The 122,877-nt window shown below is 41.5% G+C and overlaps 5 protein-coding genes across 7 annotated transcripts in view; 2 read left to right on the top strand and 3 right to left on the bottom strand.

Moving 5' to 3' along the window:
• Positions 1-3,588: 3,588 nt before the first annotated feature.
• lpgat1 (lysophosphatidylglycerol acyltransferase 1) lies at positions 3,589-28,736 on the bottom strand. Of its 2 annotated transcripts, none has more exons than XM_029002323.1 (8): positions 28,378-28,736; positions 27,998-28,227; positions 22,357-22,475; positions 20,880-20,975; positions 19,421-19,700; positions 12,641-12,764; positions 5,496-5,602; positions 3,589-5,363 (listed from the first exon to the last, which is right to left on the bottom strand). In XM_029002323.1, the coding sequence occupies exons 2-8, from the start codon at positions 28,206-28,208 to the stop codon at positions 5,212-5,214; spliced, it is 1,089 nt and encodes a 362-aa protein (XP_028858156.1). In that variant the 5' UTR covers positions 28,209-28,227; positions 28,378-28,736; the 3' UTR covers positions 3,589-5,211. The 2 variants fall into 2 exon arrangements, with proteins under 2 accessions (XP_028858156.1, XP_028858157.1); XM_029002324.1 differs by having other exon boundaries at positions 27,998-28,223.
• Positions 28,737-29,616: 880 nt separating this feature from the next.
• ints7 (integrator complex subunit 7) lies at positions 29,617-45,906 on the bottom strand. 2 transcript variants are annotated; one of them, XM_029002321.1, is made up of 20 exons: positions 45,707-45,906; positions 44,886-45,015; positions 44,638-44,784; positions 43,980-44,117; positions 43,832-43,878; positions 43,183-43,382; positions 42,028-42,150; positions 41,819-41,936; positions 41,204-41,338; positions 39,896-39,993; positions 39,584-39,823; positions 38,242-38,379; positions 36,335-36,541; positions 35,459-35,653; positions 33,445-33,548; positions 33,078-33,146; positions 32,697-32,829; positions 31,657-31,755; positions 30,144-30,329; positions 29,617-30,065 (listed from the first exon to the last, which is right to left on the bottom strand). In XM_029002321.1, the coding sequence occupies exons 1-20, from the start codon at positions 45,798-45,800 to the stop codon at positions 29,778-29,780; spliced, it is 2,889 nt and encodes a 962-aa protein (XP_028858154.1). In that variant the 5' UTR covers positions 45,801-45,906; the 3' UTR covers positions 29,617-29,777. The 2 variants fall into 2 exon arrangements, with proteins under 2 accessions (XP_028858154.1, XP_028858155.1); XM_029002322.1 differs by having other exon boundaries at positions 32,709-32,829.
• Positions 45,907-46,012: 106 nt separating this feature from the next.
• On the top strand, positions 46,013-51,551 carry dtl (denticleless E3 ubiquitin protein ligase homolog (Drosophila)). Its single transcript, XM_028953336.1, has 15 exons — positions 46,013-46,145; positions 46,284-46,415; positions 46,874-46,966; positions 47,048-47,115; positions 47,203-47,323; positions 47,398-47,463; positions 47,643-47,746; positions 47,825-47,898; positions 47,976-48,079; positions 48,422-48,526; positions 48,870-48,982; positions 49,080-49,169; positions 49,952-50,090; positions 50,186-50,817; positions 51,405-51,551. The coding sequence occupies exons 1-15, from the start codon at positions 46,091-46,093 to the stop codon at positions 51,462-51,464; spliced, it is 1,956 nt and encodes a 651-aa protein (XP_028809169.1). The 5' UTR covers positions 46,013-46,090; the 3' UTR covers positions 51,465-51,551.
• A 1,368-nt stretch (positions 51,552-52,919) lies between these two features.
• Positions 52,920-116,415, top strand: ppp2r5a (protein phosphatase 2, regulatory subunit B', alpha isoform). The gene is made up of 13 exons (XM_029002320.1): positions 52,920-53,527; positions 84,233-84,429; positions 91,693-91,794; positions 91,874-91,966; positions 101,335-101,465; positions 102,809-102,868; positions 105,027-105,135; positions 105,612-105,665; positions 105,932-105,982; positions 106,185-106,304; positions 106,506-106,633; positions 107,020-107,121; positions 115,369-116,415. The coding sequence occupies exons 1-13, from the start codon at positions 53,380-53,382 to the stop codon at positions 115,571-115,573; spliced, it is 1,500 nt and encodes a 499-aa protein (XP_028858153.1). The 5' UTR covers positions 52,920-53,379; the 3' UTR covers positions 115,574-116,415.
• Positions 116,416-122,079: 5,664 nt separating this feature from the next.
• The window catches only part of LOC114763632 (rho GTPase-activating protein 11B-like), a 7,091-nt gene continuing 6,293 nt past the window's right edge, over positions 122,080-122,877 (bottom strand). The window contains exon 4 of the mRNA XM_028953402.1: positions 122,080-122,234. Within this exon, the coding sequence (XP_028809235.1) occupies positions 122,202-122,234 (33 nt within the window). The 3' untranslated portion in view covers positions 122,080-122,201. The remainder of the gene's footprint in view (positions 122,235-122,877) is intronic.

Here is a 122,877-nt window from a genome sequence, read left to right as displayed (position 1 = left end):
TCAGCACTTACCTAGAAATAGAGCAGACAGGCGGGCAGGATTTCAATGGCACTTACTTAGAAATAGAGCAGGCTGGATTGCAGCAGCACTTACCTAGAAATAAAGCAGGCAGGCTGAATTTCAATGGCACTTATCTAGAAATAGAGCAGACAGGCAGGCGAGCAATCAGTCATGGAGCAGTAGTAGCCTAGCATTTAAGGAAGTTAATCAGAAGTTTTCTGGTTCAAATCTAGATCCGCCAAAGTGCCACTGAGCAAAGCACCGTCCCCACACACTGCTCCCCGGGCGCCTGTCATGGCTGCCCACTGCTTACTTTACTTTACTTTACTTTATTTGGCAGACGCTTTTATCCAAAGCGACTTACAATGGGAAGATGATGGTTAAATGCAGGTGATGGTTAAATGCAGAGGACACATTTCACTTTTTGCACCGTGTGCTGTGCTGCTGTGTATCACAATGACAATCACTTCAATCACTTCATGCAGGCAGGAAGGCATGAAGGCAGGCAGGCAAGTAAAATGTTATGAGAATGAATCTATTTCAAATTAAGCATGATTCAGATTTCTGAAGTGAAGTGATTATCATGCACTGTTAACCTGAAAGTTCTTTCTATGCAAACAGTCTGAGTAAATATCACTATAAAAAAATTGTTTTGTTGCATGTGTTTGAGACAGTCATTGGGTGTACTCATATTTTATAAGTTTATCATATTTTATAAGTTTAACAAACTTAGGCCACAGTGCTGCCCTGTTGTGATTGGCTGAAAACTTATCATATCTTATCATTACAAAGCAATTTAAGGTTTGTGCACTTTGCATGCCCCTTGGACAATACATTTTCTGTCTACATTTGTCTGTTTTTCTCAAGTCTCAACCCTCTTAAAGGAATTTTGCTTGCTGTAACGATGAAACCATTTTGTGGATGAACAAGGTGAGTTGTTTTCTCTATTCAAATACTACTAATTAGAAACTGCTGGAACATCTGTAGTTTGAAACGTGCATTTGAATGTGTCTAAATTATGAGGTCATCTTAAGTGAACAGTGAGCATTTGATACTTGCAGCATTGCATTTTATTGTAGGTCTCTACTTGTGTGTTCTCTACATACAGTTTTGCAAAAGTGATGTAGAATTCAAATAATTTTAATGTAGGTTTGAAAAAATAAATACCCACTTTCAACACATGGCAAATTTTTTTGCACTACTAGTTTTGTTTAAAGCCACCTTAAAATGCTTTGGAAATGCAAGTACTGCTCTGCCATCTGCAAGAAGAGAGCACAGCTTTTTAAACATTATAGGCTAAAACATGGAACTTGTGCAAGAACTTTCTTATTTGTTTTACATTCATCATGTTCAGAGAGGATTATTTGTGTTATAAATAACTGTCTGAATATCGAAACTGAGCATATTTTCTATTTTTCAGGTTTACCTCGGGCTTAACAGGATTGTTGGTAGAAATCTTAAATAAGAATTCTTTGGTCTTGATGGGTTGTGTCCAAATTTGATGGAAATTTTCATGGAAATTTTGATGTAAAGTAATTAGCTGACCTGCTACAACACACAACGGTGGGTTGATATTTCTCTTTTCTTCTTGTAATGGTACTGATGATTAGTTCAATCCATAAACTTTTTCTCCCACCTTCCCTTGTGGTATGTCTATATATGGACAAACAAACTGATATAAGATATATTTGCTTTGTTCTACATTCAAGTGTGTTTTATAATGCCTTGCAGAGCACAGAGCCAACAGCCATTAGATGCCTTGTTAACATGAGTTGCCTTGTTAGATGCCATGTTAACATGAGTTTAAAATGCCACATTAGATCACAGTCTTGTACAGTCTTTTGACTCCAGAATGTTAAAAGGGTATTTTAAAGGCCTTTTTACATTTAAAAATCACAAATAACAGGTGAACATCCAGTGAAAAAAATAATAAGGTTCAACTGAAAGGCTTAAAGTATTCAAGATAAGGTATAGGTGCTGAAGGGAACTTAAAGTAAAGACTAAAACTAAACAAAATCGGTAGGTAGTTCAGGCATTAAAACCATCAGCCTCATTCTATATAGGCCCCAGCCAGGATAACTAAAACAGGGCATCAGTGGATATTGATGGTCTGAAAAAACCCTTATGTTGCAGCATCCACCTCAATGCATCCTGCTAACATCCAATAAACTACACACACACACACACCTGGAAAATATCACCCATCAGACCAGGCCGAGATATTAAAGATCTGAATCCTGACATGCTCCAGTTTAGTCTGGAGCAACAGCAATAGGTAAAGTGTCATATGATGCCCGTGGCTGTGGGAAATAAATGTGGTGCTGCAGCACACGCTTCTCCTCCAAGTGTCAAGTGCCATCGCCCCATGTGCCACTGTAATGTAAACTAGATGGCATTCTCAGTGCCAGGTGAAAGATGGCACGTTAAACAAGAGGCACTGAGCAAAGCAAACACGAGCTTCAGTTACCATGAAACCGGCCCAGGGGCTCAGCATCGGTGACCAAATACACAGAAGCCAGGGAGCTGACTTCATCACTGGACTGGAGCACGTTCTTCTCTTTTTCCTTTTGCAGTTTTACAGCAAATTGTGGTTTAAGAAGAGTATAATGGTCAATATTCACCTGATTCAGGATCAGGTTGCAGCAGTTCCAACCTGAAATAGTACGAGTGCACTTTATCTACTTGATGGAAAATGAAAATCCAAGCACTGAAAGAATGCCCACCACAGATTGGGTGATCATTACAGTAGGCTTGGTTAGTTTTCTTTTCATGATCTAAGCACAAGGGAGCACTTGGTCAGAGTCCATCAAGTAATCATAGATGTTTCCCAAGAAAAGGGTTGTGTACATACCCAGCTGACAAGCAGGCAAACAGGGACAAAACCCCCAGATATACTTGGTAATGTTGGCAGGGTGGCATTAGCCTAGTGGGAATCACAACCACCTATGAACAAGAAGACCCAGGTTCAACCCCCTCCCCCTTATACAATCAGTAGTTTCAGGGACAGTCCCCCCCTGGAGTGACTCAGGGTTTTGTGTCTTGCTTAGGGACACAATGGTAGTAAGTGGGATTTGAACCTGTGACCTTCTTGTTCAGTAAGTTGTGAAGGCTTATTGACATTTAGTGTCATAAAAGGTCACACTAGACCTATGTGTGTTTCTTGGTGGCAGTTCCAAGACGGGTAGATGGTGAGGGTTGCATCAGGAGGGGCGTCTGGTCTAACACTTCTGCCAACACATTGAACACATTTTATAAGTTGTCAGAAACTTGTAAATAACTAATGAAATAATAGTTACGTTAATACCAAGCACACCGTTGTTTTTCTTGTAAAATTACCAATAAATTTGATGTGTCACATGACCCTCTTCCTATTGAAAAAACAAAAGTTGGATCCAAGATGACCACTATGGTCACCACCTATCTTGAAAAGTTTGCCCCTTCACATATACTACTGTGCCATAAACAGGATGTTAATATCACCAACCATTCCCATTTTATTACTCAATATAGTAACTAACTAGACCATTAAATGAGACCACAAGGTGGTAAACTGGTAAAACCTGCACGTGGAAAGAAAGAAGTCCCGTAAAAGATGGAGTTTATCATGTTTATTCCATCAAATGTATTTCAGAGCTGTTAAATGGCTGGATTGCTAAGGGGAGCAGTTGAAAAAAGTTCTGATCTACAGCAGTTGTCAAACTCTGAATTTTCCCCCTTCCCACCATCCCTGTAACGAAGACATGGAAAAAATGAAACAAAATGCCTTTATTTCCTGTCCTGCGACACCCAGAGCGGGACTCAATACGAACAGCGGAGGAACCTGAAACTCCCTCATCACATACTGAGAAACAGACACACACAGAGACCCCGAGGAATTATGGTCCCGTTCCAGTGAGGAGCACTTGCCCAGCACCCCTGTATTGTTGCATTATTGCTGGACCGCAGGCCTGGACTGTTCAGTGGGAGAAGGAGATGTCGCTTTTTTTATTTTTATGATTTTTCTTTTTTTTTTTTTAAACTCACTCACACACTTTTTTTTTCCTGTTTGACTTTGAAATGAAGAACATATACAGTTCCAGGTCAAGGAGTAAACAGGGAATGAGAACATTGAGAACATGGCAGGTCTTCTTCTTGTTCACGGAAACATTTCCCCACATTCATCATTTTGAACAACTTATTACAGAAACTGTACGGCAGTAATTTTCAGAGTCTGGTTATGTACAAGATTAAACACGATGACTGTAAGGACAATAGATATTTTAAAATGAAATAAAATCTAGATGACTAAGTGATTTCCCAAAAAATACTCTTGATGCAACCTGACTAATTATATTTATTAAAAAAAAAAAAAAAAAAATGCACACTTACTACAGTCAGGTTTTGCTGTCAATGTACAATAATGACACCAATGGGCGTGAAGTTTTATTTTCAGGACTGTGTTCTGCAAGAAAGTCATCATTGACCAGGTACCTCCCCTCAGTCTTCAGACGCAGAGCATATGGCTTAAAACGGTCCGACAGGGCGAAGTTTTGGAGAGAAAATAAAGTAAAGCCCTACATCGAGACAATGCAGCAGAGGGACTGAACAATGGTGGAAGATGTGTGTTAGAAGTCTGGCTTAATGGTGGGAAGGTCTTCTTCCAGGCAGGGAACCTCCACAGTTGCGTCCGTCTTCTCAATTCACAGGGACTCACTTGGCCAGAACATGTCACCCCCGCCCAACAAACAATGACAATGACAAGGTATAGACGTGACAGTCCAAATGTGGCTCAGTCAAATCTCTAAAAACACTGAACAAAAAATACGTTCGTGAGGACAAAGGAAAGAAACGTAAAAGCGGTGACATCAGAGGAACCGCGTGGCTTGAGCATCATGGGACCACAGTGCAACGTAAACTGGAGGAGGGTCTGAACGTCTCAGCCTTCCTTCCATCAAACACACAGCAAGGAGGGAAAATCCACTCTGAAATGATGCAGAGCCTCGTTTTGGTTCTAAATGAATGTAGACGAGTTGAAGTAAACACGGTGGAGGGACGGGCCGCAGCACCACTGACTGTATCTGTGGTTCACCTGTTCTTGGATATAAAAAAGGGACAATAATAACAATAAAAATCCTCCATATTATTGAGTGTTAAAAAAGAAAAGGTGGCAGTCCGAAGGTCCAGCCAACCCCGCAGCGTCAACTCCTCATCCTCCTTCTCCCGTCAGCACGCTCAGAAGAACCAGCAGTAGACGTACTGCAGGACGCTGTACCACATGTAGCCAGACGCGAAGGCCCAAGACTGGATGAAGCAGAGCCACACCGGGTCAAGAGTCATCCGCCTGGACACGGCTTGTGTCTGGCCTTTGGATGGTGGGAAGCTTCCTGTGGAAAGGGAGGAACGGTAACAGCATTAACATATGCACAATCATCCCTTGTTTAAGGCTCATATTAAACGAAGTAAAGCCAGACTTGTAGTGTGCAGGTTAGGGGGAGGTCATTGGTAGGCACACTCACCTGTTTCATAGAAGTGGTTCAACAGCTCCTCCTTCTCTACAAAGCGCTTGTACAGCCAGTCTGTCAGAGCCTCAGACTCTACAGGAACATCCTTTATGGGGTAGATCCTGACAGGAAACATCCAAAAACATCCAGCAATTTTACAGCAGCCAAACTACTCAGCATCTTATTGATATGGTGGTCCGCTGAACAGAGATGAGCAAATTATACAGTTATTTAGGGATAAAAACAAATGTTGTGAGCAGATAAACCTTTAAAAATTCTGAATAAACCATCAGAAATTAACATTATCGTCATGTTACATACGATGATAATAAAATAGTAACCACTGTCCATGTACTAATAAGGATGATCAGACATGCTCACACACATATTTATTTTCCACTTTCTTTGAAATTGGCAAGAACTGACTGCATCCATGTGGTTCAAAAAAGATGTCTGACTCTGGCCAGCAGGGGGCACAGCGAGCAGCGGCTTATCACCTTCAGACTGAGTCAAGGGTACAAGCCCATAACTCCTCTATACACAGAACCCACATCCAACACCACCCCCAATACTGTGACGCACTAACGATGATGAACCTTCCATAAGAACATCTACCTGCTGCACAACATCAATGGCTTCCCCGTCCGTACAGTCGGCCAACTTCTCTGACATCATTGTAGGTGAGCGGCAACGGTGTGACAGAACCTGATCGGGGGTTGGGGTAGGAGTCTTCTCGTGAGACAGTTGAGCTATTTCTGCTGTGTTTATCAGAGTTGTGGAACACAGAGGACACTCTGCCACACAAAATGGCAAAGGTCAAAGTAACATCTGACGAGATCTGAACCTTCATCCATCAGGCCAGGTTAAGAAGAGGACTCTGGAGTTAGTCTCCCATCATGAAAACATACTAAAATGCAGATTATGTCTGCAAAAAACAAGTACATGAATTATAAAGGAAGTTAGAATTAAACTAATCCTGCAAATAAAATAATAAAATAAATTTAAATATTAAAAAAGGCTAAGTTAAACCATATTATACATGGTCATGTGACCAGCTGATGCTGAATGACACTGAATGACATTGACCAGATTAGGAACCGGATTGACCCTGCTTTGCTTCTGAAGGATCTGCTGACTGAACCTGGTGCATCCCCTGGTTCAACATGTGAAGGGGCTGCAGAAGAAAGAGATTCTGCTGATGGTGAACACCCGAGACAATGGTGGTGGTAACGCAATGACAAAGTGTGCTCTTCAAGTGCACCGCTGTGGCGACGTCACCATCCTGGCACTCCGCCACGAGGAGGGAAATTATCCCCTCCATCCATTAAACCAGCAGGAAAGAGGAAGGACATTTCCTCCTTTCGCTTGAGGTGGCATCAGTCCTGTGTTTACATCCAACATGTGTCTCCTGTGCTGCTGCAATAATATATATATTTTTTTCTACAAAATTTGAAAAGTATTTATGCAGTAATTTAGATGCATACACGGCAACATCTACTCAAGGCAGAAGGAAGCTGGTCAGGTGCCAGGGAAGTACAGTCCCGGTTGACACCGCCCTAACCCACTTGGCAGAGACCTCTGCCATCAACCTGAAACCTACGGTGTCCAGAGTCGCGGTGGCAGTCTCCTGTTTCATCAGAAGACATTAACATGGACACCGGGGTAAAGCAACACGCCTGGAGCGGCCCCAGCCAGGACAATTCCATGATTCTTTTTTTATGTTCATAAGGATATGCAGCTCTGTTTTTCATGAATGGGTCAGATATGTACGTAGTCTAGGGTAGTCAAAAAAAAAAAAAAAAAGATTTTGAAACCAATTAACACTGTTCTCGATACTCAATTTCAAGATTTGCATCTCATAGTGCACGGAATTTGCCAGCAGACTACAGAAAACCCCTCCCCAGACTACCTGGAGGACCAGAAGACACACAAAACAAGCTTGCTACCGTCTGGAAGTATTTTAGTCAAGATTGGGTCAAGCTTGCGGGGTAAATAATTGGTCAGCAAACATGAATTTCATAAATGCACATGTTTAAATAAAATATTCATTTGATTTGCAATTCTCCTGAGGTGGTGAATCGGAAAATATTGCTTATATGACAGGCTTTTAAAAACCTGTAATTGTCGGGGCAGTCAGGCCTAACTTTTCAGGCTCGTTTACGGCTCTAATTGCTCAACACGCACAATATGTATTTATGTGCAATATGTGTTAAGAAGAGGAATTGGCACTATATATATTCTATATATACAGACACTCACAAATTAATTTTTATGAATATACTGATATTTTTAAAACTCACATCCACTGTTTTTTCCCCCCAGACTACTTCCACCAGAACTAGATTATATAGTTGAAATATGGTCTCTTATTTTTTGCTGCTCTTATCTTGTAGTCTACTTTCTGCCATGACAATGCAAATTTCCTACTTGTGGGACTAATAAAGGATCATCTTTATCTTATCTTGAGAAGTGAGGAGTGTTTTTTTCATTTGGCTCAAAAACATTAAAATACATTTTTCATTCATTAGTTTATTAATTTTTTTCCTCCCCCTATTTTTCTGAAAATCAGGATCAGTAATTAGTTTAAAATTTCAGTATCGTAACAAGCTTAATGTAGTCTGATGTTTTCTGCATGTTGATCCATGTATGTTCTTTGTTGCTTTATGTTGATATATTTGTAGGTGATCGTGAAGTGTGTATTTCATGTTGCCACATGGCCCATGATAAAACCATCCTGGTTTTACTGTAACATTTCATTCAGTAAAGAGTTATGCATTAACATTTCTATATGAGAGATAAGAGAGATCAGGTAATAATTAAACAGGGTTTGAAAGAGAGCCTGTCCTCAGCCTGGTATGTCTGTGTCGGGTCATCTGTTAACTAAAGTGAACTTTGTTCAGTTGTTTCCCGGCAATAAACTGATAATCGGCACATGACCCTGAACCCATTTCACCAGGGACACCTCCTTATAATCGAATTGATGGGTGTGGCTAAATAATACTCCTCTAAACCCAGATTGGTATTAGTCTTTTCTTCCCCTCCTCATACTAAGAAACAGGGGTCAGGAGAGATGACCTTAATTGGTTTGGTTAAATTTAGGGCTGAAATTTACATCATTTATCAGACGCACTTATCCAGAGCGACTTACAATCAAGTATTTACAGGGACGGTCCCCCCTGGAGCAACTCAGGGTTAAGTGTCTTGCTCAGGGACACAATGGTAGTAAGTGGGATTTCATAGGCAAGTGTGTTATCCACTAGGCTACTACCACCCCGAGTAAGATTATTCAATTCACTTGATATATTTGATATATGATGTATTCTTTGTCTCAAGGCTTCCTTTAATTAGTCACCAAAGGTTACATCTCAAAACACACATACGGTAGTAATAATAAATACAACTGTTGGATCAATCTATATTTAGATTTAGGGTGATATTATAGCATTAGCTAAACAAATCAGCATTTTTTCTTCCCCACAGTACATGCTCATCACAGACAGGTGCCCACAGGACACAGGATTTAAAAATATGATGAACACTTCTAATCCCAAATACACCATACACCAACAGATTTTACAAAAGTACTCAGAAATAACAGAGAAATGTCCTTTGACATTTGAATGGGTGTGGCCAGGGTTACTTGTTTTTTTGATATCTGTCTGAATAAAAACCATTTTTGTGAGGAAGCAAACTGCTTGCTCATTTTAAGAGGTCTTTCATGTTGCAGAACACATGATTGACAGTTGTTTAAAAAGTATGATTTATCCAATTGACAAAATATTCCAAAATATACAGTTGATCCAATAGTAAAATATTCCAATACCAGGTAGTCTAATCCAGTTTATTCTGATTGAGGGCACCGGATGGGTGAATCCGCTTTTCAGACCTGGATCCAAAGTTGACACCAAATTCCTTAAAGAGGAAGTGAAAAAAACCTGTACAACACAGTGCAGACATGGTAGACTGGTCCAGTTCCAGTAACGGCTGAAGGTGAGAAACACAGACAAGCAGTCCTTCACCCCAACATCAGTCATGCCGTTAACCATTTCATAGAGCTAGATGGTATAGATTCAGGGAGGAAGGTGTGCACCACACATGTCTTTAATGTCTAACCAATGACATCCCATTCACAATGGGCTGCTGAATAAATTTACATAGCGGTCCAGAACACTTCAGGACTGGAATTGGGGATTGGCTGCTTTATTTGCTTTGGACGTTTGGAGATTTGTAATGAAGAAATAAATGCAGACAACCATTATCATCTTTTAACCCCAACTCAGAGTTCCTGGAGACTAACACCCTCACAGCTCCTTCTAGACTGCAGACACAAAGACCTGAAGCACACACCCAGTATATCAGGACAACAGGAGAACTGGAGGGTGACAACGCTGCAGACTCAGACTTTTCTTCAAGCCCCGGCAGGTGTGCAGCCCACACTGCGCATGCAAGCTGATGACCCGGCACGTCTGGCATCAGGGACATAAATCACAAGGCTTTCTTGCACACAGCAGCGAGAAAAAGCTCAAAGGAAAGAGCTGAGAAAGTTTCTCTGTATTTCCGCTGCGTCCACAGACACATCTGCCACGTCCAGAGCCTCCGATACAAATTACTCAGCAGCAGCAGGATTACCGCACCAAACCCCCCGGCTCTGTCAATTCATCTCGGGTTTCCTGCGAGCTGCGTCTCCTGTGGCCAAATGTTACTCAGGTGGGAAAAGTGAGAAGGCTCAGCAACACACACTCACACCTGGAAAACAGGAAACATTATAGGTGCAGCAGACGCACGCACAGCTTCATCAAGTTGCAGAGATACGGCGACTTCAGTTTCTACAGGGGGATCCGTTCATTCCGCACACCCAGGTGACCGGAGTCCCCCCCTTTTTAATGAAGCAAATCTGATTCATCCTCAGCAGCCCCGCCCCAGCTCATCAGCAGAAAGCAGGTTAATCCCTCTGTAGAGATGGCACCTACCGACTCAGCCAGCTGCCGTCTCTGTCTGCCTGCTAAGGGCAGCGCATTGTGACAACGGTGACCGCATCTACTGAGCTCTGCAGACTCATGATGACCCCACCGGTGAGTCTTGCCGGGACTAGAACTGCTAGAAATCGTGCTCCAGGTAGTCAGATGCTATGTTCGATACACGTCCCACATGCAGAGAGCATGAACACATGGGGTTGCATGTTTCAGCAGCCAGATTCCTCCATTTCTGACCTGTTCTAAAAATGCAGGGACAGGGGAATGAGTTCAGTTATTCTGAATAATTCTGAAGGTAGTGGTGGCCTAGTGGTATGGAATTGGACTCGTAATCAAATGGTTCGAATCCGGAAACCGCCAAGGTGCCACTGAGGTCCCGTTCATCAATGCACCATCCCCACACACTGCTCAACGGGCGCCTGTCCCGGCTGCCCACTGTCACCAAGGGTGATGGTTAAATACAGAGGACACATTTCACCGTGTCACTGTGTGCTGTGCTGCAGTGTTTCACAATGACAAGTCACTTGACTTTCACTTCAAATGTAAAAAAAAAAAAAAAAAAAAAAAAAAAAAAAACACGTTTCTCTGACATTAACAGAAGTAAAGAACAGGATATGAACTACTGTTCTGTTCTAGGCAATGCAGAAAATGTTAAAGCTGGATGTTAAATCCTTCCGTCTTGGAGGGATTTTGGAAAAGAAAGTGAGAAGGATACATGCAAGACGCTGTGTGATTAGATAGGAAGTTACTTCACACCAAGATATTACATGAATGAGCAGAAAATGACATTTTTAAACAACTGTGGACACAACACTATTCAAAATTATAAGGGTGAGTGTGATTTGTACACCTGAGTGGAATTTTGCCACACCACATTCAGAGCTGCTAACCATAGCATTATATCTAAAGCCATGGTGGGCTTTTAATTACCCTCCTAATGAGCCCAGAGTCATGCTGCCGAGAGGAAGTTGGGTCACTTATCATCTCTTCATGGCATGAAATTCCATCTGAGCTGCACCAGGGTAACACAAGGCAACCAAAAGCAGGACAGAAAGCCCAAAAAACAAAAACTAACCATAATCAATACAAATATCAAATAATATCAAATAACACAGATCCACATCCACATCTTAAAATGAGATTATGAACAAGGAGTGAATAGAGTGGAACAGCGTCATTTATGGCTCAATTCCTGTCTGTCTATTCTGTATTATAGGAAAGAAAATCCTAAAATACTCTACACTCTGGATATATAATCCATGCAGGGATTTAAAACAGGAAACTCCACACTGTAAAGTCAAACTTCAGCTAAATGCTCCACTCCATGTCACAAAAGTCCAATTTGATCTCTGCTCCTCTAGTCAGTAACTCAGCAATGTTTCAGCAACCTCGCTGCCGCATGTTTAATATCTACTCCTTGTTCAATAATCCATAACTACATGTAACTAATACATTAAGAGTCCTAAAGATGCAAAGGTGTTAAAAATGGAAAACTTGACATTGTGTGATAACTGATCACATTCACATATGAGTTTACAGCTAATGAACAAAAATAGACTGCACCAACAAAACAGAAAGGTGGGATGGGTAACCAGACATGGAGAGCAAACCGCAATTTCATCTATTTACTGGCAAACCTGAACGAAGCCCAATTAGAGAAGATCTTCACTACAAAGGCAGAGCAATTAACAAGGTAGCTTATAAAGAAAGTGCAGTCTGACATAATTAGGCCAGCAACGTTTGTAAAAAATAAATAAATAAAAAGGAATATGCCAAGAGAAGCAGCACAACACGTGGCCGAAAGAAATGATCTTAACTATTCACTTACACAGAAGTATTACATAACATACATAGATCCGAACAAAATACATCTGAAAGATGAGGGGTCATCTTACATTTGGGAAGTTGGCAAATGTGGGCAGGATGGGAGGAGCTACATACCAGTAATGCGGTGGTAGTAGCCTAGTGGGTAACACACTCATCTATGAACCACAAGACCCAGGTTCAAATCCCACTTACTTCCACGGTGTCCCTCAGCAAGACACTTAACCCTGAGTGTCTCCAGTGGGGGACTGTCCCTGTAACTACTGATTGTAAGTTGCTCTGGATAAGGGCGTCTGGTAAATGCTGAAAATGTATATGTAATGCACGTGCGCAACTGAGGGCAGGATGGGAGGAGCTACATACCGGTAGTGCACGTGTGTGACTGTTGGTTGTTTGTAGCCAAAGATCCATGTCTGGATGTCCATAGGCTTGGCTTGGGAGTAGCCTATGGTCACGTCTATCACCCACTGCAGACCCCTGGCTTTCCCTGCACAGAAAGGAAGGACAGCACTTCAAACTGGGAACACACAGAAGATACAGAAACGATAGGCAGGCATGAGTGACAACCAGTAATAATGTGCAGTCAGGGACAGTATCTGGCCATTCCAGTAATCATGTTCTCACACTCATTTGTAGACACACACACACGCTCTGAGGTCACCTACACTAGAACCAAGTCTCTGCTTGACTAGAGACAAGAAAATAAGAACAGAAACTTCCAAGCATCTGCATGTGGGCATTAATTCACAAGTTACAGCATTTAAAAAGCATGAAATAGACCCTATAGTGCATGCACTTTATAATTATTAATTTAACCATAATTCATAAATAACCAGCCTATTAACCTTCTGAAAACCTGCACTTTAAGTTTATTGTTAGTTGTCCCTTGCATCATATCATCATCAAGACACTGACACACCAGCAATGGTGTAAATGTAAAAATGTAAATGTAAAGATACAATGTATTTGTGACTACTACCACAGCATCATCACACCCCGATACCACTTCCTGTTGAACAGTTTGAACAGGTTTATAAATCAGCTCAGTGACAGAGTTTAAATCCTTTTGTCACTGACCTCTAGCCATTCCAACTATAATTAAGGTCCCGGTCATTTACATCAATGTCTCGGAGGTGGCTGAAATGTGCAGAAATATGCAGGACAACAGCGAGATGAGAAAGGAGAGTAGATGGGGAAAAAAAAGCCAGGGAGCACAACAAATCTCGGTTAACTTTTATTCAGACAATAGCCAATAAGAAAGACTGCGCTTTTTAGCCACACACACACACACACACACACACACACACACACACACACACACACACACACACACACACACACACACACGCCATCTTCATTCACATAGCCCATTGTAAGGGTCAGATGAAGATCATGAACACTCACACACACACCCGCAGAGGACAGGGTGTATGTCTAATGCTATTAGTAAGGGTGAAGACACACACACACACACACACACACACACACACACACACCGTGTGAGGAATATATGGCGTATGCGGGAGGTTTGTACGTAGGTGTGTGAGGAATATATGGCGTATGCGGGAGGTTTGTACGTAGGTGTGTGAGGAATATATGGCGTATGCGGGAGGTTTGTACGTAGGTGTGTGAGGAATATATGGCGTATGCGGGAGGTTTGTACGTAGGTGTGTGAGGAATATATGGCGTATGCGGGAGGTTTGTACGTAGGTGTGTGAGGAATATATGGCGTATGCGGGAGGTTTGTACGTAGGTGTGTGAGGAATATATGGCGTATGCGGGAGGTTTGTACGTAGGTGTGTGAGGAATATATGGCGTATGCGGGAGGTTTGTACGTAGGTGTGTGAGGAATATATGGCGTATGCGGGAGGTTTGTACGTAGGTGTGTGAGGAATATATGGCGTATGCGGGAGGTTTGTACGTAGGTGTGTGAGGAATATATGGCGTATGCGGGAGGTTTGTACGTAGGTGTGTGAGGAATATATGGCGTATGCGGGAGGTTTGTACGTAGGTGTGTGAGGAATATATGGCGTATGCGGGAGGTTTGTACGTAGGTGTGTGAGGAATATATGGCGTATGCGGGAGGTTTGTACGTAGGTGTGTGAGGAATATATGGCGTATGCGGGAGGTTTGTACGTAGGTGTGTGAGGAATATATGGCGTATGCGGGAGGTTTGTACGTAGGTGTGTGAGGAATATATGGCGTATGCGGGAGGTTTGTACGTAGGTGTGTGAGGAATATATGGTGTATGCGGGAGGTTTGTACGTAGGTGTGTGAGGAATATATGGTGTATGCGGGAGGTTTGTACGTAGGTGTGTGAGGAATATATGGTGTATGTAGATGCGTGAGGAATATATGGTGCGTGGGCAAGGTTGTATGTGCAAGCTTTTCTTGATAGATGGCCTAGTGGGCACCTCATAACTGTACACTGTGTGGACATTTGATTTGCTACAACGAGCAGAAAAATGTTCTGTGTTCAGTCCGCACTCCCCTGACGCCAATAACGGCAGAAAAAAAAAAGCCTGGTTCAGACGTCTGTGGAGTCAGAAGAACACGGACTAAACACAGACCACTTTTCTGCTCAGTGTAGAAAAATGAGACCGAACGCGCTACGCTCTGTGTGCGCATAAATTATGTTTTTCTAAACTCCTGGTAAGATGATAATATCATGCTGTAGATCTCTGGACAGATCAGCTTTTGCTCCATCCCTGCTTCGTGTATGTTTCAAAGTGGTAGGAAGAAAACTCGCCCGCTTGGATTTTATTGGTCGCGCGAAAATACGTCACGGCCACCAGGCGTTGCGCAGTGGCGCTGTACTCAGATCAGGCTGCCACAGTCACTACCGGCACTACTTTTTAACAAGAATTTTTATACCGGCACCAGAAATTCACCAAGAAACGTCATTATGATATGATCGGTTATGTTCTATTGCCCCAAGTTGCATCGATTATACGATTAATTTCTATACCTTCAAGTACAGGTTTAAAAGTATTTTTAGTGTTTAATATAACCTGTGCAGTTTGGATTTGTTTATTTATTCACACCTATGAACAGTTTGTCAATTATGACTTATCAACAGAAAGCCTATATTCTCAGAATTTGGTGTCATGCGCTGAACAAACAGTATTTTGCCCGTAAAACACACATATAAACACACATATGTTACCTGGTGAATCCTCTCTACGGCATTACACAATTTTGCAGCATTAATTACAAAATGATCCAGAATCCAATGAACTCTCTCTACAAGCAGGCTGTTGTCAAAAGAAGTGATCCTCTCGGAGACAACATTGATTTGTGAAAACGGTCAATACCCAGCAGATCATGAGAACTAGACAGATCGAGATATTTCTAAAAAGGTGATGAAGTTGTCCATTTCCCAACAAAATTGCTGAATTTGGCCAACACATTGTCCAGAGAAACAATTCTCAATAACCTTTACACTTTGCTTTAAATATTACAAATATGACAAAGATTCTGGTCGAACCACACTGCAGAATCGGATTCACACCAGCACGCTCTCACAGCGTTGCGCCGTCCCTACACAGTTGCGAAGACAAGGTGTGTAAGTGGTTTTTACAGCTGAGATATGACTGCAGATGTAGCCACTTCAGCAGGAATTGAGCTGAGCTCCACAGCCCATCCACAGAGAGAAAGATAGAGCGAGTTATTGATTAGCTCGCCGGTTGTCATTTGCATGACAGGAGATGCTTGGTAACAGGGCACAATTAAGCCTGCCAGTGATGGATGAGAGACCAGACAAGATGAGAAAGAAAATAATTAATTGTATAGAGAGGTCCTCCTCTTCATCCTGTATTTAGGGCTCGTTTCCAGACACAAAATTACTCTTCAGCTGAAAGTAAAACGGGAGAAGAAAGCTGCTGGGAATTTCTACCACATCCTGGACTGTCCCTCACACATGAACAAGATGATGTAATGCTGTTCTGAGGTAGTCTGAGTGGGAAGGCAGCGCTGGTTATCCAACATGATATGTCAAAGTGACAAGTAATCAAAATTGGACTTTGACTCCTTGGGCATAGAAGCATGTGTACCTAAAAAGTGCTTTAGATTACTTTTAAGGCAATGTCTGACATCAATGCTTATATAAGGCCCGTCCTCATGACAAGGTTTTCTAATGGGGGTTTTCTAATGGCCCTTTTATGTGAAATGTCCGATCTGGCCCTTTTATGTGAAAATGCTGACTTATCAGCCCTCCAACCTGACCTATAACCTCAAACGCATGGTGGATAAGTTCAACTACAAGAAATCCTCTCTACGGTGCACATCTCTAATGAAGAGACAGGGCTGGAGAACACCACCATGTTTAAATTACTGTGGAGGAGAATTAAAGGGGGGTTAAAACCGCGTTTGGGACGTTCTCTGCGCCTCTGTGTGGACTACAACACTTCAGTTAACACTCCTGTGTGGAAGCAAGTCTTTGCCGAAAACCTATTTTAGAGACCAGCGTTCGTGTCTGGGTAGGGTCTTAGAGTCCTAATATGAATGCTCCGTTTCATAAATCTTCCTTTATGTTTGAGGTAGTCTGGGCTTGTCAAAGCCCATTGAGACATACTGTATGTGATTATGGGCCATATAAAAAAAAAAAAAAAAGTGAAGTGACTTATTTATGATACACAGCAGCACAGCACACGGTGCACACAGTGAAATTGCATTTAACCCATCACCCTGAGTGAGCAGTGGGTAGCCATGATAGGCGCCTGGGGAGCAGTGTGTGGAGACGGTGCTTTGCTCAGTGGCACCTCAGCAGATCGGGATTCGAACCGGCAACCTTCAGATTACGGGGACGCTTCCTTAACTGCTAGGCCACCACTGCCCCCACTACTTTTTAACAAGAATGGTTATACCGGCACCAGAAAATCACCAAGCAATGTCATTATGATATGTTCAATTATGTTCTGCACTGCATTGGTGCAATACTGTCCACGTCTGCATCGCAATGCATCGATTATACGATCAATTTCAATAACTTCCAAGTACAGGTTTAAAAGTATTTTCAGTGTATAATATAACCTGTGCAGTTTGGATATGTTTATTTGTTCACACCTATGAACAGTTTGACAATTATTACTATTATCAATACAAAGCCTATATTCTCAGATTCTGGTGTCATGCGCTGAACAAACAAAATATAAAAGTCTTTTCCACAAGGTTCCAAGGGAGTTAAGCATATCAACTCAGCATGAATGGTCTCTGTAACTATTAGCCCATTACTGAAATCAGTCTACATACATCAGTAAAATAATGTGCAGGTCAATAAATCCTTATTTTATGACCTCGTGGTAATTTCTCCTCCCCCGGTGTACACTATCCTGTGATGTGTGTGTGTGTGTGTGTGTGTGTGTGTGTGTGTGTGTGTGTGTGTGTGTGTGTGAGGCTGTGAAGTCCTACATTTACATACTTATCCAGAGATTCTTGTTCAATAATCTAAAGTGTAAAGACACGGTCACTATCAAATTCTTAAAACTGTTTAATATGCCGTTTATGTTCCTCTGCCATGTTAGATCATCAAACCTTCATGGTGTCATTACAGGGAGTCACATTCATGATTCATGTTCATGACTGAGCCCAATGCTTTGGGTCACAAACAGTTTTCTCCTCCTTGTCTGGGCTTCCAGCCATCAGCAAACTAATCACCCCCTCCCTGCGTACACACACATTTTTAGAACCTGCTGGCTGCAAAAAGTCACAGAGCAACACAGACACTCATTCTGAAGCACATTCAATGACACGAAGACAACGGTGTAATCAGAAAAGGTGGCTCCAAGAAGAACATCACTGCCCTTGCCAGATTTGAATGACGTGGGAAGGATTTCTGGCTATTGTCTAATATTTCATACCTTCACGTCACTCAGAACCAAATAAGGTCTAATTTAAGTTTGCAAAGGAGGCAGGTGATCAAAAAATAAAATGCATTTGCAAAAAAACAAGGGCAGCAGATAGTCAGGTATAGGTTCCATTCCTGACTTGGGATTATGGGGAATGATTTAATAGCGTGTGGGAGGGGGCAGAGATGGAACCACCGAGTGGAAGATCAACACTGAAAGGGCTGTGAGGCATTTTGGGGTGCGCACGAGAAAAGATTTTTTTTTCCACAAAGCATCATGTGTTTTTAGAGATGTCGAATTGTGAACGTGACTGTCATTGTGGAGCACAACAAGCACAGCAAAGTACAAAGTGAAGTGATTGTCACATGTGATACACAGCAGCACAGCACACAATGCACACAGTGAAATTTGTCCTCTGCATTTAACCCATCACCCTGAGTGAGCAGTGGGCAGCCATGACAAGCGCCCGGGGAGCAGTGTGTGGAGACGGTGCTTTGCTCAGTGGCACCTTGGCGGATCGGGAATCGAACCTGCAACCTTCTGAGTACAGGACCGCTTCCTTAACCGCTAGGCCACCACTGCCCCAACGGGCCACCACTGCCCCAACATGTCACACTGTGACATAGTGAAATGTGTCCTCTGCATTTAACCATCACACCCTTGGTGAGCAGTGGGCACCATGACGGGCGCCCGGGGAGCAGAGTTACCTTGGTGGCTCGGAAATCGAACCAGCAACCTTTCGATTACAGGTCTTCATTGCCCACTAGACCAACTACTGCCCCTGTTGGGGCGCGCACAAGACATGTTTGAGGCAAGATTGTGGCACGTTTAAGGAGCATGGGGCATGTTTGCTTGAGCCATGTTTGTGCATGTGAGCTGTAAGTAGTGATTGCTTAAGACAGACTCGTAAAATTCTGAATGACCTTTCTGTAATGGCAACAAAAAATAATGACATTTCACTTCACTATTACTTATGTCATTATAGTATATTTAAATGTAATTTAACTGCTATTTTGGATATGAATTATTAGTATTATTGAATCTGTTGTATATAGGATAAGAGTACTCTGTCATGTTTGTGTATTCTTATTGAGGCCATTTTGCTGGTCCTCGATAGGAATCTAAAAAGCGAGCTTTTGTGCACTGACGCTACACTGATTTTATTATTTGATTACCTTATGTTATCTGATCTTATTAATCAGAAGTAGTAACATAAGTAATACAAATGTACTGCCGGTTTATGAACATGTACAAGTTTACATATATTCTTTGTTCAGACAATGCATGCAGTTTGTACCTATCTGGCTGGCGGCCACAGATTCACCTCCCACATTCCCATTCTCCAGCTGGGGTGCCAGCGTCTTCAGGATGACCTGTGTAGCCCCCACTCTGGGCAGGGTGACGTGGGTGAGGTGTGGCAGGTCATTCTTTTTGGCGTAGGCCTGGCTGGTCTCCCGCCGCTTGCGCAGGAAGCCGCCCTCTGGGAACAGAACAATCCACTTCCTCTCTCGGCTGCAGTAGTATTTGTCCAGGTGGTCCTTCAGGTAGACCAGCTGCTTGTCCCTGTGTGCTTTGCCCTGTATGCCCACAGCACCAGCAGGAAATGAGAAACAGGAAAAGGAACTGATACACTAATCTGATTCTTTCCAAAGCAACAAGATGTTGCTACAGCACACAAAGTTCTGAATAATTTACATCAGAACTGCACATCTGCAAGTATGTGAATGCATTATTATATAGCTTGATTAAGAAAACATACAAAAATACTAAAAATGTTTATTGAATTCTTCAAAAAGGCTCCATCTCAGTCTCCATAACTGCCACAAAGTAGGGGCATCCAGACTTCTGAAAGTGAAGTGATTGTCAGTGTGAAACAATGCAGCACAGCACACAGTGACAATGAAATGTGTCCTCTGTATTTAACAATCACCCTTAGTGAGCAGTGGGCAGCTATTGGATTAGATTGGGCCTTTTCGGGGTGGTAAGGCCATAAGCTATACCAAAACTGAAGATGTACATTTATTTTGAATTGAAACATTTTAAAATGAATACAGCAAAATAATCAGCACACAATGCTGTCTGCTTTCCACTTTTTTTCACATTTCTTTTTATGTTCTTCATTTATTACATATGATAAGGCAGCACAGTATACCAATATATATTGGTGAAGAAGCCTAAGATTGAAAAAGAGCTCAACAAATCTGCATTAAAGCCATAAATGAATCATGCGTCTGGTTGATGAGGACGAATCAACATTAAGAGGCATTAGCAATAAGTGTGTGTTCTATGAAGAGGAGGGGGAAAGTTGCATTGATTTTTGAGTTGCATCAAGTTTCTCTTGAGAGGAGTGAATGGAGGCAGATGGATACAAGAGATCCCTGTCTCTGTGTGTGTATATATGATCCTCACTTTATCCTAAATACATTTGTAGTGCATGTATTCAGAATTAGTCAAGTCGATTCCCTGGTAAAGGGAACAGGAGTGTGTGTTTTAAACCTCTATGTACACACATGAATACTCGATTTGTGTTTTCCTTTGGGCCACTGTGTAGACAGATGGTGTGAGCAGCGTGTTTAATAATGTGAAATTGTACATGTCCACTGTGGTGGACAGAGGGTTGTGCATGTGGCATGCACATCAGGGCAGGCACAGACAGGGGGAGACTGCAATATGTGAATGCGTAAAGGCATGAACCAAACAGGGAACACGGCACATTTTGGGAACAGAATCACTTACAGACTAATTGAAACACTTGCCTGTCTTATAAAGAAATCCCCATGGATCAGCGACACCAGGCCAAAGTTTGTGTATTTGAATACATGGTCCATCAACCACATCATTTTCCTCACCACCTGACGGGGGGGAAAAAACAACCAGTTTTCAGGGGGCTTTCTCTGAGAATCATGCATTACAGGATTTCGCTTGAAAAGATAGCAGGCAACAGATCAATATCATTTTAAAATAAGTGCAAATTTGCATAAACATGAATAATTATGCTTATGGGTATTCAGTGACTCATAATTGTGAAGGACATCTCAGGTGATAAATGCTATTATTCCAGATGACCTAAATGTGTAATTTATCTTGGATGGCGGAGAACTGATAAAATAAGAAACTGATTGATAATCAATATTTTGATCCTCCCTAGTGATCTGCATTAAATAGCTACCATCTAATAAGAACAGACTATGACTAGAGCGCAGCTAGAACCCCACACTGCATGCTCTAGAAGGATCCAGAAATACCCAACAGTGATAGTTGAAATGCAAATTAATAAATAACTGGACAAAATGAAAGGGAATACATAACATTTAGCGCTGCAAACCGCACCCAGCGGTCACTCATTGGCCAGTCTGCTCCAGTTGGAGATGAAGATGTGTCTGTTGGAACTTGACACGTGTCAGATCTAGTCATCGACATCAACCACTTTTCCTCTGAGCAACAGCAAGCCAGCAGCTGATGCCCGCCTCTCCAGGGGCTTAATGGGGACAAGGACTGTTTGGTCCTGGAGGGAGGACAGCTGATGAGTGGCTCAGTTCGCAGCTAAAGGTCTAGATGCAGCCACCACTTTCCAGTGCTTTCCAATTAAACACTAAATTGGATCAAAGGGACGCGTTTCTCTTTGTGGACGGCAGGATCTGACGTGGACTTCTACGCTGTAATTGCATTAAGTGAAGGCATCAATTGGCCTTTGAAGTGGTGCCAGGATGAGACCTGATACTTGGGTGGGTGCCACTCACAGATACTCAATGCAAAATAGTGAATTGTGATTATCAACATCAACTTCATCCAACACTCGTTTCTTCCATAAGTGCGATTATAATGCATATCGGCATGCTCTTGTAGTTTGTGTAATTTTTCTATATTAGATTAGCTTGCAAAGTAATACACCATCCTTCCTAACTCTTCAGTCATGTCCGCTCGACCTCATCACCTACGCACTAGGCACCAATCTTCCTTTAACTACTGAACTGTCCGGCACCCACGTGGACCTCACACAGAGTGGGAGAAAAGGTTTGGCCAGCTTATCTTCAGCAAACATGTTCCCCATTCAGTCAATGTTCATTAGTGGAGGTGACCTTTTACAGCCAAGCAGAGGCCAAGGCTATGAGGAAATATCAAAGCCCCACGAGGTCTGACGATCAGAACAGGAAATGACCGTTGAACTGTGTGCAAAGGGCATACGAAGCAGCCACGCTATTGTCAAAACGTCCCATCGCCCCACCAGCCTACCGTTCCTTTGTCTTGCAAACACATCATAAGAGTGCAGACGTCCCCTGTGGCCTGATGGTTGACGATGACCATGGCCTCTTCTTCTGAGATGGGCATGACGTCGTCTCCCCATTCCGTAACTGTGGAGGTAACAGAAAAACATTAAACACATACTCATGAAGATAGAAACCATCCACCTTCTATTCCAGCAGTCCATCATATGGTCATATGTACAAAATGTGTCTAATGCATTAATATATACACGACATTTTAAAATGCTGTTACTGTTGAGTTCTTTTATGCTTTTAGGGGCCCTATGAAATCTGTTTTTTTTTCTTTCTGTTATAAACATATTTATTCACCTAAAAACTGTGATTGTGGAGTGGGTGGGGAAAATAACCTGCAATATGACAAATCACATTTAATCACTATTCAACAAAATGCTTGGGCATTTACTGTTTGCTTTTGTAAAACCATTTACATTATGTACATTTCATGCATAATGAACTGGAACTAATATAAACCATGCTAGTTTGCTTCTTTTCCCTGTTTCCGAGTTATTGACTAAGTGGTCATCATATATGTTCTTACAAAAGATTTGTTCTTCCGATCCATAAAAAATTTTTTAGGTTTGGATCTGATCTAAACTTAGCAGTAAGAGTCGAATTCAGTCAACTTCATCCAACACTCGTTTCTTCCATAAGCGCAATTATAATGCATCTCCGCATGCTCTTGTAGTTTGTGTAATTTTCAGCACAATAAGCGCGAAACCAATTGGATAAGCGGTCCGGATCTCTTTGACATTGCTGACCAAGTCCCGCCAGCAGGAAACACATGAAGTGGGCTGCAGCAGCCAGAATTCCACTTTTTAGAGCGGATTCAGTCCGCGTTTCCTGCATTGCGGAAATCATAGGGCCCTACGCTTCCTTATTTTAAACACCTGTGGATAAGATTCCTCATCAGCCTTTTCCTATATCAATTATGTGCCTGGATAATTAAAAGATATTATTCATTCGTTACCATGCAAAAACCTCAAAGCACTACACTTCTCGATCGTGATAAGCTTTTTATTTCAGTGGCACCTTCAGGTCTAAGCAGGAAGTGAACAGAGTTCATTAAAGCAGATGGCAGCCTGAACTGGGCCCTTTCCTCTTGGCTTGAATTTGCATCCCCTATTCATCAAGCAGCCAGCAACCGAACGCCGGAACCTCCAGTGTTGTCTAGTCGCACCATTGACAAATTAGGTCGCACTGCCAGCCATTATGTGTTCTGTACCTGGTGGACACAGAACGACAGTAGTGTCCCCACCTACAACCACCCAAATTAACACACAACAAAATACCAGATAGAACCTTGTCATTCACACTTTTAAATGTAGTCCAAAGCAGAGGACCACGCTCTCCTGTACTCGGCAAGGGTGATCTCTATAACAGCAACATTAGAGACATCTGATAGGAAACCACCGCCACCACCAGAGCAGAACCTCCACCACCACCACCACCAGAGCAGAACCTCCATCACCACCACCACCAGAGCAGAAGCTCCATCACCACCACCACCAGAGCAGAACCTCCATCACCACCACCACAACCACCAGAGCAGAACAGAGCGATGCTGATCCATGTGTAGCATACGTCTGTCTTGATAAATCCTGCGACTAAAACCATGGCCACGCCGTGGATTACTAAAAAGTATTAAATATATTTTAACTAATCGAACAAAGACTAATTTAAACTTGATCAATTTTAATTGTATTAAACCAGATGAACACCAGTTGCCATCCGGTACCGCGACCGTGGCTTGTGTGCGACTGCTCGCGATGTTTGATAACATGTCTGAACATGAGGACTGTCATTACTCTTATTTAAGTCGCTCTTGTTCATGATTTAACCTACAATGTTTTTATCACTTAAATAATGAGTTCATTTATGCTGGATGTGCACATTTTCTGTGACTGCTGCACACAATAACATGAGGTACTAGTGAATGAAATATAATACCATATTTCATTACAAATCCGCACTGACAGGAAGTGAAAGCAGCCATGACTTCTGCGTATCGTACACACGTTGAAATAAATCATGAAACGATAAAACACCCGTTTTTTTTACTGTAGGCGTGTTTCATAAAGGAGGCCATCAGAGAGCAACATCCTATACTGACTGTAAATCTTAATCATCAGATGGATGTTCCTGTAGATAACGGCTTCTGCCAAATGAAAGAAGATTGTACTTTAAACGTTGTAGTAGAGGGGTGCTACATGCAGGACTCAAACGGCAACAAAAATACCAGTGTACCTGTAAAATTAGAGGGAGAAGAAGCAGAATCCCCACCTGGATTATGATGCAAAATGCACACAACCAAGCAGGTACATATGAAAGAGGTCAAAATAATGCAAAAATGGATCCCTCAATACAAGCAGCATGCACAGTTAGATATTTGTCTTGCTGCGGTCTACTAATAATACAGGACAGGATATTTGCATATCGGAATTTACATCCAGCAGACCTGCTCATCCTGTTGGGAGGAACCGGCTTCCTGGCAGCACCATTTTCTGTTGAAGACGTGATGTTGGAGCAAAACAAAGATGGTCTTTCCAGCCGCCCTCCTCCCATCGCACTAGTTAGATATGTTCCTTCCTTTCTTTAACTGACACACATGCAACTAAAAGCTACATGATGAACAAAAGAAAAGGGGCCAAGGACAAACGCGGCACTGCCACAGCCGACCAGAAAAGAAGACAACTCCACCCTGTCCTTTCAACTCCTTATCAGGCCACTTTAACAGACTCAAACACAAGATGCTATATGAGTGTGTGTGTGTGTGTGTGTGTGTGTGCGTGCGTGCGTGTATCACTACCATATTTTAATCTTCAGTTATCCTGGGAGAAATACACTTAAAAAGATTTACGTCTTTAATCTCAAACCTTGTAACAGGTCATTTTTTAAACAGCATTTGTTTTGCAGCTGAAGTCTTTTATCAAGTTATTTAAATGCATACAAATTACACACACACACACACACAAATTTTTTCTGTAGGTAAACTATACAAATTATTTTATATTTGTATTAAAGCTAGTTACGTGATTATTGTGTAAAAATGACACACAAATATCAGTATGAGTGAATAAATGTCTGAACAGGTCCAATCCTGCCAACGCTACAAGATCCTCTTCATATCCTCGGAACGGGGGTCCACCGAGACAGAACAGGCCCAGGTCTGCTCAGACACCGGGGACCCCGGAATCCCAAAGCTCTAGCACCCTGAATAAACTCGTAAAACATATTTACGTGGAGACAGGGGGAAAATGCAGTGAAGGTCACCTTTGGCAGGGAGGACACTAGCACAGGCGACCGATGCACAGCACGCTCCCACGGAGGACATGTCTCGTAAGTCCACGTACCGCATTTTCCATATAGGCTGACGAACTGACTGTTCACGTCAGGTGGCCATTTCTGGCCAACATGTGGTCATCTTGACAAGAATGACAAATCAATCAGCAACTGTCACCACTACTGAGCCACCAAACATTAACCGCACAGGACAACCCGGAACCTTCCAGGCCCCACAAATATCCTGATTATAGTGATCAAGCTACATAAATTATTACTGCTTCAATAAGAACGACTCAGTCAAATCTTCTTCTTCTAGATGCTGCCACCTTCATGTCATTTCTCTCTTATTAAAGGTTTACGTTTCCAGTAATTCCACATATTACATCAGCTGGTAGAACGGCAGTGTTAATGTACAGTAGGCAGACCGGCTTCTGTAGAATAACTCTCTCTCCACCCATTCTGCAGTGAGATTTTTGTGTGAATTTCAGTAAGAAGTCAAGTTGAAGGAGGAAATGGACCTTAAAAATGCAACAAAACAAGAACTGGTTGATGCGGCCTAAAAAAATAAAATAAATAGAAAAAACACCCCCAATTTCAGATTCCCTCCACCTTCATTAAAATGCCAGATGTTCGCTCATATCTGTTGCCTGTCAGCATCTCAGACCGGGGTCACACGGAGGAGTTTCCCCACTCGCTGAAGCAATGAATTGTGGGTCCGCCACTTCTTGTTCCTTTTAGCAGAAAGTTAAACATTCAACGTTTCACGCACGGATCTAAGAACAGCAGCCAATCAGAGCGGTTCATGCTGCAATAAAGATGCTCTGATAATCAAACAGACATGGCATCCAAACCACTTCCAACTGACAGGTGACACAAGCACTTTTGGAGACGTGGGACGTTTTCCACCACTGTCTCGGAACGGGAGGAGCGGAATGCTGTGACGAAAATTGCAATGAATCAATAAAATCTAATTATTGCCCAGCTCGAGACAGAAAACAATCAAAAGCACATTACATACATGCAAGAAAAGCGCAGCAGCAGAACGTCTGGACTCAGAATAGCTGGTGGGGTATTAGAGGGGGCGGAATCTCACGCAGCTCCGCTATTTACTGAGTTGCAGCGATTGGCTGCAGTGGTGGCCTAGCGAGTAACCGGATGACCCTTAATCAGAAGGTTGCCAGTTCGAGTCCCAAACCACCGTCCCCACACACTGCTCCCCGGGCGCCTGTCATGGCTGCCCACTGCTCACCAAGGGTGATGGTTAAAAGCAGAGGACACATTTCACCGTGTCACTGGGTGCTGTGCTGTGTATCACAATGACAACCACTTCACTTAGACTGACTTACGAACCAAACACTCAGCGTTGTAGGTTCGAATACCAGAATTCCATCCCTATGAAATCAGTTTTATTTTTTCAGTTTTAATTTTTCTAAATTCCATGTTTTCTGTTATAAACATATTTATTCACCTAAAAACTGTGTGATTATGGAGTGGGTGGGGAAAATAACCTGCAATATAACAAATCACATTTAATCACTGTTCAAAGTGCTTGAGCATTTACTGTTTGCTGTTGTAAACTATTTACCTGTAAATAATATGTGCATTTCATGCAAATAACTATTTCGCAATATTACGCATTCTTCCTTTTGTAAAATAAAAGTGCTTCACGTTTGACCTCAACATAAAAAAACCCATCAAATGAATAAGCATTGGGGAGACCGGGAATATATGAAAACTTATTCCCACTTGCACTCCTCCAGGAAGAACGAGGGGACAGGAGAGAGTTATCAGGCTCTGTCGTGATGGGAGGTGCGGGCAGTGAACCCCGGTATCCTAGGAACGGTGGTCCACCGAGACAGAACACGCCCAGGTCTGCTCCGACGCTGGGGACCCGGAATCCCAAAGCTCTAGCACCCTGAATAATCTTCTGGAACATATTTACGCGGAGACGGGGGAAAATGCAGTGAAGGTCACCTTTGGCAGGGAGGACACTAGCACAGGCGACCAAGCTGACCGATGCACAGCCCGCTCCCACAGAGGACATGTCTCGTACGTCCACGCACCGCATTTTCCATACAGGTTCACGACCTGACTGTTCACGTCAGGCGGCCATTTCTGGTCAACATGTGGTCATCTTGACAAGAATGACAAAATCAATCAGCAACCGTCACCACTACTGAGCCACCAAACATTAACCGCACAGGACAACCTGGAACGTTCCAGGCCCCACAAATATCCTGATTATAGTGATCAAGCTCCATAAATTAGAACTAGTCAGTCAAATCTTCTTCTTCTAGATGCTGCCACCTTCGTGTCACTTCACTCACCTGTGTAGCCGGCCACCCAGCCCCAGGACGCCACCATGGCCAGCAGCCACTTGAACATGACGCCCTCGACGCGCCAGAAGACGCGGCGGTCCAGCACCCTGAGCGGCTGCAGGAGCAGCAGGTACAGGCAGTAGGAGGGAATGGCCACGCAGTTATTCACCAGCATGAAGCTGAAGCGCAGCAGCGCCGTCAGGAGCAGGAGGGAAGCCATTCTGCTGCGCCCCGCCTGCCTGGAGCAAAACACAGCCGTTAGGACCGTCCGAGGCCTTCACTCCGGCGCGGCTAACGGTGCGATTAGCTGCCGGCTACCGGCCGCCGTAACCCGAGCCGGAGCCGGAGCGCCGGAGCCCAAGGACGGGGACGTGATTTGTGCGACTCACCGGAGAGCTGGCCGAGGAAGATGGATGGACGGGGGGCGGACGGACGGCGAGTCACATGAAGATGGTCTGGTGTGATTAGGCGTTTAAAAAGTCTCCCTGCTGACACGGAGCCATCGTCGCTTCGCTGGCGCGCCGCATTCCAGCGCGATGCATCAAAAGCGAAGAAAGGAGGGAAGCCGCGGACGCCGCTCAGTCGATGGCGCTGGAATAGTTCAATAATCGATGCATATGGTCGGAATCCAGGTGATCGGACGGGCTGCTAGCCGCTCGCCACTCCGCTAGTTTGTATAAACGACGCGACGATCATCTCCCCCATGCAGCCACTGGAGGAGAATCTCGGTAATGACGACAGCGGTGACGGGCCGCACACTGCGCATGCGCAGCGCGTCCTGTAACGCTCGTCATCAAAAACTACATCCCAGCAGTAATAATCTGAACCCGGGAAGGAATACAAAATGCGCAAATGTACTTAAATGACATTCCTCGTACCTGATCTTAAACTAGGCTTTATATTCCACCTCAGATCACTCAGGTACGTTTCCTGTGATAAACGTGTTTAGTAGGGACCACACCCCCTATACATTAACAAGTTCCTAACACCCTTTCCATTTAGTGCAATAAGGGAACATTAGATTGCTGCTGCAGATTGTGAGTGGCATTCCTTTAAAGGAGTCTTTTAAACCATCTTTGAAATGGCCCGTCTTACAACGTTATCGCTTGACAATGTGTGTTTCAGGCCACTTCAGCATTTCCCCTTTCCTCACTACCTTGCACAATCCTTCATCTGACTGTTGCTTTATACATTCCGAAATGTTGATTCTGCCACCACACCCTCATCATCTTGCCCAATGTGGTACCCACTGACCAGTTTCAAATGATTCTGGTGGACAGAAGATATGCAGAGCAGATGCCTTCACCGCCCATCAGGGAGAAAACGGCTCTGCTGCTAATGACACCACAGGACACCTCAAGGTCTTTATTTCCGCTGTTCACACTGGCTTTGGTAGCATAAAGCACACCTCCATTTTGGGTAGGTGGTTTTATTTTTTCAATAACCATTTAGACAAAAAGAGAACATTGAAGTTCTATATTGCGGAACGCTTTTAGTGTAGGCATGAGGAAGGAAACTGACAAACCCATAGTGTTGTAGTGGTGAATATGAGAAGAAAAGCAGTGTGTGTGTATTATTTCTTTCATCCTGGTTTGAATCAATGGACATATGCTACACTGGCCGTTAACTCTGGAACATATTTTATTGGGATATAAAACGTGGGCTGCAAGCATGAAAACATTCAGCAAAGCAACATGAATCAAGACGTCCCAACGTTCTTACCATACTTTTGACCCCAAAACCTGACAGGCCAGATGGTCTCTTTTTTAAATAAAAAGATGGCAAGTTCTCATTGGAAGCGAGCGCAGATGCTCCTCTGAGCAGTGGCCTGGGACACACTCTGCTGGGACTGCTGGTGGCGGAGCTGCTGTGAATACGGGTCCTCCAAGGACTTGACAAACATGACAGACTTGGGGCCGGTCTTCCACTCTCTCCCACTGTCGTCCACCACAGATGCCTCCACCGTGACTACATGGGTGCCCAGAATGGAAAAGTTCAGTAGGAACTGTGTACTGAAGTAATCATTGTGGGGCTCCACCCTCTGTTCAATTTCATTCGTTTTTGAGTCCAGAGGAATCTGCATATTTATGAAGAAAAATCCTTATTGGTCATTGATATTGAATGAAATTATAGCAGTTGCTGTACAGATAATTACCTTAAATTCAGGCCCTGGCTTGCTCTGCAGTACCGAACTGACATTGAGGCCAACAGCCTGGACCTTCCGGAACAGTCCAGGGGTGGAACCATGTTGGACCACACCTTCTACCTTTAGTGTGAGCTGCTGGTTGTTCTGCACTGTGATTGGCTCGTTTGGTGTCCGTGGTGAAGGTGACAGAGCAAGCTGGTAACAAAACACCAACAACAAAAAAGCCTTACTTCCTGTGATTTGAAACCCAGATTTAAACTGCACTGTGAATATTTTCTGGATGCACTGTAACTATATCTAGAAACAAAGCGATTCCACACACACGGAAAACAATACAGACTCTTGTAGGACCACATTTAATTCCAATTACTATCTGATCACATGTGAAATAAAACTCATATATAGAGTGGCAGGGGTGGCATAGTGGGTAATCAGATGACTGGGAGAAAAAGATGATAGAACCTTTAGACACATGGGCAGTGGTGGCCTGGCGGGTCCCCACACACTGCCTACCTGAAGCATACCTGAATCATTTTAAATCATCATTCCCACCCACCACTGGTTTCTGCCCTTAGCAGAAAAACAAAGACGGACCAATGATTTCCTGACAGTGACTGCATCTCAGTACACATTTTACTCCATCTCAGTGCTGCATTTCATACTGCTGATAAGCACATTTAGCTGAACAGGTTAAAAAATGGTTGTTAAAATCATACCTAACTGGTAGATATACTTCTGTCAAGGTTAATTTTCTGTAAAAGCATTGGTCAAATATGGAGTCCCACAGGGTTTGATTAAAAATAGGTAAACAGCAACTTCATGTTGAATTATAAATAAACTGAAATACTGTTACTTGGGCCGAAAGCCGGCAGAAGGAATCTAGTTAACTTTTCAAACTATACTGTTGGTACCCCCAATCACTATATGTACAGTAGACAGGGGTTTTGGAGTCACAATTGACAGTCACCAGTTCTTTGACAATCACACATGCAATATTTGTAAGACTGCTTTCTTTCACCTCTGTAATACGTCAAATGAAAGATGGACTCATGATGCAGAATGAATCATATACATGCAGAAATTCTACTTATTGGAAGCCTGGTGTCATCTGCCAGGAAACTCAAACCAGTTCAAATTGCTGCTGAAATAAGAAGTGGAACAAAAGATTTTCAACACTTCAGACCGATTATGACCTCACTGGCCTGCCCTACAGAAGACAGTTCTTACTGTTACAGAAAATAATCAAATTCTCAGAGGTGGGTGAGCTAAAGATAATAGTCATACTGTATGCGATTTGGGGCTTAATCAGAAATAAATGTTTTTATCTGTATATATACTAATTTCTAGGGTGACCAGAGATGCGGGTTGTTGAGCTGCTTAAACACTCATCACATCATGGGCATCCTACACGCCGATGCCCACTGCTGGATCGGTTTCCTGCTCACACAATAGTCAAAGTACCGCTAGCACAAGAGGAAGTATTGTTTGTAATGAAAATAAAAATTAAAAAATGAACACTCACTTTAATACTAGTTGATTGCAGCTTCTGGAAGAAATACCTCTGGAATGACAGTGGGACCTTCAGCAGGGCAATGACCGCATCACAGAAACATCCAGTGTGCTGAGCAAGGAGGAGGAGGGGAAAAAATCAATTAAATATGGGGTTTCCTTGTTTTCAGGGATGCACCGATACCGATATCTGGTATCGGCCTCGATACCACATTTACTAAAGTACTCGTTAAAAGTCCCCCGACCCCACGGTCGGAAAAATGTCTATGGTTGAGCGGCGTGTAAGGGGTTAATCACAGGTGCAGAGTGCCTGCACGCCAGGTGGAAAATGTGGGATTCCTGTGTCTCCTCCATGTTCTGGAACCAGGATACGATGTTCCAAGCTGCCGCTACATGACTGACACGGAGCTGCCTAAACTATACGACTCCACAGCCTACTGCAAGCCTGCTCTGCATTTAGTTTCACCACGGATATTTGGACCAGCAGTGTTAGTCCTGTTAATTAGCTAATTAGGATAACCTCCCAGTGGATAGACGCGGTTTAAATTTTTTAAAATAATTATTTATTCTGTAATATGTTGCATACAACATGCTTTTCATTTTAAATAAATGTTGTTAATTCCAAAGTAGTCCGTTGTTTTTTTTGTTAAATTATATTACTAAAGCTGTTACCTGTAAATTTAAATCATGTTTTTATTAAGTACTCTGTATCGGTATCGACGAGTAATGAAATGCAAGTAACCATACTCCAAAAAAGTGGTATCGGTGCACCAAATTATATACAGTAATATATAGTCTACTGTCTAGGGTTCAAATTTTTTTTCGCAATATGAATTTTGTGCCATATTGAACATCCCTAGTGGGAACATTATGCATGCATTTCATTCCAGAGCATGGTTTCATTTTTCTGATTCATTTGCAACTCGCTGCACACACACTGAACAACTGGAAATAGTGACGTTAGGAACTGGGAAAAGTCAGAATGTAAAACAGAGACAATACATGTTTCAAAATGTAAAAGATGCATGTTAAGAAATCAGGTGATGTATTTACAAAGTAAGAGACCGGTGGGTGCTTTCTGCTGAGAGACTCCACTTCCTCTAGCACGTGGTTGAAGACGGACATCATCTGCCGATCATATTCGCTCTCAGCCTGCGCCATCCCCAGGCCTCCATAGTCTTGGAAACTACAACACAAAACTCCACCTCAGTGCTGAGGCCTTCATATCACCATCATACCTTTTACTGGTTAAACTGGGCAGTGAAGAACATCCCACTAAATAAATTTATTCTAAAATTAAAGGTTTGTATTTCATCTCAAACAGTATGATTATACAAATATACAACAGAAATGCCCAGGCTCAGGGAATCCCGTTACCTCACAATGTCTGTAAGCATAAATTCAGGGTAACAGCGGTGTGGAGCAAAACCTCACCTGGCTGTGTGGGGGTCGAGTATCAGGGCTTCAATGACATGAGACACAAGCAGACAGCTCTGCTGCTGACTGGGGACACGTTAAGGGTGTTGTAGGAGCTGCTTTCCAGGTTTTCAGATAAAACCACTACATCACTAGATTCTGAAATCACTGTCATCAGTTCAGGATAATGGCCAAACAGATTTTATTACCCCACTTACAACCATTGTGTCCCTGAGCTTCTCCAGGGGGACTGTTTTACAGTGATACAGTAGCATATTCAGGATTTATTACTTATCCAGAGTGCCTTCCAATCAGTAGATACAGGCACAAACATAACCAGCAGTTGAAGAGCATCCAAATGAATGGAAGAAATGACGAAGGATACAGCTCAACATTCCGCAGGGTAGCAGGGTCCGCATCGAATGACGACTGATAGAGGTCAGCATAACGTGCAGCCAAGCTCCTAAAGTCATCCATAGACACCTTCATCTGAAAGTAGAGAACAAATCCACCAAGGAAGTGGGTAAAAAGAAAATTAAAAGATGGTTCACTTTGAATACAGTTGGGTCCAAAAGTTTTCAGAATGACACCAATACAGTTTTTCAAGTTTGCTGCTTGTGTTTTTATTATGGCAACTTGCATATACTCCAGAATGTTATGAAAAGTGATCAGATGAACTGCAATGTCCCTCTTTACCAAAAAAACATTTCCACTGCATTTCAGCCCTGCCATAAAAGGACCTGCTGAGATTATTTCAGTGATCCTCTGGTTAACACCGGTGAGTGTTGAGGAGCACAAGGCAGGAGATCATTCTGTCAAGCTGATTAAGTTAGAATAGCAGACTTGATGCTTTAAAAGGAGGGTGATGCTTGAAATCCTTGTTCTTCCAAGGAAGTAGGTGTAGTCATCATTGTGTTGGATAAAAAGGGCTTCACAGGCAAGGGATATTGCTGCTACTAAGATTGCACCCAAGTAATCCAAAACTTCAAGGAGAGAGGAGTTCAAGTGTTGTGAAGAAGGCTTCAGGGTGCCCAAGAAATTCCAGCAAGCGTCAGGACAGTCTCCAAAAGATGATCCAGATGATCAGTATCTGGGTGCCACCAGTGCAGAGCTTGCTCAGGAATGGCAGCAGGCAGGTGTGAGGGCATCTGCATGGCCAGTGAAATTATGGAGGATGACCTGGACAGCAAAAAAAGCCACTTCTCTCCAAGAATAACAATTGGCAAAAAGTACAGGGATTGGAATGCTGAGGACCGGGGTTAAGTCAGTTTCTCCGATGAAGCCCCTTTCCGATTGTTTGGGACATCTGGAAAAATGATTGATTGTCTGAAGAAGTAAAGGTGAGCGCTACCATCAGTCCTGTCTCATGCCAGTAAAGCATCCTGTGACCGTTCATGTGTGGGGCTGCTTCTCATCCAAGGGAGTGGGGCTCACTCACAATTTTACCCCAGAACCCAGCCATGAATAAAGAATGGAACCAAAACATCCTGCAACAGCAACTTTTCCCAACCATCCAAGAACAGTTTGGTGAAGAACAATGCCTTTTCCAGCGTGATGGAGCACCGTGTCATAAGTCCAAAGTGAGAACTAAGTGGCTCTGGGTACAAAACATTGAAATTTTCGGTCCCTGGCCAGGAAACTCCCTGGACCTTAATCCAATTGAGAACTTGTGGTCAAACTTCAAGAGGTGGACAAACAAGACTGATTATGAAGGAATTGGCCATCAGTCAGGATTTGGCCCAGAAGTTGATTGACAGCATGCCAGGGCGAAATTGTAGAGGTCTTATTATTGTAGAGGGGGGGAAAAGAGGGTCAACACTGCAAACATTGACTCTTTCCATAAACTTGATGTAATTGTTAATAAACGTCTTTGAAACTTCTAATTATACTTTACTACCACCACAAAAACAACTGACAAAAGATCTAAAAACAGAAGCAGCAAACTTTTGAAAACCAGTTTTTGTATCATTCTCAAAACCTTTGGCCAAAACTGTAAATGGTACAAGTAATAGTAATATAAAAAAGAAAGTGAACCACCATTTCCAAAATGAACTGATTAAATCAGTTAATCAACTGTACATATGGTCGAATACTAAGTTGCAATCATTTTTACTGCTAATCTTTCTTGTTGAAGAGCAGAGATAAACAGAAGCCTCGCCCATTTCTTTCCACAATGGTCACTCAGGTGCTTGATCCTCATCTTTAGACAAAACTAATAGTGAATTACAGTAGTCTAAATTATGTTCACCACCATTGCCATGCTCCTTCCACTGGCTTCCCATCCTCCAGCACATGACTGGTCCCACGACTCATGGAAGAAGCTGGGAGTCATGGCTACGACTCATGCCGTATGAACTGCCTGAATATGCTCGTATGTAAGGCATGTAATGTGAAGGTACCTGCATGGATATGCGTCCGCAGCGCTGCAGCTCGTTGCCAGAGCTGAGTGCGATGGTGGTCGCTATTGCGGGGGGTGGGCTGGTCTTTAGACTGTTGCAGGTGCAGATAAGTTGACCGAGAGCCTGCAGGGTGTCGATGCGCAGCTTCACAAACTCGCACTGGAAGGTCAGTGGGCTTAGAGGTGTACTGGCTGCCTATATGACCCAACACACACACAAAAAGACAAAAAAATTATTCATAGCAAGCCATTCAGTCAGCCTTCTTTTCATGGTTTAACAGAAGAATTTGGACAACACTGTGCAAAATTAAAACAAAACCCCTCTTCATCTGAGATTAAATATAACATGAAACACTGATCCAACATTTTACTGCAGAATTTCCTTCTTTTCATGAACAGATATGATCATGATGTGTGTCGAAAGAGACTGTTTTCCTGTTGTTCTCTGAGCTGCAGTACAATATTATCTGTACACTAATTTGTAGGAGATCATGCATTAGTTTACAGAGTTGGGGGAGTAGGGTGGAAGTAGCCTAGTGGGTAACACACTTGCCTCTGAACCAGAAGACCCGGGTTCGAATCCCACTTACTACCATTGTGTCCCTGAGCAAGACACTTAACCCTAAGTTGCTCCAGGGAGACTGTCCCTGTAACTACTGATTGTAAGTCTCTCTGGATAAGGGCGTCTGGTAAATGCTGTAAATGAGACAGCCCCCCCGTCCTTCCACTACACATCTCAACAGTTTTCTTCAAAATCAAAAGACATTATTAGCATTAATTATTATCAGTTATTATTTGAGTGTCCCTTCCTGAACAATTTCCTTTTCTCAACTGCCTAAAACCTTTGCACAGTAATGTATGTTTTATTCCCACTGACTGTGAGAGAAGCCACGCCCTTCTGGTAGTACTTCAGCGCCTCGGCAATGGCACTCATGGCGCCGCTGTAATCTCCGTCCGCCAGGCCAGCCAGGCACTTCTCTGCCTGGGAGAACTCCTTCAGACTGTTCAGCCAGAAGTAAAAGTGTTCAGATGCCACGCGGGTCCGCAGGCTTTGGTACAGCTCACTGGAGAACTCATGGCAGCCCTGGAAACCGCAGGAATAAAGAATTCATTGGAAAGGAAAAGCAAAATGTAATTATTACACTGAAACTGTACCTGATTACACCGGACTACAGCTATGAGTTGCTAACAATGAACTGAGAACATGCACTTTGTTCTCGACTCCATGCCTTTTCTGAGCTCATGCTGATTAATAATACATGCTATTTTATATAAATAGTTGGTACAACTATGTGCAGACATCTCTTCCACCTCTTATGCACCAACTGGCCTAAATTCAATAATTCGGTTAGTGCTGCACGATTAATCTAATCGCAATCGTAATCGCGATGTCAGTCTGTGCGATTACATGAACGCAAAAAGCTGCGATTTAAATGATTAGTACATGGATTGGATCGGCAACATATCCGATCCATTCTCTCAAAGTTTGCGAGCTGACTGAAGTCTCACTTCAGTTGGATGTGACGTGTTTGGTCACATGACTTTCGATTCGGAGACATATGGTTAGACGCCACATGACTCGCCGCGTCGTACGTCAACGTCGCCGCCATATTGCGAGAGGCTCTGCTGTGGCGTGAAGCATGGTGTTAGTAGCCTAGTGGGTAACACACTTGCCTATGAACCAGAAGACCCGGGTTCGAATCCCACTTGCTACCATTGTGTCCCTGAGCAAGACACTTAACCCTAAGTTGCTCCAGGGAGACTGTCCCTGCAACTACTGATTGTAAGTCGCTCTGGATAAGGGCATCTGAAAAATGCTGTAAATGTAAATATACATGTCTATGGAGAGAAGTGCATAAAAATGCCTCACTCTCGTGCTGCTTGGGGCTGTACAAACCGCTGTCCACTCCAAACCAGATCCCGGGGGATTACATTTAATAGGTAAGGCTGGACAATTGTTTTGAATATATTTGGCCATTATAAAATCCTGTTTTATAAGTGTTAACCTTAGCTAAGCTAGCGAAGCTATGCATTCCTGTGTTCAAGTCAGCCTCCAAACATTGTTCTTAGCTGTTTAGTTAACTTTTCTCAAACTTTGAAGGTTTCCTAAAGAAATTCACCTCTGTTTATAAATCTTAACCTTAGCTAAGCTAGCAAAGCTATGCATCCCTGTGTTCAAGTCAGCCTCCAAACAACGTTTTGGTTAAACGTAAGAACTATAATACGGGATTTTATAATGGCCAAATATAATCAAAACAGTTGTTTAGCCTTAACAGGGTTTGTCATTCGACAGTAATGTAAAGAGTTTTTTGTGATTTATTTAATTTTGTAGAATATTGTATTTTGAAAGCACTGGGCATTTCAAGTTGTTATAAGTAGTTTGTATGTTTCACTTTGAAATTAAACATTTCACTATTAGTATGCGACTTTTCATTGATATACAAGCAAGTGTCCTTTATCATATCACAATCGCATATCGCAATTTTGATCTCAATAATTGCAATATGTCTTTTTCCCCAAATCGTGCAGCCCTACATTCGGTCATAACATACTGCCTATTTTTGCTCTTATTTATTTATGATGATGATTTTATGATTAAATGATTGGACTGTCCAGCACTGTTGTCTATTTCTTGTTATATTTGCATTGACTGCATACATGAAGTGTACATAGCATAGTCTGTGTGAATAACTGAATTTCATCTTACACAATACAGTCAGTGATTTATATTTAACTATAAAGTGCTGAGCCAAGTTGAAGACAGGCTGATGCTGAGGGACCAACCATACGAGATGCCTGCCGGGCAATGCAGTACACAGTCCAGCCATCGGCCACATTCTCCAGCTGCTGCTGAATCACAGCCTTCACCTCTGGGGACAGCCGCGATGGGCTGGCCACAAACACAACTGTTGCCAAGGAAACCTGCCGAGGAAGAGGAGCCCAGTTAGGAGAAATCAGTGCTGTAAAGAACTGAACTTTTAAAAAAGTTAAACTGCACAAAAAGGGACCGGGTTGCTGAAAGTTTGTCAGCCTAGGGGGTAACACACCCAGAGACTAGTGCTGCACGATTTATCTAATCATTACATGATTACATGAACGCAAAAAGCTGTGATTTAAATGATTAGTACATGGATTGGATCGGCAACATATCCGATCCATTCTCTCAAAGTTTGCGAGCTGACTGAAGTCTCACTTCAGTCGGATGTGACGTGTTTGGTCACATGACTTTCGATTTGGAGACATATGGTTAGACGCCGCATGACGCACAGCATCGTACGTCAATGTCGCTGCCATATTGCGAGAGGCTCTGCTGTGGCGTGAATCATATACATGTCTATGGTGAGAAGTGCATAAAAATGGTTCACTCTTGTGCTGCTTGGGGCTGTACAAATCGCCAGATTCCGGGGATTACATTTCATAGGTAAGGCTGGACAATTGTTTTGAATATATTTGGACATTATAAAATCCCGTTTTATAAGTCTTAACCTTAGCTAAGCTAGTGAAGCTATGCATTCCTGTGTTCAAGTCAGCCTCCAAACAACGTTTTGGCTAAACGTAGGCATTAACTATTTAGACTGTTCTTAGCTGTTTAGTTAACTTTTCTCAAACTTTTATAATGGCCAAATATAATCAAAACAGTTGTTTAGCCTTACCTGGGTTTGTCGTTCGACAGTAACGTAAAGAGTTTTTTGTGATTATTTAATTCTGTCCCTGTAACTACTGACTAAGTCGCTTTGGATAAGGGCATCTGGTAACTGCTGTAAATTGTAGATACTTTATTGATATCAGTAATAATGTATTTGAGGTCCTATCTGAATTAAAAAGTAAATAATTGTAAATACAATTACACTTATGCTGCACTAATTGAAAGAATGATTAAATCTACCACAATAAATTCACATTCTTTCCATATTTTTTTGTGATTGTCAGTTTGAGAGCATTGGACTGAAACCTGATAAGATCCATTCTTGTTTTACTAATATATAAAGCAAACTAACATGTGTGAACAAGACAAAAATCGAAAAATATAAAAACAGACATGCATTTTAGAGGCAATGAAAATAAGATATAGCGCAGCAAACACACCGACTGGCGAGCCCTAGTGAAAAATACTCTAAACACTCACCAACAGCTCCTGCTGCTTGTCGCTGGTGGACTGGCCGGCGATGTGGTAGAGCTCCACCAGATCTCCCAGCATGCCCTCTCCCAGCACCGGCAGATGGGTCGCTATTGCAGCCAGGGTGTGGCACATCAGCACACGGGCGGGGTCGCAGGCCGAGCGCAGCTGACAGAGCAGGAAGTCCACTGAGGATTGGCTGAGGTGAGGCCGACTCTTTAACAGCTTTACCAGCGAGGTCAGCGCCGTCTGAGAGGGACAGAGAGACATTCTGACCGTGTCCTGACTGTCACCTCCAACCCTGCCAGGGCTCAGGCCTACCTTGAGGGTCGCTTGTGACATGACACTGTCATCTTGGCTACAGAGCATCAGCAAAGACTCCAACGCCACGACAGCATCCTGCTCTAGCTGCTTAACATCTGGGGAAAATGAGGAGGCGAAAAAGTAGTTCACATTGTAACTCTTGATAAGGTAAGATAATTGGGCATGGCACCAGACACTACGCAAGTACACACTACACAGATCAAGTGACATAGATCATGGCCAGGCCCAGGGATTATATTAATAGAGAAGAGAAGATTTTTCAAGAGACGATTTTAAAGTGTTGAAAACAAAAATCTCAAGCGCAAGAATTTTAGGACCAATTTGTGAAGACTCCAATAAAGGAAAACTGGAAAAAAATGGAACAAGGAAGACACAAGACCAGGATGCACTATGTGGAAAATATTACACATAGTGCAGGTTCATTCCAGGTTCATGACTTAAAATCCCCAACTCTATGTCTCCAAACTCCAAACTAACATCACCAAGTGGTCAGATGGTCAACAAACGGCCTGAAGTGCAAAAGGGCCATGTGGAGGTTAAATGGCCGCTGTATTGCTGTAGGAGGGGTTCCGCTGTCAGTGTCTAGTATATACATGGTTTGTGCAGTTTAAGGAAGCCAAATGTTTGCATGTGGTTTCCTATTGCCCATTTTTCGGGGAGGAAGCGCACCCTCCATTTACGAAGTGCTGCTTGCCTAGTAATCTAGCTGTGTAACGAAATGTGAAACTGTTTCGTTCTGTAACTTGTTCCATGCCTCTGTATGTCTAGGTACAATCAGAAGAGTGGAAATACATGCAGGTTAATAGAGGACCAATCTCAATGCTAAACCACTAATTCCTCGCTGATTTGGGTTCTGGTGTTGGTCTTTACAGCAATGGCCTTGTTCAGCAGAACAATGGTTCAGGAATAACAAAATAAGCTTGAGAGGTTGCATTGGCGTGGAAAACAAGTCTGATCCATGAAGTTGCCACCTTACAACAGATCTGCTAGTGATGGCATGGTGACAGATGCCACAGCAGATACCTTCAAAGGTCTAGTAAGAGTCCAGGTCTTGAAGGATCAGGGATGTTTTTGCTGATCTAAGCTGCCAGGTGATCAAGATAGCTTGGTACACAAGGCCAGCAGATTTGATCTTCCATATTGGACTGAACTAAAATTTGAATATACAACAAGTGCTCATTTACATACAAACAATAATCTGTATCAGAAAACGATGCTGTAAATGCCTTTCTGGGCGGAGTTAAAGTGCCCTTCATTACTGCTACAGTTATTGCCATTTTCATGAGAGTTTTATTTGGTACAGACCTTTCTCTGAACAGGAAATGGTAATGTTAACCAGAATTTTTGCCCCATGGGCAGCCACTGACAAGTTGCTATGGTAACAGCAGTCTTGTGCCAACTTAACCAGGTCAGTCAGTCGAGGAGGAAGTGTAGATCCACCTGGGAAATATGAAGAAAAATGCATTAATATGCTTCTTTTTGTACTTTGTATACACACATTACACAATACGTCCATAGCATTAATTAAGCATTAACGCTCACATTTCTTTAGTAAGTAGTGTTTAAATTTCCTTAACCAATTACCAAAAAAAAAAGGAAAGACATAGTTGTCCCTGGTTTTATGACATACACACTCTACCTCATATGCTCAGAACATATCTTACAACAAATATTACATTTATATTAAAGCAGCAACTTATTTTACTGCTTTTTAGTGCTGTCTATCTGCTTTGTTATCTACTTGTAGATTTGACGTTACTCTTGTTACTCCTGCACTCCTGTCTGTTTGTACTTTATGTTGCCGGTTTGTCGATGTCGCATTCGGTTACTTTATGTCGCTATGTAACTTTGTAATACCAGATTCCACTATGTACTGTGAAATGACAATAGAGCTCAACTTGAACTTGTTGAGCTTGGTACCTGCTCCAGGGCTGAAGTAATGACTGATGGTGATGGTGGCTGAGAGGGTGGAGAGAACCGACAGCATGCTCTGCTTCAGGCTGTTGTATGGGCTGGCCAGAGCACATTCACACAAGGTCTATACACAAAATCACATTCCCAAAAAGATATTAAAATCAGTCCTGACTGGTAGCTGCCTGTAGCCACTGTTGAGGACACCGTGTATGTACCTGTGTGTTGTCTTGGGTCCACAGATGAGGGGCTTTAACTGCCAGCAGCTTCAGGTCCTGTACAGCGAGCCTCTTCACAGCCTTCCTGGGGTCCTCCCTCAGATACTGCAGGAGCAGCTGGATCTGCAGGGCAGTGCAAAGTCAGTCTTTCTAAAGCAGTATTATAATGACTGAAAGCAGCCAATCAAATCCCATAACTAATACTGATACCTGCGCTCCAGATACTACTGTGAGGAGAAAAAAAAAAGATTTATGCACAGTACACTGAAGTGAAACTGAAGTGAGTCATTGTGAAACACTGCAGTACAGCACATGGTGACACAACGAAATGTGTCCTGTGCATTTAACCCATCACCCTTGGTGAGGAGTGGGCAGCCATGACAGGCGCCCGGGGAGCAGTGTGTGGGGACGGTGCGTTGCTTAGTGGCACCTCGGGATTTGAACCGGCAACTTTCTGATTACGGGGCGGCTTCCTTAACTGCTAGGCCACCACTGCCCTCACTGAATCTTCATGTGGTGCTCCAGGACCAGTCAAGAAAAAAAAATTAATTAATACATTTCCACTTACAGGAGTAGGGCAGAATATTGCTCAAAAAATCTATACAATACTGCGTGCAGAAAAAACATTGCGGCCAATGGATCCAAACCTCCAACTTATCGTATACATATATGCTCATAAAAAAATAATTTAAAACGTAGGTTCTAAAATGGTAACTCCCATAAAGCAGGTCACAATAATTTTATTAAGCAGGGTGACCAGACATTTTGCTCCAACAGGGCAGTGCAGCAGTCATGGCAATATTCTCTCACCTCATCATTCAAGGCGTAGCTCAGAATATGTGTACATTCTCATCTTTTTTACTTCAACTTGATACGATTTCTGAACTGTTAAAGCTCTGATATTTACATTTCAGCATTTATCAGACATATACATGTCATCAGATATAGACATGTTTAACATTATTTCCTTTTTTTTTTCATTTTAACTGCATTTACGTGAGCTCACAACAAATGAGCTGTGCTACCTGTAGATGTGAACAGCGATCACTTCCATTTTATTTACACATTTCATTTTCTGAACTGTCTGAAAAGTCTAAAATCGGCACGTGTGTTACGTTACGTGAGACCGCCAGTCACCTGGAGTTTGCCACGCACCTGCTTAGGTATGTCGATGAGTGAAGAGGCAGCCAGCTGGGAGAAGGTGTGCAGGGTGACAATGACCATGGGTGTGGAAGGGTAGGAGGACACCAGCTCCTGCAGGAGCTCCCGGCTGCTGGACGCCAGGGCCGCGTTGTGGTGCATGTGCTGCAGCACGGGGATCAGCTTCAACTTCAGCTCCACCGGAGTGTCCAGCTCTGACCCACAGAGAGCAGGTGATTAAATGTCTGACACATTCAGTGGCAGGGAATTTACAGAATTCTGCCTTTTTTTCTCTACTAATCACAGATTGGTCACAACCATTCAGAGGTTTAGGGTCATTTAGAAAAGTCATTAAGAAAGTCTGAAATAATAATGTAGTTGAACATTACTCTAATTAGTGAAAAGTGTTTTCTAATAATCAACAGAGATTTTAAAGTGCAGACTTTAAACTGTGTTAACAAACACAGTGTTCCATGAGAACTGATAATGGGTCATTTCCAGCTACAACAGCCATTTACAACATGAGCAGTGTGTTTTTTTAATGCATCAAACGATTGTTTCCAATACAAAATGGGGGACAATTAGACATTTAAACTGAAGTCTTGTTGTCACAGTAAAAATCGGAACACCTTAATGTTATTGATAACAGATTACAATTTGTTACCTTGAATCATTTCACTGATTTTATTACAAATGCCTGCTGCAAAATCTCTGCAAAAAAAAAAAAAAGTATGAAAATTACATTAAAGGCAGCTCATTCCTACCCTGACAATTCACACTGGTTTCTTAAACCAACAATGGTCTCAACTCACTTTGACTGGGCACAAAAACTGGCAGCAGCAAATATAGCTGCTTCTACTTCGACATTATCATGAGAGTCCAGGCTCTGGCGGATGCTGTGATGGGCATTCTTCCTCTCGGGAATAATGGATGCCAGGCTGCCAAGCATTCTTCAAAAAAGCATGACAAAAAGGGGATTAAAGACATGTTTCAAATCAGACCATGTCTGATCTCATCTCTAGAAACAAAAATGCACATTCTTTTCAAATACTTTTAACACTACAGTGTGTCACTGTTGTCAGATTAAAGACTGCTTAACTAGGATTATAGAGAACGTAATGGATTGGAATGTAAAGTGATCTGTGATGACATTCAAGGTCCTGAATATGTCAAATGGACCATAGAACCTGCAGATTCATCAGCCCACCCAAACTGACCAACATCTAAAAAAAATATCTTTGTAACATCATGTTCAGGCCCCTCCGACACCGCTCGGTGGCACCTCAGACTGTCCAGGACTGATCATTTTTATTCGTTGCATCCTGTTATTCCTAACACGGTAGCCAGCATGAGCAATATCCCACATACTACCACTGTTCCTAAGCAAAACTGAGTTACATGGCTACAGCTGCATATATTATAAATAAATAAATAAATATCATGTAATGAACAGGCATTATAGACAATTACCGGAGGGTAATGGCTCTGGCCACTGGATCATTGCTGTGAATGACGGAGAAGACCCGTTTGACAAACTCATCCACGTTAAGGATTTTCTCCAAGTGCTTCTCACTCTGCTGTGTGACTTTCAGTACGCAGAGACGCAGGAAATTGTTTCTAATTGTGCATTAAAAAAGAATAAAAACACAGATAAAAACAACACACTGGTTGGTTTTAGATGAGTTGGGGAAAATCATGTCATATGACAAAGCACCTACCCAAGTCTAAATATATCTGCCAGCTTTAAGAAGGCGGAGTTGATGAGAATGGGAAATGGGTATTTCTGAAAGAGTTTGGGGAAGAGAACCACAGCTTCACACTGTTCTCCAATTTTTCCAGACCTCAATCCTGTCAACAACAAAGAAAATAATTATTCAATTATATATAAGTAAGATCATGCAGATGAACAGTGGTTCACATTTTTTAGCAGACCCCACATGTGACCTACTGTTCAAGTCATTTAGAAATGTGCTTGGGTTCCCATGAAGAAAAAACAAAATGGGTTTCAATAGAAACTAAATAATAGAAATATAGAATAACAAATAATCATTAACGAATAATGATGTTTGTCAGTGGTGGCCTAGCATGTAAGGCAGTGCCGATTATGGGCCCACGCTGCCGATTATGGGCCCACTTAACTACCCACTAGGCCACCTCTCTACATGTATACAGATATTTGATTATTAACAGCTCCCATATACAACCTGAACCATTTCATGCTTATTTAATGTTTCCCATGCAAAGAAACTTTTTATTATGCTTCCCAGCTCCATTGGAATAATTTTAAACACTGAAATGCATTAAAAAAATTTATATTAAAAAAAGAATACAAGGATTATCTTTGACAGAACAGGCTCACCAGACATTTTCCAGACCCGTGAAAATGTCAAGACAAATGACAACTTATAATTAATGGTGCCAGTTTATAATTTGCATGCAGTTTCAGCGTGAAGTGAGAGTTTTATGATGAGAAATATAAACCAGAGAGTTATGAATTATATCAACCAGATGCAACATCAGCGGGGCTGCAGGGACGCACCTTTGTCCAGCTCCATAAGAGCCGAATTGGCGTCCAGTTCCTGCTCCCCATAGCCCGTTTCCGACAGGAACGAGCGCGCTGTCGACAGCGACATTCTTTAAGAATAAGAACGAGACTTATTTAATCAAATCCCTCCGTTTTATCGCATTACAGACAAACAATTGCGCCATTAGAAGCGCGGTCAGTAGAAAGACGGAAGTGACGTCATAAACGTGCGCTGCCTTATGACGCAGTCCTTCGACCAATGAGAATACCGGCCGTGAGTATGACGTCAGTTTGGCGGGTGGTTTGTCTTTTGTCCGTTTCGCGGGAAGCTACTTTTTACCGCGTTAGTAACGTCGTCACCTTCTCACTTATAGAACCATCGAGAGATTTATTAATAAAATGCTTTTCCGCACGATAGTCGATAGAGGAATTGATAAACGGGGGAGGCGCGGCGGTGAGTAGGCTAAATAAACTGTGGAATACATGAATAATGTTGTGTTTCTTTGGTCAGCCTCATGTATAGCTGTAATGGCGTGTCTGTGACGCGTGATCGGTGCCTGATCGCCGCTTTGTCGCCCGTTTTCCGGCGCAGGTCCCTTCTGCGGCGCGGAGTACCCGCTCTGGTCGCTGCTGGACGGGTACCAGTGCGCCCGCCACGACGAGCACGTTTCATACGGCAACCTGGGCTCCGCCGTGCCGCCGTTCGGATGCACCTTTTCTTCCGGTGAGTGCGAGTTGTTTTACGGCTTGGAGATCGTGTGTATGGACGCTTAGTGAATTTCTCCAGATAACGCCACATAGCGTCTGAAATTGTTCGTTACGTGTTGGGTCTTCTTTAGATCTGACTGTTGGAGAGTAAACCTGCTGATCGTTGTCGGCAGCCCAACACTCACGTCCAATGCATTATGGGAGTTCATGTGTATACATCTGTACTGACATGCATACAAATATTTACCTAATATACATAAATAGGATATATGTATAATTTATATTGTTTTTACACTTGTCCATATTTCTATTTTGCACATTGTTTGTACAGTGTACTTTTATACTTAGTCCACTTTGTGATTGCCTGTTTTTCATAAAATGTAAAAATAATGTTTATTATGCAATTAGTCTGCAATTGAAGCAGATGTCTTAAACCTGCTTTTTTAAAAATCTGCTTTTCTTTCTTTCTAATAGCCCAGGGGCTGCAGAATGTTCTTGCAGTGGCCAACGAGGAAGGAGTTGTGAGGCTTTATAACACAGAGGCGAGACAGACGTCTGTTTCGAAAGGTGAACCACTCACCTCACTGCTGACATTTTCATGTGACTTGCATATAAACGAATAACATGGTGATTTACTCGCTCTTCTAGTCTCAGAGTGGCTGGCACATGAAAACGCGGTCTTTGACGTGGCCTGGGTGCCGGGGGAAGCTTGTCTGGTGAGTGGGTGTCTTGTCCTCTTCGCTGTGATCTGCTCTGTTCAGTATTACACACAGCGGGGTAGACAAATGCTCTTTCCTCTGTAGGTGACCGCGTCAGGTGATCAGACAGCTCGACTGTGGGATGTGAAGAGTGGGGAGCAACTGGGAAGTTTCCGGGGTCACCAGTGCAGCCTGAAATCCGTGGCCTTTTCTCCGCAGGAAAAGGGTAAATGCCATTTCCACAGCTCCACCCTGTTAACATGACACGCAGACCGTAAAAAAAATATTCTCTGTACACAGCGGTGTTCTGTACTGGAGGCAGAGATGGGAACATTATGGTCTGGGATACACGGTGCAGTAAAAAGGGTGAGCAACTTTCAAATGGTTTAGATCCGTAGTATGGAGATATTTAATCATACATTTTGTTGACTGAAACGCGACTAATCCATTGTCCAGTTATTATAGCAGAACAGATCTTGTCTGCGTATTGCAGAAGAATATCTGTAGTTTTTCATTGGTCTGTATCGTCCCTCTCCCACCTTCAGACGGTTTCTACAGACAAGTAAAACAGATCAGTGGTGCTCACAACAAAACCGACCGGTGCACACCTTCCAAAGCAAAGAAGAAGCGGGGGATGGCACCTTCTGTCGTGAGTGACCATTTGCAATATCATTAGCTGCCTGTTTATTAAAGAACCACTTGTAAATCTCTGGATTCTCTCTTGTAGGACTCCCAACAGAGTGTAACTGTGGTTTTGTTTCGGGATGAACACACACTTATCTCCTGTGGAGCAGTAGACGGGTAATTGACATTAATGTACATTATATGACGTGAATAGAAAGATTGGATGTGAAACTCTGTACATGCTTGTGTCTTAGAACAATCAAGATGTGGGACCTTCGGAGAAACTATACTGCCTACCACCATGACCTGACTCCACTCCAGACGTACCTGTATCCAGGATCCAGCACACGCAAGCTTGGTAAGAACCGAGAATCTGGAATATCCCACAGAAAGCTTATTTTAAGCTCCCTCATCCAAACAGCTGTCCATCTGTTGTAATTAATATTCATATTTTTAAAATGTAATCTCAGAAACTCTTAATAAGTACATGTTTTTAAAAAAAAAGTCACTGCTCTGCTTTCATGGCAGCCGAAACCTTCAAATCATCATACATTTAAAGTATTTAATCAGATACATGATGTTATGTGTGCTGTTATCCAATGTCGACACACAAAAGAAGCCACATAGTTCACATCTACATAGGGGCCTGTCTATCTTGGGTCATATTTCTTATTAAATGTATGTCTTGTTTTGTTTTTAGGCTTCTCTGGGCTTGTGTTGGATTCCACAAGTTCCAACCTGTTTGCCAATTGTACTGATGACAACATTTACCGGTTCAGTGTCAGTGGGATGAAAACGGCACCAGGTAAGACTATTTTCTGCTTAAAACTAGTTATGCAGGAAAGGAAGGATGACTGGAAATATTAATAATAATGGACAACAACAAGACAAAGCTTTCCATATGCAGCAGATTTGAGAAGAAGCATTAAAAAAAAAAAATGTAAATGCATTTTTTTTTCTCTACCCTTAGATGGCAGCACAAGGTTTAGATTTTTAACAATTAACATTATGAGCAGCACACACAGATAGTGGGTCTTAATGTCAGCCAGAATCAATTCTACGCCATTAAACTGAAAGGTCATTAGGTTTCATGCTTGCAAAACAGTTTACCATAATCTGTAATATGGACATTTATGGACTCTTTACAGTGGCAGTGTACACAGGTCATCGTAACTCCTCATTCTACGTGAAGTCCAGTATTAGCCCAGACAACCAGTTCCTGGCCAGTGGCTCAAGTGACCAACATGCTTATATATGGAAGGTGAGACAATTAAAGAGTGATATTTAGAGAGAGAAATCATTTACCATGATAAAAGAGTTTGTCAATATGTCATTGCCTTTTTTTTTTTTTTTTGTAGATTTCCAACCCAGATCAGGCCCCAATGCTGCTCCAGGGTCATAGCCAGGAGGTCACGTCGGTGTCATGGTGCCCAACTGATTTCACAAAGGTATTTAACACCTTTCTTGTTTATCTGGTCATCATATTTTATGATGACAGGGTTCTTGCGGTCATTAAAAGCCTGGAAAAGTCACATAATTTGAAAAGAGAAATTTCCTGGTCTTGGAATACAAAATAAACATTTATGGAAAATAATTGGAATCTAACCTACACATGAATGCATACCAAAGTACATATTTCCTGTAAGATTGCGCAAGACGTTTTTCTACATCTACAACAACAAGGTTTAAAACTAGTGCAGGTGTAGTATCTGTAGTTTCTTTACATCCCTCATTAGCATTTAAAGATACAGACCGAAACTGTGCATTCTGGGAAATCTTGTTGTGGGAGTGGATCAAACTGGCTGTAATTCTGCACTAAAGACTTCAGATACAGTATTAGGGGACAAACAAAGACCAATGCAAAATCATTTTTCATAATAGGGGATCGTTAATATTTTTAGGGTTGTCATAAATTTATTTTAACAATATTTTGACTTTTTGTGAATTTTTTTTTTCTCCTTTCAAATTTTCACAGAAATTTCCAAGAACATATGCCTTAGAGTAACTGAAAACGTTGTGTAAATTATTTTGTAAAAATTTGTAAGAACCCTGTACAGAAATCTGCTGCAGCTAAAAATATCCAGTTATCCAAATACCATGTGGACATCCCTCGCCTTTTTTTGTCCCGGTCCTTGGTCTGTTCCTGTGCAGCTGAGAGGATCCCTGTGCTCAGGGTCGCCAGGAAGCACAGCGCTGGCCCTGCGTAATCTCCACTCTTCTTTCTTGGCAGATTGCATCCTGCTCTGATGACAACACTATCCGGATTTGGCGCCTGAACCGAGGGGCAGATGGTGCAAAGTCTTCCACTGGCGAGGCCAACCTTGTGGGTTGGGCGTGTCCCAAACCTGAGCCCGCCAATAAAAGTCCGGGTGAGTTTTAACACAACCAATAGGAGAGGAAGTATTTTTCTGAAAGGGTTTGTGAACGTATTTTATAGCTGACATTTGCCATCTCTCTGTCTCAGACCTTGAACTCATTCCTGCCCAAAGGCCCCTTACCAATAGTTTGGGACCCATTGCATCTCCTCAGCCTGCGGCCTGTGCTCTCAGCCTGGCTGACCTTCCCCTGGCCTCCATCACCTCTGTCCCACCTGAGCTGAAACCCTGTACTCCTCCGCACAAAGCTTCCTTGGCCACCTCCATCCATCGCTGGTTCGCCCGTACTCCAGATTCCCCGGGAGAGCAGCGCACCCCCCCGCTGAGGAAGGTGTTGAGCCCGTGTCCGCAGAGCCCCGCACGGACCGCCCCGTCACCCACAGAAAGGCGGGCCAAGCGGCGCCTGGAGACCGGGGAAGGACCCGAGCAAAGTGGGGCCTGCGCTGGCGCGTGTGACTGTATGGCAGAGCTGTCCCCTGCCCCTAAACGGAGCCGCGACGTGGACATTACGTGCTGTGGACCCTCGAGGGAAATCCAGGCATCGGGTCTTCAAGGGACTGAACCATCAAGCCAGGTGGACAAGGAGAACAACTGTCCTGCCAAAGCTGACTGGCTCTCAGTGATTAGCCAGAGACTGAAGAGAGGCCAGGGCAGCCCCTCCCCGTTACCCAGAAGCCCCGGTTCCAATAAGCGTCAGGACAGCCGGACCCCAACCTCCCCGGTGAGTGCAAAACTACATCTTTCACCGATGCTGCTTACGCTGTCATTTTTTATTTCAAATGGAAAGAGTTTGCAGACTGATTTGTCAAGTTCTGTCCTGATCCTTTTAATCACCTTTTCCCTGCTTTCTTAACCAAAGTAAGAATAGTTATCATGAGAGAGAAGTTACGCGGATTGGGAATGTTTAGCACGCAATCTGGATGACTGTGATGTTCAGAATGTTCAGAAATGTTCAGTTCGTAGTTCTGCGTGTGGAGAGGAGAGCATATTAATTTGATGGTTTGAAAAATATGCAGAAGTCATTTGAGTCATTAATTGAATACTGGCTTAGTGGTTAAGGAAGCGGACTCGTAATCTGAAGGTTGCCAGTTAGAATCCCGAACCCCCAAGGTGCCACCGTCCCCACACACTGCTCCCCGGGGGCCTTTCATGGCTGCCCACTTCTCACCAAGGGTGATGGTTAAAAGCAGAGGACACATTTTGTTTTTGTCACCGTGTGCAATGACAGTCACTTTGTTTGTGTGTAGATGTGTTTTCTCCATAATGAATGTGCTCGTGATCTTGTCTAACATATTTCATGTTCCGCAGGTATTTGGCTCTCCTCAGTCGAAGATTTCCTCCTACTTCCAAAGAAAACCAGCAGAATGAAGCATGCAGAATGCTGTGCCGGTCTCGGGGATGTCAGGGGAGTGATCCTGTTGGGTTCTGTAGCATGATGTATATTCTGTATTTTAACAGGCATTGTTTTCAATATTTCTTTTTAAAGAGTCATCATGCGTTATCTTGTGTTTAAAAAATGTTAGTGGTTTGTATTCTGTGCACATCTTTTGAAACCTGCACATGTATAAATAGACTCTTTTCTTAGAATTTGAATATTTTTACACTCTTTTAAAAGTGTACTTGTGATTTATGTACATATGAATTGTATCTTTACCAAGGTTGCTCTGTCAATTAAATACCACAATTTTCTGCCTTTAGCACATAACTTATTTTACAAAAAAAAGATGATTGTGAAGTTCATAATTTAATTAAGTGTTAGCTGTTAAAGGCCCATTAAATGGTTTTTGCTCTGCATTAAGGATATTTGTCTATGATGTCATGGCTTCACACCCTCAAGGTTCTGAGGAATCTACATGGGGTTGCCTCCTGCCACCTGAAGCCATATATGCCAGGTGGATTGGTGCCAAATGTCCCATGACGGCCTCATGCCTCCATGACGTGGGATTTGGAGTATTGGCACTGAATGAAGTCAAAATAAATATGAAATGAGAGTTAAGAGTCTCCAGTTTTATTCACTGACACTTCTAAGATTGATGCATACCCAGGCCTCTTGGAACAGGCTCTATTAATTAATTGATGTATGTCATAATTGTAGTACAAGCATGAACGGGGAAGCCTGCAGACGTCTGCCACTTCAACACTTACTGACTTCATCAGTAATTTTCAACTGGACATGTCGATCACCAGATCCTAATATAACTTAACATGCATTTCTCCTGAAGGGTGCACTGATCTAAACTCATTCAAAATTCATGGGAATAAAACGAATCTCTTTTTGGATCTCATACATAAATGTCATTAATGCACATCAAAGCCTTAATGAAATTATTTGACCTCACTGTTTTCATACATTTGGAGGAGGCTGTTATACCATCGATTTTGTCAGTGCTTGTGCATTAGTGCTGCAGTTGCATAAGTAAACAGGAAGGCAGCTGGTTGTATGGTCAATTATTAGCATGAAATCCCATGTGACCAGTGGGTGGTGACGACAACAGTGAACTGTAAATCTATTCTTCTAGAATCTAGGGTGATGGTGACCCAACCCATATAATGTATACGTATTTACTGCGAATTAACACATGGGGAATATATGATAGCATATATGGAATATTTTAAAATGTGCAGCGATTGGGTCGAATTAGAAATCTTGAGCTCCCGTTGCTAACTTCCCATTGGTCACAGTAGGTCATGTTGTTTTACACAAACGCGCACCACCGCTGAAATGTCATTGGTCCAGTTTGGACGTTTTGAGACATGATTGGACAGTTGTGCTGCCTGTCAGTGACGCACGCTGTGACGTCAGTTGAGGACGCTCTCCAACAGGTCCCGCCCACGCCGCCTGTGGAGCAGCGCTGCGTCTTTACCTGTATGGACGCGCCGAGCGCCGGACTTAGCCCCTGGCTATTTGGACCCACGGAAACCCGACACTGCTTATTTGGGGACATGTCTTTTGTCGAAGCGACGCCATTGATTTCGCGGGCGTCGTCATAGTTCATCTTGTTGTTCAGTTCTTGCTTGGTTTGCCTCGATAACTTGCTGCCGGCTGTAAAATGCGCGTTTTCCATCTTTAGCCTGTAGCGTAATGAGCAGGTAACTCCAGATATGAATTAAGGTTATTTGTCGCCGGCGACGTCCCATGTCGTTGGGTGATTTAGGAGTCGGTTTTGTAAACAGGTCGCAGCCGCCGTGCTCGGAGATGCGGGCTCCCCGGAGAAACTGTTAAAAAAATCCAACAAGAACAAGATTTCCCAGCCAAGCGCGTCTCGACGGTTCACGCAACAAGATGTCGGCGATATCCGCGTCCGAGAAAGTGGACGGTTTCACGCGAAAGTCGATGAGAAAGGCCCAGAAGCAGAAGAAGTCGCAGGGCTCGTCTCAGTTTCGGACCCAGAGCTCGCTGGTGGAACTGTCCCCGCTGCCTCAGCTGAAAGGTACGAGTATAAAAGAAACTGTTTGCTGCTCTATTTATGTCGCGACATGTGGGGACCGGGGCGCCACCATTCAGATGACGTTTCCTGTCACGGGGTAAAATTCCGAATTGTTAGATTTTTCTCGTTTTTCTCAAGTTGAAACCCCGTCAGCATTTTCCGAAGAATTTTGGATGACATTGACATTGTGCAGTTATACGATACTGCCATCTTCTCAAGAGCCAAACATTTTAATGACCATTCACAAATATTTCGGCCTGGCAATATTGCATTGACATCAGTAGGCTACGGTTTTTGTCAGTGAAGGATTATGGGAGTCTGTTGGGTGTGGCTTTTTCAGACTTCACAAACTTGCTCACTGTTTAGTGAACCAGCTGAAATGGCTGAATGTGGATGCGGATTTACACCAAAACATCACTCACCCAACATGAAGTGCATTATTTGCTACATGGTGATTTTTAAAAAAAATTTTTTTTAGTCTACAGGTAGAAAAATATTTGCTGTCTACTATGTCTATGTCTACTAGGCAGTGGTGGCCTAGTGGTTAAGGAAGCGGCCCCGTAATCAGAAGGTTGCCGGTTCGAATCCCGATCTGCCAAGGTACCACTGAGGTGCCACTGAGCAAAGCACCGTCCCCACACACTGCTCCCTGGGCGCCTGTCATGGCTGCCCACTGCTCACTCAGGGTGATGGGTTAAATGCAGAGGACAAATTTCACTGTGTGCAGTGTGTGCTGTGCTGCTGTGTATCACGTGTGACAATCACTTCCACTTTCACTTTCATGTACTTACGTACGGCCGCATACTTTGCTATAATAGTGTGTCCAGGTTTGAGCCTGTGAGCCGCGAGGGTGTGTGTGGGGCAGACTGGTACCTCCACCGAGTACCTTCAGTGGGCAGGATGTGAAGGCAGCTCAGAAGCCCGGGCAACTGTAAAACCCCTACTGATGTTTCAGGCTGCTGTTGGTTTTCTGTGGGACTGTACATTTCTACTATGTACTTTTTTCTTTTTTTTTTTTTTTTTTTGCCTTAATCATCTTTTCATTATGTGTGTGATAAAATTGCAGTCACAATAGTCTGCTTCCATTTTTGTGGTTTGTAATAAAAGCAATATAACACTTTCCGTATTCAAGCCCCCAAGTTTACATTGGATATTGTATGCTTTCAAATGCTCTGAGAAAGTATTCAGAGTGACCTTTTTATTTTTTGTTGAATACTACCCCTGACATTTGTACTTATTTTACACTTACCTGAATATGATTTTGTAGTTTTGAGTTTACTATATATAAATTAATATAGTCAACTAATGTGGAAATAATCAAGAATCAAATCGAGTTGGGAAAATTAATCATTGCATCAATTGATGCAGTGTAAAAATGATTGTTTTGCCCAGCCATAAAACATTTACATTTACAGCATTTATCAGACACCCTTATCCAGAGTGACTTACAATCAGTACTTACAGGGACAGTCCCCCTGGAGACCCTCAGGGTAAAGTGTCTTGCTCAGGGACTCAATGGTAGTAAGTGGGAGTTGAACCTGGGTCTTCTGGTTCATAGGCGAGTGTGTCACACAAACATTTTTTTTTTATTAATTTCATTTTTTTTGCATGTGCTTTTTCAACATGTCATGCCTAATTGGGTGTAGTTACAGTTGCATAGTCCAATATGAGCGATTAGTTTCACAGTGTGTTGCACCAGAGTCATGTACTACTGAAAATGTGACTTCAAATGATAAATACAGGGTACTTAAACATTAAACAGAAAACAGCTCATAAATATGAATCAGCACTGGTGGAAGTTTGCAGGATTTATCAGACTGCAGTGACTTATAACAGCACTGTGCTGAAAAAAGGATTACATTCCATTTACACGGTTTTGTAATACATGAAAAAAAACATCCATGTTGACTAATTGTTTATTTTGCAAATAATCAATTCTGTCTAAAATTGCATTTCAAAACCCTTTTGCAAATAGAGCTAATCTGCCTACATATGTTTGTTCTTTTTTTATTGAACCACACATGGCCTTCAACTGTAAATCCCTTGTTTCTGTCCCCATTTTTGTAGTGAAATTGTGCCATACCTGATCAGAGAATCAGTGTTTGCCTTAGGCCTTATCTTCATAGGTCCATATTTATACAGGGTAAACGCCATCATATATTTCCATTTGCATGTTCTCAGACAGTAGGAGATAGTGAGTCAGTGTTGTTTACTATGATGCAGCTGCTTCGACAGAAGTGTGACTGTGGTGAAAATGGCTGGCCTATTGAAACCGAGAAATGCTTTCTTATGAGCAGAGAGAGAGCAAGAAGGAATAAAACTCAACAAGCTTTAACCAAGCCACAAACTGTCTGCACTTTATGTAGTTTTTTTTAATAATCAAGGCTCTGCCTAGCTGTCTGTTCCTGAAGCAGAGCATTGATAAATATTCTATTTATTTGTAGTGTACGTTGTAGATGATAGTGCCAGCAGTAAGCAGGGCTTGCCCCACCTCCCACACACCATTTAAAATTACTGCTTTTCCTGCTTGACTATAAAATAGGATGTTTATGCAAATGCAATGCTTTTGAGCTGTGGTCTAATCTTGTTGGTCATCACCTGAGACATATTAAGGTGTATAGAACACAGTAAAGTGTAATTTCAAGTGGTGAAAGCAGAAAGACTTGCTTTAAAGTTTGAAAAGCTGAAAAACTGACCTGCACAGATTAATGGAATAGTTTCACTTGACTAAACCTGTGGCCTTTCAGAGGGCATGATGTTGATATGTTGTCCGTTGTTCTGCGTCACTGAAGGCCATGTGAGGTCAGGTCATGAGGAATGGCACCTGACCTGCTGAGTTAGACAAGAGAGACGTCAATCATCCTCACTGCTGCCAATCTTTCATGTACGCTATTTATTCTTCATTTATTGTCTAGCTTTTTTTTTTATAGGCGTGGGTGCTCTGCTATTTGCAGTTGTGATCTATGATTTGGTTCAAAATAGTTAAAATTTTAAGGTTTGTTTGTTTATAATAATGTCTTACATAATGTACAAATATGTACCAATTCTATAAAACAATAGTGGTGTGTAATGCAGCCTCACAGCAGTTCAAACAAGATTGTAAAAAGGTTGCCGTGAGTGTTTTGCGGACAATAAATACATTCGCATTGATAGTGTATCCCTACTCATTCCTTACAGACCTTGGAACTGTGTTGAGAACCGGACACCTGAGTCTGTCACATGAAGGAGGAGAAAATAAAGGTGTTAACTGTGGAAATGAAGGACCTATTCCTTACACATTTTGAAGGGCATTAGAAGAGTGACCTTTGGAAAGGATTAAGATGTCTGCAGTTTTTCTGGCTGATCATAATAGCCAGATAGGTCCCCTATCATGAAAATGTGACTGTGAGATTATTTAACATTTAATAAGAGTTCCCCTGTCTATGGTCCTACAGTGGCTAGAAATGGTGATAGGTGTAAAAAGTGCTGTGGTCCTTCTGCTTTGCCATTTAGAGAGCGGCAGCTCAGACAGCTGGATATGGAATTTGTCCCCATATGTCGTCATGAGGGGAAAGGTCACCTTCTGTTTCTCATGCTTTTTCCACCCAGAGAATTTCCCAACCTCCCCTAAAACATTATCTTTTTTCTGGAAAAATGCCGACACAACTGTTTGCCAAACATTGTTGTTGGTGAATGGTGTTGGTGAATGGTGTTTCCGCATATGGCCCCTCAAATTCTATAATGCTCTCCCCTCTTCCTTCTCCCCTCAACACTCTCCTCCTCATCCCGCCTCTCTCCTCCTCATTAGCATTTAAAGCTACAGACACCGAAACGGCACATCCTGGGAAATCTCATTGTCGGATTGGATCAAAGTGGCTGTAATTCTGCTGAAAGATTGTAAAATTAAATATCTTTGCTCATAAATCTCAAGATTCATTAAACTCATTAAACTCAAGATCATCTTGGTGCATCCATAACACAGTTACATGCTTTATCATAATCAGAATTGCTTTATTGGCCAAGGAATTTGACTCTGGTTGATTGCGTCTCTCAAGCACAACAGTATAAAACAGCAATATACGTGAATATATCTGTGTTTACAAACTAATATTCAGCCTAATTTTTCAGTTTGTACTAGGGCTGCAACACAAATGTATTAAATCGATAAATATCGATTACTAAAAGAGTTGGCAACAAATTTCATAATCAATTTGTGTGATGTGATGAGACTTTTTTTTTTTTTTTTAAATAATCAAAAGCGTAGTGAACACATTTGGCAGATGTAAAGCATACATGTTTGTGTTTTTTGTGTTAGTTCATTCTTATTTTATTATTATTATTATAACAGCTCAAAGAGCAACATGTTTGTGCACTTTCTATTTTAGCTCTGTTTTTGAATTAAGGGTTTGGAAATTAATGCTTTTCTTGTTTTAATTTAATTGAAACTTGTGTGAGACCTGGAATACAAAAAAGTTGTGCCCACTTGCATAATGACCTGGAACTATGATAATATAAACCATGTTTTGATAGGACTGGCTTGTGCTAGTTTGCTTCTTTTCTGTTTCTGCTATGAGTTATTGACTGTAAGTGGTCATCATATATGTTATAAGAGAGTTGTTCTTCCAATTCATAAAAAAAAAAGTTTAGCATTCGTTGCATATGCACTCACATGCTCAGAACCGATCGGTCCAGATTCGACCCCCTGCTCTCAGCAGCTTTACCTGTAATGGCAGCTCTGCTAGGCTCACAGTGGTGCGACTCTACCCAAAGCAGGGTACAATGTCCCACAGGTACTGATCTAAATGTTGGATTGAAGCGTTATTGTGAGAAGGTTCGTGTTTACTCAGTCTTCCAGGTTTGTTCTAAATGGCTTGACATAGAAAGCAATTTCCTGGCTTGTTTTTATTAGCCATAAAGTAAAACGATTCAAGGCTAACTGTTCGCTGACCTCCTGACAAATGGCTGTCCAGCTTTCTGAGAGGAGGGTGCATTGTCACACTGTTAAAATGTGAGCTGCAGCAGCTGGGCTCACCATGTGTTGCCCTCCTTGAAATGAAACCACAACCAGAGTTCAGTTTTAAAATAAGGAGCCGTGTGTGAATCTGGATGTTTGGTGCTGCATCTGAGGATCTACAGTCGTGACGTTGCTGATTGAAATATTCCTCACGTGTGGCAGGGTGAGAGATTCAATCACTCATTGTACCTTAAGTCATCTTGTAATAATTTTCCACAAACCCTCATGTACATTTATGCTAAGGCTGCAGAGGCTGTTCGTTGTATTGTCTCCTGAAGCCTCACCTTTTACAAGTGCAGGCTGAATACACATGCTTTATCTAGATAGCCAGCCAAGTAGATAGATGGTCAATAATCAACGGATTAAAACATATTTTGACATCAGATAAAATAAATAAAAACCTGCTGGCAGCTAGATGCTGGCTCAGGCTCAAGGTGTTGCTGGTTCAGCAAGCAATTTCCAAAACCTGCAGCATCAGTTTTATTACCCAACATTTATAAATAAATATTACAAAGGGCCAAAGAAATGAAAAGGCCCTTAACCGCTCGGCCACCACTGCCCCACTAACTATCTCAAAATAACACACCGAGGGGAGCACAATGAACACAAAATACAAATAGACAGCTATCAGACCCCCAAATCCCCCAATCCCCCTTGGAATCAGCAAGTGATGTTACGGCCGTCATGCTCCCCTTCTGGATCTAGGCCTCCTCAGCCCTCAGTCCCGGCTTTGCCCACACAGGAAGTGTCACCAGAAGGACAGTCCTAAACACCTCAGATAACTCAAAGAAAAGATTAGTGCTGCACGATTAATCTAATCGCAATCGTAATCGCGATGTCAGTCTGTGCGATTACATGAACGCAAAAAGCTGCGATTTAAATGATTAGTACATGGATTGGATCGGATATGTTGCCAATCCATTCTCTCATTCTCTCAAAGTTTGCGAGTCTCACTTCAGTCGGATGTGACTTATTTGGTCACATGACTTTCGATTCGGAGACATATGGTTAGACGCCGCATGACTCGCTGCATCGTACGTCAATGTCGCCGCCATATTGTGAGAGGCTCTGCTGTGGCGTGAAGCATATACATGTCTATGGAGAGAAGTGCATAAAAATGCCTCACTCTTGTGCTGCTTGGGGCTGTACAAACCGCTGTATGCTCCAAACCAGGGATTACATTTCATAGGTAAGGCTGGACAATTGTTTTTTATATATTTGGCCATTATAAAATCCCCGTTTTATAAGTCTTAACCTTAGCTAAGATAGGCTAAGCTAGCGAAGCTATGCATTCCTGTGTTCAAGTCAGCCTCCAAACAACGTTTTGGGGCAACATAGGCATTAACTATTTAGACTGTTCTTAGCTGTTTAGTTAACTTTTCTCAAACTTTGAAGGTTTCCTAAAGAAATTCACCTCAGTTTACAAATCTTAACCTTAGCTAAGCTAGCAAAGCTATGCATCCCTGAGTTCAAGTCAGCCTCCAAACAACGTTTTGGTTAAACGTAAGAACTATAATACGGGATTTTATAATGGCCAAATATAATCAAAACAGTTGTTAGCCTTACCAGGGTTTGTCGTTCGACAGTAATGTAAAAGAGTTTTTTGTGATTTATTTAATTTTGTAGAATATTGTATTTTGAAAGCACTGGGCATTTCAGGTTATAAGTAGTTTGTATGTTTATCATATCGCAATCGCATATCGCAATATTGATCTCAATAATCGCAATATGTCTTTTTCCCCAAATCGTGCAGCCCTAGAAAAGATGATTAATAACCATAAGCGACCGTTTTACTTCCATAACCCTACAGAGTTCCAATGTGTGCACACCATATAAAACCATGTAAGGTTCAAAATAAAATATCAAAATAAACGTTTGTGCAATGTATGGAGTTAATTTAATCAAATTAATAAATGAACACAATAAAGTGTAGAAGGTGTTGTGGCGGCAGCCATGACAGTGATCAAATTATACTTGATTATAATGACAGGCATATTAACGGAAAACAGTTCGAATCCCGAGCCACCAAGGTGCCACTGAGGTGCCACTGAGCAAAGCACCGTCCCCACACACTGCTCCCCGGGTGCCTGTCATGGCTGCCCACTGCTCACCAAGGCTGATGGTTAAAAGCAGAGGACACATTTCGTAGTGTGCATATGTGTGCTGCAGTGTTACACAATGACAATCACTTCACCTTTTTTTTTATTCTTCTGAGCACATCCTTAATTGACCAAGGGCAGCAAAATGTTTTCTAGTCTTGCCCCAAAGCTGATATTGTTGACAAAAAGCTTCTTCAGCATCAGTTGGGATTGACTTTTGACATATTGGAATATGTGCATGTCTGTTTGGTTCAGGTTTATTGCGTCTAGTCAGTTTTCAATGCCGAATGACGAGGAATAAACAAAGTAAAACTAGCATACAGTTTTCCGTTATATAAACATTTGCTTGCTTTTCAGTTCTTCAATCATGAGAAAGTGAAACAATAAATGGAAAGCAAGCTGTGATCCAATTTCCATAACGTTATTTGATACTGAAAATGGATTAAATGTTTTGCGCTTGCGCTTTTGTTCTTATTTTTCTCTGATTATCTTTTTAATGCTATTTTGTTAGTTATTTTGCTTTATATGTTAATACAACGTCTCTGTCCAGATGTTCAGATTTGCAAAATGGGTTAATATGGGGGAAATATATATATATATATTTTTGTTTAAGGTGTAATTTTTCAGGACAAAAATAGCCAAATAATTCTTGCTGTGGCTGACCTGATTCTGGCACTCGCTTAAAGTCAGTCTGCAAAGCTTTCCTGTAGAGGAGATGGCAGGGAGTTTTTCCTCTTGTGGCTACCAAAACAAAGATTTATGGGTAGATTGGTGCAGTTGTCATGGCAACCTGAAGCTCTAGTGGCAAATCTCAATGCATTGCACTGACAGTCTTTCGATTCTGTGACTCAATCCTGTTTGTGTGTGTGTGTGTGTGTGTGTGTGTGTGCATGTGCGTGTGCGTGTGTGCACTGATGAACCAATGAATATCAAATGCAGCGCAGCGAGGCTTTAATGTTATGAAGGTTTTTTTCCTGCTTTCCATTTCTTGAGTACCGACAGGAGTCTGTTGATTGGTTGCTTGAGCTCTATTATTAGTGTGCTGGTGTTATGTAGTCTCAAGCAGTTCTGGTGCATTGTGGGTGATCATGGGCAATCTGACTTGCGCTTCCTGTTTTGTTCTGTGTAGTGGTAGTTGAACTTGACCTATGACCGGAGGGATTTGGGGCATCTAGTAGATGTAGATCTCAGGGTGAGGGTTTTTGCCCTTTGCTTAGTTGTGAAATTGAAAAACTGGCAATCAAAATTGTGAAATCATGAAAAGTATTTTTTCATGTCATGTTTGTGACTTCACTGTGTCAATTATGAGAATTAACTGGCCTTGCCAGGAAACCTCTGATTATATCATTTCAGAAAATACTGCCTTGGTGCGCTTAAACTGCTGCTCAGCATGTTTTGACTATTGAGCCGCCATCTGAGTTCATTGTTGGGTTTTTAGAGTTTTCATTTAGAGTTTTCAGAGATTGTAAAGGTAGACCTATGCTGTAATACATTAATATACATGTTAAAATCACTAGAAAAAAATGGTATGTGAACATCTGTCTATATAACAACATATGATGGGATTTTAACTAGTAGTTATGGATCATGTTGCATGTATAATACACCAACAAACTAAAATCATAGCAAAAACGAAACCATTGCATTAGAAGAGTTAATTATGCATGAAAATATGTGTTTTGATTTCTAAGATTTCTTACTATTATTATGAACATTCTTATCTTATGGAGTTTTTTTTTTTTTTTTTTTTGTATAGGTAATTACATTACCTGAAAGGGGCAGTGGTGGCCTAGCGGTTAAGGAAATGGCCCCATAATCAGAACTGTCCCCACACACTGCTCCCCGGGCGCCTGTCATGCTGCCCACTGCTCACTAAGGTTGATGGTTAAAAGCAGAGGACACATCTCAACTGTGCGCTGAGCTGCAGTTAATCACAATAACAATTTCACAGAAACAATAACTTTCACAGTAAAATTGTTTGCAGTTGTAAGTTGTTTTTGACAATAGTTCATATGATGACCTGTTTGAATTTCCCCTATCATTTAAATACATTTATCTGTATATCAGACTGTCACGTCCCTGTCTAGGGGTCAGGAGACGCGACAACAAACGAGGGGAATGTGTGCAGTGGGAAGACACAGATACCAAACCCAAGTGAAATATTGTGCTTTTATTTACAGTGAGTAGTGAACAGAACAACCAACCAAACCTAAAGTGATATATACAACAACAATTCACAGGAGGACAACACACCATGAAAGGAGAGACAAAACAAACACAACAAAGCCACAACTAACCACACTAATCACTAACACGCAACAAAAGGCTTATCCAACTACAATCCAAAACTAATACGATCCAAAACTCCAACTCTCTCCTCTCGCTTCCTCCTCCTCCGGCTCCACAACAATGAGCCCTGGTGGCTGGAAGGGTCCTTAAGTAGTTCTCTGTCCTGTGCGCTGATTGGCTGCTAGTTGACGAGGGAATTGGTGGGTGGAGCTATACATCCAAATCTCCTCCCCCAGCAGACAGCCTAAAAGAGAATACGCACAAAACAGAGCACCCCAAGCCATTCTATGGCCTAAAGGACGTAACACAGATGGCTTTATTACAATAGTTTTTTTTTTTTTTTTTAATTCAACAATGAAAAATTATGTAACTTATAGTGAAGAGACCAGCAAATAAATCCTGGTTCCTGGCAACTACTAAACAAGGACATACCATGAAACAAACCAGAGGGTCACCACAGCCACCACCACCGTTTTAACTACAGTTTCAGGGATCTTCAAATGGACCAGTAACATCATTTTGGACACATAATCTAGACCATGACACTGACTACATCCTGGACTTCTCCAACCCTACAACTGTAGGATTATTATTATATCATCCCCAACCCTGACACCATTTGCAGGCTCACTCTACACTGGAAGGGGGTTCCTCTCTGTATCACTCCTTCCCAAGGTTTCTTCCTTTCTTTTTTTTGTGAGGAGTTTTTCCTTGTGTGCAGAAGGGTCAAGTGTGGGGGGTGTCAACTGTAGGGCCTGTCAAAGCCCATTGAAACATACTGTATGTGATTTTGGGCTATATAAGAAATAAATGTTGTTGTTATAGAACATCATGAATTCTGCTGTTGCACACAAGACTAGTCTGCTGGAAACAATGATCAAGCATGATCATTTATTTCTCTGAAGCACCTCTCGTTTGTTTAGGTAATAAATAATTAAGAAATATTGTGACAGAAATATGAGTAGCTCACATGCTACAGTCATAATACTGCTGGGTAAAGGGGGCTAGTAGCCTAATGGGTTCACAGGTTCAAACCCCACTTACTACCATTTTGTCCCTGAGCAAGACATTATGAACCCTGAGTATCTCCAGGGGGACTGTCCCTATAACGACCCATTGTGAGGTACTCTGGATAAGGGCATCTGGTAAATGCCAGAAATGTCAAATAAATGTAAATGCAATGTCTAGATAAAATATTATTATTAGGATCTGACCAGTGGTAATCATTAGATAATTATAATTAATAAAAATAATCAACTATACAATGAATTACTACTATTAATAATAATTAATAATATTCTACCCAATATTTACTAATGCTACTTAAAATTCCCTCAGACCATTCAGACTGGTGTTGTGTCTTGATATTGGTTTTCAGCCATTACATAGACGTCAGGTTTGGATTGAAACCTAAAATAACATTGCCATGGAGTGGGTGACTTGACCGGTTCTGCAGCTGTCGAGAGAACAGGCAGGGTTATTCTGCTGCACTGCCATTTGTCATGGTTGGGCCGTTTGGTCGAGAGAGCAAATGTGCACCATTAATTTGCAGTTCTACACCACTACACTTTAACACACGGTAGACGTCTAGTATAAATAGTTCCTAAGAAGTGGATGTGTGAGTGTGTAATATTTATACATTTATTTTGTGACTAGTTCCCGGTCCTGACATCGAACTTACTTGAGTTCAGTTTTTAATGAGCAGCATTCCTGTCGCACATGTCTGCATGTTTGGTAACACGGAACTAAATCAGATTTTGATTGAGTGACGCAAAATGTAGGAAGTGCTGTGATAGGTCAAAATTGCAAAAAAGTTGCAGTGATTGGACAAAAGTGAAAATCACAAATAATTTGTGCTTTGAATTTGCATTCATTGTTGTGATCACAACCTCGCGAATTCCTGGAGGGACTGTGAAGTGTCCCAAAGTGGCTGTTACTCACACGTCCACAGGGAAATGATAAATTTTTGAGGTGTAGTCAAGTTCAGGACTTCATATGAATTAATCTATTTCAGGGATGCATTTAGCCAATTCCATTTTTCTTGCACTGCTGAGCAGGGCTGCCAGCAACTCAGTGGAGGTTTTGTAGCACAGACTAGAGAACTTGTGGTTCGTACTGTATACCAGTCTGAAATGATCCACACCACGTTTATCCACACCACGTGAATGTCAAAATCACAAGTATCCATCACCATTGTAAAAGGTACTGAACTCTAGGGCTATCAATACTTGTTCATAGAGTTAAAAGCCCTCTCAAACCCACCGGGTTTATACCCTGCCTGCTACATGTTTTGTATTAGTTGATGATGAAGATGATGATGATAATAATAATACATTTTATTTCAAGGTGCCCTTTCTAAAACCCTAGGTAACCTTACAGAAAGAAAAAATAAAACTCCTTAAAATAACAGAATAGTACAGGACGATGCACGGGACCAGTTTCTTAATTCGTATAACTAGTGGTCAGAACTATGAACAAGTGTGACATGTATGTACTACTGGTATGTACTACTTCATATTGAAGTACCCAGTATTATCACAAAAGCCAAACAAGCCATGTGTAGCACTAGTCTCACTTCCACAAAAAAACTCTACAAGCCTTCAGAATATTGCACCAAATATTTCAATGTGTATTGGGTGTCAAAACTGTGCAACAATTCAATATAATACTATTTATGCACTACCATGTTTATATTTTATTTTTCATTTTATATATGCAGCTAACATGGCCACAGGACGTTCTGCACGGGACCGCAATGTCAGTGGTCTAAAATCTACACGAGTACTGGCCAGTATTAAAATGTGGTGCATTGTATGAATGTTATAATTAGGCTTGATTCACTATTCTGTATAACATCTATAAACTGAATTTTGAATGTCTGGGTTATGATAGTCATTTTTCATTGAAATACTAAAACTTTTACATTTTAAGAGCTAACAATGTTTGAAATGTCTGCAATGTTCCACATTATCTGGGTACTAATCTTATTAATTTTTATATTATTCATACTTTATTAATCCTGAAGGAAATTGCTTCTCTGCTTTTAACCCATCACCCTTGGTGAGCAGTGGGGAGCCATGACAGGCGCCTGTGGAGCAGTGTGTGGGGACGGTGCTTTGCTCAGTGGCACCTTGATGGATCTGGATTCGAACTGGCAACCTTCTGATAGCTTAAGGGGCCGCTTCCTTAACCGCTAGGTCACCACTGCTCCCAATCTTATAAATCTTAAGTATTAGGACAAGTAAAAGTGCAAATATTACAGAAAAAACTTCAGGCCCTCCCTCAGCAGCTGGTCACTTCCACTTCATGGCACCCGGCCGGGTAAGTGTGACTGGGTTATTGCTATTGTGATCACTAAGGCATTCCTTGCTTTTTGCAATAATGCCACCTAATGCCCTGCGCAAAATACTGACCTCTAGCAAATTCCTGGGAATCGCCTCTATTTTGGTTGTCAGTGTTTGGTTTTTTTTTTTTTTTTTTCCCTGGCCATCATGGTTTGGAGGAGTACTGCCAGACTACTCTTGCCACACTCCACTGTGGATCAACACATAGTTATCTGCCAGTTCAGCAGCCTTGGAAGCAGACTGCATTATTTGCTCAGTAAGACGAACCTCAAGCTGGCGTGGAACACAGATTTGAATTGCTCTAGTAGCATTCGCTGCCTCAGCTTCTGGAAAGCTCAGAGACATTTTATGAAAAAACTGCTCCAGTAGCACGTTTTGCATATGTTTGTTCTGTCTTTAATGTCTCCACTTGACTATAGGCTTCTCGAACAAGCTCAAAGGCATCAAGTACAGCCCTTTTGAAAGCTCCGTCTCCTGCCCCATTCTGGTTAACGCCCTATGAACTGTCATTTATTACACATGAGCAGCCACACATCTGAATCATGAAACACATCTGAACAAAACCACCTGCATTAGACCGAAGCCTTTTGGCCAGAACAAACTTGGCCTTATGTAAGATTGCACTGATTGCCTTTCTGTCTGACTCTGAATCTCTTTCTGGTTTTGTGAACTGCTTAGCTTTTTTCCTGTACTTCTGCAGCAGTTCTCTTGCTTTCCTTTTTAAATTCTCTCTCCTAATAGGGGTGTTGGAAATTCATCTTAGAATAGATGCATCGTGATGCAGAGCATAATTGATCACAATGACGTTGGCTATTCTAGTTGAAAAGTAGTGCCAGTAGTGGCAGTGTCTTCCTGATCAGAGTACAGCACTTCTCAGGGTAGGAGTCTTGCACTGCACGGCTCGCCACTCAGTGGCCTTGTGTGACCACCGCAGTCAAAGTTGAACTGTGTTGATGTATTTTCTTGCAAACAATAGAATCCAAGTGGTCCTCCCCTTGGAAACACACAGACTAAGCGCAAATGGAAGAAAAGCTGATTTTATCAGTCTCAGTGTAAACGGACGACCTGAAAGCAGCTTTAGATTTATTCCAGTGAGGCTAACACAGCAAGTGGGAGGTGGAGCAAGCCATGCTTACTACTGTTAGTGTAAAAAAAAATCCATTTACAGTGTACATTAATAAATAACATGTTCACTGACAAGTGTTATGTGCTGTTGGATCGCTGCATGTACCAATGTGGCTGGATTTTCCGGTTATTGTTATGTGGCACATGGCATGCTTTTCTCATTACACTAGCACTTTCTGGAATTTCATTCTAATCATTAGACTAGAGAATTGGTTGAGAGAGCCGTCACTGACATTGACTGTGGGAAGTTGCGTTTGACAGAAGAAACATCCAGAAGCACTGTTTGCGGAATCTATTCTCAGCTGAAGAAAAATAATCACGGAATTTCCTTAAAGATATTTTTTACTTAGAATCATTTTGACTGCAAACTATAGCTGCACGATTAATCTAATCGCAATCGTAATCGCGATGTCAGTCTGTGCGATTACATGAACGCAAAATCTGCGATTTAAATGATTAGTACATCGATTGGATCGGCAAAATATCACTCATTCTCTCAAAGTTTGCGAGCTGACTGAAGTCTCACTTCAGTTGAATGTGACGTGTTTGGTCACATGACTTTCGATTCGGTTCAATGGAGACCTCAGATTCGTGACTCACATAGACATATGGGTAGACGCCACATGACGAGCTGCATCGTACGTCAACGTCGCCGCCATATTGTGATATGCTCTGCTGAGGAGTGAAGTACATAAAAATGCCTCACTCTTGTGCAGCTTGGGGCTGTACAAACCGCTGTATGCTCCAAACCAGATCCTGGGGGATTACATTTCATAGGTAAGGCTGGACATATTAGCCCATTATAAAATCCTGTTTTATAAGTCTTAACCTTAGCTAAGCTAGGCTAAGCTAGCGAAGTTATGCATTCCTGTGTTCAAGTCAGCCTCCAAACAACGTTTTGGCTAAATGTAGGCATTAACTATTTAGGCTCTTAGCTGTTTAGTTAACTTTTCTCAAACTTTGAAGGTTTCCAAAAGAAATTCACCTCAGTTTACAAATCTTAACCTTAGCTAAGCTAGCAAAGCTATGCATCCCTGTGTTCAAGTCAGCCTACAAACAACGTTTTGGTTAAACGTAAGAACTATAATACGGGATTTTATAATGGCCAAATATAATCAAAACAGTTGTTTAGCCTTACCAGGGTTTGTCGTTCGACAGTAACGTAAAGAGTTTTTTGTGATTATTTAATTTTGTAGAATATTGTATTTTGAAAGCACTGGGCATTTCAGTTTTTTATAAGTAGTTTTTATGTTTCACTTTGAAATTAAACATTTCACTATTAGTAATTTGTATGTGACTTTTCATTGATATACAAGCAAGTGCCCTTTATCATATCGCAATCACATATCGCAATATTGATCTCAATAATTGCAATATATATATTTTTTCCCCAAATCGTGCAGCCCTACTGAAAATGATACTACAAACTCCACTAGTATGTCAGCAGGCTTTTAAAATTCTTTATTTTCAAATTATGTGATGGCAAAAAATAGTTTAATATTGTAAATAGGGTTAAATATGTGATTTCTGATTAGCTGTGGGAGGTGCCTGGTGTAGAGATCCCAATTTTTCGTGTTTGAAAAAAACTCTACAAGCCTTCAGAATATTGCACCAAATATTTCAATGTGTATTGGGTGTCAAAACTGTGCAACAATTCAATAAAATACTATTTATGCACTACCATGTTTATATTTTGTTTTTCATTTTATATATGCAGCTAACATGGCCACAGGACGTTCTGCACGGGACCGCAATGTCAGTGGTCTAAAATCTACACGAGTACTGGCCAGTATTAAAATGTGGTGCATTGTATGAATGTTATAATTAGGCTTGATTCACTATTCTGTATAACATCTATAAACTGAATTTTGAATGTCTGGGTTATGATAGTCATTTTTCATTGAAATACTAAAACTTTTACATTTTAAGAGCTAACAATGTTTGAAATGTACTAATCTTATTAATTTTTATATTATTCATACTTTATTAATCCTGAAGGAAATTGCTTCTCTGCTTTTAACCCATCACCCTTGGTGAGCAGTGGGGAGCCATGACAGGCGCCTGTGGAGCAGTGTGTGGGGACAGTGCTTTGCTCAGTGGCACCTTGATGGATCAAGGTGTAGAGTGTAGAGATCCCAATTTTTCGTGTTTGAATTGTATCAGCATCATCCAACTTTTGAAATGTATTGGCTGAATATTTAGATATGACTTTGTATTACATTTTACATTACATTAAATTTTATTTATTTAGTACTCCTGCTAAGGCCCTGTTCAGTCAAGAACACTTTTCTCTAAAACGTGTTTTTCGGTTTCTAAAAAAACTGCTTCTACATGGGAGCATTATCTGTGCCCAGGGAGCAGTGTTGGGGACTGTGCATTGCTCAGTGGCACCGCAGTGGCACCTTGGCAGTTCAGGATTCGAACCCGCAACCTTCTGATTACCACTGCCCCTGGAACACTATAACTAGAGTGAGCCAGTCATGCAACAAATCAACTAATTCAAAGCGTGGTTTAACATCATGGTTCCAGCTTTTTTTATGTCAGGTCTCCCCAATGCTTATTTATTTTATATACGTTTTTTATGTTAAGGTCAAACGTGAAGAATGCGTAATATTGTGAAATGGTTATTTGCATGAAATGCACTTTTTTATTTTTTATTTTTTTAACAAGTAAATGGTTTTGCAAAAGCAAACAGGAAAGCACTTTGTTTAACAGTGATTAAATGTGATTTGTCATATTGCAGGTTATTTTCCCCACCCACTCCATAATAATAATTTTATGTGAATAAATATGTTTATAACAGAAAACATGGAATTCAGAAGAATTAAAATGGAAAAAACAGAATTTAGGAAAAAATAAAACTGATTTCACAGGGCGCTGCTTGTCATTTTCAACTTTTGGCCCCGACTGTACAGGGGGCTGGTTAGGGCAGGCTGATATGAGTCACCCATGCTTTTAAGCAGAGCCATAAACCCTGGATAACATTATATATCTTTCCCTGTCCCCAATGCTGGAATGTGTTTATGGAGGCATCAGTCTCATTTTCCAGAAACATGAAGTCACAAATAGTTCTTCTCTGAAAGAATTTGTGATGTCAGGTATTTTTACAAATGCGTGCACTTTGTAAAAGGTTAATGTTTTGAGGGAACATTGAGCACAGGTGTATCTTCTGGAATGTTCTCCTGCCCTGAGGCCTTGGGCCTGTAAGTTCTCAGCTGAACAGCTCTATGTTAAAAATAAATAAATAAATAAACCTGCTAAACTCTCACGTTTTTCACTTACCATACAGCTGCTCTATATTTCTACCAGCTGCAGGTGGAGAGTACTGTAGAGTAGGGTCATGCAAATACATGTTATCATAATTAGGCTTGAGTTTTATATAGTTACAAATATGCTATTTATCTTTTTTTGGGACAGAAGATGGAGGAAAGTGGAGAAAATTATAAATTAGCTGTAAGCATCATGAGACTATAGCCACTACCAAGATGAGCATATCATGTGTGCCAAGTCTTTGGAGAACATTAGGAAATTATTGCTATACGTTAAATTGCTACAAATACTCAGTAAGTCCAATTGTGTATGACTGCAATAACACATTCAATGTGCCTGGGCTTTACATGGACCAGTTTCTCAATTACTAAAACCAACAGATTGTCACAATCTTCTTTTAAAAGACTGTGCTGAGTGGCATGACCCTCAGGTAGTGGACACACAGTGTGATTGAACTGCTCTGCACTGATTTAAAAATGTGTGTGTGTGTGTGTTTCCTCCTCTGCCGTTGTCAGGCCTTTTTTTTTGTCAGTCTTTCTTTTTGTCCCTGTGCCCCAGGAGTTTCATTGTGTTTCATCGACCAACCGACCATTTTTAGATTTGATCGAGCTGCTCTATGGCCGCTCAATCAGCATTGTTACAAAACCTTGCCCCTTTTTATTTATGACTTTCCTTTTTGTGCATGCTGCCTTTGGTTTTGGTACAAGGCTATTACATGAGTTTAAGAGTAATTTGAAGAGAAAGAAAAGAGGATAAAAGAAATCAGGGTTTTCTGATCACCCCAGTTTTGCATTTCAAATATGATAAGGGGATTAAGGTTGAAAGCACAGAAGGCTGACTCTCTTCCAGGGGCAGGATAAGGAAGCCCTGCTATAGAAAACAAGCAGTTTTCCTGCTTTGGCTTTTTTAGTGTCCATGTTCGTCCAATGTTTTTTTTAGCTGTTTACTTGTTTATGTGCGTGGTGCTAGAATTTCTTTTGTGCTTTTAGTCAAGATTCTGCCTGTCATATAGATATGTGACTTATTCTGTCCTGCTCATGGTTACTATTTTGCATTTAATTTGGTGCCTTATTCTGAGTACCAAACAGTGGGAGTTTAAGTGGAAGTGACTGCATTTTGCTGAAGATTGGTTATTATTACACAAAAGGAAACATACAATCCACGTAATTTGCTTTTCAGTGCGCATGTCTCATGTTTTCATGAGGTTAATATATTCAGAGTTGTGTAATTCTACATTCATCCTTGCCTGCTGTGTGGGTCTATCCAAGGTCACAGTTTGATGTTTTAAAAAGTGGCTCCCTGCTTTTCCATCCACCCGCTGCCATGCCTCAGGGAAAAGCCCATTGATACTTCATATTACAGACTCAACACTCCATAACCAGCCAATGGTTGCAGGGCACTTGAGGACAGTTGCATCCTGGGGAGTCAATGCCGTGTATGGCTGAGTTCATCTGAAATGTTGTGTATTAAAGATCTCTTAATCGATGCATTGCGATGCAGACATAGATGATTCTGTATCAGTGCAGTGTAGAATATAATTGACTATATCATAATGATATTGCTTGGTGATTTTCTGCCAGTATAAAAATGAACACCCTCTGAGTTTTGTAGCTGCGTTCCTTTGGCGATTTACTGGTGTTCGCTTGCCTCTTTTTAACGCTCATCGCTGTTTGTTCATCTGAATTTGTGGTTTATTTGCCGGTGCATGTGATTTGTTCCACTGAGCAAAAGCCTCAGATTAATGCTAAAATCATTCAACAAAACCTTTTCTAATAAACGCTGAAAGAAAAACAATTACTATATCATCCAAAATATTTACGTAATTTTTTGCTTACAGCTTACTCTCTTACTGCTGGCTTTGTAATTACGCCAATATGTATATAATCATTTAGGGCCCTATGATTTCCATGATGCAGAAAACGTGTACTGAATTACGGAATCCAACAAATAAAACTGAATCCCCTGAATTATCTGCACACGCGCAACGTTATGGCTCTGCTCACTGGAAAACCGATGTCTGGAATTCAACTCTTAGTGCTGAGTTTAGAGCGGAACAATACCTAAACTTTTTTTTTCTTTTTTTTTTCTTTTTTTAAATGAATCGTAAGAACATATGTGACGACCACTTTATGTCAATAACTCATATCAGAAACAGAGAAAAGAAGCAAACTAGCACGAGCCAGTCATGCAACAAATCATCTGATTATGGCTCCAGTTCATTATGCAAGTGTGCACAACTTTTTTTTTTTTTTTTTTTTATATTCCTGGTCTCCCCAATGTTTATTTATTAGATTTTTTTGTTTGTGGAACACCAGCATGTGTTTACATAGAGACACACGCCTCCTCTGTTGTTTCCTGGTGAACTTGCTAACGTGGGTCAAGACGTAGTGGGGGCGTGAAGCCATCAATATTTAGGCATGTCATCGTTTTGTATTCGTGCATGTGGTTAACACTAGCCTAAAGCACAACCAGTTTTTTCCCCAGAGAGATCAGTGCAAGTGTGTTTGTGTTTGGAATCAAGAACACTCACAATGTAAAATGGGAAATTCCAGGTCTGTGAAGAACCACCCAACCTTCCACTGACTATACGTATCTCCAGGGTACCAAAAGGCCAACAAATGGCCTGAGGTGCCAGGACTGTAAAGCCTTATTGGGGTGTATGACATCTATATGTTCTTTTTAGAAAAGGCACAAACATCAAAGGACAATCTGATTGGTCTGCAACAGTTTTGAGAGTCAAATGGCTTCTCCAGATCCAGACTTCCTCTCTGAAGCTCGGCTTCTGGCTTTCTCTCTCTCTTCATCTATCTAGTTCTCCCTTTCTGTAATGTGGGCAACATTTTCATATACAATATTTCCATCCACCTGTGTTAATAAATTAGAAACTGTTTTGTGTTTTGCTCAGGGATACAATGGTAGTAAGTGGGGTCTGAATGTGGGTCTTTGTGGTCTTCTGGTTGTTGGATAAATTGAGCCCAAAGGTGTGGGTATATGATATAAAGGTATATGAACAATAATTTTTTAAATCAGGTTTTATGACAATTATTTTAGAAATTTACACATGAAATCCAAAGACAAAAGATAATAAACAATTTATTATCTTAAACAATTTATTGTCTTAGCCATTACAAAACCATGTCTATTGCTGCCCTCCTCGGCTCTTTTCTAGCTGTATGCAGTGAACCACGTCATGTGGTACTGCATGTATTCCAGCACCTCAGCAGCCCAGACATCCCACCCTGCAAAAACTTGCGAAACCTAGTCTGAGGTGAAATGCATTTTTATATCTTTTCGGGGCCATGATGTTCCAGTCAACCGATATCAGTTGTCAGTTTTCAAAGTAATCCAATCTTTGTAAATCTCAAAGTAAAATTTAAAGCTGTTCATTTCTTATTCAGAAATGATTTACTTCAAAGCACTTTGGCAAGTTGTTCTGGTCTAAAGCATCTTGGGTAAGATGTCTGCTGACTGATACCAGTTTTTTGCAGAAAAAATGACACCTGTTCAATATTAGGTAATAATGATTTGGCTGACCAGTGTGTGTGTTTTATAAATCCATAATAAATGATTTGTAGTAGCGATGTCTTTTAATGTTACTAAAGAATGTACAGTTTGGGGAAAATATACATAACCGTTTGTAATTTTTTTCTTCCTTTTTGTAGAACCTCGTTGCTCCACAGGCTTTACCAAATCTCTAGGGGGAAGAGTAGCGGAAACAGGCAGCAGCCAAAAACCTGCCAATGGGCTTTTTCTAAATAAGTCGTTAACTGTTTATATTCTTTAAATAGACACTTTCTGCTGCATAACTCTGCATGAGCAAGTAAAAGGACCATTTCTGGTTGCTAAGATACTGTAGTTGCTGCGCCTGCACTCCTCCTCTCTGTGGCATCTTGCATGGAGCTGTACAGATTTCTGACTGACTGAACTGGACTAATGCATGGTATCCAAAAAAACTGTGGCCTAAAGCTGTGGAAAATAATTGTTTTTATGTGGTTTTTGTCCTATTCTGAATTTGAAGCAGAAAAAGAACGTAAATAAAAAAATACATAAAAAAAATTTCAAATAAGCTTTAAATAGACATCTACATATTTGCACAATTAAACATAGCATAATTTGTGCTTACTGAGAACAATTAAAATACTTTTATGTATGGCTGCATCAAGGGCTGTGCGATATTGCATAAAATTGGTTTGGGGTGGGTAGTAGTAGCCTAGTGGGTAACACACTCTCCTTTGAACCAGAAGTCTCAGGTTCAAATACCACCTACTGCATTGTGTCCCTGAGCAAGACACTTAAACCTGACTTGCTCCAGGGGGGCACTTTCCCTGTATTTACCAAATACAGGAGGACCACCCCTTGTCATTTTTCATGCACGCTGTCAGGACTCAATTGCAGGCGTGGAACTGATTGGGCAAGTGGTTCGGATTGGGCACTGACATGTCCTGCACTTGCTACAACTGGCTTGTTTTATTTTATTTATTGGGTCTGCAGTATTTTTAAGACCTTTAAACTCTAGGTTTCAGGATTTACTAGTCATTTTTAATGATATTTAAGGCCTAATTTTTTGGGAAACTCTCTGTGCTTTCGCCCACAACTAATGGCTTGTGCTGCAAGTAGGCGTGGTTTTATACAGGTGATGCGTGTGTCATTTTCATGAGGAGCTGATATTTCTGTGGTAGGCTGTTATCAAAATCTCTCTTGTTGGCCAAATTTATATTGCATACCATTTGTGCAGCCCTTGTTGCAACTGACACACACACACACACACACATTTACATTTACAGCATTTATCAGACGCCCTTATCCAGAGCGACTTACAATCAGTAGTTACAGGGACAGTCTCCATGGAGCAACTTAGGGTTAAGTGTCTTGCTCAGGGATGGTTGTAAGTGGGATTTGAACCTGGGTCTCCTGGTTCACAGGCGAGTGTCTTACCCACTAGGCTACTACCACATACACACACACACACACACACATGTGTATATAATTTTAGTGTAATATTTCCAATGCCAATAAGCAACCTAACTTTAAATAATATTATTCAGCTTGTGAAATTCAGGCTCATGATTCTCCACTGTACTGATAAGTTATCAGTTTTTGGGGGTTATCATAACCTCTCCAAGGAGCTAAATAACACACTGAAATCTGATGCTGTTTGTCTATGGAATCGGAAACACACGCAGCGATCCACACATACACATCATCCCTCTCTCTCTTGTTTGCCGTAGTTTTTGGATATATTCGGGAACTTCCGGAATCTGGCAATAACATACACACACAAAAGTTGCTAATGTGCCATTTTATCGATTATGAAAATGCACGATCAAGCAAAAATTTTTCACGATCATCAATTAAGATTGTTTAAATGCTAGTGATATGATACCTTGAAGAAGCTCCAAGTCTGCTTGGATATGTGCAGTTCATGTGACGATGCTTTTGTTTCAGGTTCTGCAACCTTTTACACACACACAGATATTTTCATTTTTACTCTATGATTTTGCACTGCCGTAAAACTTGAAATTTGCTTCATTTAAAACAATGATACCAGTGCTGTGCAGTAGTCTACAAAAAAACGGAGTGATGCAATAATAAAAGGACTTTGGTGACTGATTAAACAAAGCCTTGAGACAAAGAATTTACCTTGAATCTTTTTGTAATCAAACAATTCTAGTTACTCAAATAATCTTTTCAACCCTACTTTGATGTATGAAGCAAAGTCTGAGTCTGCAAGGAGTTGATGCTATTAAATTCTATAATTTTTCTTCAGCATTTTATGTTTTCTGTCATGTATTGTGAATAAAATATTGGTTTATGAGATTTGGATGTCATTGAATATGTAAATTAATATGTATCATAAAATTAAACAGCTGCATAAATTTGGGCACCCCAACAGAGAATTTATATCAGCACTTAGGTGAGCCTCCTTTTGCAAATTTAATGGCCTCTTGTTTCTTCCTATATCCGTTGAGTGTCTGGATTCTGGTTGAAATATTTTTGACCACATATAACTGACATATAACTGACCACATATAACTGAAATCTCTCCATTTCAGTTATATGTGATAGGTGCTGAGCATGGATTTATCCTGCCATGCAAGTCAGGTGCCTGTGAAAGCCACTGCAAAACTTTATGTACTCCTCCCATGAATGCCTTTTGTGGATTTTGAACTATGTTTTCAGTTATTGTCTTGTTTACATTTTTACATTTATATTTATGGAACTTGGCAGACAGCCTACCCTCTGTTGTAGTTTTTCTTGCATACTTCATACAAGTTTACCTTCATACTTCATACATAGTTTAAGTCAGAGGACACCAATCATGGTCCTGGAGGGCACTAAATGAAGGTAAACACAAAAATGTGCAGGACTGGTGCCCTACATCACCAGGGTTGGTGATCTTAAGCTGCCATTTGAAAATACTCACGCAACTGTCCTATTCTGAGCAGTAGAGGTGTGAACCTTCACTCATCTCACAATTTGATTTGATTATGCTAATCAGTGCATTGATTATCAATGAATACTATCATTTTTTTACATTACTTCACGTGTTTTTTCAAATACAGGAGTTATGGTCTAGTTCACCAATATGGTTCACAAGACAAGTTGTTCTGCTACAATGAGCAGAGCAGCTTGCGTGGGTCAGTCCACGCTTGCCTGATGCGAAAACTCCAGAAAAACGGCTGGTTCAGACGTGGAACGGAGACCATTTTTATGCTCGTTGTAGCAAAGCCAAAGTCACTTTCAGAATGAACATTTTCCACAAAACTTTGCACAAAGGTTTGCACAAAAAACAAGTTGTGCTCGATGGGCACAAGTTCCGGTTAGACACTGCGAGACTGATAAGATATGGGGCAGCCCGGTGTTTTACTCAGATACGGCAGCCACAGTCTTTACCACCACTACTTTTTAGCTACGATTTGTATGCTGCCGCCTGAAAATCACCAAGCAATGTCATTGTGATACGATCGATTCTGCATGACATTGATAATACACAAAAGTAAAATAACAAATAAATCAGCTTTTTTGGTTAAAATGTCCAAAACAGGACTTATTATTCCAATAAAAAAGTGCAATAAATGACAGGATTTAAAATGTAGTTTGCAAAGTCTAAAAACTAAATTACAAACTAGAGCAAACAATCAAAAATCGCAGGCTCCTATCAGACCTCAGGCTCCTATCAGAAAAAGCAAGAGTGATTAGTTTGTTTTATGGTTTTAAATAGTTTATAGATATGGTTTAATTAAAACGCTACACTACCATAATGAATCTCTCCTCCATCTTTTTTTCAAAGCCTGCTTTGATGGGTGAGAAATAGGAACAATGCATCACAACCTACAGTTTTACTGAATAGGTTGGTTTCTTACATCGACACAATGTGATACCAAATCCAATTATTTGAAGAATTATTTGACTGATTTCTGATTTATAGGAGCGATGCATCCCTACTCCTAATAAATTTCAAATAGCAAAATATGTCCAGATTGTTAGTTAGGAAAGTCCTCCAATATAAAGGGATTTTCGTTGTGAAACAGTGCAGCACAGTACATGGTGACAACTAAATGTGTAATCTGTATTTAACCATCACCTTAGTGAGCAGTCACCAGAGAGCAGTGTGTGGGTAGGGGATCTCAGGCAGGGACCTGGGCATTTCAGGATTAGAACCAAACCTTTCGACTACAGGTTCACTTCCTTACAACCAGAGTTCTAACTAGAACTAGGAAATTTGACCTCTTACAATCACTGCACTGGCTCCTCATCAAATTTAAGATTGACTACAAAATCCTACTTTTGACCTATAAAGCTCTAAATGGTCTCGCCCCGCACTACCTGAGTACCTGCCGCGCCCCCTGCGATCCACTGGTGCGGGGTCACTACTGGTACCCAAAGTACAGAACATCACAGCTGGGAGCAGATCCTTCTCATATAGAGCTCCGCAGTTGTGGAACAGCTTGCCGGTCAGTGTTCATGACTCAGACACAGTCTCAGTGTTTAAATCTAAACTAAAAATGCATCTGTTTACTCAGGCCTTCTGTTAAAGTCCCAGGCACAGTGTCAATTATTAAGTCCACTTTATCACACAGTCACCCTGTTTAGCACAGACAGTGTTAACCACAGCCACCACCACCATAACAACTAAAGCTTCAGAGATTTTCAAATGGATAAGTAGCATAATAATGGACACGTAATGTACACCATGACACTGGACAACACTTTGGACTTCTCCACCTCTACAACTATAGGACTTTTTCTCTTATTGGACAATCACAAACTCTGAACTGATACCACTTGCAGGCTTAACTCTACCCTGGAGGGGGTCCCTCTCTGTATCACTCCTTCCCAAGGTTTCTTCCTTTCTTTTTTTCCTCTCTCCTAGAGTTTTTTATTTTTTGTGTGTTTTAACTTGTGTGCCGAAGGGTCAAGTGTGGGGGGTGTCAACTGTAGGGCCTGTCAAAGCCCATTGAGACATACGCTATGTGATTTTGGGCTATATAAGAAATAAATGTTGTTGTTGTTTTACCCGCTAGGACACAACTGCCCCAAGGTGGTGGATCACTATAAAGGTGTCTTTTTGTTTGTGGATATTTATATTGTTCTGACTTCTTTGACATATATGCTGATTCCTCTGCATTAACCTATGAAGTGTTACATTTATACCAAATTTTTATGAGCATATTCTATGGTTGCTGAGATATACATGCCATTTTCAAGCAGGAATCTCTGAAAAGTTAAATAGTGGTAAGATGGAGGAAACTTTTCTGCCTTGTTCAATACAATCTGAACTTCGTCAACTGTTCACTTCATTTATGGTAAAGTTCCCAGTTTATTTATTTGTGATGAAATTTCATTTTACAGACAAACAAGATGGTTCATAGGAGACCATCACAGGCCATCAAAAGAAGACTAGAATCACTTTAAGCATTCTGCCATTGCAAAATTAATAATTTTATTGATTCCTGCATGTGTTTTTCAGCAGCTGACACTGTGGTCCAGTCCTGGAGCTAAGCTTTGCATGTTCTCACTAGGAGAAGCTGGGTGTGTCATTATGGATGTCAGTGAACATGTATATGCTTGCACAAACTGCCAGTCAAGAGAGGAATGCAGGAATGAAAAGAACAGTAATACATGTGAACTGCAGCCATAAACACACACTCACACACTCCGAATTCCGTAATAACATTAATGAGAAGATTTCCCTTTAACCCACATTTGCATAGTATATGCAAAGAACATTACTTTTTCTTAAATCTGTGTGGTTTTCTTTAGTTGGGTTACATGACACAATGTGCTCCGCTTGTATTTTACTTTCACATTTGAAGAGAACAGTATCTGTATGGAACCTTTGAGCATGTAGAATCATTCAACTGGGTATAGTGAGCCTGTTAAACTATCAGTCAGTGAAAGCCCCTCCCCACAAATTAATATCAAGTCACTGGACAAATTTAAAAATGAATTCCAAAACCGAAATCCCGTGGTCCGTAATGGCCTTTTGGACTGTGCAGGGTGAACCAAAAGGTTTTAGGATAAGGTAGGTGGTACGTGCCAATATAGTATCGACATGGATGCAGGACCTAAGGTTTCCCTGCAGAGTATTGCCTAGAGCATTACTGCCAAGTTGACTGCTTTCCATAGTGCTTCCTGGAACTGTGTCTTCTGTAGACAAGCTATAATGAAAAAGAAATTGATCAATCAGACCAGGTCATCTGCCTAAGGCACCGATACAAACCAGTGATTTCCCTGAACCACCTCTTTCATATTCTTTGCTGAGCTGCATATATTGATTAAGTCACATGACCTATGACTGAGGGAGATGGTAAAACACCTGTACCATAACATCATATTCAACTTGGGGCCTCAAATGTCAAATGCTTTATATTAGACCAAAATGCTAACTTTTCATATTTAAAATAATGAAAATATGTTCCCCAATGGTGGGCTCTCTGGTGACATTTGTAACTTTCCTGAAATGTGTTGTTATGGTATTATGCTTTGTACATGTTCCATACACAAATTAATTAGTGACTGTGATTTCTTTAAGCATATTCATTGCATATTATAATATTTAGGACTATTCTCTAGGTGATGCAAAAGACATTTTAATAACTCTATCCCCATAACCTGTGGTCAGAACTATGAACAAGTGTGACATGTACAGTCAGGTCCATAAATATTGGGACATCGACACAATGTTAACATTTTTGGCTCTATACACCACCACAATTGATATCAAATGAAACGAACAAGATGTGTTTTAACTGCAGACTGTCAGTTTTTATTTTTATACATCCAAATCAGGTGAACGGTGTAGGAATTACAACAGTTTGCATATGTGCCTCCCACTTGTTAAGGGACCAAAAGTAATGGGACAATTGGCTTCTCAGCTGTTCCATGGTCAGGTGTGTGTTATTCCCTCATCATCCCAATTACAATGAGCAGATAAAAGGTCCAGAGTTCATTTCAAGTGTGCTATTTGCATTTGGAATCGGTTGCTGTCAACTGTCAAGATGAGATCCAATAAGCTGTCACTATTGGTGAAGCAAGCAATCATTAGGCTGAAAAAACAAAAGAAACATATCAGAGCGATAGCAAAAACATTAGGCGTGGCCAAAACAACAGTTTGGAACATTCTCAAAAAGCAGGAACGCACCGGTGAGCTCAGCAACACTAAAAGACACGGAAAACAACTTTGGTGGATGACCGAAGAATCCTTTCCCTGGTGAAGAAAACACCCTTCACAACAGTTGGCCAGATCAAGAACACTCTCCAGGAGGTAGGTGTATCTGTGTCAAAGTCAACAATGAAGAGAAGACCCCACCAGTGTGAATACACAGGGTTCACCACAAGATGTAAACCATTCGTGAGCCCCAAAAACAGGAAGGCCAAATTAGAGTTTGCCAAACAACATCTAAAAAAGCCTTCACAGTTCTGGAAAAACATCCTATAGACAGATGAGACCAAGATCAACTTGTACCAGAGTGATACGAAGAGAAGAGTATGGAGACGGAAAGGAACTGCTCATGATCCTAAGCATACCACCTCATCAGTGAAGCACGGTGCTGGAAATGTCATGGTGTGGGCATGTATGGCTGCCAGTGGAACTGGTTCTCTTGTATTTATTGATGATGTGACTGCTGACAAAAGCAGCATGATGAATTCTGAAGTGTTTCGGGCAATATTATCTGCTCACATTCAGCCAAATGCCTCAGAACTCATTGGACTGCGCTTCACAGTGCAGATGGACAATGACCCAAAGCATACCGCAAAAGCAAAAGCAAGAGTTTTTGAAGGGAAAGAAGTGGACTGTTTTGCAATGGCCAAGTCAATCACCTGACCTGAATCCGATTGAGCATGCATTTCACTTGCTGAAGACAAAACTGAAGGGAAAATGCCCCAGCAACAAGCAGGAACTGAAGACTGTTGCAGTAGAGGCCTGGCAGAGCATCACCAGGAATGAAACCCAACGTCTGGTGATGTCTATGTGTTCCAGACTTCAGGCTGTAATTGACTGCAAAGGATTTGCAACCAAGTATTGAAATGTATAAGTTTGATTTATGGTTCTTATTCTGTCCCATTACTTTTGGTCCCTTAACAAGTGGGAGGCACATATGCAAACTGTTGTAATTCCTACACCGTTCACCTGATTTGGATGTAGATAAAAGCTGACAGTCTGCAGTTAAAGCACATCTTGTTCGTTTCATTTGATATCCATTGTGGTGGTGTATAGAGCCAAAAATGTTAACATTGTGTCGATGTCCCAATATTTATGGACCTGACTGTATGTTGTACTTGTCATTCCTCAATACTAGGTAGTTAAATATAAAGTTACAAAACTATACAAGCAGTTTGAATACCTGCCATGTGATACACATGACAAAGAAAACTAGTCTCACTTGTTACTTCCACAATAAAATTATGTGAACTCTATAAGCATTCAGACAAAACTATTGCACCAAATATTTCTATGTATAATCTGTGTCAAAACTGTGCAACACTTCAATAAAATACTGTTTATGCATTACCATTAACATATGATGGCCAGTACTAAGAGTTAAACTTTTTGGTGCACAGGCCCACACCTGATTTGTGTTTTTTTTCAGCATTTAATTTCTGTCATTAATCACCTCCTGTGTGGCTCCCAAAAGGTTGCCACAGACCAATCAGATTGTCCTTTGATGTTTCTGCCCCTGATGCAGGGATACAGTTCTCATCCACCCCAATCAGACTTTACCGTCTTGGCACTTCAGGACATTTGTTGGCCTTTTGGGCCCCCTAGTAATACACATTTTTTTGTTTGTTTGAGGCCACAGTTTAAAGATAAAGTTGGGCTTTTCCAGTCATGGCCCTGTAATCTCCCATTTTACATTGTTATAAAATCCTGTGCCACCATGTAACGAGAGAAGTGCAGGAACATATCTTCTTATAACTTTGCTCCCATCTCATTTCACAGTCCTGAACGTTTTTAGACTGGTGTTCTGGATCTTATCCTTATAATCTGTGTGTTATCACTTTGTGTTAATGGCATGACTCCTTGAATTACAGTTAACGAGTTACAGTTCATAAAAGTATGACCAATATAAATTTGTGCATCGGTATTTAGCTTATTTAACGGTATATAGCTTATTGCGAAATGAAAAATGTGCTTTTGGAAGCACTACAAGAGATTGTTGACATTTGTGATTTTGGTCTCTGTGTACATTTTACTGCTTGTTGTACTGGTATAACTATGACAAATAAATCTTACGTTTACATTTACAGCATTTGTCAGATGCCCTTATCCCGAGCGACTTACAATCAGTAGTTACAGGGACAGTCCTCCCCGGAGCACTTTTAGGATTAATTGTCTTGCTCAGGAACACAATGGTAGTAAGTTGGATTTGAACCTGGGTCTTCTGGTTCATAGTGTATTTATTACCCAGTAGGCTACTACCACCAAAATCTTCAATCTTGTATATCACTACAGCCATAACTCAAGATGAAAAATCTTTTGATAATCTGCTTAAAGTAAGCATAGTGCTTAAGCACCTGTTGAACACAATAAGTCTCATTATCATTAATCAACAAAATTACACGATAGATACATATATTTCATTACAGTTAATGTCAAATGACCAGCATTTATGTCTCATCTCGATTTAATCATGTCATAAATGTTTGTTGACTAAGGTATTACGTTGATTAAAACACTGATTGCTGCCTTGAAGTAGTGACTTTCTCATTATGTTTACTGAGGTGCATGGTTTTTGGAGGGTGTTTCCTTTAACCAAAAGCTGATCCAGTACTTGTTACAGTGGCCAAATGGTGCAAATGTTTATATGAAAAAAATGAGTGGCTGATGCCAGACTGTGTCAGAGTGAAAAGCTCAAAGCAACTTAGCACTCATGAATTTGGATACTATCTACAGGTTATTCTATTTTTACATGAAGTAAATGTAGTAGTAGTAGTAGTAGTAGTGGCCTAATGGGTAGGACCCTTGCCTATGTACCAGAAGTCCAAAGTTCAAACTCCACTACCATACTGTGACATCTATCTGTCCCATTATCAGTTTTAGCCATAACACTGATGTCTGGTTGTCATTTATTGCTTTTTGCAGATGCGCCATCCACCGAGCAGCAAGACTTGTTCACCCAGAAGCTGCAGCAGTGCTGTATGCTGTTCGACTTCATGGACACAGTCACTGACCTGAAGAGCAAAGAGATCAAGAGGGCCGCACTCAACGAATTGGTCGACTATGTCTCCACCAACCGGGGTGTGCTGACAGAGGCTGCCTACCCTGAGATCATTAACATGGTAGGGTCATCTTTTTTTTCCCTCTGCACACTGTATATCCCCATTTACTTCTGATGATGGTTAAATGTTCCACTGAAGAAAAAAGTAATAAAATGAGTTGTGTTATTGAGTAAGAAGATGTAGCTGTGCACACTTTCAGTGCATGTGTGGGTGCAATGTGACACTGAAATTGTGATGTATGTATTTTGCGCAAACACACACTTTTTCACGCCTAGGAAATCAATGGTTTTTTTTATGAAAGGAAGGTTGCCTGTAATGTCCGTGGGCTGTTTGAATGAACTTACGTCCAAATGATAACATTGCCGAATGCACATGTGTAACTATACAGAAGCATGCTTATATACACACTCACACCCACACACACACACACACACACACACACACACACACTGAGCAGCACATTCAGTCAGAGCCACAGATTAGAGAGCCTCTGTAATCGCCCTTACCTATAAATTGCCCTTGTCTGAACCGCTGTGTCTGCGTGCCCCTCAGCCTCTACTGTTGCGGTGTGAGCGTTGTATACCTGGCAATGAATTTCCACTCATGACTCACATAGACCAAAAACCACCCAACCCACCCATAGTTTCTTCGCCTTCCCGGATCAGCCAGCCTGTCTGTCTGTCTGCACAATTCACCTGACAAGTTTTACGCCAGATGGCCGTCCTGATGCAACCCTCCTCATTTACCCAAGCTTGGGACTGTCACCTGCATCCCCAGTGGCTGGGTTGCCCACCCACCTCCGTTTTTTTTTAATTAATTGAGAAATATTTGGAAGCATGTGCATTACAGTCCTAGTACAGTCCCTTTTTCTTTTTAAGATGGGCCATCAGTGAAGCTCCGCCCATCTTTCAGTCGATACCCTTTCAATCCTCTGTCAATTTTGTTATTTTTACATGGTCACGATCATAAAATACTTTCAAATAGTGTGGCAGCAGTATGAGATTCTTATGGTCTGAACAATTCTTAAATGTTTTGTTTAGGACTGTTTACTTCTGTTTACTTGCTTCTTATGACCTATGACCTACCCAATGACTCGCCTTACATGATGGAGATTTCATTTCATGATACAGTTTCTGAGCTGATATAGAGGCTTCATCTTTCACATTTACATTTTCAACAGGAAACAACGACTTTTAAATTTAACTAGAAAATAATTTTTAAAAAGCCTTTTTTTATGTCATAAACACAAACTGTGTTCCCATCTCTTTTCACACCTTCTTCTGCGAGTGGCAGCCATGGCTGCAGTGGTCATGACTCATGGTACCGCCGCTGTGATGTACTGCTGGGGGGTGATGGGTAATCGTTTCCCTCCCAGTAGTGTTGCAGCACACTGAGAGGGATTTAGTGATTACCCATAGGTCCGACCCTGGGAATACACGTCTGTTGTTGCTTTATCCCCTAGGTGCTGAATGTTTGTACCTGAATTCATGTGGGTCCGGTCCACATTTTCAAATTCACAGAGGATTTCCTGTCTCTTTTTTGAAAGCCATCGAGTTTACTTCTCTGGTACAGTAACCATGTAGCTATAATGTGTTTTTTGTCTTCCTTTCCATGACATTCTGAGCCCTCACAGACTCCTCTCACTTCCCCTGTCACTCTCATTACAGGGTCAAAAAGAAAATCACAGGTTTATCCACTCCATTTTAAGGACTGTTATGTCATCCTTACGCACATGGCGGGGTTGCCCTTGATGACCGCCCTGCAAACAGCGGCAGTCTGATTCAGTGTTCAGTGTGTGGTGGCTTTGGTTTGTGTGTGTGTGTCTTGTTGGTGGGTTTCACAAGGAACATGAATGTTGGGGTATACAAGTGTTGTATACAAGTGTTCGAAACAGATGATGCAGTATGCCACAAGCAACTATATATCCAGGATCATCTAGTGCACATGGTGACACAGTGAAATGTTTCCTCTGCATTTAGCAATCACCTTAGTGAGCAGTGAAAAAACAAAAAAAGTACCCGGGGAGCAATGTGAAGCCAGGGTAAGATCGCAAAGATGTCTATAGAGGCTGGTGGCAAAAGATTCGGCAACCAGGAGCATGCTTGTGAGCAAGCAAGCTGCTATATGGAACTAGCTGGAAAAAAGTGCAGTCACTGCATAAATTAGATCCTAGTCATAAAGTTGATCTTTGTCATTTCAGCTATATATGTATTAGACAGTACATAGTTAAACAAAATAATGTTTCTCCGGAAACTGGTGCTACAAGTAACATTTGAACGATTAGACAAAGTTACATACTTACATAAAGCAGGTGTGCGACACAGACAGACTCGGTAACATAAAGTGCAAACAAAGGCAGTGCAAGAATAACATTTAACAAACATGTTGACAACAATGAGACAGACAGCTCTCAACAAGTCAAGTGAATAATAGTTGTGCGAAGTAAAATAGTTCAAATATTGCTGTGTAAACGAAACGTGCATTAACATATAATATTACTCAATAACAGAGGTAGTGTGTGTCAGTCCAGAGTGGAATGTCCCTGAGTTCAGTCTGGCAGTGAGGGCCCGAATGCTTTGGTATCTTCCTCCAGATAGTAGAAGGAAGAGTGCATTCACAATGCTGGTGGTTTTTAGGATTTATATTTATAGCATTTTCCAGACGCCCTTATCCAGAGCGACTTACAATCAGTAGTTACAGGGACACTCAGGGTTAAGTGTCTTGCTCAGGGACACAATGGTAGTAAGTGGGATTTGAATCTGGGTCTTCTGGTTCATAGGCGAATGTATTACTACCACCCTATGCAGTGAACTACTACTACCGTATGCAGCGGATTCAGCGTATGTGGTAAATGTTCCCAAACCAGACAGTGATGCAGCTGGTCAGAATGCTCTCAATGGTGGTGGGAGATGGGCTTTCCTCAGCCTCCGCAGGAACTAGAGACGCTGCTGGGCTTTCTTTGCTGTTGAGCTGGTGTTAAGATTCCAGGAGAGGTTCTCTTCTAGATGAACACTCCACGCAAGAACCGTCGATGTTCAGTGGAGAGTGATCCCTCTGTTGTCTTCTGAAGTCAACAACAAGCCTTCGTTTTGTCCACGTTCAGAAACAGATGGTTGACCTTACTCCAGTCCGTCAGTCGATACACCTCTCTGTATGCTGATTCGTCGTTCTTGCTGATGAGACCCACACGATCGTATCATTGGCGAACTTGATGTGGTTAGACCTGTGCTTTCCAGAGTGTGCAGAGTGCCTTTTAGCATTAGCGCTGGGTGGAATGTACACTCTGATAATGAAAACTGAGCCCCCACTGCAGGTCTTACCACACAGTGCTGAATTCCTGCCAGCACGAAACACGCTAACCCTGTCCATCGGAATGGCCGGAATTCTGTCCCTGAGCCGCGTCTCAGTAGAGTTTTAAAAAAAATCTGTCTGAGAAATTAAAGAATGTCATGTTTTCACTCATTATTGATGAGACATGGACAAGGGCATGAATAAAATTATTAAAAAGAGCTGATGCATGTTCATTCATTGCTCTGCTAGATCGATAGTTCACAGAAATACTTTAACAAGCAAAGTTCTTTATAATTATTTTGAATTCGGTCTTAATTTTAAGACCAAAGATTTTAAGAAAAGATCTAATCGAGATTTATTTGAGAAACATTGTGATTGCAATTTAATTGAATTGTATTCAAATTTGTAGCATAAACGTACATTAAAATATGAACTGCGTTTATAACTAGCATACCACAAGTTGATAGTAAGGAGACTTGATCACTTTCCTGGAGTGGAGGGATCTTGTATGTGTCTGACCAATGGGAAGAGGAGAGCATTTTCCCCGGGATACTGTCTTTTGTTTAATAAAGGAACTGTTGAACGGCACTCGCTGGTTTTTGAGAGGAAAGGTGACTCTGGCGGCGAGCACATCGGACTTTGTTTTACTGTCTGCAGGCTGCATTCGCCCGGTCCGGTTCTCTCCACCGCGGCATCGCTGCAGCTGCCTCTCTGCTGCCTGCATCCCCATCGCTCCAGTCTCTTGCTCCCTGACTATATCCATGTTTCAATGTGTCCTGCAGCAACCCTGGTATTACTTGGTAATTGAGAGTCAGGGGTGCAAAATTGCATGGAAAAGATTTATTCAATTCGCGATTGTTGTTTGTTAAGGGCCATTCAGTCCCTGTACCGGAGGAGCGTGAGTTTGGTCCGCATAGCCGGCAGTAAGTCGGACCTGTTCCCGGTGAGGGTTGGACTCCGCCAGGGCTGCCCTTTGTCCCCGGTTCTGTTCATAACCTATATAGACAGAATTTCTAGGTGCAGCCATGGTGTGGAGGGTGTCTAGTTTGGTGGCAGAAGAATCTCGTCTCTGCTTTTTGCAGATGATGTGGTCCTCCTAGCTACTCAAGGTGATCAGGCTCTGACCTTCAGCTCTTGCTGGGTAGGTTCGGAGCCAAGTGTGAAGCGGCTGGGATGAGGATCAGCACCTCCAAATCTGAGACCATGGTTCTCGACCGGAAAAGAGTGTCTTGCCAACTCCGGGTCGGGAGAGAGGTTCTGCCTCAAGTGGAGGAGTTGTTCATGAGTGAGTGAGGAAGGGAGGAGATCCACAGGTGGATTGGGGCATCACACTTATCGATTCCCTACTTGGGATGCTGCCCCCATGACGTGGACCTGGATAAGCGGAGGAAGACTAGGACGAGGACAATTCGCGGTTTCGGTTCGGTTTCGATATATCGTTCAGCCTTAGTCTTAATAATCCTATAATTCCTGTCATTATTTTCCCAGTATTTCTCACTGTTTCTCAGACTTGTGCTTTACGTGAGTGGCTCTGTTCAGATTTGTCCACTGTAGCCAAATATATGAATCTGTCAGAAAATGATCAGTTTTGCCTGTGCCTGGGTAATACCTTGAGTAAATGGAGATGTAAGGTTTAGAGACAGTCATTTGACACAACAGAATAAGCGTCTGTCTGTTTTTGTACATCTCTTTTACTCTCTCTCCTCTTCTTCTCCTTCATCTGCTGCCGTCCTTGAACATCTAAGAGAAGCTGCAGTGACCCATAAAAGGTCTTATTGCCAACGGGGGCATAGTCATGCTTTTTATCCCTGTACTTGTTACTGGAAAGCTTATTATGAGACTAGATGGGATTTAAACTGCTGTGTGTGTGTGTGTGTGTGTGTGTGTGTGTGAGAGAGAGAGAGAGAGAGAGGTCAGTACAGATCTCAGGGATCTAGGCCGTTATCCAGGAAGTATCTGACTCTGCATTATTTTTGCTGTTTTTTGCCTGATGTGTGAACCTTGAAGCAACAAGGTGTTTCCAAGTTGTCATGCAAATAAAGAAGTAGGTTTTGGATTTGGGGTTTCAGTTTAGACCCACTGCACTCGGACAGTGTTTGAGGCATGAGCAGCAGTGTGACCTTCAGCCAGTGTTCATCTAAGGACCTTGACAGGGCATCATATAAATGTACACAGGATGCTCTTTAGCATTTCTGGTTAAATGTATGTGTAAAGCACATGTTATGATATTATGTGTGCATTTTTCTTTTTGAGGAAAACACACACACACAGTGTTACAGGTATCAGCCAATGGCAAGCTGTTTTTCTAAAAATACCAGGTGATTGGCTGCGTGTGCACTGCTGAATTATAATAAGCGGGAGTGCGAGCTAAACTTATAAAGTACAATCAGTAAGGGTTTGAACCTGGGACTTTGTGGTCTTCTGGTGGGTGAGTTACCCACTAGGCTACTACCACCTTACCACTCTAACAAAACGTTCATCATTCATGCTGGGGTCACACCCTCATTCTTTCTTTTCTGCTGCCTGAGCATCAGAGAAATTGAATGTAGCTCCTGAAGAAGATCCAGTGCAGATCCAGTGCCGTGTCTGTTTAGAGCTTGGCTGCAGAGTGGTGGCCTAGTGGTTAAGGAAGCGGCCTCGTAATCAGAAGCAGCCACTGAGCAGCCACTGAGCAAAGCATCGTCCCCACACACTGCTCCCCAGGCGCCTGTCATGGCTGCCCACTGCTCACTCCGGGTGATGGGTTAAATGCAGAGGACAAATTTCACTGTGTGCACCGTGTGCTGTGCTGCTGTGTATCACATGTGACAATCACTTCACTTCAGAGATGGACTTGCTAGTTGGGGCTAATAGAGAGCAGAAGAGGGTTTGGAATGGAATTTGCTTCATTTATCCGATGAAAAGGAGCGTTGGTGGAGCAGCTTGCTGTCGGGCTTTCTGTGAGATGTCATTTGTAATTGTAGGCACTTTTCTCAATGTCTTGCATTATTTTTAGCATACAATATTTATTTTGGGCATAATTATGTATTCAAAAGGTCCCCTATCATGAAAATGTCACTTTGTGATATTATTTTCTTGCTCCTTGAGCTTTTATAATAAATAATAAATTTTAAAAACGATATACCAGCGCTGCCAGATCCCAGCGCACCATGCAAAGTTTAGATTCAGGCTTCACACACAACGTTTATTCTATTCTATTTTAGACTCGTCGCTGCCTGTGCGAGTATCTCCGGTGCCGTTTTAATGTGTAAAATCTGGACCAGTGGAATTTCACCAGCTACACCGGGTTCATCATAAACTCAACTCACTATAGGGCAGAATCAGCCACAGGGACGATTTTATACAAATTACAGCGCGGTTTAGCGTGTTTAATTTAAGACACAAAGGTTCTGCTAACTTTAAAAAGTGCAGATTACATTAATGTATAAAATAGAATAAACTTTGTGTGTGCAGCCTGAATCTTAACATTGCATGGCGCGCTGGGATCGGGCAGTGCTGGTATATCGGATTTAAAATGCTGAAGTTAGTTTGCCCTGTAATTCCTCCCGATTTACTTACCTCCGTTTCCGTATTAATGGACGGAGGTTGTAGGTAGGAATGGCGTGGGAAGCTCGTTTTTTACTAAATCAGATTGAAAGAAATGCTGCCTGGTTAAATGGGCTGTTTTAATTAGATCTATTGTAATAAACAATATAATGTAAAATAATAATAGTAATAAAAAAAATTATATTACAATTTTCCAACCCTTTACAGTATATTTTCAGAATCTTATTTGTATTGTACTTCTCCGTGCTTACACATTTCTCTCTCTCTCTCTTCCATGTGCATTTGAAAGTAGGGTTTATTGTCTAGATCATTAGGGAGAGATTGGGCGCAGTGTATTCTAAGGAGTCTGATGTGTTCTGCATTTTAATCTATATTTATCTCTACCTGCCTGATGACTGTAGCGATTTTGGCCTACATTTTATTAACATGTGGAGGAAGAATCACACCATTAATGAGACTCCATTAAGTTTCGTTTTTATTTTACAGATTAGCACCAACATTTTCCGGACACTGCCTCCCAGTGAAAATCCAGATTTTGACCCTGAGGAAGATGAGCCAACTCTGGAAGCTTCATGGCCCCACACACAGGTAATGTGTATCCTTGCTGCTTCACATTGCTGTAGTTGAAAAAATCCAGCCTTAACGCACATTTTATTTATTTTATCAGCTGGTGTATGAGTTCCTGCTCAGGTTCTTGGAGAACCCTGACTTTCAGCCTAGCATGGCTAAGAGGTACATCGACCAGAAGTTTGTGCTGCAGGTGAGTGGCCATGTCCAACTATAGAGATTAAAAATAATTTGAAGAAACCTGACACAACCCCTGGTAATCAGAGTAGGGTGGGAGAGGTCAGTCATGTCTACAATCTTTTTAAAGATGAAAATAATTACACACTGACAAAAAGGGCTGGGTGGGTAGGTAGTTCCTCCTCTCACATAACTAGCAAATATTGACTTCTTGTCTGATGCTCCCAGGATTGGAGGAGCTTGACCAGGTGCTCTTTTCTTTCTATTGTGTACAGTTCCGATGCTGAAGGGCATGAATTATTCCATCATAATTACCTATTCATTTAATGTCCAGTTATTTTCTGAGTAGCAATGAGAGGTTGGCAGTATAGGCACTAATGTTTTTATTAGCTTTGCACTGCACGGGCAGTGGTGGCCTAGCGGTTAAGGAAGCGGCCCAGTAATCAGAAGGTTGCCGGTTCGAATCCTGATCCACCAAGGTGCCACTGAGGTGCCACTGAGCAAAGCACCGTCCCCACACACTGCTCCCCGGACGCCTGTCATGGCTGCCCACTGTTCACTCAGGGTGATGGGTTAAATGCAGAGGACACTGTGTGCACCGTGTGCTGTGCTGCTGTGTATCACGTGACAATCACTTCACTTTGAAAAATTTTGAATATGACAGAGGATTTTTGGAGTACATCACCCTTTTCAAGATTTCCTCATGTGTCTGCTTTTTTTTATTATTTTGGTTATTTATTTTAACCAAAAACTTTTCAAATGTGTGCCTTTACTGTACTGTACTGTTAATCTGCCCAGACAGTTGAGGTGGTAGGCTCATATCGTGTCAGCATGTAGGTGATCTACTGACCAGCTCTTGATCAGATTTGCTGCATGCTGGTATGACCCTTTCTGCAGATCTCAGTCAGTTGTTTCTCTCTGTGTAATGCAGGATCCCACAGGATCCATGTTTTAAACTAAACTACCAGTCCATTCCCAGAGCTTCAATGGGTCAGGCGCTTTTGAATTTTTTGTCTCCGGCAGAAGCGTTTTTTCCATGATGCAAGGCTTGAAATAGTGCCCTGCTGTTTACAGGAAGGGGAAGAGTGGGGAGGAAAGGGGATGGAGGGTGAAGATACACAGACAGAGGTTAAGGAGGACGGTGAGGGGAGAGGTGACGAGGACGAGGCCACAATGCTTTTGTACTTGTGCACTGGGAGCCTTTTAGCTGTACTCTTGTTTAGCAGTTGCCATGGTTGCAGGGACCAGCATGCCAGTCTGACTTTTACAAGAGTGAAACGCTGAGCCAGAGCGCACACAAACTTTCCCAACATGCTGATGGAGCGAATAATAAAAAGAGCGAGCATTCTGATATGAAATACAGCAACAGCAATAACAATTAGAATTCACAATAAATACATAAAATAATACAATTTCAGAATTATTCATAAAAGAATTCACAATTGAAGTGTAAATATACAATACAATCTGATGACTGCTTTATTGCTTATAACTGTACAGGCTCACTGTATGTTATAGTGTAATAAATGTAATAGTTCATTTCCTTTCATGGAAAATATTCCTGCACTCACAATAAAAAAAGATTAATGGATTAAGATAAAAAATGAGTGGAGGTAAATGGAAGTGCAAATAATGTTTAATGGGAAAGGGGTCTTCAATGTCAACGTGAACTTTGAACTTGAACAGCCTGTGTACTACATACAAAACGTAACAGACCTAGAATTTGTGATCGTGAATGTGGAAGCCCCCAATCAATCGATTATTGTTACTGTTTATCGATCGCCCGATTATAGGCTGTCAGAGTTTATACCAAATCGGAATGCCTTTTTGGAAGCTCACCTATTATAGTATGTGGTGACTTCAGTGAGGACCAGCTCTTACAAGGAAATAAGCCAATATTTTCTACATTTCAAAAGAATGGATACAAACAGGTCATTAAAAAGTGCCACAAAAGAGAAGAGAACTCAATATTTCTCAGCTGAGAGGAAAATATACAGTGCTGCATCATGCAAACTTACTATAGCTATCAAAACCCTGTCTGCGTTGCCATTTAATATTTTAACATTTGCCCAAAGAAATCACTGGAGAACCAGAACAGAATTACATACAACTAGCCATATGTGCAGCAGGCTTAAAGGCTAATGGCTAAAGAAATGAACAAAATGGGTTCATGTGTATGAAAATACACAGGGAAAAAAGGAACATTGCAAAATCACACTTAACTCCTCTACATTGCTACAAACATGTACAACGCAACACAAAAAAAAAGAAAAAAGGAGCAAAACCTAATTACACTAAACTAAACTCAAGAAGGATTGCCTTTGTTCACTGCAGTTTTGTTTCACATCACAAACCAGTCCTGAGGGAGCTGGTACTGAGATGTCTGCAAGATCTGCATTTGATCTGCACCCTTACCAGGATGTTCCTGCTGCTTGTCACTAATAATAATAATAATTGTAAGTTGCTCTTTGAAGCAATTGTACATAACTTGTAATTTTTTCAAAAAAATGTCATGCATTACATACATTGCCTATGAGAACACAGATGTGATACTTTTTCATAATGTATTACAGGCATAACCGACATCCATTACAGGCACATTGCAACAAATTTGGGACAAACAGTCACCAACAATGCACCTTAATCAAAATGGATAACATGAGATTGAATCCTACAGTCTTGGATCTTGGATACTGGATCTTCATTTCAGTACAATGAAATTTCATAACATAAATGTGTATAGTGTGCATTCATACACATGATACTCCTAAATAAAGAAATTCACAAAACCCTGTGTTCAGATGTGTTACTATAACATTATAAGTTGCACAACAGTAACAACAAAGAGGTTCAAATTAAATGAGCTTGGTTGTAGTTATAACAACCAAATTACAATAAAGTATAACTGAAAAACACCTACAATGGAAAATATCATACATTTTTGCAAATCATTTTTGTGAAAGAATCAATCAATTTTTATGATATTATGGAAGTTTATGGGCAATGGTATGTGCAAATAAGCTATATTAATACATCACAGTTTTAGGACTTTAGAAGTAGAAGAAAAATGTACTGAACATTTGAGAGCCTCCCAGGACACACCAAGCTTTTGAATGTGATTTTACTGTGTTTACCCCTCTGCATTTGCATGTCGGAAGGAAGTGTGGCCTAATCATTGCTCTTATATTACTGGGTAGTGCTCTGACCACAAAACAGTTTCCTTCTTTTTTCAGCTTCATGCTAGAGCTTGACAAAATCAGACCCGACCCAACAAGTATAGCTTTTTTAAAAGCCCGCCTTTCTTTGCACATGCTACAAGTGCTAAGAGGGAAAGCAAATATGCGGGGAAACGAGAGGGTTTAAAACATAATCACCACAGACTAGCCTCTGTTTTATCTCCTCAGCATTTCAGCAGTTCCTTTTCACTCTGCCGCCTTTTATCCCTGCCAATTGCTCACCAAGGGTGAGGGTTAAAAGCAGAGTTGTGTCATCATGTGTGACACTGTGCTGCAGTGTTCCATAATGACAATCACTTCACCTTCACTTTAACACACAATCACTACACAGTAACACAATATCAAAACAAAACCTAGTAATGGCCCTCGGGGCTCTGGGAAGATTGAAGGAGTATACAGGATTCAGTCCTTGCTTTTTTTGTCTTTGGGTAGCCTGGCTCATCTTGTAGCAGGTTTTACGTCTTGTCTGAAACGAGCTCTTGGCAATGATGTTTATAGATCTGATGACCAGTGAACCTGACCGTGATTTATTTTTTTCCATCCATTCTTTATAACCCCATCCTCTCATTCTGTACAGTTCCCATGCAACGGGTATTTTTAAACTTTCTCCCGACTCCAATGTGCAGTGGGAGTAATATGTGATGCCCTGTACTTTCTGACTATTGGAGCAGCTCTGGGGGAGGACAAACAAGGGAAACCTTTGGGGGTGGCGACCCCATCAGTGGATCCGTTTCTATTTCTGTGCTTTAGACTTGCTGCATCTGTTCAGTATCCACCATGGCACATAAACTAGTAAAAGTCTTCACACAAAGACTAGCTCTTGTCTTGCATGAGGTTTCAGTGAGGTGATGAACTAAAATCAGTCAATTTTTACTTGTACAGGGCTTTTTACAATGTTGGCAAAGGTGACTGTGGCAACGAAAAAAACTCCCCTACATGGGTCATGATATGGTTATATATTGCGATATTCTTCTGCTCGCGGACAATGTAAAAACACAGCTGAAATACAAGATGCTGTGATTGGTCTGTCATATTTTGACATGTTTTGTGAAATGATTTAGAAATGGTGGCCGTTGCTGGTCTGGCTATGAAGCCACTGGAGAGCTAAACACTAACTCTCTGGGTATGTCGGGATTATTTTAATATCCACTGTGTCAGTACAGCTAATGTGGGACACTTCCAGACTGTTTAATCAGACCGCAGCCTGAGACAGAAGTAGGAATGTGGAAATACTTCAGCTTCACTAAACATGCTGAATGCGCTTTTTCTCACAGTTAAACAGGTCTCTGCAGCTGGTGACTGCAGACGCATAACTAAAATAAGCAATAAAAACAAGCACTAAAACATTAAAAATCAACCTCCCCTCTCCTCTGACTCCGCCACCAGGGGTCCTGCAACAGGTCCAATGATTGAATGAATACATTTTCATTGCGATTGCAGACACACATTGTAGTAGCAGCATACATGTCTAACAGATTGTGTTTGCTGTTTATATGCAGCCTACTGGAAATGAGGCCCAGATTTACAAAACTATCACAGCGGAAGGCTGTTCTCATTTGCATAGTCAGGCTTTTAAAAAAAAAATTTAGAAGTCTTTCCACATTTTGATAGGTTGAAAGGAATGAGACATTCCACGTTGTTTATGACTACCAAGTGACTGCTGTTACCTAGCAACAATTGCATTGTTCATTGCATCATTCTTCTTTTTTTTGCTTTCAGGGGTGTACAAAAAATACAAAAAATATTTAAAATATAAATCTATCTATGAGAATATGTAAATAATAAATAATATAAATTATTGTCTGAACTGTTATTGAGTCTTTTATTGCAGCAGCCATGCAACATGCAGCAGCTTGCCCTTGAAGATGTTCTTTTAATATATACAACAGACTTGTCAACCTGTTCGGTTAATGTACAAAATGTTCCTCTAACATTTCCAGTATTTTATTGCTCTTGTCCAAACCTTAGTTTAGACATGTTGCTGTTAGATTCATAATTAACTAGTTACAAGACAATGAAATTGGACATTTATTGGGTATCACAGTTCGTGGATGAGGTTTGGCTTCTGGGCAGTGCAGCTGATGCACCACATGTGGGCAAAGGCAGTCCTGTTGTGTCCTGTTCATTGTATAGGTGTAATATTTTTTTTCCATCAAGCTTTCGGTGGGTAATTGTGACCTAAATGGCTGAGCTCAAGATGGCAGGGGGGAAAAGCAGGCGGTCATTATCCGGTCACCTCTAGATTTCTATATATCAACATATTCACAATTTACCATTACATAAGACGAATGTATGACTCAATGATGACTCAAATCATACAAAGAACACTTATACATTAACAAAATAAACACAGCAGATAAACACTTACCTACATCACACACCCTTTTCCCTGTTCCAAGCTGGCCTATAAAGGCATCGTTCTCCCATGGCGCACGTTTCCATGGGGAACATTTATGCTGCCTGACCATGAGAACCATGGTGAAAACGTGAACGGTGTGTATGCGAAATTGTGTGGAATTATGGATGGATAATGGGTACCTGAGTGATGTACCAGTGGGTACCTCATTATTCACTAGGATGGTTAACAATAAGTAAATAAATAAATGAAACTGGTAACCTAAGCTGTTTTGTGTTTATTTGAGAAAGCTAATTAAGGCAACGGGGAGTTAATCTAAATATTCTTGAGCTGCCGTTTGAAAATACTCAGTGACTGAGCTGTTCTGACCTCAAGGGGAAGTTCATTCCACCACTGAGGGGCCAAGACAACGACACACAACTCCTCTTCTCCTTTCCTCCCTCTGATCTACATGCTGCTTCCAAAATCTCTGCATGTCTAACCGACATCTCGTCTTGGATGGCAGCCCATCATTGAACAGCCCGCAACCTTGGAGTAACAATAGAGTAACTCCCTTCTAGCTGGTCTACAACTATGCACCATCCGACCTCTACAACTCATACAAAATGCAGCAGCACGACTGATCTTCAACCTTCCCAAATTCTCCCACACCTCCCCTCTGCTACGCTCCCTCCACTGGCTCCCAGTAGCTGCATGCATCAGATTCAAAATACTGATGCTGGCCTACAAAGCCAAACATGGAGTAGCCCCATCCTACCTCACAGCCCTTATTACACCTCGCACTGCACCTCGTATACTTTGAGCCTCCAGTACTGCTCACCTGGTCCCTCCATCGCTAAAGGTAAAAGGAAAATATTCATCTAGACTCTTCTCTGCCTTGGCCCCTCGGTGGTGGAATGAACTTACCCTCGATGTCAGAACAGCTCAGTCACTGAGTATTTTCAAACGACAGCTCAAGAACTTCCTCTTTAAAGAATATTTAGATTAACTTGTAACTTTCTTATTGTCGAACTTGTGTACAGAATCTACAACAGAGTGAATAAAAAGATTGTATTCATAGTTGGGGGTCCTAGTGAACCAGAATTGATCTCTTCATCGATGGTAACTTGAAAGCACATTGTAAGTCGCTCTGGATAAGGGCGTCTGCCAAATGCCTTAAATGTAAATGCAAGACAGAGAAGAGTCTAGATGAACGTCTTCCTTTTACATTCAGAAATGGATGGACCAGGCGAGCAGTACTGGAGGCTCTGAGTATACGAGGTGCAGTGCGAGGTGTAATAAGGGCTGTGAGGTAGGATGGTGCTACTCAATGTTTGGCTTTGTAGGGCAGTTTTAGGGCAGTGGTGGCCTAGAGGTTAAGGAAGCTGCCCCGTAACCAGAAGGTTGCCGGTTCAGATCCCGATCTGCCAAGGTGCCACTGAGGTGTCACTGAGCAAAGCACCATCCCCACACACTGCTCCCCGGGCACCTGTCATGGCTGCCCACTGCTCACTCAGGGTGATGGGTTAAATGCAGAGGACAAATTTCACTGTGTGCACCGTGTGCTGTCCTGCTGTGTATCACATGTGACAATCACTTCACTTTACTTTACTTTGTAGGCCAGCATCTGTATTTTGAATCTGATGCGTGGAGCTACTGGGAGCCAGTGGAGGGAACGTAGCAGAGAGTAGCAGTGGGAGAATTTGGGAAGGTTGAAGATCTGTCGTGCTGCTGCTTTTTGTATTAGTTGTAGAGGTTGGATGGTATATAGAGGTAGACCAGCTAGAAGGGAGTTACAGTAATCCAGTCGTGAGATTACTAAGGACTGAACCAGTATCTGGGTGACCTGTGTTGACAGATAAGGACGGATTCATCTGATATTGTAGAGAAGGAATCTACATGAGCAGGAAAGATTGCTGATGTGGGTCGAGAAGGAGAGTTGGTTATCTATTGTTACGCCAAGGTTGCGGGCTGTTGTAGAAGGAGAGAGCTGTGAGTTGTCCAGGTAAATAGCAAGATCCTGATGTGGTGAAGAATCTGCTGGAATTAATATTAGTTCAGTTTTGGTGGGATTGACTTTGAGAATAAGTGAGTGAGTTTGTAAATTTCAGTAAGTGATGTCGTCGGCACCCGTGCAGAAATCAGACATAACCTAACATTAGCCCATAATATATTGACAATATATGCACCATACAGTTAGAAGTGCCCACACTTTTTACAGTCACATTCAGAGTCAGGTTGTTGCTCCGGCACCAATCCACCACATGTTTTATCTAAACTGACGTGAACCCAACGTGATTTGAATGCTCAACCATCTGGTTTGAAGTCAGACACACTAATGTTGTTCCACGAGATCAAACAAGCAAACCAGGGACCTTTAGATCTTCAGTCTAGCGCTTTCCCGACTGAGCTATTTCTGTACGCTTGAGCAAGATACAGACACGTAATTCAAGATTTTCTTCTGAACATACTTTTCTGCTAGCAGGACTTAATAACTAACTCAAGGGTGGTAGTAGCCTAATGGGTAACACACTTGCCTATGAACCAGAAGACCCGGGTTCAAATCCCGCTTAATACCATTATGTCCTTGAGCAAGACACTTAACCCTAAGTTGCTCTGAGGGGGGGACTGTCCCTGTATATACTGATTTTAAGTCGCTCTCGATAAGGCCGTCTGATAAATGCCATAAATGTAAATGTAATAATGCATTGGAAAGTTTTTAACCCAATTTAGTCATTTTGGTATTTTGATCTTTTTTTGCTTGGTGTAGCCCAATAACTTCTGACCCCAATAGACCCCACTGAAATGCAGCAACATTTTTCCCCACAATCAGGTGATGTGTATTTTGGTAGGATGGTAGTAGCCTAGTGGGTTACACACTCACCTATGAACCAGAAGACCCAGGTTCAAATCCCACTTACTACCATTGTGTCCCTGAGCAAGACACTTAATATTGAGTGTCTCCAGGGAGACTGTCCCTGTAACTACAGTCCTTGTAGCTACTGATTGTAAGGCAATCTTGATAAGGGTGCCTGCTAAATATTGTAAATGTAAGTGTAGCACATCAGGGACAGTTAATTTTTTTTTCTTTTTATTATTTGGCGCCCTCAGTCCATTTACTCTTATGCTAGCGCTTCTGCAGACACGGGAACATTTTGCATGGAGACTCGGGCAATAACATTAATGCGTAGATGAACTCTGTTTGGACATGCACTCGTTATTTTCCTATGTTTTGGGCCTCCCATTTTCCCTTTTGTCTCACTTGCACATGCCGTCTAATCCAGCAATACCGGCTTCAAGGCCAGACCGCATAGCCCGGTTTGACATGTGGGTTGGGCCGGTTCCAAATACGGGTTATCAACATTTATTCATTTAAACTCAAACTCTTAACACATGAACTTGCATGAACCCTAGCAACCACCTAGGAACCACCTATCCTTAGCAACCCTGTCCTACAACACAATCTTAAACTGGCCACTTTATTAGGAACACCAAGTCCTGCAGCTAATACCCAGACAAGTCCATTAAAATTACTGTTTTCTGCTTTTTTCTCCTATGCTGCTATTTTCAGACTACATTTTAGACACTGCTGCATGCAACACGTTTGTTATTGAGGTTTTCAGATGGCTAATCAGATTGAAGTGAGTTCTCTTTTTGCTAGTAATAACATGCTTCAGTTCCCCCCCCTCATCAGCCGGCCTTTAGCTTAGCGTACATTACAGGGAGGCTCATTGAAAAATGGAATATGAGAAGATAACTATGACAATCTTTCTCTCTTTTTCATTCTTCTCCTTTCCTCCTCTGGCTTTGTAGCTCTTGGAGCTGTTTGACAGTGAGGACCCCAGGGAGAGGGACTTCCTCAAGACCATACTTCACCGCATCTACGGGAAGTTCCTGGGCCTACGTGCTTTCATCAGGAAACAGATCAACAATAATTTTTTACGGTGAGCAAAGGGTTTTAATGGATTTGTAGTATGTAGAAATATTAATTTAACTACAAAGAATAAGATGTCAGTTTAGATTACTACAGGAATATTCCATGCACCCTTAATTATTAAAAAGCATACCATAAGACCGTTGTCAGAACAGCTTCACTTTTTCCCAGTTTTCATGACTTCTACTGAAGGAATGGACATCACTTTTCCAGAAGAGAAATCATATCTCAAAAACAGTATGAGCATTTGTTTTGTTTGTCCACTCACATTTTCAGGTTACCATTTTCAAGTTTGACCCATCTGTAAGAGTTGTAATGTGTGTAATGTGTGTGTGTGTGTGTGTGTGTGTGTGTGTGTGTGTGTGTGTGGAGTGGATGACAGCGGATGTGCCCACACATGCCATCTGCTGCAGAGTGTAAAAATAGCACCATTGCGAAACTGGGTGCCCCAACGGGGCACTGCCCAGTAACCAGTGGCTGTCTGGACCATAAGGCGAACTGACCTGCTGCACCTAAAATAGATCATCCAAAAAAGAACACATTTAGTGCCGTCTAGGCGGTGGAGCACTCCAGCCTCGCTCTGTTACCCGTGCCAGGCTGGTGAGTCATTTTCTAGAGTAGTTACTAGTGGTTGGCCAATGCCCTTGTTTTATTGGCCAGGTGCGTTACTTTGTCATTGCTACAAATATTTTGTATTTATGTTTTTGCTCTGCGGGTAGCTGTATTTTAAAGTTGTCAGTGGGAAAAGGTCCTTTTTTCGTCAACATTGGTAAAATAAATCTGGGAAAGTGCAGGAAATTTATGAAGGCCAATTACTGGAACTTGGTCTGCTTAGTCTTTTTACAGAGAAGTTCATGCTCCGTAGAAAGGGTCTGTTGCCATGTGGAGCTCAGAGAAGTTGTACTTACTTCTTCCACTTTTCTTCATGTGGCCTGTCCTACATGTTGAGCATGACTGGTGTCTGTGTAGGTGATTAGTAACCACCCACTGCTGATCAAATAACATTGCTGTGTTCGACAAGGGATGGTTTTAGATATCCATATATTGGTTATAGTATTGAGACCTATTTTAATATATATAACCTGTAAAATACATTTTGTGCAAAATATTGATATAAGGTGCTAAAATGCAATGAACGAAAAATACCAAAAGAGAAAATTTAAACCATGAGCAATGTTTAAATTGCTACTTAAAGAAGTAGCATGAAGTTGTTACTGGGATGGCGCAGATTACTTAACTACATCATTATTATCAGATTGGTGAGTGGCTTCCTGTCCAATTAGGATCCAGTGTTCAGCCAGCCCACGTTCATATAAATGCAATCTATGAGACCAAAATGTTACTTTCCTCCAGGTTCATCTATGAGACTGATCACTTCAATGGTGTGGCTGAGCTGCTGGAGATTCTGGGCAGGTACGTTCTGCTGCAGGCCCACCACTTTATGCTTTAGGAAGAAAGTTGGTAAGTTGTAGTGGAATAGAAGGGCCCAATGATTGTCGTGATGTGGATAACGCGGACTGAACAAATAAAGCGGAATCCGCCTTCAAACGCAGAACAGCCCACTACATGTGTCTCCGGATGAGGCGGGACTGGAGTCAGCAATGGCGAATGTTGTTCAGAAAATTAAGGAATTAAACTCTTAGTGCTAACTTTACAGCGGAACAATACCGAAAGAATTGATTATGAATAATAATAACATGTGATGACCACTTACTGTCAAACTAGCGCAATTCAAAATGTGTTTTTTTATAACCATAGTTTTACTTATTTATTTGTTTGTTTTTTAACTTTATAAATTCTGAAGGAAATTGCTTCTCTGCTTTTAACCCATCATCTTTGGTGAGCAGTAGGCAGCCATGACATCATAAGGGGATTAATTTTTTTTTTATGTGGAAACGCCAAACATTGTGGTTGGTGAATAGTGTTGATTACATCAATTCTGCTTATGCCCCCTCAACTTCTATAGGCCGCTGTCCTCCTCATCCGACCTCTCACTTCCTCATTTGCATTTAAAGCTACATACATCGAAAGTGGCTGTACTTCTGCACGATGGCTGAATTTTAAAAAGAGATACAGTTTTACGGGACACTAAAACAATATGAAAACAAGAAAAAAAAATCATCATGGATCCTTTAATAGTCGAAATATTTTCCATTTAGACATACTATTATTTTAGATGCCAGTGTAAACAATAACCTTGCTCATAAATAAAGACACTTGCCTATAAACCAGTACACATTGTGTCCCTGAGCGAGACACTTTATGCTGAGTTGCTCCAGCGGGACTGTCCCTGTAAATACTCATTGTATTTGCTCTGGATAAAGGCGTCTGATAAATTCTGTAACATACATTTTATAATGCACTTTTAATAAAAATAACATTTTAATTTGAATTTAATAATATGACTTGTTATAATCCCTGCATATATTATGTCCGAGTTATTTGGATTGCAATGCACACAGCCATGTTTAAATTTCACTTTCTTTGGAAAATAAATCTCAATTTTCTTTAAAAAGTTACAAATTCCCACCACAACAGATTTTGCATAATGTAATGAAGTAAGATATTTGAATTAAGGAGACTCTTCCATAGAAGTTAAGGGTGCATTTGCAGAAATTACATAATCATCACTTCCTGTTTGGTGCAAACAGGAAGTCGTGTTTTTTTTTCCCCCCACAATTGTTTCTTCAGAGTCTTACATTTACGGCATTTATCAGACACCTTTATCCAGAGCGACTTACAATCAGTATTTACAGGGACAGTCTCCATGGAGCAACTTAGGGTTAAGTGTCTTGCTCAGGGACACGATGGTAGTAAGCGGGATTTGAACCTGGGTCTTCTGGTTCTTGGGCGAGTGTGTTACCCACTAGGCTACTACCACCCTGGGTAGTCTTGCATGACTGAACTTAAAAAAAAAATAAAATAAATAAATTGTGCTAATTTTTACATCTAATCACTGTGTAACTGCAATGCTTCGCACATTTGGAAGCCACTACTGTCGGTGGAGATAATGTTTTAGTGGAGCTGTGGGAAATGACTACATAAGGGGACAAATTCCAGTTCCAATCGCCATTTCTAGCCACTGCAGGACCAGACAGGCTAGAGTTACAAATTACATTTACTTTGTTACTGTTTATCTCTACAGTTGGTTTTCATAGCCTAAGCACATATGATTATGGACCCCTTGCCCTCTATTATCTCAATTACATCACTTCACATCACACTCTGGTTGCCTGGACATCAAGGACACGCCCCCAATTCTGCTACTAAGGCATAACAGCAGTGCGCATAGCAGCATTAGCCCATTGGCTCTTTCTGCAGCACGGAATCATGGGAGACCCTTTCAGCACCATCTACCCTTAAAGCTGTCAGTCTTCTCCTGATGCATAAACACACTAAACACATTATTCACTACAATGTTCCCTTAGACACACATCCGAATTTTAATCTGATTTGATCAGTTGTAAGTTAACTTCACAGTGTAGCACATGTAGATCTTAATAGTCATGAATCACTGGCTGATAGTGATGATATAGAGATGTGATTGCAGCGGTGTTTGGTTTCTCCACAGCATCATCAATGGCTTTGCTCTGCCCCTGAAGGCTGAACACAAGCAGTTCCTGATGAAGGTGCTGATTCCCATGCACACAGCCAAGAGCCTGGCCCTGTTCCATGCACAGGTGAGACACACACACACACAAACACACACACACACACACACACACACACACACACACAATGTGTTATGATGAAATTCAAATCAGGTAAACACTATATGCACAGACAGTCTTCATTTGTATGAAATTGCTCCTCCTGCTGGTGGTAGCTATGCCCCACATATCAAATGCCTTTGTTGGCCAGTTGTAATTCTGAGATCTCTGGTTTCACTGTGTTCTCACTGCAGCTCCATAATTAAAGGGATCGTTAGAGGTTTGTTTTCCACAAACCTTAAAAAATTAGACCTTTATAATCTTTATTTATATTCAGTGAATGTATAAATATTTAAAACATTTTGAGGCACTTAACTAATAATGTTTAAATATAATATCCATGAAAAATATAACTAACTGATATCTTCTTGTTGTTTCTTAACTTTGAGACATGAGGAAGCTGCATGTTGTAATTTACTTTTTCTCCATCTGATTTTGTTCCTCAGCTAGCATACTGCATAGTGCAGTTTTTGGAGAAGGACCCTACTCTCACAGAGCCGGTAACACCTATACTACTTTTCTATATATTTTATAATCAGTCATCTGAAAGCCAGTGCTATATGCTACATATGCCTTATATATGTTGATCTAATACTAACTCATTCACTAATTACAGGTTCAGTCCCCTTGGGGCAACGCAGGTTTTAGTGTGTTGCTCAGGGCATGATAGTGGAAGCACGTGCTTTTACAATAATTGTATTTAATAATTTTAAAAGTGTGAGTAATTGCTTTTTGATTATGTAGGATTTTGTTAATCTATTAACAGGTTATCCGAGGTTTGCTGAAGTTCTGGCCAAAAACTTGCAGTCAGAAAGAGGTAAGGACTTCCATTACATGTAATTCCATTCCTTTTGGGATTAATATTTCACTACTTTTTTGGCACTTACCAGACGCCCTTATCCAGAGTGACTTACAATCAATAGTTGCAGAAACAGTCCCCCTGGAGACACTCAGTGTTAAAGCTAGGTTACTACCACCCTACTATTCTATTTCTGTTTTTTTTTTTTTTTTCTCACCAGGTGATGTTTCTTGGTGAAATTGAGGAAATTTTGGATGTAATTGAGCCAACTCAATTCAAGAAAGTTCAGGAGCCACTTTTCAAGCAGATCTCCAAATGTGTTGCTAACCCTCATTTCCAGGTGCGGCTTTCTACTTGCTTGCTATGGACCCATATTCTGCATTTTCTGGCCATTTTCTTCCTGACACACACAATAATACAAAATAGTAAAAACAAAATTCAATTCACAATAATATTTTTTAGATTAATATAAGAGCAATGTTGGCAAGCATACATTAAAACCAGCAGACTATCTATTCTGAATCCCAACTCTGTCCTGCAGGTGGCTGAGAGGGCTCTGTACTTCTGGAACAATGAGTACATTCTGAGTCTGATTGAGGAGAACATTGACAAGGTCCTGCCTATAATGTTTGGCAGCCTCTACAGAATCTCTAAGGAACACTGGAACCCGTAAGTACATTACCCAGCAGTCATTAGTGGAGCACTGCAACATTACAACATTGTTGTAAGAATTGTGGGGTGTTCAATACGTGTAAAAACAGTGTTGCAGCTGAGTAGTACGAGTTTATTATTGTGTGATATCCCCAACATTTGTATTAGCATGTTACACATGATTGGAATGGAGGTTAAGAAGCAAGGTCGAAGTTAGAAAGGAAATAGTTGGTAGATTGTTGGTAAATCTAATTGCAGTTTTCCACTTTCTTTAGGGAAATCAATAGCAACATACAACAAATATTACAAACTTACAACATTAACAGGAATTATCATTATCACACACTGAATATCATGATCACAGCTCTGATCTTTGCTCTATGCATGTGTTGTCTGTGCTGTAGGACGATTGTTGCGCTGGTGTACAACGTTCTGAAGACGCTGATGGAGATGAACAGTGTTCTGTTTGACGAGCTCACATCCTCTTATAAAGCAGAGCGGCAGAGGTGAATGAACTCTCCTTCTGTTCTGGTTTTCCCTCACCTTGTACAGAATTTAGGAAATTTCTTCAGTGTCTGTTGCTGCATGTAGGACTGGGCAATATGGCATAAAATGCATTAATCAACTGTATATATTGCACTATATACAGTGATGTGAAAAACTATTTGCCCCCTTCCTGATTTTTATATTATTTTGCATGTTTGTCTCACTTAAATGTAAAACTGTTAACTATTAGTCAAAGATAACATAATTGAACACAAAATGCAGTTTTTAAATGAAGGTTTACGTTATTAAGGGAGAAAAAAACCTCCAAATCTACATGGCCCTGTGTGAAAAATAACTTAACTGTGGTTTATTACACGTGAGTTCAATTTCTGTAGTCACCCCCAGGCTTGATTACTGCCACACCTGTTTCGATCAAGAAATCACTTAAATAGAAGCTACCTGACACAGAGAAGTAGACCAAAAGCACATCAAAAGCTAGACATCATGCCAAGAGCAAAGAGATTCAGGAACAAATTAGAACAAAAGTAATTGAGATCTATCAGTCTGGTAAAGGTTATAAAGCCATTTCTAAAGCTTTGGGACTCCAGCGAACCACAGTGAGAGGCATTATCCACAAATGGCAAAAACATGGAACAGTGGTGAACCTTCCCAAGAGTGGCCGGCCGACCAAAATTACCCCAAGAGCGCAGAGACAACTCATCCGAGAGGCCACAAAAGACCCCAGGACAACATCTAAAGAACTTGCCTCAGTTAAGGTCAGTGTTCACGATTCCACCATAAGAAAGAGACTGGGCAAACAACTTTTTTAAGCAAAAAGAACATGAAGGCTTGTCTCAATTTTGCTAAAAAACATCTCAATGATTGCCAAGACTTTTGGCAAAATACCTTGTGGACCGACAAGACAAAAGTTGAACTTTTTGGAAGGTGCGTGTCCCATTACATCTGGCGTAAAAGTAACACAGCATTTCAGAAAAAGAACATCATACCAACAGTAAAATATGGTGGTGGTAGTGTGATGGTCTGGGGTTGTTTTGCTGCTTCAGGACCTGGAAGGTTTGCTGTGATAGATGGAACCATGAATTCTACTGTCTACCAAAAAATCCTGAAGGAGAATGTCTGGCCATCTGTTCGTCAACTCAAGCTGAAGCGATCTTGGGTGCTGCAGCAGGACAATGACCCAAAACACACCAGCAAATCCACTTCTGAATGGCTGAAGAAAAACAAAATGAAGACTTTGGAGTGGCCTAGTCAAAGTCCTGACCTGAATCCTATTGAGATGTTGTGGCATGACCTTAAAAAGGCGGTTCATGCTAGAAAACCCTCAAATAAAGCTGAATTACAACAATTCTGCAAAGATGAGTGGGCCAAAATTCCTCCAGAGCGCTGTAAAAGACTTGTTGCAAGTTATCGCAAACGCTTGATTGCAGTTAATGCTGCTAAGGGTGGCCCAACCAGTTCTTAGGTTCAGGGGCCAATTACTTTTACACAGGGCCATGTAGGTTTGGATTTTTTTTTCTCCCTCCATCATTTAAAAACTGCATTTTGTGTTTACTTGTGTTACCTTTGACATTTTGTGTGACAAACATGCAAAAGAATAAGAAATCAGGAAGGGGGCAAATAGTTTTTCACACCACTGTAATTTGATAAGTAAATTTAAATGTAACAGTTTTTGAAAGGTTAATGTTTACATAGCATAGGCACTACAGCACGATATTTTACAGATACATCAACATATAGCATAACCATATACCAGATAAACAATATCTGGCCAATTCTACTGAAAGTGTGGGTGGTAGTAGCCTAGTGGGTTACACACCTATGAACCAGACGACCCAGGTTCAAATCCCACTTACTACCATTGTGTCCCTGAGCAAGACACTTAACCCTAAGTTGCTCCGGGGGGGGACTGTCTCTGTAAATACTGATTGTAAGTCGCTCTGAATAACAGCGTCTGATAAATGCTGTAAATATAAATGTAAGTGGACTTTGTCACATCCATAGGGCCAGGTATTTGTGTGATGCATGTGATTCTATAAAATTTAGGGGTTTTCATAATTCAGATGTAGAGATTACATTAAAAATATTTACAGTGGGTTGCAAAAGTATTCGGCCCCACTTTTTTTGTCACATTACAGCCACAAACATGAATCTATTTTATTGGAATTCCACGTGAACACGAAGTGGAACGAAAATCATACATGATTCCAAACATTTTTTACAAATAAATAACTGAAAAGTGGGGTGTGCATAATTATTCAGCCCCCTTTGTTCTGAGTCCAGTCAGTTGCCCATAGACATTAGCACTCATCAGACAATGATTAAATATTGTGCAACTGTGTGTAATCTAATGTCAGTACAAATACAGCTGCTCTGTGATGGCCTCAGAGGTCAAATATTGGGAGCAACAACACCATGAAGTCTAAAGAACACACCAGACATATCAGGGATAGTTATTGAGAAATTTAAAGCAGGCTTAGGCTACAAAAAGATTTCCCAAGCCTTGAACATCTCACGGAGCACTGTTCAAGCGATCATTCACAAATGGAAGGAGTATGGCACATCTGTAAACCTACCAAGACTAGGCAGTCCACCTAAACTCACAGGCCGAACAACGACAGCGCTGATCAGAATCATGGTGACTGAATGAGCTGCAGAGATCTACAGCTCAGGTGGAAGAATCTGTCCATAGGACAACTATTAGTCGTGCACTGCACAGAGTTGGCCTTCATGGAAGAGTGGCAAGAAGAAAGCCATTGTTAAAAGAAAACCATAAGAAGTCCCGTTTGCAGTTTGCCACAAGTCGTGGGGGACACAGCAAACATGTGGAAGGAAGGTGCTCTGGTCAGATGAGACAAAAATTGAACTTTTTGGCCAAAATGTTATGTGTGGCGGAAAACTAACACCACACATCACTCTGAACATACCATCCCCACTGTCAAATATGGTAGTGGCAGCGTCATGCTTCTCTTCAGCAGGGACAGGGAAGCTGGTCAGAGGTGATGGGAAGATGGATGGAGCCAAATACAGGGCAATCTTGGGAGAAAACATCTTGGAGTCTGCAAAAGACTTGAGACTGGGGCGCAGGACACCTTCCAGCAGGACAATGACCCTAAACATAAAGCCAGGGCAACAATGGAATGGTTTAAAACAAAACATATCCATGTGTTAGAATGGCCCAGTCATTTACAATTTCAGCACTTGTCAGATGCCCTTATCCAGAGTGACTGACAATTTCAGTCTCTAGATGTGCAAATCTGGTAGAGACATACCCTAAAAGACTGGCAGCTGTAACTGCAGCAAAAGGTGGTTCTACAAATTATTGACTCAGGCGGCTGAATAAATACGCACACCCCACTTTTCAGCACACTGCCCACTGCTCACTCAGGGTGATGGGTTAAATGCAGAGGACAAATTTTTCTGTGTGCACCGTGTGCTGTGCTGCTGTGTATCACAAGTGACGATCACTTCACTTCACTTTTTTTGTGCAGGGCAACAAACAGGCAAGTGCTGACCCTGCTCATTTTAATGTACACTGTCAGTACCCGATTGCAGGTGTGCAACTGATCGGGCGAGTGGTCTGGATTGCACTGACATGCACTTCATTTAGTAAACCTGGGAATGCGCAGCAACTGGCAGACTACTGACAGATTGAAGGCTTGTTTTATTTTATTTATCGGTTATACAGTATTTTTAGGGCTTTTTTTTTAACTCCAATTTAATCGAGCAAACTCTAATGCGTTCTGTGCTGCGTGTAGGCGTGGTTTCGTGCAGTGGGCGTGGTTCCGTGCAGGTGGCGCGACTATACCATTGTCGCGAGGAGCAGATATTTCTGCAGTAGGCTGGATAATCAAAATCTTTCCCTTAAAAAGACTCAACTTGTATACTTAAATTTTATACTTGATTTATTTGTATGAATTCAATATTTGGCTTGATTGCTACATCTGGTGGAAAGTTTGTGTCAGTAGCCCACTGAGAAATCCACTTACTCATAAAAATGCTGATGTGTCAAATACATATTTCCTATGCTGTATATAGAGAGAGTATATAGTGAATACTCTAGTGAATCATTTTGCATGTGCATTCAAACTGTAGTATGGTTCGGTGGCTCAGGTTAATTATCGTGGGGAGATTTATGTATAAGTGATTGGCTACTTAAAAAAAAAAAAACTTGGTGTTCTGATTGTTTTAGATGAACTTGACTGTCCTAATAAAGTAATATATAAAGTAAAGTTTCATTTTTTTGCATTATTAGTTTAAAACTTGTATTAAATTTCAGGTTTAATTCTCTTTGAGACCACTAGAAGCCTGTATATTAAAATATTTGTCTTAAATTTGTCGATCATACATTTAATCAAAATTTGTATAGTCTTGACCCTCAACACTTTTTCTCCTTGGTATGTTACAAAAACACATGCATTAAGTTACTAAAGCTTTACTGTTATCCCATCTTTCAGTACCTACATAGCGCATCACTTTTTCCACATTTTGTTATGTTACAGCTGAGTTCTGAGTTTGTTTGGGCCGGTGGGGCCTTGGGTTATGGTGTATCCACCAGTCTCCGTCTTTTTTCTAGAACAGGTTTTCGTTTTTTGAAAAAACCTGCATCCACATGGGGGCGTTTTCTGAAATGTCATCCACACGTAGACACTGATAACGTCTCAAAACGGCCACCACACACACCTGTACGTGGTGCTGTGAACAGGACAAGTATAATACTCCTGACGGTCGAAGTCGTGGCAGTTTCCATACCAGATTGTGATGAAGCTGTTCAGGAAATGGTGTTGTTGATCCAGGAGCACCATTTGGTTCTCCCTCTCCAATCGTCTTGCCTTCTTCCCCTTCTCCACTCTTTTTCATTGACCAACAGCAACATCTCTCCCACACACAATGGAGGGAATGTCCTGGAACTGGTCTTCAGTCATCCTTCTCCAACTTCCGACTTTTCTTCCACTCCACTTCACACCTCTGACCACCACTTCCTGACCTTTACACTCACTCTACCTGCAGGATCCATGACTATCTCCCATCCATCCTTCATTCGACAACCTTCACACTGTCTCACCTTCATCTGTATCTTCCTGCATTCTTTCACATCTCCCAACATCTGACTCATTCTTCTCCTACCACTAACTCTTTCCTCAACTCACTTTCCCTTTCTATTGATCTCCTCTGTCCTCTATCTTCTAAACCCAAAAGGACTTCTCCCCCTGCGCCCTGGCTCTTTAGTACATTGTGCAGCAATTGAAGAGTACTTCGAGCAGCAGAGAGAAAATACAAGAAATCACAACTTGACTCAGACCTACTGTATTGCCAGAATCTTCTGCGCAAATTTTCCACTAACCTTACTGCTGCTAAAACTGCATTTTTACAAGGCAAACCTGGAAACCTCTGGGTCAACCCTCAAAAACTCAACCCTCTGACTCCCCCCTACCCCATCTTCCCTAACTGCTGATGATTTTGCCAACTTCTTCACTGGGAACACTGAACAAATCTGTATGACATTCTCCACCACAAATCCTACTCTACCCTCTGAAGATTCTACAACTGCTCTAAATCAGTTTTCTAAGATCACATCAGATGAAATCATTCAGATCATATCTACAGGTAATCCAATCTGTCCACTAGATCCAATCCCTTCTGCAATGCTCCAAACCATCTCTCCTGACCTCACCCATTTCATTTCTTATATCATAAACAGCTCAATCACATCTGGCCATGTACCATCTGCCTTTAAAATGGCCAGGGTTCCTCCAATCCTAAAGAAACCCACATCTGATCCTACTGACGTCAGTTTCTCTCTCATTTCTTTCTAAGATCCTTGAGCACTGTGTCTGCAATCAGCTATCACTTCATTTGTCACAGAACAACCTCCTGGATCCTAAAAGTGAAGTGAAGTGAAGTGATTGTCACATGTGATACACAGCAGCACAGCACACGATGCACACAGTGAAATTTGTCCTCTGCATTTAACCCATCACCCTGAGTGAGCAGTGGGCAGCCATGACAGGCGCCCGGGGAGCAGTGTGTGGGGACGGTGCTTTGCTCAGTGGCACCTCAGTGGCACCCTGGCGGATCGGGATTCGAACCGACAACCTTCTGATTACGGGGCCACTTCCTTAACCGCTAGGCCACCACTGCCCCACGTCCTTCCCTGTTACAATCAATGAAGAGATCAATTCTGGTTCACTAGGACCCCCAACTTTGAATACAATCTTAACCAGATCCTAACCAGTCTGGAATCAGAACAGCTCATTCTATTGAGACTGCCCTTCTGGCTGTTTCTGAGAAGCTACATGCGGCCAGATCGGCAAATGTGTCATTGGTTCTTTTTCTCCTTGACCTCTCCGCATCATTTGACACAGTTAACCACAAGACTCTCTTGTCTATTCTGAAGAGGCTTGGAAATCAGGGCTCAGCACAGAACCGGTTTGCTTCCTACCATGATGAGCCATCTTACCAAGTGACTTGGAAAAGATCCACCTCTGCCTCACGTAGACTCTCCACCGGTGTCCCTCAAGGCTCAGTACTAGGTCCTCCTCCCTCTACACGAGACCACTTCTTCACATGGATTATCCTACGACAACACAACTCATCTTCTCTTTTCCTCCCTCAGATCTGCATGCTGCTTCCAAAATCTCTGCATGTCTAACTGACATCTCATCTTAGATGGCAGCCAATCACCTCAAACTCAATCCCACCAAAACTGAACTAATATTCATTTCAGCAGATTCTTCACCACATCAGGATCTTGCTATTTACCTGGACAACTCACAGCTCTCTCCTTCTACAACAGCCCACAACCTTGGAGTAACAATTGACAACCAACTTTGCTTCTGGACTCACATCAGCAATCTTTCCCGCTCCTGTAGATTCCTTCTCTACAATATCAGACAAATCCGTCCTTATCTGTCAACACAGGTCACCCAGATACTGGTTCAGTCCTCAGTAATCTCACAACTGGATTACTGCAACTCCCTTCTAGCTGGTCTACCTCTATGTACCATCCGACCTCTACAACTAATACAAAATGCAGCAGCACGACTAATCTTCAACCTTCCCAAGTTCTCCCACACCAACCCTCTGCTACGTTCCCTCCACTGGCTCCCAGTAGCTCCACGCATCAGATTCAAAATACTGATGCTGGCCTACAAAGCCAAACATGGAGTAGCCCCATCCTACCTCACAGCCCTTATTACACCTCAGCACTGCACCTCGTATACTCCAAGCCTCCAATACTGCTCACCTGGTCCCCCCATCTCTGAAGGTAAAAGGAAAACATTCATCTAGACTCTTCTCTGTCTTGGCCCCTCGGTGATGGAAAGAACCTCCTCTTGAGGTCAGAACAGCTCAGTCACTGAGTATTTTCATACGGCAGCTCAAGACCTTCCTCTTTAGACAATGTTTAGATTAACTTGTAACCTTAATATTGTCTAAAGTTTAAAAGTGAAGTGATTGTCACATGTGATACACAGCAGCACAGCACACGGTGCACACAGTGAAATTTGTCCTCTGCATTTAACCCATCACCCTGAGTGAGCAGTGGGCAGCCATGACCAGCGCCCGGGGAGCAGTGTGTGGGGACGGTGCTTTGCTCAGTGGCAACTCAGTGGCACCTTGGCGGCTCGGGATTCGAACCGGCAACCTTCTGATTACAGGGTTGCTTCCTTAACCGCTATGCCACCACTGCCCCTTATGTCTGACTTATGTATAGAAACTACAACAGAGTGAATTAAAAGATTGTATTCAAAGTTGGGGGTCCTAGTGAACCAGAATTGATCTCTTCATTGATTGTGACAGGGAAGGACGTTGTAATAACTCTGGATAAGGGTGTCTGCCAAATGCCTTAAATGTAAATGTAAATGGTGCCATTGATGTTGAGGTGTCCAGTCTAGTTCTTCCTGAAGTCAACAATCATCTGATTAACATCATGAGACAGATTATTGTTCCTACAACAAACTCCAAACTTCTCTTATAAACCCCACGTCAAACTTTATGATGTGTTTTGTGCTGGAGCTGGTGAGGCAGTCATGAGTGAGCAGCGTGAAGAGAAGTGGGCTCAGTACACATGCCTGTGCTCAGTGTGATTGGGTTCGGGCTGGTACTGTACATAAGGGAGTCCAGGATCCACTTGTAGGTGGTACACTTGTGATGGAAATATAACATTTTTTGAGAATGACACTAGAATGTGGTGTTGAGAAGAGTGATGAACAACTTAACCACTGTACTGTGCCCTGTGTTCTTCACAGAGAGAAGAAGAAAGAGCAGGAACGGGAAGAGCTGTGGAGGAAACTTGAGGAACTGGGGCTAAAAGTCCAGAACAATAGCCATGTCCCTCAGAGCAATAACAACAACAATAATAACCATTATGACAACCAAGACAAGAATGACAGCATCCCCACAAATGACGACAGTGCTACCGCCTCTAAGGGTGGCACCACAAGTGCCAAATGACCCAGGAATATGTATTGGGGTTGCGTCTTGTTTGTTTTTTCCCCTTCCTCCCTGTATGCCAGTCAGTGATTGGCAAGGAACTGTCAGGGATTTGAGGTAGTTGGGGATATAAAAATACATTTTAAATCAAATTATTCAAACCGAGACCTCATCAGTATGTCACAAAATACGTGCAACTACTTCAGATGCCAGCAACATTATATTTCATGACAGTAAAAAATATTTTTGGATGTTTGTGTGGCCACAGTATATTATTATTATTATTATTATTAATATTATTGTTTTGTTGTTGTTGATCAAAGATTTATTCTACACTAGTTTCCTATCTGATAGATTTTTTTTATGTAAGACATGGGACGGGAGAAATCTATGACTTGAATAGTTAAATGCCATTTCTGATTTTTCTGCACCTAGAGAGTCCATAGCTATTTTAAGACCATGTCTGTTTTATATGTGCTTTTAATTGTTTCTGCTGCCAACACTGCGGTGAAAACATTTGGAAGAAGGGGGACGCTGGCTTTCGCCTCTTTATAATTGTGAAATGCCATGGGTTCTGTGGTAGTTTCAAGAACTTGATGAAGAACAGTCTATTATTAAATGATTACAATTTAATTGTAGCCATAAACTATTTTAAGTATTAAACAAACTAGTTGTTTAAAGGAATTGAGAATGGCAGGAATTATGAAATTAGGTTACCAGGACTTTCTTTTTCATTTGTGAGCAGAGATATTTGAGAGAAGAGCCATATATTTTTCCCAGAGTATTGTTCTAAAATTATTTTTAAAAATGTAAAAATCAAATTACAAAAAAAAAAAAAACAGGATACTCTTATGTGTCATGGTCTGACAGCCTGACACATAGATCATTATGGTAAGGGTGCAAGTTGTGTTAAGGTGTGTGTTGTACTCTGTCGTAGGTCCAGTCTTTCTGATGCCTTTCTGTCATTGTACCATTCCAATCTCTGTGACATACAATCGTGTGGGAACCTGTTTTGTAATAAAAGACCTTAATGGGTTTTGAATACCATCAGAATAAAGTCTACCTTAAGTTTCTACATTGATTCTATTTTTTTTTTACCAGCATTTTTTTTTACCATTTCATGTGAGTGAGTGAGGTGAGGTGAGGTGAGTGAGTGAGTGAGTGAGTGAGCGAGTGCGCACACACACTTCGTGTACATGATTCTATAAATAAGGAAGAGTTGATTGAGTTATTTCTGCCTTTGAACTACAATTTCAATTCTAAAAGCAAGATTTATCCTTTATGCTCAAGCTGAAAAGTGTTTTCATACTATTCACGAATCAATTAATTCTAAAGAGCACAGTATAAATAAAAAGGTATTTTGTAGACCACATTAGAGAAAAATCTCTTATATTTCTGACATGATGCTCTCTGCTGAAGAAGTCCGTCAAACAATGTGTGAAATTTTGAAAGAAGAGATTCCTGTTTACGCTTCACTTCATGTTCCTTCCATATTTTAATATTAGTGAAAGGGAAAAAGTGACAGTGAAGTGATTGTGAGACACGGTGCCCATGTATGTGTATACCATATTTATTTATAAAGCACTTTAACACAACAAAGGAGCTGTACATTAAATGCTGTACAGAAATAGGACAGGACAGACATGGACAAAAAAAATGTTAAAAATAAAGAATAAATAAAATAAGAGAGAACATGCAGCAATTTGAATTAAACAAGGGGTTGAATAAAACAGGAAACATTTAAGACAAGATAGTAAAAGAGTTATGAAAGGACTGCCTAAGTAACCACATAAAACACTGCATAAGAACACCGTAGGACCACCTCACTCTAGGTTAAAAGCCAGAGTGTAAAAGTGAGTTTTTAGACTAGATTTAAACGCAGTGACCTTGCCTGACACTGATTGGTAGGTCATTCCATAAACACTCCATTCTGAAGACCTGAGAGAACGGGGTGGAGTGTAAGATGGAGTAGGTCTGCCAAGCCAATCAGCGATTTAAAATTAATATGTTTAAAACGGACTAAAACAGATGTCTGACTGGTACTAAATATCAATGAATTACAGAAGTCAAGGTAGGATGAAATGAAAGCATGAATCACTGTTTCCAGGTTTAATTTGAAAGGACTGGCTTGAGATTGGCCAGGCGCCTCAGCTGAAAAAAGTATGATTTTATTATTTTGTTAACCTGTGCATCCCTTTTTAGGGTTGAGTCCATTTTAACACCTCGGTTTGAAATCAATGATTTTTCACAAGGGGCTAGGGAAGCGAGGTCAATACGAGGGTCACCGCTACCAAAAAGCATACATTCTGTCTTACTCTCATTTAGGTCCAGGAAATTTAAGGCCATCAACCTCTTGACATCAGTCAGACAGTTGAGAAGAGCACTTGGTAGAGCACTTTTTACACTTAAGGGGAAAGTAGACTTGACAGTCATCTGCACAGAAATGAAAAGAAACATTGTGTTTTCCTCCACAGAAGCACTGTTGAAGATGAGAAAGAGTCCTTAATAGAGACACAGAGGCACACAGATATGATTTGAACCATTTGAGGGCTGGATCCCTAAGTTTAGAAATAAAAGGTAACTTTGAAATCGGCCTAAAGTTTGACAATGCAGTGGTGTCGAGATCTGTTTTTTTTTTTTTTTTTTTGCTTAGTGGCACCTCAGTGGCAGATCAGGATTCAAACCGGCAACCTTCTGATTACGTGTCTGCTTTCTTAAACGCTAGGCCACCACAGCCTCCGATAGAATTCAGTGTAGGGACTTTGAATGTTGGTACCATGACTGATGGAATGTTGATGTATCAAAAATGATGGAAATGTCTGTAGTGAACATGTTTAGGAAGATGCTGGAGCACAGAGTGATTAATAAGAGTGGAGGAAGATTGACACAGGTTGATTATGTCCTATGCAGTGTGATAGGAGACTGCCAGGTAGTGATGGGAAAGTGACTGTAGACAGCATAGTATGGTGGTGTTCTGTGCTGCAGTGTTTCACACACAGTGTTAACCCCCTATCTAATATCTAAAGCCTTACACTTACAAAGGCAGGACCAACTTTGGCACATTTTAGTTGGCAACACATATTTTAGCTTGTTTCTGAACTACTATAAACTTTGAGCAGGTGATGTCTGAAATATCAAGGTCTTCTCTGTCCCTGTCGTCTCTGTTAAATCTTAATGCTAGCATGCATTAAGATGGTCATAGGGCGGGCCCACGATGCATCGGGTGAATGCATTGATGCCAAAACAACCAGAAAAACAAGCCCAGGTTTGAATCGACCCAATTTACCCATTCAGGGCGAGTGTCTGACCCACCATACAGGACAAAGGACCATAATAAGAGCCAAAATGAAAGGGATGGTAGAAAAGTAAGGGAAATATCCAGGTAAGATCCAAATTTTGGTGCAATTTGGTCAAAGCTACTATGAGTGGGGAGTGTTTTTAAAATGCTACCAATTCTAAAATTAGCATTCAATGGGAATTTGACCCTGTTTGAGCCACGCCCATTTGTATTGTTTATAAAAGTAATTGCATCTTGAACAATAGAGCACTAATTGATGTATGTTTGTTTTCATATATCATATTCTTCATATACGTTTGTATCTTCAAGATGTGTCAAACCTTTGGTCTTGGCATGATCTGTGAGTCTAACCATCTTGGCAAGTTGATTTTTGGGGTCTCAAACTCAAATTAGCAAAGGCCCGTTGGTCTGAGTCTGGGTCTTCCTTGGGTCGCATCAGGTGTTCCACAAAAAAAAAAGCTTTGTTTAAAAAATCTGATGTTCTAAAACGTCATTACACAGTTCTTTAACTTCAGTGGGTTCTTCTGAACATAAATCTGTGAAGATTCTCAGTCATCCAGATTCTCAGACATGGCAACTGGATTTTCTTTCTTTAAGGTAGAAACTTTTCATTCTGCATCCACAGAACTTTGTCTGTCTGAGGGAAGTTGGCTTGTGATCAGTAGGTGATAGTAGCCTAGTTGGTAACATACTCGCCTATGAACCAGAAGACCCAGGTTCAAATTCCACTTACTACCATTGTGTCCTTGAGCAAGACACTGAACCCCAAGTTGCTCCAGGGGGGGCTGTCCCTGTAACTACTGATTGTAAGTCGCTCTGGATAAGGGCATCTGCTGTAAATGTAAATCACAATTTTTTTGGGGGGTTGGTTTCACCTCATTTGAATAGGCTTGTTAAGTGAAACAAAGGCATGGGGAGGAGGGTGGATGGATGTGACAGCCCCGCCCTGGCAGCTCCTCCTGTTCCCATTAAGCGGGTTGTTAAATGTGGCCAACCTGGTGGATGTGTGTTGGGACTGATTTTGGGGGGGGGTGGATGAAAGGGCAGCGAAATAGGTTAAAAAATTTTGTGTCTGAGGCCTCCACCTCTGTTGAGTGAGGGTTTGTTGATTTGCACATGCAAAGCTTCCCTCACTCCTCTCTCAAACCACCTATTTTCTCTGTCCAATATTTGAACATTCTTGTCCAAAAATTAGTGCCTTAAGCTGAAGGTACACGGCTGATTCTGGCCCTGAGGTGTTGCTCCTTCTGTGCTGGACCATCCTCCTGTGTAGCAGCTGTTTGGTTTCCCCAATGTACAGCTCAGAGCACTCTTCACCGCACTGGACAGCATACACTACTTTACTTTACTTTGCTTTATTTTGCAGACGATTTTGTCCAAAGCGATTTACAGGAGGAAGACACCAGCAATTCTCGTTCCATAGATTTTGAGTTTACAAAACTAAGAGCCCTGATAATGCCTAATTTGTCAGCAAAGAGCATGCTCGGAGATTGTTAAGTGCTAGACGAAGAAAAAATTATTGTATTTATTTGTGTGTGTGTGTATATATATATATATTTATTTTTATTTTGTGCAGTGTGTACGCATGTGCGTGTGTAAGTGTTTGATTTGTCTGAAATACTTTTTGAATAAGTGGGTTGTCAACTGCTTCTTAAAGTAGTCTCGGCTAGACTAATGGAGCAGGGCAAGTTGTTCCACCAGCCAGGGACAACAAAGGAGAACAGAGTTGATTGGAATCGGAGACCCCGTGAAGAGGGAATTTTCAGTCTCACAAGGAGCCAGTGGAGCCAGTTCTTCTGTTTTGGTATCCGGTCTTTGGGATGGACGAGTCTCTGTCTCAGAGTGTTTGCAGGTTTGGAATGGACAGGTATGTGGTGTTCCCCAAAAATCCGCTGCAATCTTTTGGACACACCAGCCATGTATGGAAGGACCAGGTTCTTCCGTTGGACCTGGGATTCAGGTTGTTCTGTGGTCCTGTTCTTGAAGGAGGATCCTGCCTTGTTAAAGGCCCACTTGAGATATCCACAGGTTTTAAGGGCCGTCTTCAGATGCCTGTCTTCCTTAGTTCTGGCTTCTGTGGTGGTGGGAATATTCTCTGCTCTATGGTACAGGGTCCTGATTACTCCTACTTTGTGTTGTACTGGGTGATGTGAGCATAAACTGTCCTGAATATGAATGAAATTATGAAGAACATGAGCGATTTTTCTGAACGATTTTTCTGAACATTGAAGAGGAACCTACACCCAGTGAGGGGAACCCATTCTCCACTGGTCAGCAGGCTTCACTTTCCTACAGTCAGGGCCAAAAGTTTTCAAAATGATACAAATACTGTTTTTCACAAAGTATGCTGCTTCTATTTTTATTATGGCAACTTGCATTTACTCCAGAATGTTATGAAGAGTAATCAGATGAATTGCAAAGTCCCTCTTTACCATGAAAGTGAACTTAATCTAAAAAAAAAAAAAAAAAAAACATTTCTGCATTTCAGCCCCACACATTGCTCCCCAGGCGTCTGTCATGGCTGCCCACTGCTCACCAAGGGTGATGGTTAAAAGCAGAGGACACATTTCGTTGTCATTGTCATTGTGATGACAGTGACAATCACTTCACTTCCACTTTCAAAGATTTGCAAACCCTAGAACCTTAACACGGGAAGGGTATTTTCTACAGCTATTTCTCCTCTGCATATTAACAAGTAGCCCACACTTAATCAAAATCTGCTCCAGACAGGAAATAAGATAAGATCAACCTTTATTAGTCCCACAAGTGAGAAATTGCATAAAACAGAATAAAATAGGAAAAATAAGAAAGAAGCTCAGAAATGAGCAGAGCTGCCGTAACAGGCTGCCACTCGCAGGGGGCACCGTAAGGATGATGCCACCACTACTTCCTAATCTTTCCACCCAGCACAACAAACCAATTAAGTTATGACCCCAACACATTCACGCATGTCTCCTCAATATCCTTTAGCAAACCCATTCAACAACTACTTACTGCACCAAGTCATGGATCCCAGACAAGAACAGAATCCTGGAGGAGCTACATGGCTCATGGCAAGAGTAACATGAAGGGGAGACCTCACATGAAGAAACATTTCAAAAGAACTATTATTAAAGACAAATAAAAGAATAAATGAAAAGGGAGACCACACATGAACGAACAAATCAAAATAACCTTTATTATATATATATATGTATTAAAGAATACATTTAAAAGAAAAAGTGCCGTTAGTTTAGTGTTTTGTCAAAACAAGCAAACCAAAGTGTGCTGGAGACAAAGAGTAGCAGCCATCTTCCTTTTCTTCTCCCAGGCTCCATATGCCACTTCCTTTAACCCCTCGAACCGTGGACGTTATTGTTGGCAACCACTACACACCTCCACCTGCTGTGAAAGAGAAGTGATTGTCATTATGATACACAGCAGCACAGCACACGGTGACACAATGAAATGTTACGGGGCCAATTCCTTAACCGCTAGGCCACCACTGCCCCACCACTGCTGTGTCCCCAAGGGACAACTGTGGGGAGAAAATAGGCAAAGTAGTAACACCTTTAACACAATTCTTGAGTAGAACTAAATGCCAATGGAAATAAATAAATAAACGAGGGTCCACCGATGTAATTCGAGGCACGATATCAAATGAAGCTGTGGCCCGGCAAAGCAGCAACAGAACCTGCAACAGAGGGTTTGGTCAAGGTAGGAGCGCTGCCCTGGAAAAATTATATCAGCATCCGGTTCTTCAGTTGTAAAGAACAGCAGTTTCAGAACCATATATATTTAAAGGAAAGGTGTCCAAGAAGTTAGACATAAATATTCTAATGAATAATGAGCAGAGTATACCTAATCCTAATATGATGGAGAACATCAGAAATGAGAAATCAGATGAGGTGGATGGAAATGGGAGCATGAACGTCCCCAGTGACATCAAAGATAAAGACCAGCTCCACAAGGAATTTCATGACCTTTATTAACAGGCCATGGCCAATTATTCACAGAAAATGGAGTCTATGAAGTTTGATGAAGACAA

Source organism: Denticeps clupeoides, chromosome 14 (genome assembly GCF_900700375.1).
Source record: "Denticeps clupeoides chromosome 14, fDenClu1.1, whole genome shotgun sequence".
Lineage (NCBI taxonomy): Eukaryota > Metazoa > Chordata > Actinopteri > Clupeiformes > Denticipitidae > Denticeps > Denticeps clupeoides.
This window is presented reverse-complemented; position numbering and strand designations above follow the sequence as displayed.

Bases quoted from the DNA above. Each gene is read 5' to 3' on its own strand.
- lpgat1 (XM_029002323.1), bottom strand. From the start codon at position 28,208: ATGGCTTCCCTCCTGCTCCTGACGGCGCTGCTGCGCTTCAGCTTCATG. The intron at 12,765-19,420 runs GTACAAACTGCA...CTTTCTGTGCAG, and splicing joins TGTGGCCGCCAGCCAGATAG to GGAAAGCCAGGGGTCTGCAG. The intron at 5,603-12,640 runs GTATGTAGCTCC...GTTTCCTGTCAG, and splicing joins GTCACACACGTGCACTACCG to GATCTACCCCATAAAGGATG.
- ints7 (XM_029002321.1), bottom strand. From the start codon at position 45,800: ATGTCGCTGTCGACAGCGCGCTCGTTCCTGTCGGAAACGGGCTATGGG. The intron at 45,016-45,706 runs GTGCGTCCCTGC...TGTTGTTGACAG, and splicing joins TCTTATGGAGCTGGACAAAG to GATTGAGGTCTGGAAAAATT. The intron at 30,330-31,656 runs GTGAGTGTTCAT...TTTTGTTACCAG, and splicing joins TGCAATCAACTAGTATTAAA to CTTGCTCTGTCACCTTCACC.
- dtl (XM_028953336.1), top strand. From the start codon at position 46,091: ATGCTTTTCCGCACGATAGTCGATAGAGGAATTGATAAACGGGGGAGG. The intron at 46,146-46,283 runs GTGAGTAGGCTA...TTTCCGGCGCAG, and splicing joins TAAACGGGGGAGGCGCGGCG to GTCCCTTCTGCGGCGCGGAG. The intron at 46,416-46,873 runs GTGAGTGCGAGT...TCTTTCTAATAG, and splicing joins CGGATGCACCTTTTCTTCCG to CCCAGGGGCTGCAGAATGTT.
- ppp2r5a (XM_029002320.1), top strand. From the start codon at position 53,380: ATGTCGGCGATATCCGCGTCCGAGAAAGTGGACGGTTTCACGCGAAAG. The intron at 102,869-105,026 runs GTACGTTCTGCT...GTTTCTCCACAG, and splicing joins CTGCTGGAGATTCTGGGCAG to CATCATCAATGGCTTTGCTC. The intron at 105,983-106,184 runs GTAAGGACTTCC...TTTTCTCACCAG, and splicing joins AAACTTGCAGTCAGAAAGAG to GTGATGTTTCTTGGTGAAAT.